The following is a 144,179-nucleotide window of genomic DNA, read 5'->3' on the forward strand; positions in this document are numbered from 1 at the left end:
CGTCGTGTCGTTCCCTTATTTAAGAAAGTCATGAAGCTTGTAAAGCCGCACGTGAAAACAGCCACCCGTAACATCGCTAAAGACGTTGTCACTACGGCGTCGACAGCCTTTATGGATCGTATAAATAGGTTGACGCAAGGCCAGGAGGGCTCTGGTGTCGTACAAATACGTAAAAAACATGTAAAAGAAAATGTGAACGCACTGCCATTGTCTTAATAACTTTTATGAATAAAGTAGCACCACCTAAGAGACGTCGCCGCCAGAAAACAAGAAGTCGTTCACCGAGCGACATCTTCTAGTCAGACGCTATGGCTTTCGTGCATGACGCCTCCGCCGAGTACGCCAAATCAGATTGGACATCTTTTAAATACCGCCTACACAAACAAGCATTGAAAAATCGCTTTATGTAGAGGTGCAGCCAATCGCCGCAATCACTGACAATGCCCCTTTGGAATTCTACATCACGGGCAGCGGTGAATATTATTACGACCTTAATAACACATTGTTACACGTCGTTAGCAGAATCGTTCATCCTGATAACACACCCATACCAGAAGGCTCCCGCGTTGCACTTATTAACTACCCTATAGCGAGTCTTTTTAATCAACTGGATATAACGCTCGGCGACACGTTGATTTCAAGAAGCGACAACCTTTATACGTATAGAGCGTATATAGAGGCCCTAATAAATTATAATTCACAAACTTTAGCGTCCCAATTTACAGCCCGGGTTCTCGACGGGCGTAATGTCGGTTTCAGCAAGAGAGCACAGTATTCCGCACGCTCTAGAAGTGTGGAATTAATGGGCCCCATTTACGCCGATATATTTAATCAACCGAAGTTAATACTGAACGGTTTAGATCTAAAGATAAAATTGACCAGAAACAATTGCCTTATGTCGGCCGAGGCGGCCCATTTTAAAGTCCAAATACAGCACGCTTCCCTGTTTGTCAAAAGAGCACAAGTATCGCCCGCTGTAAGAATCGGTCACAGTCGCGCTCTGTTAACAGCTAACGCAAAGTACTCGATCGACCGGGCGTCGCTTAAAGTGTATAGCGTACCCGCCGGTACTCGCATATCTAACCACGAGAATATTTTTCTCGGAAACCTACCAAAAACAGTAATACTAGCGTTTGTGGATAACGAATCATTTTCCGGGAGTTACCAAAGAAATCCTTTGTGCTTCAACCACTATAATGTGAATTATGCAGCCTTATATTTGGATGGTCAGATACCCGCAAAACCTTTTCAACCTAGCTTCCAAGACGAATCAGCTGTTCGTGAATATATGGCCCTAGTACATATTTCGGGGAACACAAGGCCGACAACGCTTTATCCGTCGATCGGCACGAGTTTTTGAACGGTTACACTTTGTTCGCTTTTGATTTATCGCCGGATCAAGAGCCCGGCGGTCATTTCTCTCTAGTAAAAACTGGCAATCTGCGAGCTGAAATTAGATTTGCCGAACCGATTGCGAACACAATTAATATGATTGTATATTCAGTTCATGAAAATATTATTGAAATAATTAATCGTCGGGAGGTATTATATGATTTTCAATAGACATGAATAATTATGAAATTGCTTGTGTTATTAAAGCGGATATTAACGCCCGGCGCATATTTAAAGGTGTATTTCCGTGCGATTTATTACCGAGGGATAAAATCATCGACAGGCCCGCGGCATACATTGTAAATACGGATAATTCGTATCAGCGGGGGAAGCATTGGATTTTAATTATATTATACACGCATGATGTATCTATTGTTTTTTATAGTTATGGTTTATCACCCGCAAATGAAATATTTCCTGGCGACTTTATGAAGTTTTTATATAAAAATTCTAAGACTATAAGGTATCAAAACAGACAAATACAAGATGCCGTTAGTACGGTCTGCGGCCGTTACTGTATCTATATCTTACAATGTCTCGCTAAAGGAATGTCTTTTGAAAATGTGTTAAAAATGTTCACTAACGATTTTAGAAAAAATGACCGTATTGTGCGTTCATTTGTAACAAAACGCATGAAACGATTATGTATACGATGCTGTAATTACAATCAAACGTGTCTGTCCCTATGGGACTGTTGTAAATAAGGAAAATTAATAAATCTTTTTAAAACTAATTTAATTTGTCATCGTTTGATTTTTAATGCTATTATTAAATTAAATTAATATTAAATCAATATAAATTGAATATCAAGCAATATAAATTGAATATCAAGCAATATAAAAGGGGCGGGGGTATCTGTATAAAAGGGGGCGTGGTACCTGTCACTTTGCAGTTTGATGAAAAATATGCCCCCTTACTACTCTGGACTATTCCTTAGGTGGAGGGGACAGATACTGGGTTTACTGGACTATTCCTCAGTCGGAGGGGCAGATACTGGACTATTCCTCAGGTGGAGGGGGCAGATACTGGACTATTCCTCAGGTGGAGGGGGCAGATACTGGACTATTCCTCAGGTGGAGGGGGCAGATACTGGGTTTACTGGACTATTCCTCAGTCGGAGGGGCAGATACTGGATTATTCCTCAGGTGGAGGGGGCAGATACTGGGATACTGGACTATTCCTCAGGTGGAGGGGGCAGATACTGGGTTTACTGGACTATTCCTCAGTCGGAGGGGCAGATACTGGACTATTCCTCAGGTGGAGGGGGCAGATACTGGGTTTACTGGACTATTCCTCAGTCGGAGGGGCAGATACTGGACTATTCCTCAGGTGGAGGGGGCAGATACTGGGATACTGGACTATTCCTCAGGTGGAGGGGGCAGATACTGGGTTTACTGGACTATTCCTCAGTCGGAGGGGCAGATACTGGGTTTACTGGACTATTCCTCAGGTGGAGGGGCAGATACTGGGTTTACTGGACTATTCCTCAGGTGAAGGGGGCAGATACTGGGATTACTGGACTATTCCTCAGGTGGAGGGGCAGATACTGGGTTTACTGTACTATTCCTCAGTCGGAGGGGCAGATACTGGGGATACTGGACTATTCCTCAGGTGGAGGGGGCAGATACTGGGTTTACTGGAATATTCTTCAGTCGGAGGGGCAGATACTGGGGATACTGGACTATTCCTCAGGTGGAGGGGGCAGATACTGGGTTTACTGGAATATTCTTCAGTCGGAGGGGCAGATACTGGGGATACTGGACTATTCCTCAGTCGGAGGGGCAGATACTGGGGATACTGGACTATTCCTCAGGTGGAGGGGGCAGATACTGGGTTTACTGGACTATTCCTCAGTCGGAGGGGCAGATACTGGGGATACTGGACTATTCCTCAGGTGGAGGGGGCAGATACTGGGTTTACTGGAATATTCTTCAGTCGGAGGGGCAGATACTGGGGATACTGGACTATTCCTCAGTCGGAGGGGCAGATACTGGGGATACTGGACTATTCCTCAGGTGGAGGGGCAGATACTGGGTTTACTGTACTATTCCTCAGTCGGAGGGGCAGATACTGGGGATACTGGACTATTCCTCAGGTGGAGGGGCAGATACTGGGTTTACTGGAATATTCTTCAGTCAGAGGGGCAGATACTGGGGATACTGGACTATTCCTCAGGTGGAGGGGGCAGATACTGGGTTTACTGGACTATTCCTCAGTCGGAGGGGCAGATACTGGGGATACTGGACTATTCCTCAGGTGGAGGGGGCAGATACTGGGTTTACTGGAATATTCTTCAGTCGGAGGGGCAGATACTGGGGATACTGGACTATTCCTCAGTCGGAGGGGCAGATACTGGGGATACTGGACTATTCCTCAGGTGGAGGGGGCAGATACTGGGTTTACTGGACTATTCCTCAGTCGGAGGGGCAGATACTGGGGATACTGGACTATTCCTCAGTCGGAGGGGCAGATACTGGGGATACTGGACTATTCCTCAGGTGGAGGGGGCAGATACTGGGTTTACTGGACTATTCCTCAGTCGGAGGGGCAGATACTGGGGATACTGGACTATTCCTCAGGTGGAGGGGGCAGATACTGGGTTTACTGGAATATTCTTCAGTCAGAGGGGCAGATACTGGGGATACTGGACTATTCCTCAGGTGGAGGGGGCAGATACTGGGTTTACTGGAATATTCTTCAGTCGGAGGGGCAGATACTGAACTTTCTGCACAATAGACTCCGGAGTGTCCCCAACGCCCCTCAGTGGTGGACCTGTTCTGCTAAACATATTGTGGAGCACCTCGCACTCCATATAACACCTACTGTTCACCTACCTGTGTAAAAAAGGCACTCAACCCAGCAGAAGACATTTCTCGTGTAAAATCGGAACCTTGTGCGACCCCTGGAAGAAAAAATGATGGATGACATCACCTTTATCATGTTATATCCCCCCCCCAGGTCATCTCACACCAGGTCTGTATGTGGACAGTACAGGTTCATTCACACATGGCAGATTAGATGCAGCACTGTCTACAACTCTCGGATTTCTCTGGAAGAAGAACTGACTTTCAGTCATACAAATATTCTGCCATAAAAGTGCCATGTGTGAATATTCCCTAATACAGGCCGTAAGTAACGGCAGCGTTAACAATTCAGCAGGATTTACAGTTATTAAAACCTGAGGAGCCGTACAGGATAAGTAATGCAATAGTGAGTGCAGCTCTGGAGTATAATGCAGGATGTAACTCAGAATCAGTACAGGATAAGTAATGTATGTACACAGTGACTGCCCCAGCAGAATAGTGAGTGCAGCTCTGGAGTATAATACAGGATGTAACTCAGGATCAGTACAGGATAAGTAATGTATGTACACAGTGACTGCACCAGCAGAATAGTGAGTGCAGCTCTGGGGTATAATACAGGATGTAACTCAGGATCAGTACAGGATAAGTAATGTATGTACACAGTGACTGCACCAGCAGAATAGTGAGTGCAGCTCTGCAGTATAATACAGGATGTAACTCAGGATCAGTACAGGATAAGTAATGTATGTACACAGTGACTGCACCAGCAGAATAGTGAGTGCAGCTCTGGAGTATAATACAGGATGTAACTCAGGATCAGTACAGGATAAGTAATGTATGTACACAGTGACTGCACCAGCAGAATAGTGAGTGCAGCTCTGGAGTATAATACAGGATGTAACTCAGGATCAGTACAGGATAAGTAATGTATGTACACAGTGACTGCACCAGCAGAATAGTGAGTGCAGCTCTGGAGTATAATACAGGATGTAACTCAGGATCAGTACAGGATAAGTAATGTATGTACACAGTGACTGCACCAGCAGAATAGTGAGTGCAGCTCTGGAGTATAATACAGGATGTAACTCAGGATCAGTACAGGATAAGTAATGTATGTACACAGTGACTGCACCAGCAGAATAGTGAGTGCAGCTCTGGAGTATAACACAGGATGTAACTCAGGATCAGTACAGGATAAGTAATGTAAGTATGTACACAGTGACTCCACCAGCAGCATAGTGAGTGCAGCTCTGGGGTATAATACAGGATGTAACCCAGGATCAGTACAGGATAAGTAATGTATGCACACAGTGACTGCACCAGCAGAATAGTGAGTGCAGCTCTGGAGTATAACACATGATGTAACTCAGGATCAGTACAGGATAAGTAATGTATGTACACAGTGACTGCACCAGCAGAATAGTGAGTGCAGCTCTGGAGTATAATACAGGATGTAACTCAGGATCAGTACAGGATAAGTAATGTATGTACACAGTGACTGCACCAGCAGAATAGTGAGTGCAGCTCTGGAGTATAATACAGGATGTAACTCAGGATCAGTACAGGATAAGTAATGTATGTACACAGTGACTGCACCAGCAGAATAGTGAGTGCAGCTCTGGGGTATAATACAGGATGTAACCCAGGATCAGTACAGGATAAGTAATGTATGCACACAGTGACTGCACCAGCAGAATAGTGAGTGCAGCTCTGGAGTATAACACATGATGTAACTCAGGATCAGTACAGGATAAGTAATGTATGTACACAGTGACTGCACCAGCAGAATAGTGAGTGCTGCTCTGGAGTATAATACAGGATGTAACTCAGGATCAGTACAGGATAAGTAATGTATGTACACAGTGACTGCACCAGCAGAATAGTGAGTACAGCTCTGGAATATAATGCAGGATGTAACTCAGGATCAGTACAGGATAAGTAATGTATGTACACAGTGACTGCACCAGCAGAATAGTGAGTGCAGCTCTGGAGTATAATACAGGATGTAACTCAGGATCAGTACAGGATAAGTAATGTATGTACACAGTGACTGCACCAGCAGAATAGTGAGTGCAGCTCTGGAGTATAATACAGGATGTAACTCAGGATCAGTACAGGATAAGTAATGTATGTACACAGTGACTGCACCAGCAGAATAGTGAGTGCAGCTCTGGAGTATAATACAGGATGTAACTCAGGATCAGTACAGGATAAGTAATGTATGTACACAGTGACTGCACCAGCAGAATAGTGAGTGCAGCTCTGGAATATAATGCAGGATGTAACTCAGGATCAGTACAGGATAAGTAATGTATGTACACAGTGACTGCCCCAGCAGAATAGTGAGTGCAGCTCTGGAGTATAATACAGGATGTAACTCAGGATCAGTACAGGATAAGTAATGTATGTACACAGTGACTGCACCAGCAGAATAGTGAGTGCAGCTCTGGAGTATAATACAGGATGTAACTGAGGATAAGTACAGGAGAAGTAATGTATGTACACAGTGACTGCACCAGCAGAATAGTGAGTGCAGCTCTGGAGTATAATACAGGATGTAACTCAGGATCATTACAGGATAAGTAATGTATGTACACAGTGACTGCACCAGCAGAATAGTGAGTGCAGCTCTGGAGTATAATACAGGATGTAACTCAGGATCAGTTCAGGATAAGTAATGTATGTACACAGTGACTGCACCAGCAGAATAGTGAGTGCAGCTCTGGAGTATAATACAGGATGTAACTCAGGATCAGTACAGGATAAGTAATGTATGTACACAGTGACTGCACCAGCAGAATAGTGAGTGCAGCTCTGGAGTATAATACAGGATGTAACTGAGGATAAGTACAGGAGAAGTAATGTATGTACACTGTGACTCCACCAGCAGAATAGTGAGTGCAGCTCTGGAGTATAATACAGGATGTAACTGAGGATCAGCACAGGATAAGTAATGTATGTACACAGTGACTGCACCAGCAGAATAGTGAGTGTAGCTCTGGAGTATAATGCAGGATGTAACTCAGGATCAGTACAGGATAAGTAATGTATGTACACTGTGACTGCACCAGCAGAATAGTGAGTGCAGCTCTGGAGTATAATACAGGATGTAACTCAGGATCATTACAGGATAAGTAATGTATGTACACAGTGACTGCACCAGCAGAATAGTGAGTGCAGCTCTGGAGTATAATACAGGATGTAACTCAGGATCAGTTCAGGATAAGTAATGTATGTACACAGTGACACGACCAGTAGAATAGTGAGTGCAGCTCTGGAGTATAATGCAGGATGTAACTCAGGATCAGTACAGGATAAGTAATGTATGTACACTGTGACTGCACCAGCAGAATAGTGAGTGCAGCTCTGGAGTATAATACAGGATGTAACTCAGGATCAGTACAGGATAAGTAATGTATGTACACAGTGACTGCCCCAGCAGAATAGTAAGTACAGCTCTGGAGTATAATACAGGATGTAACTCAGGATCAGTACAGGATAAGTAATGTATGTACACAGTGACTGCACCAGCAGAATAGTGAGTGCAGCTCTGGAGTATAATACAGGATGTAACTCAGGATCAGTACAGGATAAGTAATGTATGTACACAGTGACTGCACCAGCAGAATAGTGAGTGCAGCTCTGGGGTATAATACAGGATGTAACCCAGGATCAGTACAGGATAAGTAATGTATGCACACAGTGACTGCACCAGCAGAATAGTGAGTGCAGCTCTGGAGTATAACACATGATGTAACTCAGGATCAGTACAGGATAAGTAATGTATGTACACAGTGACTGCACCAGCAGAATAGTGAGTGCTGCTCTGGAGTATAATACAGGATGTAACTCAGGATCAGTACAGGATAAGTAATGTATGTACACAGTGACTGCACCAGCAGAATAGTGAGTGCAGCTCTGGAATATAATGCAGGATGTAACTCAGGATCAGTACAGGATAAGTAATGTATGTACACAGTGACTGCCCCAGCAGAATAGTGAGTGCAGCTCTGGAGTATAATGCAGGATGTAACTCAGGATCAGTACAGGATAAGTAATGTATGTACACAGTGACTGCACCAGCAGAATAGTGAGTGCAGCTCTGGAGTATAATACAGGATGTAACTGAGGATAAGTACAGGAGAAGTAATGTATGTACACAGTGACTGCACAAGCAGAATAGTGAGTGCAGCTCTGGAGTATAATACAGGATGTAACTCAGGATCATTACAGGATAAGTAATGTATGTACACAGTGACTGCACCAGCAGAATAGTGAGTGCAGCTCTGGAGTATAATACAGGATGTAACTCAGGATCAGTTCAGGATAAGTAATGTATGTACACAGTGACTGCACCAGCAGAATAGTGAGTGCAGCTCTGGAATATAATGCAGGATGTAACTCAGGATCAGTACAGGATAAGTAATGTATGTACACAGTGACTGCCCCAGCAGAATAGTGAGTGCAGCTCTGGAGTATAATGCAGGATGTAACTCAGGATCAGTACAGGATAAGTAATGTATGTACACAGTGACTGCACCAGCAGAATAGTGAGTGCAGCTCTGGAGTATAATACAGGATGTAACTGAGGATAAGTACAGGAGAAGTAATGTATGTACACAGTGACTGCACAAGCAGAATAGTGAGTGCAGCTCTGGAGTATAATACAGGATGTAACTCAGGATCAGTACAGGATAAGTAATGTATGTACACAGTGACTGCACCAGCAGAATAGTGAGTGCAGCTCTGGAGTATAATACAGGATGTAACTGAGGATAAGTACAGGAGAAGTAATGTATGTACACTGTGACTCCACCAGCAGAATAGTGAGTGCAGCTCTGGAGTATAATACAGGATGTAACTGAGGATCAGCACAGGATAAGTAATGTATGTACACAGTGACTGCACCAGCAGAATAGTGAGTGTAGCTCTGGAGTATAATGCAGGATGTAACTCAGGATCAGTACAGGATAAGTAATGTATGTACACTGTGACTGCACCAGCAGAATAGTGAGTGCAGCTCTGGAGTATAATACAGGATGTAACTCAGGATCAGTACAGGATAAGTAATGTATGTACACAGTGACTGCACCAGCAGAATAGTGAGTGCAGCTCTGGAGTATAATACAGGATGTAACTCAGGATCAGTTCAGGATAAGTAATGTATGTACACAGTGACACGACCAGTAGAATAGTGAGTGCAGCTCTGGAGTATAATGCAGGATGTAACTCAGGATCAGTACAGGATAAGTAATGTATGTACACTGTGACTGCACCAGCAGAATAGTGAGTGCAGCTCTGGAGTATAATACAGGATGTAACTCAGGATCAGTACAGGATAAGTAATGTATGTACACAGTGACTGCCCCAGCAGAATAGTAAGTACAGCTCTGGAGTATAATACAGGATGTAACTCAGGATCAGTACAGGATAAGTAATGTATGTACACAGTGACTGCACCAGCAGAATAGTGAGTGCAGCTCTGGAGTATAATACAGGATGTAACTCAGGATCAGTACAGGATAAGTAATGTATGTACACAGTGACTGCACCAGCAGAATAGTGAGTGCAGCTCTGGGGTATAATACAGGATGTAACCCAGGATCAGTACAGGATAAGTAATGTATGCACACAGTGACTGCACCAGCAGAATAGTGAGTGCAGCTCTGGAGTATAACACATGATGTAACTCAGGATCAGTACAGGATAAGTAATGTATGTACACAGTGACTGCACCAGCAGAATAGTGAGTGCTGCTCTGGAGTATAATACAGGATGTAACTCAGGATCAGTACAGGATAAGTAATGTATGTACACAGTGACTGCACCAGCAGAATAGTGAGTGCAGCTCTGGAATATAATGCAGGATGTAACTCAGGATCAGTACAGGATAAGTAATGTATGTACACAGTGACTGCCCCAGCAGAATAGTGAGTGCAGCTCTGGAGTATAATGCAGGATGTAACTCAGGATCAGTACAGGATAAGTAATGTATGTACACAGTGACTGCACCAGCAGAATAGTGAGTGCAGCTCTGGAGTATAATACAGGATGTAACTGAGGATAAGTACAGGAGAAGTAATGTATGTACACAGTGACTGCACAAGCAGAATAGTGAGTGCAGCTCTGGAGTATAATACAGGATGTAACTCAGGATCATTACAGGATAAGTAATGTATGTACACAGTGACTGCACCAGCAGAATAGTGAGTGCAGCTCTGGAGTATAATACAGGATGTAACTCAGGATCAGTTCAGGATAAGTAATGTATGTACACAGTGACTGCACCAGCAGAATAGTGAGTGCAGCTCTGGAGTATAATACAGGATGTAACTCAGGATCAGTACAGGATAAGTAATGTATGTACACAGTGACTGCACCAGCAGAATAGTGAGTGCAGCTCTGGAGTATAATACAGGATGTAACTGAGGATAAGTACAGGAGAAGTAATGTATGTACACTGTGACTCCACCAGCAGAATAGTGAGTGCAGCTCTGGAGTATAATACAGGATGTAACTGAGGATCAGCACAGGATAAGTAATGTATGTACACAGTGACTGCACCAGCAGAATAGTGAGTGCAGCTCTGGAGTATAATGCAGGATGTAACTCAGGATCAGTACAGGATAAGTAATGTATGTACACTGTGACTGCACCAGCAGAATAGTGAGTGCAGCTCTGGAGTATAATACAGGATGTAACTCAGGATCAATACAGGATAAGTAATATATGTACACAGTGACTGCACCAGCAGAATAGTGAGTGCAGCTCTGGAGTATAATACAGGATGTAACTCAGGATCAGTTCAGGATAAGTAATGTATGTACACAGTGACACGACCAGTAGAATAGTGAGTGCAGCTCTGGAGTATAATGCAGGATGTAACTCAGGATCAGTACAGGATAAGTAATGTATGTACACTGTGACTGCACCAGCAGAATAGTGAGTGCAGCTCTGGAGTATAATACAGGATGTAACTCAGGATCAGTACAGGATAAGTAATGTATGTACACAGTGACTGCACCAGCAGAATAGTGAGTACAGCTCTGGAGTATAATACAGGATGTAACTCAGGATCAGTACAGGATAAGTAATGTATGTACACAGTGACTGCACCAGCAGAATAGTGAGTGCAGCTCTGGAGTATAATACAGGATGTAACTGAGGATAAGTACAGGAGAAGTAATGTATGTACACTGTGACTCCACCAGCAGAATAGTGAGTGCAGCTCTGGAGTATAATACAGGATGTAACTGAGGATCAGCACAGGATAAGTAATGTATGTACACAGTGACTGCACCAGCAGAATAGTGAGTGCAGCTCTGGAGTATAATACAGGATGTAACTCAGGATCAGTACAGGATAAATAATGTATGTACACAGTGACTGCACCAGCAGAATAGTGAGTGCAGCTCTGGAGTATAATACAGGATGTAACTCAGGATCAGTACAGGATAAGTAATGTATGTACACAGTGACTGCACCAGCAGAATAGTGAGTGCAGCTCTGGAGTATAATACAGGATGTAACTCAGGATCAGTACAGGATAAGTAATGTATGTACACAGTGACTGCACCAGCAGAATAGTGAGTGCAGCTCTGGAGTATAATACAGGATGTAACTCAGGATCAGTACAGGATAAGTAATGTATGTACACAGTGACTGCACCAGCAGAATAGTGAGTGCAGCTCTGGGGTATCATACAGGATGTAACTCAGGATCAGTACAGGATAAGTAATGTATGTACACAGTGACTGCACCAGCAGAATAGTGAGTGCAGCTCTGGAGTATAATACAGGATGTAACTCAGAATCAGTACAGGATAAGTAATGTATGTACGCAGTGACTGCCCCAGCAGAATAGTGAGTGCAGCTCTGGAGTATAATACAGGATGTAACTCAGGGTCAGTACCGGATAAGTAATGTATGTACACAGTGACTGCACCAGCAGAATAGTGAGTGCAGCTCTGGAGTATAATACAGGGTGTAACTCAGGATCAGTACAGGATAAGTAATGTATGTACACAGTGACTGCACCAGCAGAATAGTGAGTGCAGCTCTGGAGTATAATACAGGATGTAACTCAGGATCAGTTCAGGATAAGTAATGTATGTACACAGTGACACGACCAGTAGAATAGTGAGTGCAGCTCTGGAGTATAATGCAGGATGTAACTCAGGATCAGTACAGGATAAGTAATGTATGTACACTGTGACTGCACCAGCAGAATAGTGAGTGCAGCTCTGGAGTATAATACAGGATGTAACTCAGGATCAGTACAGGATAAGTAATGTATGTACACAGTGACTGCACCAGCAGAATAGTGAGTACAGCTCTGGAGTATAATACAGGATGTAACTCAGGATCAGTACAGGATAAGTAATGTATGTACACAGTGACTGCACCAGCAGAATAGTGAGTGCAGCTCTGGAGTATAATACAGGATGTAACTGAGGATAAGTACAGGAGAAGTAATGTATGTACACTGTGACTCCACCAGCAGAATAGTGAGTGCAGCTCTGGAGTATAATACAGGATGTAACTGAGGATCAGCACAGGATAAGTAATGTATGTACACAGTGACTGCACCAGCAGAATAGTGAGTGCAGCTCTGGAGTATAATACAGGATGTAACTCAGGATCAGTACAGGATAAGTAATGTATGTACACAGTGACTGCACCAGCAGAATAGTGAGTGCAGCTCTGGAGTATAATACAGGATGTAACTCAGGATCAGTACAGGATAAGTAATGTATGTACACAGTGACTGCACCAGCAGAATAGTGAGTGCAGCTCTGGAGTATAATACAGGATGTAACTCAGGATCAGTACAGGATAAGTAATGTATGTACACAGTGACTGCACCAGCAGAATAGTGAGTGCAGCTCTGGGGTATCATACAGGATGTAACTCAGGATCAGTACAGGATAAGTAATGTATGTACACAGTGACTGCACCAGCAGAATAGTGAGTGCAGCTCTGGAGTATAATACAGGATGTAACTCAGGATCAGTACAGGATAAGTAATGTATGTACGCAGTGACTGCCCCAGCAGAATAGTGAGTGCAGCTCTGGAGTATAATACAGGATGTAACTCAGGGTCAGTACCGGATAAGTAATGTATGTACACAGTGACTGCACCAGCAGAATAGTGAGTGCAGCTCTGGAGTATAATACAGGGTGTAACTCAGGATCAGTACAGGATAAGTAATGTATGTACACAGTGACTGCACCAGCAGAATAGTGAGTGCAGCTCTGGAGTATAATGCAGGATGTAACTCAGGATCAGTACAGGATAAGTAATGTATGTACAAAGTGACTGCACCAGCAGAATAGTGAGTGCAGCTCTGGAGTATAATGCAGGATGTAACTCAGGATCAGTACAGGATAAGTAATGTATGTACACAGTGACTCCACCAGCAGAATAGTGAGTGCAGCTCTGGAGTATAATGCAGGATGTAACTCAGGATCAGTACAGGATAAGTAATGTATGTACACTGTGACTCCACCAGCAGAATAGTGAGTGCAGCTCTGGAGTATAATACAGGATGTAACTCAGGATCAGTACAGGATAAGTAATGTATGTACACAGTGACTGCACCAGCAGAATAGTGAGTGCAGCTCTGGAGTATAATACAGGATGTAACTCAGGATCAGTACAGGATAAGTAATGTATGTACACAGTGACTGCACCAGCAGAATAGTGAGTGCAGCTCTGGAGTATAATACAGGATATAACTCAGGATCAGTACAGGATATGTAATGTATGTACACAGTGACTGCACCAGCAGAATAGTGAGTGCAGCTCTGGAGTATAATGCAGGATGTAACTCAGGATCAGTACAGGATATGTAATGTATGTACACAGTGACTGCACCAGCAGAATAGTGAGTGCAGCTCTGGAGTGTAATACAGGATGTAACTCAGGATCAGTACAGGATAAGTAATGTATGTACACAGTGACTGCACCAGCAGAATAGTGAGTGCAGCTCTGGAGTATAATACAGGATGTAACTCAGGATCAGTACAGGATAAGTAATGTATGTACACAGTGACTGCTCCAGCAGAATAGTGAGTGCAGCTCTGGAGTATAATACAGGATGTAACTCAGGATCAGTACAGGATAAGTAATGTATGTACACAGTGACTGCACCAGCAGAATAGTGAGTGCAGCTCTGGAGTATAATACAGGATGTAACTCAGGATCAGTACAGGATAAGTAATGTATGTACACAGTGACTGCACCAGCAGAATAGTAAGTTCAGCTCTGGAGTATAATACAGGATGTAACTCAGGATCAGTACAGGATAAGTAATGTATGTACACAGTGACTGCACCAGCAGAATAGAGAGTACAGCTCTGGAGTATAATACAGGATGTAACTCAGGATCAGTACAGGATAAGTAATGTATGTACACAGTGACTGCACCAGCAGAATAGTGAGTGCAGCTCTGGAGTATAATACAGGATATAACTCGGGATCAGTACAGGATAAGTAATGTATGTACACAGTGACTGCACCAGCAGAATAGTGAGTGCAGCTCTGGAGTATAATACAGGATGTAACTCAGGATCAGTACAGGATAAGTAATGTATGTACACAGTGACTGCACCAGCAGAATAGTGAGTACAGCTCTGGAGTATAATACAGGATGTAACTCAGGATCAGTACAGGATAAGTAATGTATGTACACAGTGACTGCACCAGCAGAATAGTGAGTGCAGCTCTGGAGTGTAATACAGGATGTAACTCAGGATCAGTACAGGATAAGTAATGTATGTACACAGTGACTGCACCAGCAGAATAGTGAGTGCAGCTCTGGAGTATAATACAGGATGTTACTCAGGATCAGTACAGGATAAGTAATGTATGTACACAGTGACTGCACCAGGAGAATAGTGAGTGCAGCTCTGGAGTATAATACAGGATGTAACTCAGGATCAGTACAGGATAAGTAATGTATGTACACAGTGACTGCACCAGCAGAATAGTGAGTGCAGCTCTGGAGTATAATACAGGATGTAACTCAGGATCAGTACAGGATAAGTAATGTATGTACACAGTGACTGCACCAGCAGAATAGTGAGTGCAGCTCTGAAGTATAATACAGGATGTAACTCAGACTCAGTACAGGATAAGTAATGTATGTACACAGTGACTGCACCAGCAGAATAGTGAGTGCAGCTCTGAAGTATAATACAGGATGTAACTCAGACTCAGTACAGGATAAGTAATGTATGTACACAGTGACTGCACCAGCAGAATAGTGAGTGCAGCTCTGGAGTATAATACAGGATGTAACTCAGAATCAGTGCAGGATAAGTAATGTATGTACACAGTGACTGCACCAGCAGAATAGTGAGTGCAGCTCTGGAGTATAATACAGGATGTATCTCAGGATCAGTACAGGATAAGTAATGTATGTACACAGTGACTGCACCAGCAGAATAGTGAGTGCAGCTCTGGAGTATAATACAGGATAAGTAATGTATGTACACAGTGACTGCACCAGCAGAATAGTGAGTGCAGCTCTGGAGTGTAATACAGGATGTAACTCAGGATCAGTACAGGATAAGTAATGTATGTACACAGTGACTGCACCAGCAGAATAGTGAGTGCAGCTCTGGAGTATAATACAGGATGTAACTCAGGATCAGTACAGGATAAGTAATGTATGTACACAGTGACTGCACCAGCAGAATAGAGAGTACAGCTCTGGAGTATAATCCAGGATGTAACTCAGGATCAGTACAGGATAAGTAATGTATGTACATAGTGACTGCACCAGCAGAATAGTGAGTGCAGCTCTGGAGCATAATACAGGATGTAACTCAGGATCAGTACAGGATAAGTAATGTATGTACACAGTGACTGCACCAGCAGAATAGTGAGTGCAGCTCTGGAGTATAATACAGGATAAGTAATGTATGTACACAGTGACTGCACCTGCAGAATAGTGAGTGCAGCTCTGGAGTATAATACAGGATGTAACTCAGGATCGGTACAGGATAAGAAATGTATGTACACAGTGACTGCACCAGCAGAATAGTGAGTGCAGCTCTGGAGTGTAATACAGGATGTAACTCAGGATCGGTACAGGATAAGTAATGTATGTACACAGTGACTGCACCAGCAGAATAGTGAGTGCAGCTCTGGAGTATAATACAGGATGTAACTCAGGATCAGTACAGGATAAGTAATGTATGTACACAGTGACACGACCAGCAAAATAGTGAGTGCAGCTCTGGAGTATAATACAGGATGTAACTCAGGATCAGTACAGGATAAGTAATGTATGTACACAGTGACTGCACCAGCAGAATAGTGAGTGCAGCTCTGGAGTATAACACAGGATGTAACTCAGGATCAGTACAGGATAAGTAATGTATGTACACAGTGACTGCACCAGCAGAATAGAGAGTACAGCTCTGGAGTATAATACAGGATGTAACTCAGGATCAGTACAGGATAAGTAATGTATGTACACAGTGACTGCACCAGCAGAATAGTGAGTGCAGCTCTGGAGTATAATACAGGATAAGTAATGTATGTACACAGTGACTGCACCTGCAGAATAGTGAGTGCAGCTCTGGAGTATAATACAGGATGTAACTCAGGATCGGTACAGGATAAGAAATGTATGTACACAGTGACTGCACCAGCAGAATAGTGAGTGCAGCTCTGGAGTGTAATACAGGATGTAACTCAGGATCGGTACAGGATAAGTAATGTATGTACACAGTGACTGCCCCAGCAGAATAGTGAGTGCAGCTCTGGAGTATAATACAGGATGTAACTCAGGGTCAGTACCGGATAAGTAATGTATGTACACAGTGACTGCACCAGCAGAATAGTGAGTGCAGCTCTGGAGTATAATACAGGGTGTAACTCAGGATCAGTACAGGATAAGTAATGTATGTACACAGTGACTGCACCAGCAGAATAGTGAGTGCAGCTCTGGAGTATAATGCAGGATGTAACTCAGGATCAGTACAGGATAAGTAATGTATGTACACAGTGACTCCACCAGCAGAATAGTGAGTGCAGCTCTGGAGTATAATGCAGGATGTAACTCAGGATCAGTACAGGATAAGTAATGTATGTACACTGTGACTCCACCAGCAGAATAGTGAGTGCAGCTCTGGAGTATAATACAGGATGTAACTCAGGATCAGTACAGGATAAGTAATGTATGTACACAGTGACTGCACCAGCAGAATAGTGAGTGCAGCTCTGGAGTATAATACAGGATGTAACTCAGGATCAGTACAGGATAAGTAATGTATGTATACAGTGACTGCACCAGCAGAATAGTGAGTGCAGCTCTGGAGTATAATACAGGATATAACTCAGGATCAGTACAGGATATGTAATGTATGTACACAGTGACTGCACCAGCAGAATAGTGAGTGCAGCTCTGGAGTATAATGCAGGATGTAACTCAGGATCAGTACAGGATATGTAATGTATGTACACAGTGACTGCACCAGCAGAATAGTGAGTGCAGCTCTGGAGTATAATACAGGATGTAACTCAGGATCAGTACAGGATAAGTAATGTATGTACACAGTGACTGCACCAGCAGAATAGTGAGTGCAGCTCTGGAGTATAATACAGGATGTAACTCAGGATCAGTACAGGATAAGTAATGTATGTACACAGTGACTGCTCCAGCAGAATAGTGAGTGCAGCTCTGGAGTATAATACAGGATGTAACTCAGGATCAGTACAGGATAAGTAATGTATGTACACAGTGACTGCACCAGCAGAATAGTGAGTGCAGCTCTGGAGTATAATACAGGATGTAACTCAGGATCAGTACAGGATAAGTAATGTATGTACACAGTGACTGCACCAGCAGAATAGTGAGTTCAGCTCTGGAGTATAATACAGGATGTAACTCAGGATCAGTACAGGATAAGTAATGTATGTACACAGTGACTGCACCAGCAGAATAGAGAGTACAGCTCTGGAGTATAATACAGGATGTAACTCAGGATCAGTACAGGATAAGTAATGTATGTACACAGTGACTGCACCAGCAGAATAGTGAGTGCAGCTCTGGAGTATAATACAGGATATAACTCGGGATCAGTACAGGATAAGTAATGTATGTACACAGTGACTGCACCAGCAGAATAGTGAGTGCAGCTCTGGAGTATAATACAGGATGTAACTCAGGATCAGTACAGGATAAGTAATGTATGTACACAGTGACTGCACCAGCAGAATAGTGAGTACAGCTCTGGAGTATAATACAGGATGTAACTCAGGATCAGTACAGGATAAGTAATGTATGTACACAGTGACTGCACCAGCAGAATAGTGAGTGCAGCTCTGGAGTGTAATACAGGATGTAACTCAGGATCAGTACAGGATAAGTAATGTATGTACACAGTGACTGCACCAGCAGAATAGTGAGTGCAGCTCTGGAGTATAATACAGGATGTGACTCAGGATCAGTACAGGATAAGTAATGTATGTACACAGTGACTGCACCAGGAGAATAGTGAGTGCAGCTCTGGAGTATAATACAGGATGTAACTCAGGATCAGTACAGGATAAGTAATGTATGTACACAGTGACTGCACCAGCAGAATAGTGAGTGCAGCTCTGGAGTATAATACAGGATGTAACTCAGGATCAGTACAGGATAAGTAATGTATGTACACAGTGACTGCACCAGCAGAATAGTGAGTGCAGCTCTGAAGTATAATACAGGATGTAACTCAGACTCAGTACAGGATAAGTAATGTATGTACACAGTGACTGCACCAGCAGAATAGTGAGTGCAGCTCTGAAGTATAATACAGGATGTAACTCAGACTCAGTACAGGATAAGTAATGTATGTACACAGTGACTGCACCAGCAGAATAGTGAGTGCAGCTCTGGAGTATAATACAGGATGTAACTCAGAATCAGTGCAGGATAAGTAATGTATGTACACAGTGACTGCACCAGCAGAATAGTGAGTGCAGCTCTGGAGTATAATACAGGATGTATCTCAGGATCAGTACAGGATAAGTAATGTATGTACACAGTGACTGCACCAGCAGAATAGTGAGTGCAGCTCTGGAGTATAATACAGGATAAGTAATGTATGTACACAGTGACTGCACCAGCAGAATAGTGAGTGCAGCTCTGGAGTGTAATACAGGATGTAACTCAGGATCAGTACAGGATAAGTAATGTATGTACACAGTGACTGCACCAGCAGAATAGAGAGTACAGCTCTGGAGTATAATCCAGGATGTAACTCAGGATCAGTACAGGATAAGTAATGTATGTACACAGTGACTGCACCAGCAGAATAGAGAGTACAGCTCTGGAGTATAATCCAGGATGTAACTCAGGATCAGTACAGGATAAGTAATGTATGTACATAGTGACTGCACCAGCAGAATAGTGAGTGCAGCTCTGGAGCATAATACAGGATGTAACTCAGGATCAGTACAGGATAAGTAATGTATGTACACAGTGACTGCACCAGCAGAATAGTGAGTGCAGCTCTGGAGTATAATACAGGATAAGTAATGTATGTACACAGTGACTGCACCTGCAGAATAGTGAGTGCAGCTCTGGAGTATAATACAGGATGTAACTCAGGATCGGTACAGGATAAGAAATGTATGTACACAGTGACTGCACCAGCAGAATAGTGAGTGCAGCTCTGGAGTGTAATACAGGATGTAACTCAGGATCAGTACAGGATAAGTAATGTATGTACACAGTGACTGCACCAGCAGAATAGTGAGTGCAGCTCTGGAGTATAATACAGGATGTAACTCAGGATCAGTACAGGATAAGTAATGTATGTACACAGTGACACGACCAGCAAAATAGTGAGTGCAGCTCTGGAGTATAATACAGGATGTAACTCAGGATCAGTACAGGATAAGTAATGTATGTACACAGTGACTGCACCAGCAGAATAGTGAGTGCAGCTCTGGAGTATAACACAGGATGTAACTCAGGATCAGTACAGGATAAGTAATGTATGTACACAGTGACTGCACCAGCAGAATAGAGAGTACAGCTCTGGAGTATAATACAGGATGTAACTCAGGATCAGTACAGGATAAGTAATGTATGTACACAGTGACTGCACCAGCAGAATAGTGAGTGCAGCTCTGGAGTATAATACAGGATGTAACTGAGGATAAGTACAGGAGAAGTAATGTATGTACACTGTGACTCCACCAGCAGAATAGTGAGTGCAGCTCTGGAGTATAATACAGGATGTAACTGAGGATCAGCACAGGATAAGTAATGTATGTACACAGTGACTGCACCAGCAGAATAGTGAGTGCAGCTCTGGAGTATAATACAGGATGTAACTCAGGATCAGTACAGGATAAATAATGTATGTACACAGTGACTGCACCAGCAGAATAGTGAGTGCAGCTCTGGAGTATAATACAGGATGTAACTCAGGATCAGTACAGGATAAGTAATGTATGTACACAGTGACTGCACCAGCAGAATAGTGAGTGCAGCTCTGGAGTATAATACAGGATGTAAGTCAGGATCAGTACAGGATAAGTAATGTATGTACACAGTGACTGCACCAGCAGAATAGTGAGTGCAGCTCTGGAGTATAATACAGGATGTAACTCAGGATCAGTACAGGATAAGTAATGTATGTACACAGTGACTGCACCAGCAGAATAGTGAGTGCAGCTCTGGGGTATCATACAGGATGTAACTCGGGATCAGTACAGGATAAGTAATGTATGTACACAGTGACTGCACCAGCAGAATAGTGAGGGCAGCTCTGGAGTATAATACAGGATGTAACTCAGAATCAGTACAGGATAAGTAATGTATGTACGCAGTGACTGCCCCAGCAGAATAGTGAGTGCAGCTCTGGAGTATAATACAGGATGTAACTCAGGGTCAGTACCGGATAAGTAATGTATGTACACAGTGACTGCACCAGCAGAATAGTGAGTGCAGCTCTGGAGTATAATACAGGGTGTAACTCAGGATCAGTACAGGATAAGTAATGTATGTACACAGTGACTGCACCAGCAGAATAGTGAGTGCAGCTCTGGAGTATAATACAGGATGTAACTCAGGATCAGTTCAGGATAAGTAATGTATGTACACAGTGACACGACCAGTAGAATAGTGAGTGCAGCTCTGGAGTATAATGCAGGATGTAACTCAGGATCAGTACAGGATAAGTAATGTATGTACACTGTGACTGCACCAGCAGAATAGTGAGTGCAGCTCTGGAGTATAATACAGGATGTAACTCAGGATCAGTACAGGATAAGTAATGTATGTACACAGTGACTGCACCAGCAGAATAGTGAGTACAGCTCTGGAGTATAATACAGGATGTAACTCAGGATCAGTACAGGATAAGTAATGTATGTACACAGTGACTGCACCAGCAGAATAGTGAGTGCAGCTCTGGAGTATAATACAGGATGTAACTGAGGATAAGTACAGGAGAAGTAATGTATGTACACTGTGACTCCACCAGCAGAATAGTGAGTGCAGCTCTGGAGTATAATACAGGATGTAACTGAGGATCAGCACAGGATAAGTAATGTATGTACACAGTGACTGCACCAGCAGAATAGTGAGTGCAGCTCTGGAGTATAATACAGGATGTAACTCAGGATCAGTACAGGATAAGTAATGTATGTACACAGTGACTTCACCAGCAGAATAGTGAGTGCAGCTCTGGAGTATAATACAGGATGTAACTCAGGATCAGTACAGGATAAGTAATGTATGTACACAGTGACTGCACCAGCAGAATAGTGAGTGCAGCTCTGGAGTATAATACAGGATGTAACTCAGGATCAGTACAGGATAAGTAATGTATGTACACAGTGACTGCACCAGCAGAATAGTGAGTGCAGCTCTGGAGTATAATACAGGATGTAACTCAGGATCAGTACAGGATAAGTAATGTATGTACACAGTGACTGCACCAGCAGAATAGTGAGTGCAGCTCTGGAGTATAATACAGGATGTAACTCAGGATCAGTACAGGATACGTAATGTATGTACACAGTGACTGCACCAGCAGAATAGTGAGTGCAGCTCTGGGGTATCATACAGGATGTAACTCAGGATCAGTACAGGATAAGTAATGTATGTACACAGTGACTGCACCAGCAGAATAGTGAGTGCAGCTCTGGAGTATAATACAGGATGTAACTCAGGATCAGTACAGGATAAGTAATGTATGTACGCAGTGACTGCCCCAGCAGAATAGTGAGTGCAGCTCTGGAGTATAATACAGGATGTAACTCAGGGTCAGTACCGGATAAGTAATGTATGTACACAGTGACTGCACCAGCAGAATAGTGAGTGCAGCTCTGGAGTATAATACAGGATGTAACTCAGGATCAGTACAGGATAAGTAATGTATGTACACAGTGACTGCACCAGCAGAATAGTGAGTGCAGCTCTGGAGTATAATGCAGGATGTAACTCAGGATCAGTACAGGATAAGTAATGTATGTACACAGTGACTCCACCAGCAGAATAGTGAGTGCAGCTCTGGAGTATAATGCAGGATGTAACTCAGGATCAGTACAGGATAAGTAATGTATGTACACTGTGACTCCACCAGCAGAATAGTGAGTGCAGCTCTGGAGTATAATACAGGATGTAACTCAGGATCAGTACAGGATAAGTAATGTATGTACACAGTGACTGCACCAGCAGAATAGTGAGTGCAGCTCTGGAGTATAATACAGGATTTAACTCAGGATCAGTACAGGATAAGTAATGTATGTACACAGTGACTGCACCAGCAGAATAGTGAGTGCAGCTCTGGAGTATAATACAGGATATAACTCAGGATCAGTACAGGATATGTAATGTATGTACACAGTGACTGCACCAGCAGAATAGTGAGTGCAGCTCTGGAGTATAATGCAGGATGTAACTCAGGATCAGTACAGGATATGTAATGTATGTACACAGTGACTGCACCAGCAGAATAGTGAGTGCAGCTCTGGAGTGTAATACAGGATGTAACTCAGGATCAGTACAGGATAAGTAATGTATGTACACAGTGACTGCACCAGCAGAATAGTGAGTGCAGCTCTGGAGTATAATACAGGATGTAACTCAGGATCAGTACAGGATAAGTAATGTATGTACACAGTGACTGCTCCAGCAGAATAGTGAGTGCAGCTCTGGAGTATAATACAGGATGTAACTCAGGATCAGTACAGGATAAGTAATGTATGTACACAGTGACTGCACCAGCAGAATAGTGAGTGCAGCTCTGGAGTATAATACAGGATGTAACTCAGGATCAGTACAGGATAAGTAATGTATGTACACAGTGACTGCACCAGCAGAATAGTAAGTTCAGCTCTGGAGTATAATACAGGATGTAACTCAGGATCAGTACAGGATAAGTAATGTATGTACACAGTGACTGCACCAGCAGAATAGAGAGTACAGCTCTGGAGTATAATACAGGATGTAACTCAGGATCAGTACAGGATAAGTAATGTATGTACACAGTGACTGCACCAGCAGAATAGTGAGTGCAGCTCTGGAGTATAATACAGGATATAACTCGGGATCAGTACAGGATAAGTAATGTATGTACACAGTGACTGCACCAGCAGAATAGTGAGTGCAGCTCTGGAGTATAATACAGGATGTAACTCAGGATCAGTACAGGATAAGTAATGTATGTACACAGTGACTGCACCAGCAGAATAGTGAGTACAGCTCTGGAGTATAATACAGGATGTAACTCAGGATCAGTACAGGATAAGTAATGTATGTACACAGTGACTGCACCAGCAGAATAGTGAGTGCAGCTCTGGAGTGTAATACAGGATGTAACTCAGGATCAGTACAGGATAAGTAATGTATGTACACAGTGACTGCACCAGCAGAATAGTGAGTGCAGCTCTGGAGTATAATACAGGATGTTACTCAGGATCAGTACAGGATAAGTAATGTATGTACACAGTGACTGCACCAGGAGAATAGTGAGTGCAGCTCTGGAGTATAATACAGGATGTAACTCAGGATCAGTACAGGATAAGTAATGTATGTACACAGTGACTGCACCAGCAGAATAGTGAGTGCAGCTCTGGAGTATAATACAGGATGTAACTCAGGATCAGTACAGGATAAGTAATGTATGTACACAGTGACTGCACCAGCAGAATAGTGAGTGCAGCTCTGAAGTATAATACAGGATGTAACTCAGACTCAGTACAGGATAAGTAATGTATGTACACAGTGACTGCACCAGCAGAATAGTGAGTGCAGCTCTGAAGTATAATACAGGATGTAACTCAGACTCAGTACAGGATAAGTAATGTATGTACACAGTGACTGCACCAGCAGAATAGTGAGTGCAGCTCTGGAGTATAATACAGGATGTAACTCAGAATCAGTGCAGGATAAGTAATGTATGTACACAGTGACTGCACCAGCAGAATAGTGAGTGCAGCTCTGGAGTATAATACAGGATGTATCTCAGAATCAGTACAGGATAAGTAATGTATGTACACAGTGACTGCACCAGCAGAATAGTGAGTGCAGCTCTGGAGTATAATACAGGATAAGTAATGTATGTACACAGTGACTGCACCAGCAGAATAGTGAGTGCAGCTCTGGAGTGTAATACAGGATGTAACTCAGGATCAGTACAGGATAAGTAATGTATGTACACAGTGACTGCACCAGCAGAATAGTGAGTGCAGCTCTGGAGTATAATACAGGATGTAACTCAGGATCAGTACAGGATAAGTAATGTATGTACACAGTGACTGCACCAGCAGAATAGAGAGTACAGCTCTGGAGTATAATCCAGGATGTAACTCAGGATCAGTACAGGATAAGTAATGTATGTACATAGTGACTGCACCAGCAGAATAGTGAGTGCAGCTCTGGAGCATAATACAGGATGTAACTCAGGATCAGTACAGGATAAGTAATGTATGTACACAGTGACTGCACCAGCAGAATAGTGAGTGCAGCTCTGGAGTATAATACAGGATAAGTAATGTATGTACACAGTGACTGCACCTGCAGAATAGTGAGTGCAGCTCTGGAGTATAATACAGGATGTAACTCAGGATCGGTACAGGATAAGAAATGTATGTACACAGTGACTGCACCAGCAGAATAGTGAGTGCAGCTCTGGAGTGTAATACAGGATGTAACTCAGGATCGGTACAGGATAAGTAATGTATGTACACAGTGACTGCACCAGCAGAATAGTGAGTGCAGCTCTGGAGTATAATACAGGATGTAACTCAGGATCAGTACAGGATAAGTAATGTATGTACACAGTGACACGACCAGCAGAATAGTGAGTGCAGCTCTGGAGTATAACACAGGATGTAACTCAGGATCAGTACAGGATAAGTAATGTATGTACACAGTGACTGCACCAGCAGAATAGAGAGTACAGCTCTGGAGTATAATACAGGATGTAACTCAGGATCAGTACAGGATAAGTAATGTATGTACACAGTGACTGCACCAGCAGAATAGTGAGTGCAGCTCTGGAGTATAATACAGGATAAGTAATGTATGTACACAGTGACTGCACCTGCAGAATAGTGAGTGCAGCTCTGGAGTATAATACAGGATGTAACTCAGGATCGGTACAGGATAAGAAATGTATGTACACAGTGACTGCACCAGCAGAATAGTGAGTGCAGCTCTGGAGTGTAATACAGGATGTAACTCAGGATCGGTACAGGATAAGTAATGTATGTACACAGTGACTGCCCCAGCAGAATAGTGAGTGCAGCTCTGGAGTATAATACAGGATGTAACTCAGGGTCAGTACCGGATAAGTAATGTATGTACACAGTGACTGCACCAGCAGAATAGTGAGTGCAGCTCTGGAGTATAATACAGGGTGTAACTCAGGATCAGTACAGGATAAGTAATGTATGTACACAGTGACTGCACCAGCAGAATAGTGAGTGCAGCTCTGGAGTATAATGCAGGATGTAACTCAGGATCAGTACAGGATAAGTAATGTATGTACACAGTGACTCCACCAGCAGAATAGTGAGTGCAGCTCTGGAGTATAATGCAGGATGTAACTCAGGATCAGTACAGGATAAGTAATGTATGTACACTGTGACTCCACCAGCAGAATAGTGAGTGCAGCTCTGGAGTATAATACAGGATGTAACTCAGGATCAGTACAGGATAAGTAATGTATGTACACAGTGACTGCACCAGCAGAATAGTGAGTGCAGCTCTGGAGTATAATACAGGATGTAACTCAGGATCAGTACAGGATAAGTAATGTATGTATACAGTGACTGCACCAGCAGAATAGTGAGTGCAGCTCTGGAGTATAATACAGGATATAACTCAGGATCAGTACAGGATATGTAATGTATGTACACAGTGACTGCACCAGCAGAATAGTGAGTGCAGCTCTGGAGTATAATGCAGGATGTAACTCAGGATCAGTACAGGATATGTAATGTATGTACACAGTGACTGCACCAGCAGAATAGTGAGTGCAGCTCTGGAGTGTAATACAGGATGTAACTCAGGATCAGTACAGGATAAGTAATGTATGTACACAGTGACTGCACCAGCAGAATAGTGAGTGCAGCTCTGGAGTATAATACAGGATGTAACTCAGGATCAGTACAGGATAAGTAATGTATGTACACAGTGACTGCTCCAGCAGAATAGTGAGTGCAGCTCTGGAGTATAATACAGGATGTAACTCAGGATCAGTACAGGATAAGTAATGTATGTACACAGTGACTGCACCAGCAGAATAGTGAGTGCAGCTCTGGAGTATAATACAGGATGTAACTCAGGATCAGTACAGGATAAGTAATGTATGTACACAGTGACTGCACCAGCAGAATAGTGAGTTCAGCTCTGGAGTATAATACAGGATGTAACTCAGGATCAGTACAGGATAAGTAATGTATGTACACAGTGACTGCACCAGCAGAATAGAGAGTACAGCTCTGGAGTATAATACAGGATGTAACTCAGGATCAGTACAGGATAAGTAATGTATGTACACAGTGACTGCACCAGCAGAATAGTGAGTGCAGCTCTGGAGTATAATACAGGATATAACTCGGGATCAGTACAGGATAAGTAATGTATGTACACAGTGACTGCACCAGCAGAATAGTGAGTGCAGCTCTGGAGTATAATACAGGATGTAACTCAGGATCAGTACAGGATAAGTAATGTATGTACACAGTGACTGCACCAGCAGAATAGTGAGTACAGCTCTGGAGTATAATACAGGATGTAACTCAGGATCAGTACAGGATAAGTAATGTATGTACACAGTGACTGCACCAGCAGAATAGTGAGTGCAGCTCTGGAGTGTAATACAGGATGTAACTCAGGATCAGTACAGGATAAGTAATGTATGTACACAGTGACTGCACCAGCAGAATAGTGAGTGCAGCTCTGGAGTATAATACAGGATGTTACTCAGGATCAGTACAGGATAAGTAATGTATGTACACAGTGACTGCACCTGCAGAATAGTGAGTGCAGCTCTGGAGTATAATACAGGATGTAACTCAGGATCGGTACAGGATAAGAAATGTATGTACACAGTGACTGCACCAGCAGAATAGTGAGTGCAGCTCTGGAGTGTAATACAGGATGTAACTCAGGATCGGTACAGGATAAGTAATGTATGTACACAGTGACTGCACCAGCAGAATAGTGAGTGCAGCTCTGGAGTATAATACAGGATGTAACTCAGGATCAGTACAGGATAAGTAATGTATGTACACAGTGACACGACCAGCAAAATAGTGAGTGCAGCTCTGGAGTATAATACAGGATGTAACTCAGGATCAGTACAGGATAAGTAATGTATGTACACAGTGACTGCACCAGCAGAATAGTGAGTGCAGCTCTGGAGTATAACACAGGATGTAACTCAGGATCAGTACAGGATAAGTAATGTATGTACACAGTGACTGCACCAGCAGAATAGAGAGTACAGCTCTGGAGTATAATACAGGATGTAACTCAGGATCAGTACAGGATAAGTAATGTATGTACACAGTGACTGCACCAGCAGAATAGAGAGTACAGCTCTGGAGTATAATACAGGATGTAACTCAGGATCAGTAATGTAATGTTAGTACAATGACTCACCCTCAATTGCCAGTATCTTGGTTTGCATCTCTTTAAAGATGGCCTCCAGCTGTGAGAAATCCCCTATCTCGTGTATGTGATGTTCCTTTGGATTAGAGGGCAGTTCAGTTATATCTCCAGCTTTAAAGTTGTTTCCGACCTGTGTGGAGTAAGTGAAAATTGTGAAGAATACATAGGCTGACATTTAAAGCGAAAGTTTAGAGTAGAGAATAGCCCTGTGGTGGTGTCATAGAGGATTCATGGAGGACAGAGAATAGCCCTGTGGTGGTGTCATAGAGGATTCATGGAGGACAGAGAATAGCCCTGTGGTGGTGTCATAGAGGATTCATGGAGGACAGAGAATAGCCCTGTGGTGGTCTCATTGGGTAATTCATAGAGGACAGAGAATAGCCCTGTGGTGGTGTCATAGAGGATTCATGGAGGACAGAGAATAGCCCTGTGGTGGTCTCATGGGTGATTTATGGAGGACAGAGCATAGCCCTGTGGTGGTGTCATTGGGTAATTCATAGAGGACAGAGGATAGCCCTGTGGTGGTGTCATAGACTCATGGAGGACAGAGCATAGGCCTATGGTGGTGTCATGGGTGATTCATGAGGACAGAGAATAGCCCTGTGGTGGTGTCATAGACTCATGGAGGACAGAGCATAGGCCTATGGTGGTGTCATGGGTGATTCACGGAGGACAGATGATAGCCCTGTGGTGGTGTCATAGATGATTCATGGTGGACAGAGCATAGTTCTGTGGTGGTGTCATGAGTGATTCATGGGGGATAGAGAATAGCCTTGTGATGGTGTCATGAGTGATTCATGGAGGATAGCCTTGTGATGGTGTCATGAGTGATTCATGGAGGATAGCCTTGTGATGGTGTCATGGGTGATTCATGGAGGATAGCCTTGTGATGGTGTCATGGGTGATTCATGGAGGATAGCCTTGTGATGGTGTCATGAGTGATTCATGGAGGATAGCCCTGTGATGGTGTCATGAATGATTTTTGGAGGATGGCCCTGTGGTGGTGTCATGGGTGATTCATGGAAAACAGAGAATAGCTCTGTGGTGGTGTCATAGATTATTCATGGTGGACAGAGCATAGCCCTGTGGTGGTGTCATGGGTGATTCATGGAAAACAGAGAATAGCTCTGTGGTGGTGTCATAGATTATTCATGGTGGACAGAGCATAGCCCTGTGGTGGTGTCATGGGTGATTCATGGAAAACAGAGAATAGCTCTGTGGTGGTGTCATAGATTATTCATGGTGGACAGAGCATAGCCCTGTGGTGGTGTCATGGTTGATTCATGGAGGATAGCCCTGTCACTGTGATGGTGTCATGAGTGATTCATGGAGGATAGCCCTGTGCAGTGGCGTACATAGAGAAGTAAGGGCCCCATAGCAAGGATCAAAGCAGGCCCCCCCACACAGGACAGAAGGGTTTCTGTCTAGACCCCTTTCAATGACCCTTGGGCCATTTTTCTATTGCTTCATTTGCTAAAAGTTATTCCTTTAGAGGGTAAAGTCCTGACCGGGTTTTCACCTCCAGTAGAAGAGGAGATGATCCCAACTAAGACTGGGCCCCCTTTTGCCCTGGGCCCCATAGCAATCGCATGGTCTGCCACTATGGTAGTTACGCCCCTGGGGCCCCTGTGATGGTGTCATGGGTCGCAGTGGCGTAGCTAGAAATGACTGGGCCCCACAGCTAATTTTTGAATGGGGCCCCCCTCCCCCAGTAATTTTTTAGCGACCCCTTCCTTTCATGCCGCCCCCATTCCTGTGGCTAGTTAAGATCGCTCTCTCAGACCAGGCCCGGCAGCTGTTCCATCCGTTTTCTACACTATCTATACTGTCACTGTATATAATTTCATTGTGCAATACTGTTGAGGTGTCCCTCACAAAATCTTGTAGTCCTCCTTCTCCTGGATGGGCCCCTTCTTGGTCAGGGCCCCAAAGCAGCCGCTTCCCCTACTTCCCCTATAGTTACGCCCCTGCATGGGTGATTTATGGAAGACAGAGAACAGCCCTGTGGTGGTGTCATGGGTGATTTGTGGAGGACAGAAAATAGCCCTGTGATGGGTGATTCATAGAGGACAGAGGATAGCCTTGTGATGGTGTCATGGGTGATTCATGGAGGATAGCCCTGTGATGGTGTCATGGGTGATTCATGGAGGATAGCCTTGTGATGGTGTCATGGGTGATTCATGGAGGATAGCCCTGTGATGGTGTCATGGGTGATTCATGGAGAATAGCCCTGTGATGGTGTCATGGGTGATTCATGGAGGATAGCCTTGTGATGGTGTCATGGGTGATTCATGGAGGATAGCCCTGTGATGGTGTCATGGGTGATTCATGGAGAATAGCCCTGTGATGGTGTCATGGGTGATTCATGGAGGATAGCCTTGTGATGGTGTCATGGGTGATTCATGGAGGATAGCCTTGTGATGGTGTCATGGGTGATTCATGGAGGATAGCCCTGTGATGGTGTCATGGGTGATTCATGGAGGATAGCCTTGTGATGGTGTCATGGGTGATTCATGGAGGATAGCCCTGTGATGGTGTCATGGGTGATTCATGGAGGATAGCCTTGTGATAGTGTCATGGGTGATTCGTGGAGGATAGCCCTGTGATGGTGTCATGGGTGATTCATGGAGAATAGCCTTGTGATAGTGTCATGGGTGATTCATGGAGGATAGCCCTGTGATGGTGGATAGCCCTGTGATGGTGCCATGAGTGATTCATGGAGGATAGCCCTGTGATGGTGGATAGCTCTGTGATGGTGCCATGGGTGATTCATGGAGGATAGCCCTGTGATGGTGTCATGGGTGATTCATGGAGGATAGCCTTGTGATGGTGTCATGGGTGATTTGTGGAGGATAGCCCTGTGATGGTGTCATGGGTGATTCATGGAGGATAGCCTTGTGATGGTGTCATGGGTGATTCATGGAGGATAGCCCTGTGATGGTGTCATGGGTGATTCATGGAGGATAGCCTTGTGATGGTGCCATGGGTGATTCATGGAGGATAGCCCTGTGATGGTGTCATGGGTGATTCATGGAGGATAGCCTTGTGATGGTGTCATGGGTGATTCATGGAGGATAGCCCTGTGATGGTGTCATGGGTGATTCATGGAGGATAGCCTTGTGATAGTGTCATGGGTGATTCATGGAGGATAGCCCTGTGATGGTGTCATGGGTGATTCATGGAGAATAGCCTTGTGATAGTGTCATGGGTGATTCATGGAGGATAGCCCTGTGATGGTGGATAGCCCTGTGATGGTGCCATGAGTGATTCATGGAGGATAGCCCTGTGATGGTGGATAGCTCTGTGATGGTGCCATGGGTGATTCATGGAGGATAGCCCTGTGATGGTGTCATGGGTGATTCATGGAGGATAGCCTTGTGATGGTGTCATGGGTGATTTGTGGAGGATAGCCCTGTGATGGTGTCATGGGTGATTCATGGAGGATAGCCTTGTGATGGTGTCATGGGTGATTCATGGAGGATAGCCCTGTGATGGTGTCATTGGTGATTCATGGAGGATAGCCTTGTGATAGTGTCATGGGTGATTCATGGAGGATAGCCCTGTGATGGTGTCATGGGTGATTCATGGAGGATAGCCCTGTGATGGTGTCATGGGTGATTCATGGAGGATAGCCCTGTGATGGTGTCATTGGTGATTCATGGAGGATAGCCTTGTGATAGTGTCATGGGTGATTCATGGAGGATAGCCCTGTGATGGTGGATAGCCCTGTGATGGTGCCATGAGTGATTCATGGAGGATAGCCCTGTGATGGTGGATAGCTCTGTGATGGTGCCATGAGTGATTCATGGAGGATAGCCCTGTGATGGTATCATGGGTGATTCATAGAGTGTAGCGGATTGTGTTTGGCTACTATCCACCGTCCTTAATTTTGGCTGTCCATAACGTTTATTGTTGCAATGTTATGTTTAATTCCCTATGGTTCGTTACTTGTAAGACAGTAATTCAGTAACCTGCTGAGCATTCGTCTGGTTGTGCGGTAGAAACACAATGGCAACAATGTATGTCTCAACTGGACTGTTGATTGGATTACTTCTCAGGCTGAGGGGAGGGGATGTGTGGGCTCCCTTGCATGGGACAGTGGCATAGAAGCAGGGTATGTGGCATTAAACAGTGTCCTGATACTGTGTGTCGTCCAGTGATGGGATATTCGTGGAGGGTTTTATTTGCTACTGATGATATTCTTCCTGTGCTAACTACTTGATACCAAAGTACAAGTAACCCTTGGAATATCGGTGGAGAAAGCTTATGTCGCACTAGCGCTTCGGAGAAGGATGGAGGATAGCCCTGTCGTCGTGTCATAGGTGATTCATGGAAGACAGAGAATAGCCCTGTGGTTGTGTAATGGGTGATTATTAGAGGATGGAGGATAGCCCTGTGGTGGTGTCATAGATCATTAATGGTGGACAGAGCATAGCCCTGTGGTGGTGTCATGGGTGATATAGCCTTGTGATGGTGTCATAGAGGATTCATGGTGGACAGAGCATAGCCCTGTGGTGGTGTCATGGGTGATTTATGGAGGATGGAGGATAGCCCTGTCATTGTGTCATGGGTGAGGAGTTGAGGACAGAGGATAGCTATAGTAATGTCAGACCATAAGCTGATTACCCCAATGACATAACGGGTGACTTTTAGTTTGTCTGCAGCTTCTGTTGTTCCGTTGTTATTATCATTGACGTCTCCATCTGTCAGCAGCAGAAGTACCTTCTTGGCGTGCTGCCGGGCTCCTGCTTCTGGGGTGAAGATCTCGTTTCTGCAGGAAAACATGGGAGGTTAAGGAGTATGCGTCAGCCTAATTCATTCTCATCACATAAAACAGGCTTATCCGGAATCTACACATAAACCTTCAGAAACGACAGGTGTCAAGGAGCTGCCATTGCTTCCTGAAATCCAATGTGTATGGGATGAGATACCGGTGTGTAGCATCTGTCAGTGTGAACATGTGCCATATATGAGTGCATTGTATGTAGTCACATAAGAGCTATGCTATGCCCGTCTCCCTGCACCCCAACACCAATGCTTTATATATTCTCAGGAAGAGTAATGGCAGAGCTGAGGTATAGAGACACTATATATAAGGCCCCATCCCTGACCAGCAGAGGACACACTGACTACTCCACTCATGGTATCATCTTCAGGAATGCTATAATGTCTTGCTGAGCACTTACAGTGTGAATTTGAGGGCTCTGTATAAATATCCAAAACCTCCTATATGCTTCATCTCCTTAATTTTTTCTTCGGCTTTTCCAAGTTGATAATCCGTAAAGTTCAAAACTGTCTTTGGGATTGTTGAAAACATAACAACAGAAAACTGTGAAGAGAAAAGTGATGGTTTATTGTAGAGAAGGAAACAAAGGCAAAAGAACAGACCCCAAAATAGAAGGAGGTGGAACAAAAGAGGCTGGAGAAAGTGGAGATCATGGAACATACTCAGGAAGGGGGGATGTAGGAGATCTGTGGAAAATGGTGGTTGGTTGGTAGGATGCTGAAAAATACACTGGTGTGTGATGGTGGAGGCTGCTGGAGAACGGAGATATTGGTGTGTGATGGTTGAGGCTGCTGGAGAACGGAGATATTGGTGTGTGATGGTGGAGGGTGCTGGAGAATGGAGATATTGGTGTGTGATGGTGGAGGGTTCTGGAGAATGGAGATATTGGTGTGTGATGGTGGAGGGTTCTGGAGAATGGAGATGTTGGTGTGTGATGGTGGAGGGTTCTGGAGAATGGAGATATTGGTGTGTGATGGTGGAGGGTGCTGGAGAGTGGAGATATTGGTGTGTGATGGTGGAGGGTGCTGGAGAATGGAGATATTGGTGTGTGATGGTGGAGGGTGCTGGAGAATGGAGATATTGGTGTGTGATGGTGGAGGGTGCTGGAGAGTGGAGATATTGGTGTGTGATGGTGGAGGGTGCTGGAGAATGGAGATATTGGTGTGTGATGGTGGAGGGTGCTGGAGAATGGAGATATTGGTGTGTGATGGTGGAGGGTGCTGGAGAATGAAGATGTTGGTGTGTGATGGTGGAGGGTTCTGGAGAATGGAGATGTTGGTGTGTGATGGTGGAGGGTGCTGGAGAATGGAGATATTGGTGTGTGATGGTGGAGGCTGCTGGAGAATGAAGATGTTGGTGTGTGATGGTGGAGGGTTCTGGAGAATGGAGATGTTGGTGTGTGATGGTGGAGGGTGCTGGAGAATGGAGATATTGGTGTGTGATGGTGGAGGGTTCTGGAGAATGGAGATATTGGTGTGTGATGGTGGAGGGTGCTGGAGAATGGAGATGTTGGTGTGTGATGGCGGAGGGTGCTGGAGAATGGAGATATTGGTGTGTGATGGCGGAGGGTGCTGGAGAATGGAGATGTTGGTGTGTGATGGTGGAGGCTGCTGGAGAATGAAGATGTTGGTGTGTGATGGTGGAGGGTTCTGGAGAATGGAGATGTTGGTGTGTGATGGTGGAGGGTGCTGGAGAATGGAGATATTGGTGTGTGATGGTGGAGGCTGCTGGAGAATGAAGATGTTGGTGTGTGATGGTGGAGGGTTCTGGAGAATGGAGATGTTGGTGTGTGATGGTGGAGGGTGCTGGAGAATGGAGATATTGGTGTGTGATGGTGGAGGGTTCTGGAGAATGGAGATATTGGTGTGTGATGGTGGAGGGTGCTGGAGAATGGAGATATTGGTGTGTGATGGTGGAGGGTGCTGGAGTATGGAGATATTGGATTGTGATGGTGGAGGGTGCTGGAGAATGGAGATATTGGTGTGTGATGGTGGAGGGTGCTGGAGAATGGAGATATTGGTGTGTGATGGTGGAGGGTGCTGGAGAATGGAGATATTGGTGTGTGATGGTGGAGGGTGCTGGAGAATGGAGATATTGGTGTGTGATGGTGGAGGGTGCTGGAGAATGGAGATATTGGTGTGTGATGGTGGAGGGTGCTGGAGAATGGAGATATTGGATTGTGATGGTGGAGGGTGCTGGAGAATGGAGATATTGGTGTGTGATGGTGGAGGGTGCTGGAGAATGGAGATATTGGTGTGTGATGGTGGAGGGTGCTGGAGAATGGAGATATTGGTGTGTGATGGTGGAGGGTGCTGGAGAATGGAGATATTGGTGTGTGATGGTGGAGGGTGCTGGAGAATGGAGATATTGGTATGTGATGGTGGAGGGTGCTGGAGAATGGAGATATTGGATTGTGATGGTGGAGGGTGCTGGAGAATGGAGATATTGGTATGTGATGGTGGAGGGTGCTGGAGAATGGAGATATTGGTATGTGATGGTGGAGGGTTCTGGAGAATGGAGATATTGGTGTGTGATGGTGGAGGGTGCTGGAGAATGGAGATATTGGTATGTGATGGTGGAGGGTGCTGGAGAATGGAGATATTGGTATGTGATGGTGGAGGGTGCTGGAAAATGGAGATATTGGTATGTGATGGTGGAGGGTGCTGGAGAATGGAAATATTGGTATGTGATGGTGGAGGGTGCTGGAGAATGGAGATATTGGTATGTGATGGTGGAGGGTGCTGGAGAATGGAAATATTGGTATGTGATGGTTGAGGGTGCTGGAGAATGGAGATATTGGTATGTAATGGTAGAGGGTGCTGGAGAATGGAGATATTGGTATGTGATGGTGGAGGGTGCTGGAGAATGGAAATATTGGTATGTGATGGTTGAGGGTGCTGGAGAATGGAGATATTGGTATGTAATGGTAGAGGGTGCTGGAGAATGGAGATATTGGTATGTGATGGTGGAGGGTGCTGGAGAATGGAAATATTGGTATGTGATGGTGGAGGGTGCTGGAGAATGGAAATATTGGTATGTGATGGTTGAGGGTGCTGGAGAATGGAGATATTGGTATGTAATGGTAGAGGGTGCTGGAGAATGGAGATATTGGTATGTGATGGTGGAGGGTGCTGGAGAATGGAAATATTGGTATGTGATGGAGGAGGGTGCTGGAGAATGGAGATATTGGTATGTGATGGTGGAGGGTGCTGGAGAATGGAGATATTGGTGTGTGATGGTGGAGGGTGCTGGAGAATGGAGATATTGGTATGTGATGGTAGAGGGTGCTAGAGAATGGAGATATTGGTATGTGATGGTGGAGTGTACTGGAGAATGGGGATATGTGTGTGATGGTGGTGGGAACTAACAATACTGGTATGTGAGGGTTAGTGGATGATGATGAAAAAGAGCAGAGAATTTTGAAAACTTGAGAGATGTTGGAGGTAAATGGAAGAAAGGGTAGGGAACTGGTGTACAGTTTTTGCTGAAGAGTAGACATGATGGAATATGAAGACGTTCAGGGGCAGTGGAGATCCCGTTCTCATGTATCATGGTCATCAGCCACCTCTCTTACATGTACAGTGCTGCTCTTTAGGTTCTGGATTGTGTTCAGTAGGAACTTCTGAACTTCTCCAAACTCTAGTTCCCCCACACTGTGCGAGTCATCGATTAGGAAACACAGATCCACATCAACATTCTGGCATTCTAGAGAACATCAATGAGACAAGAATGAAGAGTACACAGAGAAAATGAGACACCTCTCCATATAACATTCACCAGAAAGATGGGCTGGAATACTACGGTACTTCATAGGCAGGATGTGGGAAAGGGTGGGTGAGAAGGAGACAGGCAATAGGTAGGGATGGAGGAAGGAGTGGATGAGGAGAAGAAGACAGGCAATAGGTAGGGATGGAGGAAGGAGTGGATGAGGAGAAGAAGACAGGCAGAAGGTAGGGTTGGAGGAAGGAGTGGATGAGGAGAAGAAGACAGGCAGAAGGTAGGGATGGAGGAAGGAGTTGTGAGGAGGAGGAGAAAGTCAGTAGGCAGGGATGGAGGAAGAAGAGGGTGAGGAGGAGGAGACAGGTAGGTCGGTATGGAGGAAGAAGTGGGTGAGGAGGAGGAGCCAGGTAGTAGGTAGGGATGGAGGAAGGAGTGGGTGAGGAAGAGAGACAGGCAGTAGGTAGGGATGGAAGAAGAAGAGGGTGGGAATTGGGAAGGACAGGTGGTAGTTTGGGATTGAAGATGGTCGAGCAGGTAGGGATGAAGGAGGAAGTGAGGGATATAGAGTGGAACAGCCGGTAGGTCGGGATGGAGGACAAAAAAGGCCTGAAAAGCATAGTTGCCAAGAGCCTCAAATTTGCCAGGATTGTCCTAAATGTTGAGAAAATCCTGGCACAAAATGAGAAGGATTTATGCAAATTGTGGACTGGAAGTAGGCTTTTTTAGAAGAATTTGTGGTGTACCTGGGGTGGGACTTAAAGCAGCTCTGTCACCAGGATCACCCCTATTAAACCAGACACACTGGCTGCTAGGGATCATCACACAGATTAAAACTCTACCTTTCTTTTGTCTGTATGATAAACGGCTACAGAAATATCTATGTTTTATTCATATGCAAATTAGCAATTCAAGCACTCAGAGGCGGGGCCGAATAATCTAAGCCCCCCCCCCCTTCCATTGATTGACAGGGCTAGACAGCAGGCTGAGGGAAGAGCTGTGTCCTGGCTTATATATATCTACTGTATATACACTGCTCAAAAAAATAAAGGGAACACTTAAACAACACAATGTAACTCCAAGTCAATCGCACTTCTGTGACATCAAACTGTCCACTTAGGAAGCAACACTGAGTGACAATCAATTTCACATGCTGTTGTGCAAATGGGATAGACAACAGGTGGAAATTATAGGCAATTAGCAAGACCCCCCAATAAAGGAGTGGTTCTGCAGGTGGTGACCACAGAGCACTTCTCAGTTCCTATGCTTCCTGGCTGATGTTTTGGTCACTTTTGAATGCTGGCGGTGCTTTCACTCTAGTGGTAGCATGAGACGGAGTCTACAACCCACACAAGTGGCTCAGGTACTGCAGCTTATCCAGGATGGCACATCAATGCGAGCTGTGGCAAGAAGGTTTGCTGTGTCTGTCAGCGTAGTGTCCAGAGCATGGAGGCACTACCAGGAGACAGGCCAGTACATCAGGAGACGTGGAGGAGGCCGTAGGAGGGAAACAACCCAGCAACAGGACCGCTACCTCTGCCTTTGTGCAAGGAGGAACAGGTGGAGCACTGCCAGAGCCCTGCAAAATGACCTCCAGCAGGCCACAAATGTGCATGTGTCTGCTCAAACGGTCAGAAACAGACTCCATGAGGGTGATATGAGGGCCCGACGTCCACAGGTGGGGGTTGTGCTTACAGCCCAACACCATGCAGGACGTTTGGCATTTGCCAGAGAACACCAAGATTGGCAAATTCGCCACTGGCGCCCTGTGCTCTTCACAGATGAAAGCAGGTTCACACTGAGCACATGTGACAGACGTGACAGAGTCTGGAGACGCCGTGGAGAACGTTCTGCTGCCTGCAACATCCTCCAGCATGACCGGTTTGGCATTGGGTCAGTAATGGTGTGGGGTGGCATTTCTTTGGAGGGCCGCACAGCCCTCCATGTGCTCGCCAGAGGTAGCCTGACTGCCATTAGGTACCGAGATGAGATCCTCAGACCCCTTGTGAGACCATATGCTGGTGCGGTTGGCCCTGGGTTCCTCCTAATGCAAGACAATGCTAGACCTCATGTGGCTGGAGTGTGTCAGCAGTTCCTGCAAGACGAAGGCATTGATGCTATGGACTGGCCCGCCCGTTCCCCAGACCTGAATCCAATTGAGCACATCTGGGACATCATGTCTCGCTCTATCCACCAACGTTGCACCAAAGACCGTCCAGGAGTTGGCAGATGCTTTAGTCCAGGTCTGGGAGGAGATCCCTCAGGAGACCGTCCGCCACCTCATCAGGAGCATGCACAGGCGTTGTAGGGAGGTCATACAGGCACGTGGAGGCCACACACACTACTGAGCCTCATTTTGACTTGTTTTAAGGACATTACATCAAAGTTGGATCAGCCTGTAGTGGGTTTTTCCACTTTAATTTTGAGTGTGACTCCAAATCCAGACCTCCATGGGTTGAAAAATTAGATTTCCATTTTTTTTTTTGTGTGATTTTGTTGTCAGCACATTCAACTATGTAAAGAACAAAGTATTTCAGAAGAATATTTAATTAATTCAGATCTAGGATGTGTTATTTTTGTGTTCCCTTTATTTTTTTGAGCAGTGTATATGCATTATACACACTCTGTACTATAGCTTCACCACACTGAGATCTGCTCAGAAAGCTCATCTACATATCACTGCTTTATTCACAGACACAATATATGATCATACAGACACCTGTAATATGTGATATCTTATAAGTATAGGAAAGACATGCTGAGGGCAGAGCGGTGTCCTAGCATCTCCATATCATATACACTATGTACTATAGCTTCACCACACTGAGATCTGCTCAGAAAGCTCATCTACATATCACTGCTTTATTCACAGACACAATATATGATCATACAGACACCTGTAATATGTGATATCTTATAAGTATAGGAAAGACATGCTGAGGGCAGAGCGGTGTCCTAGCATCTCCATATCATATACACTATGTACTATAGCTTCACCACACTGAGATCTGCTCAGAAAGCTCATCTACATATCACTGCTTTATTCACAGACACAATATATGATCATACAGACACCTGTAATATGCGTTAGCTTATAAGTATAGAAAAACCAAGCATTCTTATGTGGTATAGCTTAGGCTACTTTCACGGATCCGGCACTAATACATTCCTATGGGGAAAAATGCCAGATCCGGCATTCAGGCAAGTCTTCAGTTTTTTTCGCTGGAGATAAAACCGTAGCACGCTATGGTTTTCTCTTTTGCCTGATAAGTCAAAATGACTGAACTGAAGACTTCCTGATGCATCCTGAACGGTTTACTCTCCAATCAGAATGCATGGGGATATGCCTGATCAGTTCTTTTCCGGTATAGACCCCCTGTGACGGAACTCTATGCCGGAAATGAAAAACGCTAGTGTGAAAGTACCCTTAGAGGTTAAAGGGGTTTTCCGGATATCATAAATATAACTTATGTTTTAGACCAATACATCACCAATAATTACCTAATATAATGTAAATGTCACATATTTACCGTTCAGTAGTTATAAAAGTAGTTTTCTTCCTCCGCTACCCACTGTGTTTCCTCATGAATTACCATGGCTTTGACCTGTAGTTCTGAGCCTTTGTGAGGTCGAGCATGCTCAGTGTGTTGCTATCAATTTCTCTAGCAAAATGTCTTGTGAACTAAAGGATGTGTCAGTGTGCCGGGCGAGGGGGCGTGGCCAGACTGTATATCAGGCAGCCAATAAATAAACAGCAACACTCATAGCAGGAAAGCTAGGGATTGTGGGGATTGTAGTTTTGTGAGGGAAGATCAGGCGCCATGATACTCACTCACACAGGAGCTAGACAAATGGATTGCAAGGTTAATTGAAGCTCTGGTTATATGTGTGGGTCTGGGTTCTGGTTGGGTCACAGCTTGCAGCCTTAATGCAGTTTTTCAAAAATTAAGTTACTTTACCGGAATACCCCTTTAAGCTATTGGTTTTGTATGTAGAGTTCCCAGGTTTGAATCTTAGGAGAACTTTATATATATATATATTTTTTCCCTCCCCACGACAGCACCTTAGAGAGATGGCTCCGCCTCCCAGGACAGGAAACCTGCAGCATAAAAAAGGTGGAGCCACTCTCCCACCTCAGTGAGGTTTCCTGTCCTGGAATGGGAGGCCTGCAGTTTGTTTTCCAGGTGCCCATGACTAGGAAGCCCTGGTAGCTACCCGAGGGTCATGGGCAGGATAGAATTATCTGCCGATGGTCCGTTGCCCATAGGCTTGGGCTGGAAGGGCCAGGAGATCGGCGGTAGTCCAGGAGGCCGTTGGTTTCTCCAATGGGGCAGGCGGTTGTGGATCCCTCAGGCGAGTGTGGCCCCACCGGGGAGCAAGCGTGGCCAGCAGGTCTACCATATCGCAGATGCACCAGGACGCCAGCAGGCCGAGTCGCAGAGTGATGACGTCAACAGGATGTCCTTGCGTTCCACTGCCGAGCGCTTCCGGTCAGGTGACCGGAAGTTCATTATTCAGCGCTACTTTTGAATTCCGGTGTTGTTCGGCATCCAGACGTATCTCAGGTACAGAGGTTCTGGGGATTTGGCTGGCGTATCTGTTTGTTCCAGTGGCATCAGGTGCATGGTCGGTCTGCAAAGATGGAGGCAAGCTCTCAGGTGAGAGATATGCTATGGTGGCAAATGATAATTGGTGTTATTTTGAATTGTATGCAGGTGTAACTGCAGCTATGGAGGAAGAAAAGAGGTCTGACAATACGGATATTGAAATTCAGCCATCGGTATTGTGAGATCTAATGGATTGTTCCTTAAAGGGTTAAGGTTGTTTCCTTAGATATGGATATATTTTTTCTCTATAGATGGCGCCTAAGAAAGTGGTGGCCAAGAGGAAAAATCAAGAGTGCGCTATATGTAAATGTCCACTGTCATCTTCATATTCAAAGAGGCTTTGTCAACAATGTATGGAGAAGACGGTGGCAGATGAGACACCAAGTTTCTTGAAAGACTTGAAGTCTCTTATCAGATCAGAAGTAAAAGTCTCCTTAAAAGCCTGTAAGAAACGTAAGAAATCGACAGAGCAGATGGAGTCAAAGATTGACTCATCAGAAGACAGCGAGACTCCTTTTGGAGACGAGGATTCAGATGATTCCTCCTCCTCAGGGGAAGAAAGAGGAGAACATTTTTTGTTCCCGGCGGAGGATACGGAAGATAAGTCGTGGTAGACTCGGTTTTTGGAAGTCTTAGGGAGAAAAAACAAAGAGGTTTCCTATTGCATAAAAGTATTATGGCGGCAATTGAAAAAAGAGTGGAAGAAACCCGATAAGAAGCTGTAACGGATCTCCTGGCACCCTGATTGGGTACCTCCGTCGATGGATGCTCCTAGTGCTTCCCGAGGACTCCAAGCACTCCACTTGACACCGTAAGCACTGCAGACCCCACGAACCGCCGAAGCTTGGTTGAGGTCTCGCCGTCTCCTACCCACCCTGGACCTACGACAAGGCTCCAGGCTCCAGTGGGTGAACCTCTCCTAAATCCAGAGAGCAGGAACAGCTCTTACAAGAGCTAGTAGTTATAGCCAGGGGAGTATAGCAAATCTTCAGCGTATAGCAATCCCCAGTGTCGATCAGTTACCCAAACACCAGCCTCAACATGATGAAGGGTAAAACAGGAACTCTTTATTGAACACACAGCATTGACTTATATACACATGACATACTGAGGACATGACATAGCAGCCAATCCTGTATAGTTTAAACACAAAAACTAACCCTATTCAACAAACACACTGGCATTGTCTGTGACGCAATCAACAATGAACATGCAAACATCTTCACCCCCTCCATAATGAATGAATGGGAAGAGGAGACACATGTGATGGGATTATCTCCTGAGTGTATCATAGGAGTCGGCTGCTATTATAATCAACTATCTTAATCCCATCACTAACACAATCAGTGGGAGTCTCAGTGCAGAGTTAACCCTTTTTGTGTTGCTGAATCCACACCATGCCTTTTTAATGGGCAATAGGAAATATGTGGCATATAAATTACACACATAAATCAGGATTCATAGTTCCTTGTAACCCCAAAAGGTCTGAGGGGGGTCTCCATAGTTCTCGGTCCATAGTCTGTAGGAAGGAGGCTGGCCCTCAGGCTTCTCCAGCAGTCCCAGTGACGATTCAGTCCGTCACAGAAGCCCTTTATATCTAAGACCTTTGAAAGAAAGTATCCATTTGAGGAAGAAATGTCAACCTCTTGGGATAAAGCCCCAAAACTTGATGTCGCGATTTCTAAAATCTCCAAAAAGTCATCATTGCCCTTTGAGGATATGGGGTTCCTAAAAGATCCTTTGGACAAGAGGATTGACTCGTCCCTCAAAAGTACATGGGGTGTTTTCGGCTGCTTCTTTCAGACCTAGCATAGCCGCCACTATAACGGCTAGATCTATGTCAGTCTGGTTGAATAGGATAGAAAGTCAGATTAGGAATAAATGTCCAAGGGAGCAATTGTTGGCCTCTATTCCTACCTTTCAAAAGGCGGTAGATTTAATTTCGGATGCTTCTATGGACGCTGAGCGGCCTCCCTCTCTAATTCTGCATGCCGTGCGCTATGGCTGAAGAATTGGAGGGGTGGAGATATGTCCTCCAAATTGAGATTATGTGGTATTCCCTGTGAAGGTCAGTTTTTGTTTGGGCCAGAATTGGACGCTCTGCTTGAGAAAGCGGCGGATAGGAAAAAAAAGTTCCCACAGAAGTCCTTTGCTCAATTTAAGAGCTATAAGCGGCCCTTTCGGACATCGTCCAGATTTCAGGGGAAAAGACAGGCTAGAGAAAGAACAGGGAACGAGAACCAGGCCTTCCGGGAATAAAGGCTTCTTGTTCGGATCAGCCTCCGCTCGTTCGGATAAGCAATCCAAACAATGACGCCATGTTCCCAGTAAGGGGAAGGTTGAAATTCTTCATACCTGCTTGGGAAAAGATTGCAGGAACATGGCTGGTAGATCTCTTACGAGACGGATTAAGGCTAGAATTCAAAAGCAATTCGCCAGAAAGTTTTATAATTGCAAAATCCTCACAGGCATTGATGGGAGAAATAAACAAGTTGATAAGCAAAAGCGTGCTGGTTCCAGTTCCGGTGCTAGAAAGGTCAAGGGGTTTCTATTCAACACTGTTCCTGGTAAAGAAACCAGATGGTTCATTTCGGGCAATCATAAATTTAAAACATCTGAACAAATTTTTGAAGGTCAGGAAATTCAAAATGGAGACAATCAGATCGGCGATTCATCTTTTGTTTCCGGGCTGTCATATGGCGGTTCTGGATTTGAAGGATGCTTATCACCATATTCCCATCAATCCAGACCATCAAAAATTTCTCAGGATAGCGATAAGGACAGAGCTCCAGATCCTTCACTTTCAGTTTCAAGCATTACCGTTCTGCCTCTCTATGGCACCCTGAATATTTACCAAGGTGGTGGCGGAGATGGCCTCTTTCATTCGAAGGGAGAACATCACGTTCCTACCTTACTTGGACGATTTCCTGGTGATAGCTCAATCACAAGAAGCGTGCATAAGAGGGGTAGCGCAGGTGGTGAGGATTCTGAAAAATCTAGGGTGGATGTTGAACATGCAGAAATCCAGAATGCAGCCGTCTACAAATCAGGTGTTCTTAGGCCTACTTTTGGACTCCGTACGAGAAAGGACCTTTCTCACGGAGGAGAAGATAGTCCATGTTCAGCAGGGGGTGCAGAGAGTCCAAACAGGAGAACCCTTAACCATAAGAAAAGCCATGTCACTACTAGGAGTCCTAACGTCTTGCATTCCGGCAGTACAGTGGGCCCAGTGGCATTCTCGCCAGCTACAAAGAGATATTTTGACCGCAATGAGGCAGAGAGGAACATCCTTGGAGCCAATCTTAACTGTGTCAAGCCAAACCTTGATATCCCTAGATTGGTGGATAGATTTGAGGAATCTAATCCAGGGGGAGCCTTGGTCCTACCCGGACCCAGTTGTAGTGACAACGGATGCCAGTCCCTGGGGTTGGGGGGCTCACGTCAAGGACCAGTTGTTTCAGAGAGAGTGGTCCCAGGGTCAGAGGTTTTTCTCTTCCAACCGAAAAGAGTTACAAACTGTTCTTCTGGCACTAAGGGCGGTTTTGCCGGAAATCCAGAACGAGCATGTTAGGATAATGTCCGACAATCAGACAGTGGTTTCGTACCTGAATCGCCAAGGGGGAACTAGGTCAGAAACATTACTAAGATTGACAGAATGGATATTCAGGGAGATAGAAGGGAAGGTAGTTCATCTTTCTGCTTTCCACATAAGAGGGGTAGAAAATATCCAAGCAGATTTTTTGAGCCGACACAGGTTGTGGCAGGGAGAGTGGACGCTGAATCCGGCTGTTTTTGCGCAGATAGTAGATCTGTGGGGTCGTCCATCTGTAGACATGTTTGCTACAAGGGAGAACAGGAAGGTCAGGAGCTTTTTTTCCCTCAGTCCAAAAGAGTGCCCATCTGGAGTGGATGCCTTTCTCCAGAGGTGGGATTTTCCTCTGGGATATGCATTCCCTCCCCTACAGCTAATACCGTTAGTTCTGAAAAAGATCAGGTACGAAAGGGCAAGAGTAATAATAGCACCTTTTTGGCTGAGAGGGGCTTGGTTTTCGCTACTGAGAGCCATGTCAATCTCGGACCCCTGGATTCTGCCGGAGATTCCAGATCTATTATCACAGGGTCCTGTGTACCATCCAAGAGTGGGGTCTCTACATCTTTCGGCGTGGAATTTTAGAGGTAATTTCTAGCCAGTCAGGGGTTCTCAAAGGAATTAGTCTCTACTCTAATGAAGAGCAGAAAGGAAGTAACTAATGGCATTTATGCTAGAATGTGGCGAAGATTTTTGTCCTTCCTAAGTATGGAGAGAGTTTTGTGGCCCTTGGAATTCTCAGTGTCACACTTGAATTCCTCCAAAAAGGTTTATCCTTGCGGTTGGCAAAAAGCACTCTGAAGGTTCAAGTTTCTGCTCATTCGGTATTAGGTAGGAAAAATGTAGCAATGGATCTGTGGGTAGTGAGATTTTTTAAGGCAGTTGACAGGATGGTACCAGTGAAAGGCCCCAGGTTCCCACCATGGGATCTGAATTTAGTTTTAAATGCCTTAACTAAATATCCCTTCGAGCCTTTAGAGTCCTGTTCTATAAAACAACTTACCCTAAAGCTAGTATTACTGGTAGCCTTGACTCCGGCCAGGAGGATTAGCGAGATCCAGGCTATCTCCATCAACCCCCCTTTCATGTCAATCCGGGAAGACAGAGTAGTGTTAAGACCAGACCCAGGTTTCCTGCCGAAGGTTCCATCTAGAGCAAATAGATCACAAAAGATAGTTCTCCCAGCTTTTTTTTCAGATCCCAAGGAGGATCAAGAAAAAGAATTGCATTCTCTCGATGTCAGAAGGTGTATCATACAGTACCTAGAGGTCACTAAAGTCTGGAGAAAGTCATCAGCCCTGTTTGTTCTTTTTGGTGGGGCTAAGAAGGGTAAAACGGCTTTGAAGGCATCTATTGCTAGATGGATCAGAGAAGTCATCTCTATGGCATATTCTGTGTCCGGAGTTCCTCCACCTATCTCTTTGAGAGCTCATTCCACTAGAGCGGTGTCAACTTCTTGGGCGGAGAGGGCCAGTGTATCTATTGAACAAATTTGTCGGGCTGCTACCTGGTCTTCTCCCTCTACTTTTTATAAGCACAACAGGCTTCAGCTTGATTCCATCTCTGACCTATTATTTGGTACTAATGTTTTTGAAGCTGTTTCCCACCCTTGATTTATCTCTGTAATCTCTCTCTAAGGTGCTGTCGTGGGAGGGGAAAAAATTATGATTACACTTACCGGTAATCAGATTTTCCTGACCCTACGACAGCACCGTTCCTTATTCCCTCCCTATGGTGTTTGTTCTGTGTGTTCACGGGTGTTGCAATAAAAAATACAAAAAAATTATATATATATATATATATATATATATATATATACACACATACACACACACAGTCCTGATCAAAAGTTTAAGACCACTTGATAAATGGCAGACAATCCTATGTATCATGGCTGGATCTTCACAAGGTTCCAAGTAGAGCTTCAACATGCAACAAGAAGAAATGGGAGGGAGACAGAACATTTTTTGAGCATTCAATTTAATGAAAACAATGAATAAACTGAAACAGGCTGTTTTTCAGCTGATTAAAAGTTGAGGACCACACCTCCAAAAAAAAACTAAACCCCCCCAAAACCGAAATCCAACCTCCAAACATGAGCTCAGTAATGAGTAGCTCCGCCGTTATTGTTTCGGCATGCTTGATGCAAGCGTTTCCATGAGGTGATCTGGAACATTTCTCCAAGTGGTGAAGACGGCCACACGAAGGCCATCTACTGTCTGGAACTGTTGTCCATTTTTGTAAACTTCCCTTGCCATCCATCCCCAAAGGTTCTCAATTGGATTTAGATCAGGGGAACACGCAGGTTGGGCCAAAAAAGTAATGTTCTTCTCCTGGAAAAAGTCCCTTGTCCTGCGGGCATTGTGTACTGTAGCGTTGTCCTGTTACCACACAGACGAGGGCCCTCAGCCATGAGGAAGGCTCTCTGCAACATCTGGACATAGCCAGCGGCCATTTGACGCCCCTGCACTTCCTGAAGCTCCATTGTTCCACTGAAGGAAAAAGCCCCCCCAGACCATTATGGCGCCCCCTCCACTGTGGCGCGTAGAAAACATCTCAGGTGGGATCTGCTCGTCATGCCAGTAACGTTGGAAACCATCAGGACCATCAAGGTTACATTGTTTCTCATCAGAGGATAAAACTTTCTTCCACCTTTGAATGTCCCATGTTTGGTGCTCTCTTGCAAAGTCCAAACGAGCAGTTCTGTGGCGTTGAAGGAGACGAGGTCTTTGAAGACGTTTTTTGTTTTTGAAGCCCTTCAGTCTCAGATGCTGTCTGATGGTTATGGGGCTGCAGTCAGCAGCAGTAAGGGCCTTAATTTGGGTCGAAGATCGTCCAGTGTCTTGACGGACAGCTAATTGGATCCTCCGGCTCAGTGCCCGTGAAATTTTTTTGAGTCTTCCACTTGACTTTTTTGTTCCATAACCCTCAGGATCATTTAAGAAATTCCAAATGACTGTCTTACTGCGTCCCACCTCAGCAGCGATGGCGGCTGTGAGAGACCCCGCTTATGCAGTTCAACAACCCGGCCACCTTCAAAAAAGGAGAGTTTTTTTGCCTTTGCCATCACAACGTGTGACTACCTGACAGAAGATGACAATGAATCCACATCTTTGCACAGAATTGGCCTTTTAAAAGGCATGTGGCCCTAAAAACAGCTGAAAAACAGCCTGTTTCAGTTTAATCGTTATTTTCAATTAATTGAATGCTCAAAAAAAGTTTTGTCTCACTCCCATTTCTTCTTGTTGCATGTTGAAGCTCTACTTGGAACCTTGTAAAGATCCAGCCATGATACATAGGATTGTCTGCCATTTATCAAGTGGTCTTAAACTTTTGATCAGGACTGTATATATATATACACAGTACAGACCAAAAGTTTGGACACACCTTCTCATTCAAAGAGTTTTTTTTATTTTCATGACTATGAAGGCATCAAAACTATGAATTAACAGATGTGGAATTATATACATAACAAACAAGTGTGAAACAACTGAAAATATGTCATATTCTAGGTTCTTCAAAGTAGCCACCTTTTGCTTTGATTACTGCTTTGCACACTCTTGGCATTCTCTTGATGAGCTTCAAGAGGTAGTCCCCTGAAATGGTTTTCACTTCACAGGTGTGCCCTGTCAGGTTTAATAAGTGGGATTTCTTGCCTTATAAATGCGGTTGGGACCATCAGTTGCGTTGAGGAGAAGTCAGGTGGATACACAGCTGATAGTCCTACTGAATAGACTGTTAGAATTTGTATTATGGCAAGAAAAAAGCAGCTAAGTAAAGAAAAACGAGTGGCCATCATTACTTTAAGAAATGAAGGTCAGTCAGTCACCCGAAAAATTGGGAAAACTTTGAAAGTAAGGGCTATTTGACCATGAAGGAGAGTGATGGGGTGCTGCGCCAGATGACCTGGCCTCCACAGTCATTGGACCTGAACCCAATCGAGATGGTTTGGGGTGAGCTGGACCGCAGAGTGAAGGCAAAAGGGCCAACAAGTGCTAAGCATCTCTGGGAACTCCTTCAAGACTGTTGGAAGACCATTTCAGGGGACTACCTCTTGAAGCTCATCAAGAGAATGCCAAGAGTGTGCAAAGCAGTAATCAAAGCAAAAGGTGGCTACTTTGAAGAACCTAGAATAGGACATATTTTCAGTTGTTTCACACTTGTTTGTTATGTATATAATTCCACATGTGTTAATTCATAGTTTTGATGCCTTCATAGTCATGAAAATAAAGAAAACTCTTCGAATGAGAAGGTGTGTCCAAACTTTTGGTCTGTACTGTATATGTACAGTATATATAAAAAAAATTAAACTAACATAAAGGGAGTCCCTCTCATGAGGTGGGAGAGTGGCTCCACCTTTTGTATGCTGCAGGTTTCCTGTCCTGGGGGCAGAGCCATCTCTCTAAGGTGCTGTCGTGGGGTCAGGAAAATCCGATTATCGGTAAGTATTAAGGCCGATTAATTGGCCTGCATTTGTGGGAGGGGCGCCCTGCCCTATATCTAGGACGCACCTTTCTCCAGAGGGGACGGACGGCAGCAGTGTTCCTGTTACAGCCGGCGGCGTCAGCATCTCCTAGGCGACAGAGCGTCACTTCTGGTCGGCGCTTCCTCCGGCGTCCTGTTCCTCCTCGTGCGGCTGCCTCAGCGCAGTGTCGGCTCCTTAGTCCGGTCGGTGGGGTCGGTCCCTCTAAGGTATGAGAGGGACATCCCCACACCGGAACGGCAGTCTGGCAGCACGCCCCGCTCCCACGTGACTTGCACGCAGGTAGCAGGAGTCAGCGGGACTCCGTTCGTATATTTGCTGGGGCACCTCGCATTAGGCTCTATCTTTCTGCATTGGGGGAGGCTTGTAAGGGAGTAAGGACGGGGGGAGGGGGGGGAATGTCAATGAGAAGGCTAGTCTTTGAGGGCGGAGTTTCAATCTGCCTGATTAATCACAGCCTAGCTGTTTTTAACTTTTCTGTCAAGATGAATTTTGTATATTCACCATGACTGTTATATGGGGGGCAAAGTCTGGCACGGGCCGCCGTGCTGTCAGTTAGGGGGTTAATGCCATACAGCGTGATGGTGATGAGTTGTTGGGGGTAGTACCCCCAGTAACAAGCGCCCCTAGACGTAGGCCAGCAGGGGCACGCCAGACCTTTCACATTGTGTGGCATTCATTGTTCTGTGTCAGATGGGCAGGTTTCTCACTTGCCTGTCTTCATACACTTGTCGCAATTTGCTTGCTACATAGATAGCTGTGTTTTATCTTTGGCATAGGCCCGTCAGCCGTTCAGCCAACTCCGTGAGAACCCCGGCAATCTGACAATCGTGTCTCGTCACCCAGCTTCAGGCGCAAGCGTTGTTAAAAAAAAATAAAAAAAAATTATTCTGCTTAATTCGTGCGAACAGGTCTATTTCCACGGTTGGTTCCTTGTGTTCTTCTCATGTCAGCATCGTGTCCTGTTTCCGGTAAGGTCCTCCTTTATCTTCCACTGTCACACGTCTCCTCCTTCTCCGTACCTGTCAGGTGGTCACCAGGGTCGGTTCCCTTTGCATGACGGTTTCTGCAGTGGCGGTGGTGGTGTCTAGGCACGGGTGGTAGTCAAATTGTTACTAAACAGTGGTAGTGACGGTCCGTCTTTTTGCTTGTTTTACAGTCACACAGAGCATGTCAGCTAGGGCGCTGCCGGAAGACAAGGTGGTTAGGGTCCGCGCAGCCATTCACAGTTTCGTCACTGGTAGGGTCACCACCAAGGTGGAACTGCAGTCCTTGTTAGGCATCTAAATTTTGCGATGCGCGTCATTCCTCAGGGTAGGTTTTCGTAGCCAGATTGTTACCACTCCCACTGTCATAGCCATCATCCAGCCGTGTCTCAGTTATTCCCCCTGTCATAGCTATCATCCAGCCGTGTCTCAGTTATTCCCACTGTCATAGCTATCATCCAGCCATGTCTCAGTTATTCCCACTGTCATAGCCATCATCCAGCCGTGTCTCAGTTATTCCCACTGTCATAGCTATCATCCAGCCATGTCTCAGTTATTCCCACTGTCATAGCTATCATCCAGCCGTGTCTCAGTTATTCCCCCTGTCATAGCTATCATCCAGCCGTGTCTCAGTTATTCCCCCTGTCATAGCTATCATCCAGCCATGTCTCAGTTATTCCCACTGTCATAGCTATCATCCAGCCATGTCTCAGTTATTCCCACTGTCATAGCTATCATCCAGCCGTGTCTCAGTTATTCCCACTATGTCATAGCTATCATCCAGCCATGTCTCAGTTATTCCCACTGTCATATCTATCATCCAGCCATGTCTCAGTTATTCCCACTGTCATAGCTATCATCCAGCCGTGTCTCAGTTATTCCCACTGTCATAGCTATCATCCAGCCGTGTCTCAGTTATTCCCACTGTCATAGCTATCATCCAGCCATGTCTCAGTTATTCCCCCTGTCATAGCTATCATCCAGCCGTGTCTCAGTTATTCCCACTGTCATAGCTATCATCCAGCCGTGTCTCAGTTATTCCCACTGTCATAGCTATCATCCAGCCATGTCTCAGTTATTCTCACTGTCATAGCTATCATCCAGCCATGTCTCAGTTATTCCCACTGTCATAGCTATCATCCAGCCATGTCTCAGTTATTCCCACTGTCATAGCTATCATCCAGCCGTGTCTCAGTTATTCCCACTGTCATAGCTATCATCCAGCCGTGTCTCAGTTATTCCCACTGTCATAGTTATCATCCAGCCATGTCTCAGTTATTCCCACTGTCATAGCTATCATCCAGACATGTCTCAGTTATTCCCACTGTCATAGCTATCATCCAGCCGTGTCTCAGTTATTCCCACTGTCATAGCTATCATCAGCCATGTCTCAGTTATTCCCACTGTCATAGCTATCATCCAGACATGTCTCAGTTATTCCCACTGTCATAGCTATCATCCAGCCATGTCTCAGTTATTCCCACTGCCATAGCTATCATCCAGCCATGTCTCAGTTATTCCCACTGTCATAGCTATCATCCAGCCATGTCTCAGTTATTCCCACTGTCACAGCTATCATCCAGCCATGTCTCAGTTATTCCCACTGTCATAGCTATCATCCAGCCGTGTCTCAGTTATTCCCACTGTCATAGCTATCATCAGCCATGTCTCAGTTATTCCCCCTGTCATAGCTATCATCCAGCCATGTCTCAGTTATTCCCACTGTCATAGCTATCATCAGCCATGTCTCAGTTATTCCCCCTGTCATAGCTATCCTCCAGCCATGTCTCAGTTATTCCCACTGCCATAGCTATCATCCAGCCATGTCTCAGTTATTCCCACTGTCATAGCTATCATCCAGCCGTGTCTCAGTTATTCTCACTGTCATAGCTATCATCCAGCCGTGTCTCAGTTATTCCCACTGTCATAGCTATCATCCAGCCGTGTCTCAGTTATTCCTACTGTCATAGCTATCATCCAGCCGTGTCTCAGTTATTCCCACTGTCATAGCTATCATCCAGCCGTGTCTCAGTTATTCCCGCTGTCATAGCTATCATCCAGCCGTGTCTCAGTTATTCCCACTGTCATAGCTATCATCCAGCCGTGTCTCAGTTATTCTCACTGTCATAGCTATCATCCAGCCGTGTCTCAGTTATTCCCACTGTCATAGCTATCATCCAGCCGTGTCTCAGTTATTCCCACTGTCATAGCTATCATCCAGCCGTGTCTCAGTTATTCCCACTGTCATAGCTATCATCCAGCCGTGTCTCAGTTATTCCCACTGTCATAGCTATCATCAGCCATGTCTCAGTTATTCCCACTGTCATAGCTATCATCCAGCCGTGTCTCAGTTATTCCCACTGTCATAGCTATCATCCAGCCGTGTCTCAGTTATTCCCACTGTCATAGCTATCATCCAGCCGTGTCTCAGTTATTCCCACTGTCATAGCTATCATCCAGCCATGTCTCAGTTATTCCCACTGTCATAGCTATCATCCAGCCGTGTCTCAGTTATTCCCACTGTCATAGCTATCATCCAGCCGTGTCTCAGTTATTCCCACTGTCATAGCTATCATCCAGCCATGTCTCAGTTATTCCCACTGTCATAGCTATCATCCAGCCATGTCTCAGTTATTCCCACTGTCATAGCTATCATCCAGCCGTGTCTCAGTTATTCCCACTGTCATAGCTATCATCCAGCCGTGTCTCAGTTATTCCCACTGTCATAGCTATCATCCAGCCATGTCTCAGTTATTCCCACTGTCATAGCTATCATCCAGCCGTGTCTCAGTTATTCCCACTGTCATAGCTATCATCCAGCCGTGTATCAGTTATTCCCACTGTCATAGCTATCATCCAGCCGTGTCTCAGTTATTCCCACTGTCATAGCTATCATCCAGCCGTGTCTCAGTTATTCCCACTGTCATAGCTATCATCCAGCCGTGTCTCAGTTATTCCCACTGTCATAGCTATCATCCAGCCGTGTCTCAGTTATTCCCACTGTCATAGCTATCATCCAGCCATGTCTCAGTTATTCCCACTGTCATAGCTATCATCCAGCCGTGTCTCAGTTATTCCCACTATGTCATAGCTATCATCCAGCTGTGTCTCAGTTATTCCCACTGTCATAGCTATCATCCAGCCGTGTCTCAGTTATTCCCACTGTCATAGCTATCATCCAGCCGTGTCTCAGTTATTCCCACTATGTCATAGCTGTCATCCAGCCATGTCTCAGTTATCCCCACTGTCATAGCTATCATCCAGCCGTGTCTCAGTTATTTCCACTGTCATAGCTATCATCCAGCCGTGTCTCAGTTATTCCCACTGTCATAGCTATCATCCAGCCGTGTCTCAGTTATTCCCACTGTCATAGATATCATCCAGCCGTGTCTCAGTTATTCCCACTGTCATAGCTATCATCCAGCCGTGTCTCAGTTATTCCCACTGTCATAGCTATCATCCAGCCGTGTCTCAGTTATTCCCACTGTCATAGCTATCATCCAGCCATGTCTCAGTCATTCTCTGTCAGGATAGTCCAGTGTTCCTGGACAGTCAAGCGGATTTGAGCATGTGGGACCACTTCTTGAGTCATGGGAATGGCGTGTCCATGTTTGTCCCGGCGGTCTCCCACAACTCCCCCGTCATATTCTCCAACAGCGGGGTCAGCACTGGTTTCGCTGCTATTTTTGGCCCCCATTGGCTGAATGGGGCGTGGCCGGAGGAGTTTGGCGAGGCCACGGGAATTTATAGTTAACGGAGGCTAGGGACCTGTATCCCGTGGTGGCAGCAGCGCATGTTTGGGGTAACCATTGGACAGGCCGTACTGTGGTCTAAATGACCAAGACCTCCCAGTCAGGTCCCCCTACCCAGGTCAAATTCTTCCCCCACGTCTCACAAATGGGGTCCGATCCACGTCCTGCAGGGATTGTCAGGGGCACTGGCCGGTCGCGGCACTAACACCCCACTGTTACCCTTCGGGACAGCAGCGTTGTCCACCTCCCAATTCATAGCGCATGCGCGTCTACTGGCGGTCAATCTAGGTTTTGACCCCCTCACGGTGTCAGGGCATTCGTTCAGGATTGGGGCAGCCTCGGCCGCTTCAGGAATCAGGTGCCAGCACACATTATCCGTAAGTCGGGCCGGTGGCGCTCGTCTTGTTACAGCCGTTATGTTCCGAACCCCGTTAGCGAGATTTCTTGTGCCTTTCAGAATTTGGCGTTGTAATACGTCAATGAACACGCTTTGTATTTTCATGCTGGGTTTTAGGCCTCTTTCAGGTGTACTCTCGACGGAAGCGGTTATGGCACAACTCAAGCCGCTAGTTCTGTTGGGGCGTACATTAGGGGGTAGGTTCTTTCACACATAGCCCCGACCACAAGTGTTAAGGCCGATTCATTGGCCTGTATTTGTGGGAGGGGCGCCCTGCCCTATATCTGGCACGCACCTTTCTCCAGGGGACGGACGGCAGCAGTGTTCCCCTCCCAGCCCGCCCTTTTCCTTTCACTCTCCTACAGGGTATGCCCTCTTTCAGGTGTACTCTCGACGGAAGCGGTTATGGCACAACTCAAGCCGCTAGTTCTGTTGGGGCGTACATTAGGGTGTAGGTTCTTTCACACATAGCCCCGACCACAAGTGTAATCATCATTTTCTTCCACATTTATCGCATAAGAAAAGTCTATATCCTTATTATATTGAGAATAACATTTTTTTTTAGAAAGCTGATGAATATTACTGGTTTCTTTATAATCAGATTTTGTGTCTATGAATAAAGCAGTAACAGGTTTCAGGAAAAAATACCCTATTCTCAATATAGTAAGGCCTTATTATTGTATGATTATAAATGATTTATTATAGTATAACCTTTTAATATGGTTTTAAATAAAAAAAATAAAAACTTATCTCTCCTGGGACTGGAATCAGAGATGTCTATATTCAACTTTGGTGCACTAAAATGGGTGTAAAACAGTCATAGTGAGGGCTAGAGGGCTGGAAAAGGGAGCAAAATGGGGGTAAGAGCAGGACAGTTACCCTGCAAACAAATGTGGATAGGACTTAAAATAACATAGAATATACAAAAATTATAATCTTGAACTAGGAGGCGGAGGTCAAAGTGGAGTAGGAGGTTGAGGAGGCGGTGGACGTGTAGGTAGAAGCGGTGGTGGAGGAGGAGGTAGCCTACACTGTTTTTGTTGTTTTTTTATTTTTATAAATTTGGGAAGACCCCAAAACATTGGGAAATAGAAAAGAGAACACAAAGAGAAAGTGTGCTGGAATACTTGTCTATTCTGCACAAGGTACGGACAAGTCCTGTGGGATCCAGGCCTGGTTCATTTTAATGACCGTGAGCTTGTCCACGTTGGCTGTGGACAGGCGGCTGCGCTTGTCTGTGATCCTTCCCCCCCGGCGTGCTGAACACACATTCGGACAATACACTTGGTGCAGGGCCAGCACCTCCAAAACATAACGGGCAAGCTCAGGCCATCAGTGCACACCTGATTTTGTCCCCCACTTGGTTGTGCAGTGAAGGGATGGCTCTCCTGGAAAAGTAGTGGCGGCTGGGCACCACGTGCTGTGGGACAGCCACCGCCATAAGGCCTTCAAAACTCTCCGTCTCCACCAGACGGAATGACAGCAGTTCAAAGGCCAGTAATTTAGAAATGCTGGCATTCAGGGCCAGGGATGGCGGGTGGGTAGGGGGGTACTTCCTCTTCCTCTCCAGCGTTTGGGATATGGAGAGCTGAACGCTTCCGTGGGACATTGTGGAGATGCTTGGTGACCCAGGTGGTGGTGTTGCCTGCAGATCCTCTGCGGGGTGGCAGGTGGCACTGTCACTCCAGAGGTGGATGAAGAGGCCACGACTGCAGCAGAAGAGGAAGCAGGAGGAGTCAGAGACCTTTCTTGGTTTTTGAGGTGTCTTCTCCACTGCAGCTCGTGCTTTGCACTTAGATGCCTGGTCATGCAGGTTGTGCTCAGGTGGAGAACGTTTATGTCTCGCTTCAGGCTCTGATTGCACAGTGTGCAAACCACTTGTGTCTTGTCGTCAGCACATTGTCTGAAGAACTGCCACGCCAGGGAACTCCTTGGAGCTGGCTTTGGTGTGCTCGGTCCCTTGCTGCGGTGGGCAGTAGCAGGCGTACTGTCTAGGGGACGGCCGCTCTGCTTTTGCACCCTGCTCCCTCTTCTGCTGTGCTGGTGGCTCTGTGCGACCACCGCCTCTTCCTCCGAACTACATAGGTCACTCGCATGACTTTGATTCCAAGTGGGGTCGAGGACCTCATTGTCCTCCACATCATCTCCCACCCAGTCTTCACCCCTGCCCTCCTTGCCGGTCTGCACACTGCAGAAAGCCCCAGCAGTTGGCACCTATGTTTCGTCATCATCCGAGACGTGCTGTCATCCCTTGTCCACATCCTGAAACATAAGTGGTTGGCCATCGGTGCACTCAATCTCTTCCACTTCTGGGGCAGGGCTAGGTGGACGGCCCTGGGAAACCCGGCTAACAGAGTCATCAAAAAGCAGAAGAGACTGCTGCATGACTTGGGGCTCAGACTGCTTGGCTGATTTGCAAGGGAGTGAGGTTAAAGACAGATGCCCATGGGCTGCAGGTGCCAACTCTGCGCTTTCAGCAGGGATCCGGGTGGGAGACAATGAAGGACCTGGAGGCACTGTCAGCCACCCAATCTACTACTGCCTTCACTTGTTCTGGCCTCACCATTCGTACACCGGTATTCAAAATAACGCTGAACGTTCTGTCGCCTACGTGCACCTGAGGAAGGGGTTTAATTTGGGTGTGTAGCTGGCACAGATCGACCACGTCCTCTCCCTGCAACAGGAGGTCCACCAGCAGCACCACGACCGGGGCCACGTCCCTTATTCGATGCTCTCCTCATTCCTTGAGGTCACCCACCGAACTAACAGACGGATTAACTATATTACTGTATTTTCCTGCGTATAAGACAACTTTTTAACACCTGAAAATCTTCTCAAAAGTCGGGGGTCGTCTTATACGCCGGTATACGGCGTGCTGAAACTTACTTCCTAGCCGGACTTTAGGGACAGGCGCCCTCTAGCTGAGCCACCGTGCGCTGCATCCCGGCCAGCCGCTCCTGAAGCAGCCCCCTCTCCCTGCTCTAGTGGTTTTCTCATGCCGGCAGTATCACATTGCCTACTACCACTCAGATCGTCTTGAAGACGGAAGGGGGGGGGGGGGGAAAGCTGACCCAGTCATGTGGTGGTGAATACAGTACAGCACCAGTATCTGTACCGGTTCATACAGTACAGCACCAGTATCTGTACACACAGTACAGCACCAGTATCTGTACACACAGTACAGCACCAGTATCTGTACACACGGTACAGCACCAGTATCTGTACACACGGTACAGCACCAGTATCTGTACACACGGTACAGCACCAGTATCTGTACACACAGTACAGCACCAGTATCTGTACACACGGTACAGCACCAGTATCTGTACATACAGCACAGCACCAGTATCTGTACACACAGTACAGCACCAGTATCTGTACACACAGTACAGCACCAGTATCTGTACACACAGTACAGCACCAGTACATACAGTACAGCACCAGTACATACAGTACAGCACCAGTACATACAGTACAGCACCAGTATCTGTACATACAGTACAGCACCAGTATCTGTACACACAGTACAGCACCAGTATCTGTACACACAGTACAGCACCAGTACATACAGTACAGCACCAGTATCTGTACACACAGTACAGCACCAGTATCTGTACATACAGTACAGCACCAGTATCTGTACACACAGTACAGCACCAGTATCTGTACATACAGTACAGCACCAGTATCTGTACATACAGTACAGCACCAGTATCTGTACACACGGTACAGCACCAGTATCTGTACACACGGTACAGCACCAGTATCTGTACACACGGTACAGCACCAGTATCTGTACACACGGTACAGCACCAGTATCTGTACACACGGTACAGCACCAGTATCTGTACACACAGTACAGCACCAGTATCTGTACACACGGTACAGCACCAGTATCTGTACATACGGTACAGCACCAGTATCTGTACACACAGTACAGCACCAGTATCTGTACACACGGTACAGCACCAGTATCTGTACACACAGTACAGCACCAGTATCTGTACACACAGTACAGCACCAGTATCTGTACACACAGTACAGCACCAGTATCTGTACACACAGTACAGCACCAGTATCTGTACACACGGTACAGCACCAGTATCTGTACACACAGTACAGCACCAGTATCTGTACACACGGTACAGCACCAGTATCTGTACACACAGTACAGCACCAGTATCTGTACACACAGTACAGCACCAGTATCTGTACACACAGTACAGCACCAGTATCTGTACACACAGTACAGCACCAGTATCTGTACACACAGTACAGCACCAGTATCTGTACACACAGTACAGCACCAGTATCTGTACACACAGTACAGCACCAGTATCTGTACACACAGTACAGCACCAGTATCTGTACACACAGTACAGCACCAGTATCTGTACACACAGTACAGCACCAGTATCTGTACACACAGTACAGCACCAGTATCTGTACACACAGTACAGCACCAGTATCTGTACACACAGTACAGCACCAGTATCTGTACACACAGTACAGCACCAGTATCTGTACACACAGTACAGCACCAGTATCTGTACACACAGTACAGCACCAGTATCTGTACACACAGTACAGCACAGCACCAGTACATACAGTCAGGGCCGGTGCAAGAATTTTTGTCAACAAAAGCGAATCTACATTTTGGCGCCCCCCCCCCCCCCCCCCTCTCTATCATTTCACATTTCTGCCCCTCATGGTTCATATCCATTTCTTGCCCCCCCCCCCCCCCCCCCCATCATTTCACATTTCTGCCACTCATGATTCATGTCCATTTCCCCCCCCATTTCACATTTCTGCCCCTCATGATTCATGTCCATTGTGGCGAAACCAACCTCGCCACTGGGTTTTGGAGAGGACTGGCTGCTGGCCTCTTGCCCCAGGATTATGGGCCATATACTAACTTTTAAACCCCTGAACCTATTCAAGTGAATTTTGGATAGGTTTGTCCCCAAGTTATACTGTTTAAATTGATGTAAGTTATATGTATGGCCAATGTAAACTCACAAAGTTGTAACAATTTATAATAAGTGTAACTTGTCAGCTTGGGAGGAATATGCTGGGTGTGTTTCTATTGTGCCATTGTCCCATTGTGTGTTTAAATGGTGATGTCTGTCCTATTGTCTGCACATGTGTATTGGTGATTTCTCTTTGTCTTGAGAGATAATTGGATTACGCCTCGGGTGTCTCCAGGGCAGAGAGGAGGAAACCATGATGCATTGTGGGGATGTATTGTCTCTGTGTATCCTACAGTGCTGCATATCTGTCCTATGTCACAGTCTTCATTCTGGTCCCCTAGGGGCGTGTACACCAGATGGGCTTGGTTGTTTTATACCTCCCTGTGGGCGGACCTGTATTTGCAAACAACTGTAATAAAAACCAGGCTGGGTGTGCCAGGACCTCAGACCACTGCTTGACCCTCAACACGGAGCCTTGTCTCGTTATTGGGGGGATTCACTGTATGCTGTTAGAGGACCGATTGCCAGGATTGTATGCTTTTCCTGTTCGTCTGCTAGCAGCTATTCGTGAGGTTCCAGTTTGGAGTGCTACTTTGTATCCAGTTCGGGAGTTGGTGTTCTGCAGTAGCTGTGCCTGTCTCTCAGAAAGGGGCTTATCGCCTAAACGGATTTTAACCCCTTGTCTGCTGAAATGGTCCGTTACATCCATTTCTTGCCCCCCCCATCATTTCACATTTCTGCCCCTCATGATTCATGTCCATTTCTTGCCCCCCCCCCCATCATTTCACATTTCTGCCCCTCATGATTCATGTCCATTTCTTGCCCCCCCCCCATCATTTCACATTTCTGCCCCTCATGATTCATGTCCATTTCTTGCCCCCCCCATCATTTCACATTTCTGCCCCTCATGATTCATGTCCATTTCTTGCCCCCCCCATGTGCCAATATCATAGTGCCATCCTCTCCCCCTGCCCCCTAATGTGCCAGTATCAAGTGCCCCTCTCCTTCCCCCTCCATGTGCCAGTATCATGGTGCCAATAGCCCCCCTCCCCCGTGGCAGTAAAGTAACAGTCCGGTATTTATAAAAAAAAACAAAAAACTTTTTTACTTACCTCCATGTCAGCGATGCGATGCGATGCAGGCCTCTTCTGGCCTCTTTTGCCACCAGCCTCTAGTGTTGAAGATTTGGTGCTCGTGTTCTTATTTAGCCTGTCTTTCAGAAAAGTTTATGATGGGATTCAAACCCATGACCTTTTGTATCAGAGGCAAAGCACTTACCCACACAGCTATGAGAGCTGTATAGCCAGTTACTTAAAAAATAAATAAAAAAATAAGACTTCTACTGTAGATAACTTTGATACCTAGTGTACATACACATGACAGTTGCCCCAACACACCCAGCTCTGCTACATCCATACACAGTGTGCTGGGGCAGCTGTCATGTGTATGTACACTAGGTATCAAAGTTATCTACAGTAGAAGTCTTATATATATATATATATATCTTTTTTTTTTAACTAACTGGCTATACAGCTCTCATAGCTGTGTGGGTAAATGCCTTGCCACTGATGTGAAAGGTCGCGAGTTCGAGGGAGAAACTTTTCTGAAAGACATGCTAAATGAGATTTAAATACACCAGGGTCTCGTAGCTCAGAGAGTGTGTTGCTGCGGCTGCTGCCTCAGCCTGTCAGCTGCGTGCCGCTCACTCTGTGACTGAGACAGTGAGGGCCGGGGGGCGGCCGGGCTGCTCGGCACACAGGCTCAGCGGGGTAAATGTAAGTTAGCAAGTTAATTGTTTGCCGCCCCCCCTTCTCTGCGCCCTCAAGCAGCCGCTTGGGCTGCCTTATGATAGAGCCGGCCCTGTATACAGTACAGTATACAAATGGCTAACAGTCAAGACCCCATCATGGCTCTACCAGCAAGAAGAAAGAAATATGAAGCCAGTTTAAAACTTAAAGTTGTAAACTTTGCCATGGAACATAATAACTGCGCTGCTGCAAGACAATATGGAGTAACAGAACAGATGGTTCGGGACTGGAAAGCAAATGAAAAAGCATTAAAGAGTGTGCCAAGGGGTAAGTGTGCATTAAGAAGAGGCACCGCACATTGGCCAGAACTCGAAAAACATGTAGCAGACATGGTGAATGAGCATCGCCAAAACGGTTATGTAGTGACACGAAATAAAATACGTTTGTTCGCACTTCAGTGGCCAAATCTAACCCAGATCACAGCCACAGATCTAAGGCCACTGTATCCTGGTGCACTAGATTCCTGGAAAGGCAGAATATGGTACTGAGGCAACAGACGAAAAGTGCACAACAATTACCTGCAGATCTTGATGCCAAAGTAAAATAGCGTTGGAGGGGTAGTCTTATACAGCGAGTATAGCCCAAATCCTATATTTTAGCTAGAAAAGTAGGGGGTCGTCTTATACGCCGGAAAATACAGTAATTTCCCTGTCACTTATAAAGTGCACGAGTATCTCACACCAAAAATGGGAATATGTCACCCACCGAACTAAGACGGATTAATTATTATATTTCTTTGCCGGGTGCAAAGCTGGTGTATAGCACTCACTATAGGTCACCAACAGAACAAATAGCCAGATGAGCTTCCTAACACTCTCCCTCGCTTCAGCTGCCTGCCCCTGTACTACTCAGAGCTGATGGGCGGTACTACACGTGATCCAGCTTGTATAGAGGCTGGGTCACATGATGCACCGGCCAATCACAGCCATGCCATTACTAGGCATGGCTGTGATGGCTTCTAAGTGCACACAGCTTAAAAGCTTGTTGATTGGCTGCCCTGCAGCCTTTCAACAAGCTTTATTAAATGCCCGAACACCGAACTCGAACCAGAACTTTTCTGGCAAAGTTCGGGTTCGGGTACCCAAAATCATAAAATTCGGTACGAACCCGAACTTTACAGTTTAGGTTCGCTGAACACTAATTACTGGTGCCTGTATAATCATATATTGTGACTATGAATAAAGCAGTGATATGTAGATGAGCTTTCTGAGCAGATCTCAGTGTGGTGAAGCTATAGTACATAGTGTATATGATATGTAGATGCTAGAACACAGCTCTGCCCTCAGCATGTCTTTCCTATACTTATAAGATATCACATATTACTGGTGTCTGTATAATCATATATTGTGTCTGTGAATAAAGCAGTGATATGTAGATGAGCTTTCTGAGCAGATCTCAATGTGGTGAAGCTATAGTACATAGTGTATATGATATGTAGATGCTAGAACACAGCTCTGCCCTCAGCATGTCTTTCCTATACTTATAAGATAACACATATTACTGGTGTCTGTATAATCATATATTGTGTCTGAATAAAGCAGTGATATGTAGATGAGCTTTCTGAGCAGATCTCAATGTGGTGAAGCTATAGTACATAGTGTATATGATATGGAGATGCTAGGACACAGCTCTGCCCTCAGCATGTCTTTCCTATACGTATAAGATATCACATATTACTGGTGTCTGTATAATCATATATTGTGACTATGAATAAAGCAGTGATATGTAGATGAGCTTTCTGAGCAGATCTCAATGTGGTGAAGCTACAGTACATAGTGTATATGATATGTAGATGCTAGAACACAGCTCTGCCCTCAGCATGTCTTTCCTATACGTATAAGATATCACATATTACTGGTGTCTGTATAATCATATATTGTGTCTGAATAAAGCAGTGATATGTAGATGAGCTTTCTGAGCAGATCTCAGTGTGGTGAAGCTATAGTACATAGTGTATATGATATGTAGATGCTAGGACACAGCTCTGCCCTCAGCATGTCATTCCTATACTTATAAGCTAACCCATATTACTGGTGTCTGTATGATCATATATTGTGTCTGTGAATAAAGCAGTGATATGTAGATGAGCTTTCTGAGCAGACCTCAGTGTGGTGAAGCTATAGTACATAGTGTATATGATATGTAGATGCTAGGACACAGCTCTGCCCTCAGCATGTCTTTCCTATACGTATAAGATAACACATATTACTGGTGTCTGTATAATCATATATTGTGTCTGAATAAAGCAGTGATATGTAGATGAGCTTTCTGAGCCGATCTCAGTGTGGTGAAGCTATAGTACATAGTGTATATGATATGTAGATGCTAGGACACAGCTCTGCCCTCAGCATGTCTTTCCTATACGTATAAGATAACACATATTACTGGTGTCTGTATAATCATATATTGTGTCTGAATAAAGCAGTGATATGTAGATGAGCTTTCTGAGCAGATCTCAGTGTGGTGAAGCTATAGTACATAGTGTATATGATATGTAGATGCTAGGACACAGCTCTGCCCTCAGCATGTCTTTCCTATACGTATAAGATAACAGATATTACCGGTGTCTGTATGATCATATATTGTGTCTGAATAAAGCAGTGATATGTAGATGAGCTTTCTGAGCAGATCTCAGTGGAGATGCTAGGACACCGCTCTGCCCTCTATCCCTGTCAATCAATGGGAGGGGGTGTGTGCAGAGCCCCGCCTCTGAGTGCTTGAATTGCTCATTTGCATATGAATAAAATGTAGATATCTCTGCAGCTGTTTATCATACAGACAAAAGAAAGGTACAGTTTTAATCAGCATGATGAGCCCTAGCAGCCAGTGTGTCTGGTTTAATAGGGTTGATCCTGGTGACAGAGCTGCTTTAAATGCCACACAAGCTAAATATTTTCTTTTGTGTATATAGAGTTGGACCCCATGCACATGTCCGCATATTTGGTCTGCATCTGATCTGCATTTTATGCTACTCTGATACGGACTTAATCATTTCAATGGGACCGCAAAAAATGTGGACTGCACACTGTGTCCATTTGGCCAGCCTGCAAAAAAGATAGAACATGTTCTATATGTGTCTGTTTTGTGGACAAGAATAGGCATTTCTACCATAAGGCGGGATGCGTGGAACAGGAAAATTGCAGACAGCGCACATGGCTGGTATCTATTTTTTGTGGATCCGTGATTTGCACACCAGAAATCACATATGGTCAAGTGGTTTGTATAAGAAGGGTGAGAGTAACACATGATTTTTGCACATACCCAGGTGTGGTGCGTTAACCCCTTGATATCTGAGGCAGTGTTTAAAGGGCTTCTGTCACCCCCCGATGACGTCTTCTCTTTCGGGTTTAGAGGTGACGTCATCGGCGCAGGCGCACTGAGGAAGTGCTGAGGAAGCGAGCGTCCTTCTCTCAGAGCGCCTGTGCCGAATGAAGACACGTAAGGCGCAGGTGCGGGATTTGAATTGCAGACAGGGCCAGCCGGAGGAGGAGAGCGCTCGCTGGCCCTGTCAATCAACAGGAGGAGGGGGCTTTTTTTTGAAAGGCGGATGCGGCGGCTACCAGCAAGTAACCGCCCTACTTGCTGGAAGCAAGGTAATTATCATATTATAAAAGTGCGGTTTTTAAAGAAACTAAGCCACAGAAAAAGGTAAGAGCTCTATATATTGAATAATTGCACTATAAGGATTTTAATTAGCCCAAAAATTAAAAATGACTTTTGGGGGGTGACAGAAGCCCTTTAAGTAGGACATAATGTACCCTAAGGATCCTTTACAAACCTCCTCCAGTCATCACTGGATACCATGGCTGCATATGTGTCTGATACTAGGGCCACTTGTCCCCTTGTTGTACCTACCTTCAAAACCAGGGGTACTCTTACTGGACACAGTGAGACTGGAGTCCACGATGTAGCAGGCCCCATTTGTGTACTGGGTCTCAAAACAGTTGTGAGGAATAGCAGAGCCACATACCTGGAGGCAAACAGATTAAGTACTTAGGGTGATAAATTATATCTCTGGAGACGTTATTAATATGTAGAGTATAGAGCCAAACATGTTAGAATTGTGTCCATGTCCCAATATTTATGGACCTGACTGTACCATCATATGGGTTTAAGTATGTACCGCATGTAAAGCTTCTGTTTTCCACCATTTGTGTGTGTCTCACTGTCTGCTTCTCAGTCACACAGCATATTAAGATAGGGGGCACAACAAGACCAGGCTTACTGCAATGGTGACAAAAAAAAAATGCACTGATCTACTGTATCCCTATAGTCCGTGGAGATGTTTTCCCTCTTCCATGGACAATGCTTCCAGCTGTTTTTTGTTCTTGCACTGCATCTTGATGGGATGTACATCCAGGGTCTGAAAGCTGGGGGTCAATTTATTTTAGATGCTCTTGAGTGGAATTACAGGCAGCAATGTCAACACAAAACAGCAAATCACCACCAACTGACAGCAATATAACCCCTAACCAGAACATCCCCACCGCCTGACAGCCATATAACCCCTAACAGGACATCCCCACCACCTGACAGCAATATAACCCCTAACCAGAACATCCCCACCACCTGACAGCCATATAACCCCTAACAGGACATCCCCACCACCTGAGAGCAATATAACCCCTAACCAGAACATCCCCACCGCCTGACAGCCATATAACCCCTAACAGAACATCCCCACCACCTGAGAGCAATATAACCCCTAACCAGAACATCCCCACCACCTGACAGCCATATAACCCCTAACCAGAACATCCCCACCGCCTGACAGCCACATAACCCCTAACAGGACATCTCCACCAACTGACAGCAATACAACCCCTAACCAGAACATCTCCACCACCTGACAGCCATATAACCCCTAACAGGACATCCCCACCACCTGACAGCCATATAACCCCTAACAGGACATCCCCACCACCTGACAGCAATATAACCCCTAACCAGAACATCTCCACCACCTGACAGCAATATAACCCCTAACCAGAACATCTCCACCACCTGACAGCCATATAACCCCTAACCAGAACATCCCCACCACCTGACAGCCATATAACCCCTAACCAGAACATCCCCACCACCTGACAGCCATATAACCCCTAACCAGAACATCTTCACCACCTGACAGCAATACAACCCCTAACCAGGACATCCCCACCGCCTGACAGCAATATAACCCCTAACCAGAACATCTCCACCACCTGACAGCCATATAACCCCTAACAGGACATCCCCACCACCTGACAGCCATATAACCCCTAACAGGACATCACCACCACCTGACAGCCATATAACCCCTAACCAGAACATCTCCACCACCTGACAGCAATATAACCCCTAACCAGAACATCTTCACCACCTGACAGCAATATAACCCCTAACAGGACATCACCACCACCTGACAGCAATATAACCCCTAACCAGAACATCCCCACCACCTGAGAGCAATATAACCCCTAACAGGACATCCCCACCACCTTGTAGCAATATAACCCCTAACCAGAACATCTCCACCACCTGACAGCAATATAACCCCTAACCAGAACATCTCCACCACCTGACAGCAATATAACCCCTAACAGGACATCCCCACCACCTGACAGCCATATAACCCCTAACAGAACATCCCCACCACCTGACAGCAATATAACCCCTAACAGGACATCACCACCACCTGAGAGCAATATAACCCCTAACAGAACATCCCCACCACCTGACAGCAATATAACCCCTAACAGAACATCCCCACCACCTGACAGCAATATAACCTCTAACCAGAACATCTCCACCACCTGAGAGCAATATAACCCCTAACCAGAACATCTCCACCACCTGACAGCCATATAACCCCTAACCAGAACATCTCCACCACCTGACAGCAATATAACCTCTAACCAGAACATCTCCACCACCTGACAGCAATATAACCCCTAACCAGAACATCCCCACCACCTGAGAGCAATATAACCCCTAACCAGAACATCTCCACCACCTGACAGCAATATAACCCCTAACCAGAACATCCCCACCACCTGACAGCAATATAACCCCTAACCAGAACATCTCCACCACCTGACAGCAATATAACCCCTAACCAGAACATCCCCACCACCTGAGAGCCATATAACCCCTAACCAGAACATCTCCACCACCTGACAGCAATATAACCCCTAACCAGAACATCTCCACCACCTGACAGCAATATAACCCCTAACAGGACATCCCCACCACCTGACAGCCATATAACCCCTAACCAGAACATCCCCACCACCTGACAGCAATATAACCCCTAACCAGAACATCCCCATCACCTGAGAGCAATATAACCCCTAACCAGAACATCTCCACCACCTGACAGCAATATAACCCCTAACCAGAACATCCCCACCACCTGAGAGCAATATAACCCCTAACCAGAACATCTCCACCACCTGACAGCCATATAACCCCTAACCAGAACATCTCCACCACCTGACAGCAATATAACCCCTAACCAGAACATCCCCACCGCCTGACAGCCATATAACCCCTAACAGGACATCACCACCATTTGACAGCAATACAACCCATAACCAGAACATCTCCACCGCCTGACAGCCATATAACCCCTAACAGGACATCACCACCATTTGACAGCAATATAACCCCTAACCAGGACATCACCACCACCTGACAGCCATATAACCCCTAACAGGACATCACCACCACCTGACAGCCATATAACCCCTAACAGGACATCACCACCACCTGACAGCAATATAACCCCTAACCAGGACATCACCACCACCTGACAGCAATATAACCCCTAACCAGGACATCTCCACCACCTGACAGCAATATAACCCCCTAACCAGAACATCTCCACCACCTGACAGCAATACAACCCCTAACCAGGACATCCCCACCGCCTGACAGCCATATAACCCCTAACAGGACATCACCACTACCTGACAGCAATATAACCCCTAACCAGAACATCTCCACCACCTGACAGCAATATAACCCCTAACCAGAACATCCCCACCACCTGACAGCAATATAACCCCTAACCAGAACATCTCCACCACCTTGTAGCAATATAACCTCTAACCAGAACATCCCCACCACCTGACAGCAATATAACCCCTAACCAGAACATCTCCACCACCTTGTAGCAATATAACCTCTAACCAGAACATCTCCACCACCTGACAGCAATATAACCCCTAACCAGAACATCCCCACCGCCTGACAGCCATATAACCCCTAACCAGAACATCCCCACCACCTGACAGCAATATAACCCCTAACCAGAACATCTCCACCACCTGACAGCAATATAACCCCTAACCAGAACATCTCCACCACCTGACAGCAATATAACCCCTAACCAGAACATCCCCACCACCTGAGAGCAATATAACCCCTAACAGGACATCCCCACCACCTGACAGCAATATAACCCCTAACCAGAACATCTCCACCACCTGACAGCAATATAACCCCTAACCAGAACATCCCCACCACCTGAGAGCAATATAACCCCTAACAGGACATCCCCACCACCTGACAGCAATATAACCCCTAACCAGAACATCTCCACCACCTGACAGCAATATAACCCCTAACCAGAACATCCCCACCACCTGACAGCAATATAACCCCTAACCAGAACATCTCCACCACCTGACAGCAATATAACCCCTAACCAGAACATCTCCACCACCTTGTAGCAATGTAACCCCTAACCAGAACATCCCCACCACCTGACAGCCATATAACCCCTAACAGGACATCCCCACCACCTGACAGCAATATAACCCCTAACCAGAACATCTCCACCACCTGACAGCAATATAACCCCTAACCAGAACATCTCCACCACCTGACAGCAATATAACCCCTAACCAGAACATCCCCACCACCTGAGAGCAATATAACCCCTAACAGGACATCCCCACCACCTGACAGCAATATAACCCCTAACCAGAACATCTCCACCACCTGACAGCAATATAACCCCTAACCAGAACATCTCCACCACCTGACAGCAATATAACCCCTAACCAGAACATCTCCACCACCTTGTAGCAATGTAACCCCTAACCAGAACATCCCCACCACCTGACAGCCATATAACCCCTAACAGGACATCCCCACCACCTGACAGCAATATAACCCCTAACCAGAACATCTCCACCACCTGACAGCCATATAACCCCTAACCAGAACATCCCCACCACCTGACAGCCATATAACCCCTAACCAGAACATCCCCACCACCTGAGAGCAATATAACCCCTAACAGAACATCCCCACCACCTGACAGCAATATAACCCCTAACAGAACATCCCCACCACCTGACAGCAATATAACCCCTAACAGAACATCCCCACCACCTGACAGCCATATAACCCCTAACAGGACATCACCACTACCTGACAGAAATATAACCCCTAACCAGAACATCCCCACCGCCTGACAGCCATATAACCCCTAACAGGACATCACCACTACCTGACAGCAATATAACCCCTAACCAGAACATCTCCACCACCTGAGAGCAATATAACCCCTAACCAGAACATCCCCACCACCAGACAGCCATATAACCCCTAACAGGACATCCCCACCACCTGACAGCCATATAACCCCTAACCAGAACATCTCCACCACCTGACAGCAATATAACCCCTAACAGGACATCCCCACCACCTGACAGCAATATAACCCCTAACCAGAACATCCCCACCGCCTGACAGCCATATAACCCCTAACCAGAACATCCCCACCACCTGACAGCCATATAACCCCTAACCAGAACATCCCCACCACCTGACAGCAATATAACCCCTAACCAGAACATCCCCACCACCTGAGAGCAATATAACCCCTAACCAGAACATCCCCACCACCTGAGAGCAATATAACCCCTAACCAGAACATCCCCACCACCTGACAGCCATATAACCCCTAACCAGAACATCTCCACCACCTGACAGCCATATAACCCCTAACAGGACATCACCACCACCTGACAGCCATATAACCCCTAACCAGAACATCTCCACCACCTGAGAGCAATATAACCCCTAACCAGAACATCACCACCACCTGACAGCCATATAACCCCTAACCAGAACATCCCCACCACCTGACAGCCATATAACCCCTAACAGGACATCCCCACCACCTGAGAGCAATATAACCCCTAACCAGAACATCTCCACCACCTGACAGCAATATAACCCCTAACAGGACATCCCCACCACCTGAGAGCAATATAACCCCTAACCAGAACATCTCCACCACCTGACAGCAATATAACCCCTAACCAGAACATCTCCACCACCTGAGAGCAATATAACCCCTAACCAGAACATCCCCACCACCTGACAGCAATATAACCCCTAACAGGACATCCCCACCACCTTGTAGCAATATAACCCCTAACCAGAACATCCCCACCACCTGACAGCAATATAACCCCTAACCAGAACATCTCCACCACCTGACAGCAATATAACCCCTAACCAGAACATCCCCACCACCTGACAGCCATATAACCCCTAACAGGACATCCCCACCACCTTGTAGCAATATAACCCCTAACCAGAACATCCCCACCACCTGACAGCAATATAACCCCTAACCAGAACATCTCCACCACCTGACAGCAATATAACCCCTAACCAGAACATCCCCACCACCTGACAGCAATATAACCCCTAACCAGAACATCTCCACCACCTGAGAGCAATATAACCCCTAACCAGAACATCTCCACCACCTGACAGCCATATAACCCCTAACCAGAACATCTTCACCACCTGACAGCAATACAACCCCTAACCAGGACATCCCCACCGCCTGACAGCCATATAACCCCTAACAGGACATCACCACCACCTGACAGCAATATAACCCCTAACAGAATATCCCCACCACCTGACAGCAATACAACCCCTAACCAGGACATCCCCACCGCCTGACAGCCATATAACCCCTAACAGGACATCACCACTACCTGACAGCAATATAACCCCTAACCAGAACATCTCCACCACCTTGTAGCAATATAACCCCTAACCAGAACATCTCCACCACCTGACAGCAATATAACCCCTAACCAGAACATCCCCACCACCTGACAGCAATATAACCCCTAACAGAACATCCCCACCACCTGACAGCCATATAACCCCTAACCAGAACATCCCCACCACCTGACAGCCATATAACCCCTAACCAGAACATCCCCACCACCTGACAGCAATATAACCCCTAACCAGAACATCTCCACCACCTTGTAGCAATATAACCTCTAACCAGAACATCTCCACCACCTGACAGCAATACAACCCCTAACCAGAACATCTCCACCACCTGACAGCCATATAACCCCTAACAGGACATCCCCACCACCTGACAGCAATATAACCCCTAACCAGAACATCTCCACCACCTGACAGCAATATAACCCCTAACAGAACATCCCCACCACCTGACAGCCATATAACCCCTAACAGGACATCACCACTACCTGACAGAAATATAACCCCTAACCAGAACATCCCCACCGCCTGACAGCCATATAACCCCTAACAGGACATCACCACTACCTGACAGCAATATAACCCCTAACCAGAACATCTCCACCACCTGAGAGCAATATAACCCCTAACCAGAACATCCCCACCACCTGACAGCCATATAACCCCTAACAGGACATCCCCACCACCTGACAGCCATATAACCCCTAACCAGAACATCTCCACCACCTGACAGCAATATAACCCCTAACAGGACATCCCCACCACCTGACAGCAATATAACCCCTAACCAGAACATCCCCACCGCCTGACAGCCATATAACCCCTAACCAGAACATCCCCACCACCTGACAGCCATATAACCCCTAACCAGAACATCCCCACCACCTGACAGCAATATAACCCCTAACCAGAACATCCCCACCACCTGAGAGCAATATAACCCCTAACCAGAACATCCCCACCACCTGAGAGCAATATAACCCCTAACCAGAACATCCCCACCACCTGACAGCCATATAACCCCTAACCAGAACATCTCCACCACCTGACAGCAATATAACCCCTAACAGGACATCACCACCACCTGACAGCCATATAACCCCTAACCAGAACATCTCCACCACCTGAGAGCAATATAACCCCTAACCAGAACATCACCACCACCTGACAGCCATATAACCCCTAACCAGAACATCCCCACCACCTGACAGCCATATAACCCCTAACAGGACATCCCCACCACCTGAGAGCAATATAACCCCTAACCAGAACATCTCCACCACCTGACAGCAATATAACCCCTAACAGGACATCCCCACCACCTGAGAGCAATATAACCCCTAACCAGAACATCTCCACCACCTGACAGCAATATAACCCCTAACAGGACATCCCCACCACCTGAGAGCAATATAACCCCTAACCAGAACATCTCCACCACCTGACAGCCATATAACCCCTAACCAGAACATCCCCACCACCTGACAGCCATATAACCCCTAACAGGACATCCCCACCACCTTGTAGCAATATAACCCCTAACCAGAACATCCCCACCACCTGACAGCAATATAACCCCTAACCAGAACATCTCCACCACCTGACAGCAATATAACCCCTAACCAGAACATCCCCACCACCTGACAGCAATATAACCCCTAACCAGAACATCTCCACCACCTGAGAGCAATATAACCCCTAACCAGAACATCTCCACCACCTGACAGCCATATAACCCCTAACCAGAACATCTTCACCACCTGACAGCAATACAACCCCTAACCAGGACATCCCCACCGCCTGACAGCCATATAACCCCTAACAGGACATCACCACTACCTGACAGCAATATAACCCCTAACAGAATATCCCCACCACCTGACAGCAATACAACCCCTAACCAGGACATCCCCACCGCCTGACAGCCATATAACCCCTAACAGGACATCACCACTACCTGACAGCAATATAACCCCTAACCAGAACATCTCCACCACCTTGTAGCAATATAACCCCTAACCAGAACATCTCCACCACCTGACAGCAATATAACCCCTAACCAGAACATCCCCACCACCTGACAGCAATATAACCCCTAACAGAACATCCCCACCACCTGACAGCCATATAACCCCTAACCAGAACATCCCCACCACCTGACAGCCATATAACCCCTAACCAGAACATCCCCACCACCTGACAGCAATATAACCCCTAACCAGAACATCTCCACCACCTTGTAGCAATATAACCTCTAACCAGAACATCTCCACCACCTGACAGCAATACAACCCCTAACCAGAACATCTCCACCACCTGACAGCCATATAACCCCTAACAGGACATCCCCACCACCTGACAGCAATATAACCCCTAACCAGAACATCTCCACCACCTGACAGCAATATAACCCCTAACCAGAACATCCCCACCACCTGACAGCAATATAACCCCTAACAGAACATCCCCACCACCTGACAGCCATATAACCCCTAACAGGACATCACCACTACCTGACAGAAATATAACCCCTAACCAGAACATCCCCACCGCCTGACAGCCATATAATCCCTAACAGGACATCACCACTACCTGACAGCAATATAACCCCTAACCAGAACATCTCCACCACCTGAGAGCAATATAACCCCTAACCAGAACATCCCCACCACCTGACAGCCATATAACCCCTAACAGGACATCCCCACCACCTGACAGCCATATAACCCCTAACCAGAACATCTCCACCACCTGACAGCAATATAACCCCTAACAGGACATCCCCACCACCTGACAGCAATATAACCCCTAACCAGAACATCCCCACCGCCTGACAGCCATATAACCCCTAACCAGAACATCCCCACCACCTGACAGCCATATAACCCCTAACCAGAACATCCCCACCACCTGACAGCAATATAACCCCTAACCAGAACATCCCCACCACCTGAGAGCAATATAACCCCTAACCAGAACATCCCCACCACCTGAGAGCAATATAACCCCTAACCAGAACATCCCCACCACCTGACAGCCATATAACCCCTAACCAGAACATCTCCACCACCTGACAGCCATATAACCCCTAACAGGACATCACCACCACCTGACAGCCATATAACCCCTAACCAGAACATCTCCACCACCTGAGAGCAATATAACCCCTAACCAGAACATCCCCACCACCTGACAGCCATATAACCCCTAACCAGAACATCCCCACCACCTGACAGCCATATAACCCCTAACAGGACATCCCCACCACCTGAGAGCAATATAACCCCTAACCAGAACATCTCCACCACCTGACAGCAATATAACCCCTAACAGGACATCCCCACCACCTGAGAGCAATATAACCCCTAACCAGAACATCTCCACCACCTGACAGCAATATAACCCCTAACAGGACATCCCCACCACCTGAGAGCAATATAACCCCTAACCAGAACATCCCCACCACCTGACAGCCATATAACCCCTAACCAGAACATCCCCACCACCTGACAGCCATATAACCCCTAACAGGACATCCCCACCACCTTGTAGCAATATAACCCCTAACCAGAACATCCCCACCACCTGACAGCAATATAACCCCTAACCAGAACATCTCCACCACCTGACAGCAATATAACCCCTAACCAGAACATCCCCACCACCTGACAGCAATATAACCCCTAACCAGAACATCTCCACCACCTGAGAGCAATATAACCCCTAACCAGAACATCTCCACCACCTGACAGCCATATAACCCCTAACCAGAACATCTCCACCACCTGACAGCCATATAACCCCTAACAGGACATCCCCACCGCCTGACAGCCATATAACCCCTAACAGGACATCACCACTACCTGACAGCAATATAACCCCTAACAGAACATCCCCACCACCTGACAGCAATACAACCCCTAACCAGGACATCCCCACCGCCTGACAGCCATATAACCCCTAACAGGACATCACCACTACCTGACAGCAATATAACCCCTAACCAGAACATCCCCACCACCTGACAGCAATATAACCCCTAACCAGAACATCTCCACCACCTTGTAGCAATATAACCCCTAACCAGAACATCTCCACCACCTGACAGCAATATAACCCCTAACCAGAACATCCCCACCACCTGACAGCAATATAACCCCTAACAGAACATCCCCACCACCTGACAGCCATATAACCCCTAACCAGAACATCTCCACCACCTGACAGCCATATAACCCCTAACAGGACATCACCACTACCTGACAGAAATATAACCCCTAACAGAACATCACCACCACCTGACAGCCATATAACCCCTAACAGGACATCACCACTACCTGACAGAAATATAACCCCTAACCAGAACATCCCCACCACCTGAGAGCAATATAACCCCTAACAGGACATCCCCACCACCTGAGAGCAATATAACCCCTAACAGAACATCCCCACCACCTGACAGCAATATAACCCCTAACCAGAACATCCCCACCACCTGACAGCAATATAACCCCTAACCAGAACATCCCCACCACCTGAGAGCAATATACCCCCAACCAGAACATCCCCACCACCTGACAGCAATATAACCCCTAACCAGAACATCCCCACCACCTGACAGCAATATAACCCCTCCTAGCCAGAACATCTCCACCACCTGACAGCAATATAACCCCTAACCAGAACATCACCACTACCTGACAGCAATATAACCCCTAACCAGAACATCCCCACCGCCTGACAGCCATATAACCCCTAACCAGAACATCCCCACCACCTGACAGCAATATAACCCCTAACCAGAACATCCCCACCACCTGACAGCAATATAACCCCTAACCAGAACATCTCCACCACCTGACAGCAATATAACCCCTAACCAGAACATCCCCACCACCTGACAGCAATATAACCCCTAACCAGAACATCCCCACCACCTGAGAGCAATATAACCCCTAACCAGAACATCCCCACCACCTGACAGCAATATAACCCCTAACCAGAACATCCCCACCACCTGACAGCAATATAACCCCTAACCAGAACATCCCCACCACCTGACAGCAATATAACCCCTAACCAGAACATCTCCACCACCTGACAGCCATATAACCCCTAACCAGAACATCCCCACCACCTGACAGCCATATAACCCCTAACCAGAACATCCCCACCACCTGACAGCAATATAACCCCTAACCAGAACATCTCCACCACCTGACAGCAACATAACCCCTAACCAGAACATCTCCACCACCTGACAGCAATATAACCCCTAACCAGAACATCCCCACCACCTGACAGCAATATAACCCCTAACCAGAACATCTCCACCACCTGAGAGCAATATAACCCCTAACCAGAACATCTCCACCACCTGACAGCCATATAACCCCTAACCAGAACATCTTCACCACCTGACAGCAATACAACCCCTAACCAGGACATCCCCACCGCCTGACAGCCATATAACCCCTAACAGGACATCACCACTACCTGACAGCAATATAACCCCTAACAGAACATCCCCACCACCTGACAGCAATACAACCCCTAACCAGGACATCCCCACCGCCTGACAGCCATATAACCCCTAACAGGACATCACCACTACCTGACAGCAATATAACCCCTAACCAGAACATCCCCACCACCTGACAGCAATATAACCCCTAACCAGAACATCTCCACCACCTTGTAGCAATATAACCCCTAACCAGAACATCTCCACCACCTGACAGCAATATAACCCCTAACCAGAACATCCCCACCACCTGACAGCAATATAACCCCTAACAGAACATCCCCACCACCTGACAGCCATATAACCCCTAACCAGAACATCCCCACCACCTGACAGCCATATAACCCCTAACAGGACATCACCACTACCTGACAGAAATATAACCCCTAACAGAACATCACCACCACCTGACAGCCATATAACCCCTAACAGGACATCACCACTACCTGACAGAAATATAACCCCTAACCAGAACACCCCACCACCTGAGAGCAATATAACCCCTAACAGGACATCCCCACCACCTGAGAGCAATATAACCCCTAACAGAACATCCCCACCACCTGACAGCAATATAACCCCTAACCAGAACATCCCCACCACCTGACAGCAATATAACCCCTAACCAGAACATCCCCACCACCTGAGAGCAATATAACCCCTAACCAGAACATCCCCACCACCTGACAGCAATATAACCCCTAACCAGAACATCCCCACCACCTGACAGCAATATAACCCCTCCTAGCCAGAACATCTCCACCACCTGACAGCAATATAACCCCTAACCAGAACATCACCACTACCTGACAGCAATATAACCCCTAACCAGAACATCCCCACCGCCTGACAGCCATATAACCCCTAACCAGAACATCCCCACCACCTGACAGCAATATAACCCCTAACCAGAACATCCCCACCACCTGACAGCAATATAACCCCTAACCAGAACATCTCCACCACCTGACAGCAATATAACCCCTAACCAGAACATCCCCACCACCTGACAGCAATATAACCCCTAACCAGAACATCCCCACCACCTGAGAGCAATATAACCCCTAACCAGAACATCCCCACCACCTGACAGCAATATAACCCCTAACCAGAACATCCCCACCACCTGACAGCAATATAACCCCTAACCAGAACATCCCCACCACCTGACAGCAATATAACCCCTAACCAGAACATCTCCACCACCTGACAGCCATATAACCCCTAACCAGAACATCACCACCACCTGACAGCCATATAACCCCTAACCAGAACATCCCCACCACCTGACAGCAATATAACCCCTAACCAGAACATCTCCACCACCTGACAGCAACATAACCCCTAACCAGAACATCTCCACCACCTGACAGCCATATAACCCCTAACAGGACATCACCACTACCTGACAGCAATATAACCCCTAACCAGAACATCCCCACCGCCTGACAGCAATATAACCCCTAACCAGAACATCCCCACCACCTGACAGCCATATAACCCCTAACCAGAACATCCCCACCGCCTGACAGCAATATAACCCCTAACCAGAACATCCCCACCACCTGACAGCAATATAACCCCTAACCAGAACATCCCCACCGCCTGACAGCCATATAACCCCTAACAGGACATCCCCACCACCTGACAGCAATATAACCCCTAACCAGAACATCCCCACCACCTGACAGCAATATAACCCCTAACCAGAACATCTCCACCACCTGACAGCAATATAACCCCTAACCAGAACATCCCCACCACCTGACAGCCATATAACCCCTAACAGGACATCACCACCACCTGACAGCAATATAACCCCTAACAGAACATCCCCACCACCTGACAGCAATATAACCCCTAACCAGAACATCCCCACCACCTGACAGCCATATAACCCCTAACCAGAACATCTCCACCACCTGAGAGCAATATAACCCCTAACCAGAACATCCCCACCACCTGACAGCAATATAACCCCTAACCAGAACATCCCCACCACCTGACAGCCATATAACCCCTAACCAGAACATCTCCACCACCTGAGAGCAATATAACCCCTAACCAGAACATCTCCACCACCTGACAGCAATACAACCCCTAACCAGAACATCCCCACCACCTGACAGCAATATAACCCCTAACCAGAACATCTCCACCACCTGACAGCAATATAACCCCTAACCAGAACATCTCCACCACCTGACAGCAATATAACCCCTAACCAGAACATCCCCACCACCTGAGAGCAATATAACCCCTAACAGGACATCCCCACCACCTGACAGCAATATAACCCCTAACCAGAACATCTCCACCACCTGACAGCCATATAACCCCTAACAGGACATCACCACCACCTGACAGCAATATAACCCCTAACCAGAACATCTCCACCACCTGACAGCAATATAACCCCTAACCAGAACATCCCCACCACCTGACAGCCATATAACCCCTAACCAGAACATCTCCACCACCTGACAGCCATATAACCCCTAACCAGAACATCTCCACCACCTGACAGCAATATAACCCCTAACCAGAACATCTCCACCACCTGAGAGCAATATAACCCCTAACAGGACATCCCCACCACCTGACAGCCATATAACCCCTAACCAGAACATCTCCACCACCTTGTAGCAATGTAGCTCTAAACCAGAATGCACTTATGCTGTAGGTATTGGGGGTCATTTACTAAGACCGGCACCTTCAGTAGTCTGTATGCCAGGTGGAAAAACTACTCCAGCCTGCTTAGAGACATCCTTAAGCATCTTGTGTTCTGAGGCTATACCTCTTATATTGTATGGGCTGAAACATTGCCAGGGAATAAACGGGTTATCACCTTTTACCACATTTGGAGTGCTGCCTATTTTTGGGATATACTACACTTAAGGAAAGGCTGTCCACCTTTCCACAGGATTTGCACCCGAACTTTTTCTTTCACTGTGCTACTGTTACTCTTTGGTATGTATATATATATATATATATTTTAATTTTTTTTTATTTTGTGGCCCTCTTTAATGGTCGCCTCCTGCACTGTACCCTCAGAAGTCGTGAGAGCTTGATGCAGGTCCTAGGACGATATTTTGGCTTTTTAGGGAAGTCTTCAATCACCTTATGTTCTTTGGCACCTTGCACCCTTATGTATATGTAATGTGTGGCCCTCTCTCTAATGTATGAGTCGTGCACTTCAGTCACGTCAGTAGTGGTGTCAGCTTCCAGAAGGTCCTTGGATTATGTTGGGGCTTCCTGCTGATCATGCAGTAATGGCTCTTTATCTTCTGTGTGTCTGAGGAGCAGATCCTGAGATATCAAGAGATGGGATACATAACAACGGGTTCCCATCTTGTAAATCTCAACAACAAAGGAAGAATCAAATGTATTGTCTGTGCATGCCGGAGATGGACCTATACCATCACTACTGGAAAAGTGGTCACACGTACAAGACAACGGTTGGACATAGGATCCACTTCCAGAGTCAGCCCAAGGTGAGAGGTGCTGTCTATATCTACAATATAAAGAGAAAGGGCATCATGAGAGGCTTTCTGGTAGTATAACAACACAACTCTACACCTATATATCCATCACCTGTATAAACCATTATGCACTCATATCTATCACCCATATCCACGATACCCTCATATATCCACTACTATCCATCACCCATATACTCTACTATAGCCTCATATATCCATCACCCATATACTCTACTATAGCCTCATATATCCATCACCCATATACTACTATACCCTCATATATCCATCACCCATATACTACTATACCCTCATATACTCTACTATACCCTCATATATCCATCACTCATATATACTACTATACCCTCATATATCCATCACTCACATATACTACTATACCCTCATATATCCATCACCCATATACACTACTATACCCCCATATATCAATCACCAATATACATTACTATACTTTCATATATCCATCACTCATATACACTACTATATCCTCATATATACATCACTCATATATACTACTATACCCTCATATCCACTACTATCCATCACCCATATACTCTACTACAGCCTCATACATCCATCACTCATATACACTACTATACTTTCATATATCCATCATCTATATACACTGCTATACACTCACATATACATCACCCATATCCATGATACCATCATATTCATCACCCATAAACACTATATACTCACATATCTATTATCTATATAAACTAATATACACTCATATAGATCACCAATATCCACGAAACCATCATATATCCATCACTCATATATACTACTATACCCTCATATATCCACTCATATACACTACTATACCCTCATTATCCACTCATATACACTACTATACCCTCATATCCATCACTCATATATACTACTATACCCTCATATATCTGTCACCCATATACACTACTATACCCTCAAATATCCACTATCTATATACTCTACTATACCCTCATATATCCATCACTCATATACACTACTATACCCTCATATATCCATCACCTATACACTCTACTATACCCTCATATCTACTCATATACTGTACACTACTATACCCTCATATATCCGTCACCCATATACAATACCCTCATATATCCATCACCCATATACACTACTATACCCTCATATATCCACTCATATACACTACTATACACTCATATATCCATCATCTATATACTCTACTATACTCTCATATATCCATTACCCATATACACTACTAAACCCTCATATCCATCACTATACCCTCATATATCCAATCACCCATATCCACTACTATACCCCCATATATCCATCACCCATATACACTACTATACCCTCATATATCCATCACCCATATACACTACTATACCCTCATATATCCATCACCCATATACACTACTATACCCTCATATATCCATCACCCATATACACTACTATACTCTCATATATCCATCACCCATATACACTACTATACCCTCATATATCCATCACCCATATACACTACTATACCCTCATATATCCATCACCCATATACACTACTATACCCTCATATATCCATCACCCATATACACTACTATACCCTCATATATCCATCACCCATATACACTACTATACCCCCATATATCCATCACCCATATACACTACTATACCCTCATATATCCATCACCCATATACACTACTATACCCTCATATATCCATCACCCATATACACTACTATACCCTCATATATCCATCACCCATATACACTACTATACCCTCATATATCCATCACCCATATACACTACTATACCCTCATATACTCTACTATACCCTCATATATCCAATCACCCATATACACTACTATACCCCCATATATCCATCACCCATATCCACTACTATACCCCCATATATCCATCACCCATATACACTACTATACCCTCATATATCCATCACCCATATACACTACTATACCCTCATATATCCACTCATATACACTACTATACACTCATATATCAATCATCTATATACTCTACTATACTCTCATATATCCATCACCCATATACACTACTATACCCCCATATATCCATCACCCATATACACTACTATACCCTCATATATCCAATCACCCATATCCACTACTATACCCCCATATATCCATCACCCATATACACTACTATACCCTCATATATCCATCACCCATATACACTACTATACCCTCATATATCCACTCATATACACTACTATACACTCATATATCAATCATCTATATACTCTACTATACTCTCATATATCCATTACCCATATACACTACTAAACCCTCATATCCATCACTATACCCTCATATATCCAATCACCCATATCCACTACTATACCCCCATATATCCATCACCCATATACACTACTATACCCTCATATATCCATCACCCATATACACTACTATACCCTCATATATCCATCACTCATATACTTTACTATACCCTCATATATCCATCACCCATATACACTACTATACCCTCATATATCCATCACCCATATACACTACTATACCCTCATATATCCATCACCCATATCCACTACTATACCCCCATATATCCATCACCCATATACACTACTATACCCTCATATATCCATCACCCATATACACTACTATACCCTCATATGTCCATCACCCATATCCACTACTATACCCTCATATATCCATCACCCATATACACTACTATACCCTCATATATCCATCACCCATATACACTACTATACCCTCATATATCCATCACCCATATACACTACTATACCCTCATATATCCATCACCCATATACACTACTATACCCTCATATATCCATCACCCATATACACTACTATACCCTCATATATCCATCACCCATATACACTACTATACCCTCATATATCCATCACCCATATCCACTACTATACCCCCATATATCCATCACCCATATACACTACTATACCCTCATATATCCATCACCCATATACACTACTATACCCTCATATATCCATCACCCATATACACTACTATACCCTCATATATCCATCACCCATATCCACTACTACACTGCGTGCAGAATTATTAGGCAAATGAGTATTTTGACCACATCATCCTCTTTATGCATGTTGTCTTACTCCAAGCTGTATAGGCTCGAAAGCCTACTACCAATTAAGCATATTAGGTGATGTGCATCTCTGTAATGAGAAGGGGTGTGGTCTAATGACATCAACACCCTATATTAGGTGTGCATAATTATTAGGCAACTTCCTTTCCTTTGGCAAAATGGGTCAAAAGAAGGACTTGACAGGCTCAGAAAAGTCAAAAATAGTGAGATATCTTGCAGAGGGATGCAGCACTCTTAAAATTGCAAAGCTTCTGAAGCGTGATCATCGAACAATCAAGCGTTTCATTCAAAATAGTCAACAGGGTCGCAAGAAGCGTGTGGAAAAACCAAGGCGCAAAATAACTGCCCATGAACTGAGAAAAGTCAAGCGTGCAGCTGCCAAGATACCACTTGCCACCAGTTTGGCCATATTTCAGAGCTGCAACATCACTGGAGTGCCCAAAAGCACAAGGTGTGCAATACTCAGAGACATGGCCAAGGTAAGAAAGGCTGAAAGACGACCACCACTGAACAAGACACACAAGCTGAAACGTCAAGACTGGGCCAAGAAATATCTCAAGACTGATTTTTCTAAGGTTTTATGGACTGATGAAATGAGAGTGAGTCTTGATGGGCCAGATGGATGGGCCCGTGGCTGGATTGGTAAAGGGCAGAGAGCTCCAGTCCGACTCAGACGCCAGCAAGGTGGAGGTGGAGTACTGGTTTGGGCTGGTATCATCAAGGATGAGCTTGTGGCGCCTTTTCGGGTTGAGGATGGAGTCAAGCTCAACTCCCAGTCCTACTGCCAGTTTCTGGAAGACACCTTCTTCAAGCAGTGGTACAAGAAGAAGTCTGCATCCTTCAAGAAAAACATGATTTTCATGCAGGACAATGCTCCATCACACGCGTCCAAGTACTCCACAGCGTGGCTGGCAAGAAAGGGTATAAAAGAAGAAAATCTAATGACATGGCCTCCTTGTTCACCTGATCTGAACCCCATTGAGAACCTGTGGTCCATCATCAAATGTGAGATTTACAAGGAGGGAAAACAGTACACCTCTCTGAACAGTGTCTGGGAGGCTGTGGTTGCTGCTGCACGCAATAAATAATTGAAATGGGTATATATTTTTTTGTTAAGTTGCCTAATAATTATGCACAGTAATAGTCACCTGCACACACAGATATCCCCCTAAAATAGCTAAAACTAAAAGCAAACTAAAAACTACTTCCAAAAATATTCAGCTTTGATATTAATGAGTTTTTTGGGTTCATTGAGAACATAGTTGTTGTTCAATAATAAAATTAATCCTCAAAAATACAACTTGCCTAATAATTCTGCACTCCCTGTATACCCTCATATATCCATCACCCATATTCACTACTATACCCTCATACAGTCCTGATCAAAAGTTTAAGACCACTTGATAAATGGCAGACAATCCTATGTATCATGGCTGGATCTTCACAAGGTTCCAAGTGGAGCTTCAACATGCAACAAGAAGAAATGGGAGTGAGACAGAACATTTTTTGAGCATTCAATTTAATGAAAACAACGAATAAACTGAAACAGGCTGTTTTTCAGCTGATCAAAAGTTGAGGACCACACCTCCAAAAAAACTAAACCCCCCCCCCCCAAAACAGAAATCCAACCTCCAAACATGAGCTCAGTAATGAGTAGCTCCGCCGTTATTGTTTCGGCATGCTTGATGCAAGCGTTTCCATGAGGTGATCTGGAACATTTCTCCAAGTGGTGAAGACGGCCGCACGAAGGCCATCTACTGTCTGGAACTGTTGTCCATTTTTGTAAACGTCCCTTGCCATCCATTCCCAAAGGTTCTCAATTGGATTTAGATCAGGGGAACACGCAGGATGGGCCAAAAGAGTGATGTCATTCTCCTGGAAGAAGTCCCTTGTCCTGCGGGCATTGTGTACTGTAGCATTGTCCTGTTACCACACAGACGAGGGCCCTCAGTCATGAGGAAGGCTCTCTGCAACATCTGGACATAGCCAGCGGCCGTTTGACGCCCCTGCACTTCCTGAAGCTCCATTGTTCCACTGAAGGAAAAAGCCCCCCAGACCATTATGGCGCCCCCTCCACTGTGGCCCGTAGAAAACATCTCAGGTGGGATCTGCTTGTCAGGCCAGTAACGTTGGAAACCATCAGGACCATCAAGGTTACATTGTTTCTCATCCGAGAATAAAACTTTCCTCCACCTTTGAATGTCCCATGTTTGGTGCTCTCTTGCAAAGTCCAAACGAGCAGTTCTGTGGCGTTGAAGGAGACGAGGTCTTTGAAGACGTTTTTTGTTTTTGAGGCCCTTCAGTCTCAGATGCCGTCTGGTGGTTATGGGGCTGCAGTCAGCACCAGTAAGGGCCTTAATTTGGGTCGAGGATCGTCCAGTGTCTTGACGGACAGCCAATTGGATCCTCCGGTTCAGTGCTGGTGACATTTTTTGGGGTCTTCCACTTGACTTTTTTGTTCCATAACCCTCAGGATCATTTAAGAAATTCCAGATGACTGTCTTCCTGCGTCCCACCTCAGCAGCGATGGCGGCTGTGAGAGACCCTGCTTATGCAGTTCAACAACCCGACCACCTTCGAAAAGGGAGAGTTTTTTTGCCTTTGCCATCACAACGTGCGACTACCTGACAGAAGATGACAATGAATCCACATCTTTGCACCGATTTGGCCTTTTAAAAGGCAGGTGGTCCTAAAATGTGGATCAGCTGAAAAACAGCCTGTTTCAGTTTATTCGTTGTTTTCATTAAATTGAATGCTCAAAAAATGTTCTGTCTCCTCTCATTTCTTCTTGTTGCATGTTGAAGCTCCACTTGGAACCTTGTGAAGATCCAGCCATGATACATAGGATTGTCTGCCATTTATCAAGTGGTCTTAAACTTTTGATCAGGACTGTATATCCATCACCCATATACACTACTATACCCTCATATATCCATCACCCATATACACTACTATACTCTCATATATCCATCACCCATATACACTACTATACCCTCATATATCCATCACCCATATACACTACTATACCCTCATATATCCATCACCCATATACACTACTATACCCTCATATATCCATCACCCATATACACTACTATACCCTCATATATCCATCACCCATATACACTACTATACCCTCATATATCCATCACCCATATACACTACTATACCCTCATATATCCATCACCCATATACACTACTATACCCTCATATATCCATCACCCATATACACTACTATACCCTCATATATCCATCACCCATATACACTACTATACCCTCATATATCCATCACCCATATACACTACTATACCCTCATATATCCATCACCCATATACACTACTATACCCTCATATATCCATCACCCATATACACTACTATACCCTCATATATCCATCACCCATATACACTACTATACCCTCATATATCCATCACCCATATACACTACTCTCATATATGACCACCCATATACACTGCTTTACATTGAAGCACACCCCACTTTTACTGCATGCACACACAAGTACACCTCCGCCGCACATAACCACTTACCTGGCAGTGTGATGTTGACACAGTTATTCCTAATGTCACAGGCACACAGAATGTTGGATCCTGGATCTCCAATAAGCAATCTGGAAAGAGTGGACTTAAGTGAGAATGGAACAAAACTGAGAGAAGGAAACTGCTGCTCTGTGTTAAGCCACAGGTCCGAACTGAGCCCCATTGAGTGCTGGAGGGTTGTTCATCAAGGTCCTCTTCCATGTGTCAGTCCCCAAACACCTTGTGACATGGTGCTATATTAAAAAGGAACTATTGCTTCAAAAAGCTAAAAAAGTGCTGAAAACCCCACAGATCACTGAAACAAAGAGGAAGACTGTGCCAAGCACTTTGTTCTCCTCTCCTCATATGTTGCAGGTTGTGAGATCAGAGAAAGACAAATATAATGCTAAGCAGCGCCTACTTCTCTGAGAAGAGGTGGACAATGTATTCACTGACAGGAGGATGGAGCAGAACAGGCGGACAATGTATCCACTGACAGGAGGATGGAGGAGAACAGGCGGACAATGTATCCACTGACAGGAGGATGGAGGAGAACAGGCGGACAATGTATTCACTGACAGGAGGATGGGGGAGAACAGGCGGACAATGTATTCACTGACAGGAGGATGGGGGAGAACAGGCGGACAATGTATTCACTGACAGGAGGATGGGGGAGAACAGGCGGACAATGTATCCACTGACAGGAGGATAGAGGAGAACAGGCAGACAATGTATCCACTGACAGGAGGATAGAGGAGAACAGGCGGACAATGTATCCACTGACAGGGGGATGGAGGAGAACAGGCGGACAATGTATCCACTGACAGGAGGATGGAGGAGAACAGGCGGACAATGTATCCACTGACAGGAGGATGGGGGAGAACAGGCAGACAATGTATTCACTGACAGGAGGATGGAGGAGAACAGGCAGACAATGTATCCACTGACAGGAGGATGGAGGAGAACAGGCGGACAATGTATCCACTGACAGGAGGATGGAGGAGAACAGGCGGACAATGTATTCACTGACAGGAGGATGGAGGAGAACAGGCGGACAATGTATTCACTGACAGGAGGATGGGGGAGAACAGGCGGACAATGTATCCACTGACAGGAGGATAGAGGAGAACAGGCAGACAATGTATCCACTGACAGGAGGATAGAGGAGAACAGGCGGACAATGTATCCACTGACAGGGGGATGGAGGAGAACAGGCGGACAATGTATCCACTGACAGGAGGATAGAGGAGAACAGGCAGACAATGTATCCACTGACAGGAGGATAGAGGAGAACAGGCGGACAATGTATCCACTGACAGGGGGATGGGGGAGAACAGGCAGACAATGTATTCACTGACAGGGGGATGGGGGAGAACAGGCGGACAATGTATTCACTGACAGGGGGATGGGGGAGAACAGGCAGACAATGCATTCACTGACAGGGGGATGGGGGAGAACAGGCGGACAATGTATTCACTGACAGGGGGATGGGGGAGAACAGGCGGACAATGTATTCACTGACAGGGGGATGGGGGAGAACAGGCGGACAATGTATCCACTGACAGGGGGATGGAGGAGAACAGGCAGACAATGTATCCACTGACAGGGGGATGGGGGAGAACAGGCAGACAATGTATCCACTGACAGGAGGATGGAGGAGAACAGGCAGACAATGTATCCACTGACAGGAGGATAGAGGAGAACAGGCGGACAATGTATCCACTGACAGGAGGATAGAGGAGAACAGGCGGACAATGCATTCACTGACAGGAGGATAGAGGAGAACAGGCAGACAATGTATTCACTGACAGGAGGATGGAGGAGAACAGGCGGACAATGTATTCACTGACAGGAGGATAGAGGAGAACAGGCAGACAATGTATCCACTGACAGGGGGATGGAGGAGAACAGGCGGACAATGTATTCACTGACAGGAGGATGGGGGAGAACAGGCGGACAATGTATCCACTGACAGGGGGATGGGGGAGAACAGGCAGACAATGTATTCACTGACAGGAGGATGGAGGGGAACAGGCGGACAATGTATCCACTGACAGGGGGATGGGGGAGAACAGGCAGACACTGTATTCACTGACAGGAGGATGGAGGAGAACAGGCAGACAATGTATCCACTGACAGGAGGATAGAGGAGAACAGGCAGACAATGTATCCACTGACAGGAGGATGGAGGAGAACAGGCGGACAATGTATTCACTGACAGGAGGATGGAGGAGAACAGGCGGACAATGTATTCACTGACAGGGGGATGGAGGAGAACAGGCGGACAATGTATCCACTGACAGGGGGATGGAGGAGAACAGGCAGACAATGTATCCACTGACAGGAGGATAGAGGAGAACAGGCGGACAATGTATCCACTGACAGGAGGATGGAGGAGAACAGGCGGACAATGTATCCACTGACAGGGGGATGGAGGAGAACAGGCGGACAATGTATTCACTGACAGGAGGATGGAGGAGAACAGGCGGACAATGTATCCACTGACAGGGGGATGGGGGAGAACAGGCAGACAATGTATTCACTGACAGGAGGATGGAGGGGAACAGGCAGACAATGTATCCACTGACAGGAGGATGGAGGAGAACAGGCGGACAATGTATCCACTGACAGGAGGATGGAGGAGAACAGGCGGACAATGTATTCACTGACAGGAGGATGGAGGAGAACAGGTGGACAATGTATTCACTGACAGGAGGATGGAGGGAAACAGGCGGACAATGTATCCACTGACAGGGGGATAAAGGAGAACAGGCGGACAATGTATTCACTGACAGGAGGATGGAGGAGAACAGGCGGACAATGTATTCACTGACAGGAGGATGGGGGAGAACAGGCGGACAATGTATCCACTGACAGGAGGATGGAGGAGAACAGGCGGACAATGTATTCACTGACAGGAGGATGGAGGAGAACAGGTGGACAATGTATTCACTGACAGGAGGATGGAGGGAAACAGGCGGACAATGTATCCACTGACAGGGGGATGGAGGAGAACAGGCGGACAATGTATTCACTGACAGGAGGATGGAGGAGAACAGGCGGACAATGTATTCACTGACAGGAGGATGGGGGAGAACAGGCGGACAATGTATCCACTGACAGGGGGATGGGGGAGAACAGGCAGACAATGTATTCACTGACAGGAGGATGGAGGGGAACAGGCAGACAATGTATCCACTGAAAGGAGGATGGAGGAGAACAGGCGGACAATGTATTCACTGACTTGAGTGTCACTGCACACAGGTCACATTCGTCTGAGGCCTCTTTCACACGGGCGAGTTTTCCGCACGGGTGCAATGCGTGAAGTGAACGCATTGCACCCGCACTGAATCCGGACCCATTCATTTATATGGGGCTGTGCACATGAGCGGTGATTTTCACACATCACTTGTGCGTTGCGTGAAAATCGCAGAATGCTCTATATTGTGCGTTTTTCACGCAACGCAGGCCCCATAGAAGTGAATGGGGCTGCGTAAAAAACGCAAGCATCCGCAAGCAAGTGCGGATGTGGTGAGATTTTCACGCATGGTTGCTAGGAGATAATCATGGTGATGGATCATGTGGAGGACACCTGACCATATAGGGAGGGTGTACAGGGACTGGGGGTCCCCCTTCCCCCGATTCCCTATCCTTGTTCTAGGGCCCCATTTGATTTTGGCCAGGATTTGGTGCTTTGGGGGTTAATGATGTCATCCTGCAGTGCAGGAAGGGGCGTGCGGCATGGTGCCCCTTTATAAGGCCCTGTGTCTCCTCCTTCTTCCTCTTTGGCAGAAGCGCTGGTGTCCCTCCCTCCCTCCCTTATAGGTTATTTTTGAGGTTTTTTTTTGGTTATGGAGGTTTTTTGTGAATTCTGGGCTGATGGCTCGTGTTTCATTGTGGCATCCTACTAAGTCACAGCTGGCGGCAGGTAAAGAGGAATAGGGTACTGAGCAGGTGAACTGGCGTAATCTGCCCGCTGGGAGTCCAGCGGCCGGCGGATCGCACGGGCTCAGTTATGTGTTATGCCGTTAAAAGAATTAGCTGTGGCCGACTACCACCCAACAAAATCGTTAAATAAAGGTTATAAACTTGACTTGGTTGTCAGTGTCATTTGTGGCGGGTTGACATGGCGGGGCCAGGGTGTAGATGGTTCCCCTTCCCCTTCTCCTTTCCCGAGAGTGACTACCAACAGTCTGAGGAGCGCAGTGACGTCAACAAAGGTCCTTTTTCTCCAGGTTATCAAAGAAGACAGAAGAGAAGCCGGGCTGCGTGAACAAGTGGATGAGGGGAGTTAAAAAATTTTGTTTTGTTTTTTAACCCCTCCATCCCTATTGTACTTTGCATTCTGTATTAAGAATGCTATTATTTTCCCTTATAACCATGTTATAAGGGAAACCATGTTATAAGGGAAAATAATAAAATCTACACAACACTTAACCCAAACCCGAACTTCTGTGAAGAAGTCTGGGTTCGGGTTTGGGTACCAAACATGCCAATTTTTCTCACGCGCGTGCAAAACGGATTAAAACGCTTTGCACTCGTGGGGATAAAAAAAACAAAGAAAAAACACACATTTTCCAGCAACGCACCAGCATCTTTTCCCGCACGTCACCCGCAACGCCCGTGTGAAAGAGGCCAAAGGCTTGTCTTCTGTAAAAGTATTACCGGATTTTTAACCCTATAAGATGCAGTCGTCCCCCCCCCAAAAGTGGGGGGGAAATAGCAGTGCGTCTTATGGGGCGAATGCTGCGGCCGTCGGGTGTATCGGCTGAGAGGGAGGAGGGGACGTGGGCCGGCATCTGGTTCGGTGCAGTCACTGTATTCTACTACACCGGGCCCCGCTCACTGTAGTATATTCATATCTAACTTCTGGGTATTGTTAAACTATTCAAATCATCTGAAATCCAGCGTTGTACTACTTACTACTAACTTCATCGCAGTCAGGAGGCCGGGCGGGCGCTCGCAGCGTAGCTCACTACATTATGCACCTGCGCCACCTGCTTCATTCATAAAGTGGGCAGAGCAGGCGCGTGCCGTAGTGAGCTACGCTGCGAGCGCCCGCCCGGCCTCCTGCCTGCGATGAAGTTAGTAGTAAGTAGTACAACGCTGGATTTCAGATGATTTGAATAGTTTAACAATACCCAGAAGTTAGATATGAATATACTACAGTGAGCGGGGCCCGGTGTAGTAGAATACAGTGACTGCACCGGGCCCCGCTGCCATTACAGAACCAGATGCCGGTCCCCATTCACTACACAGGGACACTGTTATGGGGGATCTGTGGATCACATTAGATAAGATGCTATATATGTGCCACCCACAGATGCCCCCATAACAGTGCCACACAGATGCCCCCATAACAGTGCCACCCAAAGATGCCCCCATAACAGTGCCACCCACAGATGCCCCAATAACAGTGCCACCCACAGATGCCCCCGTAACAGTGCCACCCACAGATGCCCCCACAATGATCCCCCATAACAGTGCCACCCACAGATGCCCCCAAAACAGTGCCACCCACAGATGCCCCCGTAACAGTGCCACCCACAGATGCCCCCAAAACAGTGCCACCCACAGATGCCCCCAAAACAGTGCCACCCACAGATGCCCCCACAATGATCCCCCATAACAGTGCCACCCACAGATGCCCCCAAAACAGTGCCACCCACAGATGCCCCCAAAACAGTGCCACCCACAGATGCCCCCAAAACAGTGCCACCCACAGATGCCCCCAAAACAGTGCCACCCACAGATGCCCCCACAATGATCCCCCAAAACAGTGCCACCCACAGATGCCCCCAAAACAGTGCCACCCACAGATGCCCCCAAAACAGTGCCACCCACAGATGCCCCCAAAACAGTGCCACCCACAGATGCCCCCACAATGATCCCCCAAAACAGTGCCACCCACAATGATCCCCAAAAACAGTGCCACCCACAGATGCCCCCAAAACAGTGCCACCCACAGATGCCCCCAAAACAGTGCCACCCACAGATGCCCCCAAAACAGTGCCACCGACAGATGCCCCCACAATGATCCCCCAAAACAGTGCCACCCACAGTGATCCCCCAAAACAGTGCCACCCACAGATGCCCCCAAAACAGTGCCACCCACAGATGCCCCCAAAACAGTGCCACCCACAGATGCCCCCAAAACAGTGCCACCCACAGATGCCCCCAAAACAGTGCCACCCACAATGATCCCCCAAAACAGTGCCACCCACAGATGCCCCCAAAACAGTGCCACCCACAGATGCCCCCAAAACAGTGCCACCCACAGATGCCCCCAAAACAGTGCCACCCACAGATGCCCCCAAAACAGTGCCACCCACAGATGCCCCCAAAACAGTGCCACCCACAGATGCCCCCAAAACAGTGCCACCCACAATGATCCCCCAAAACAGTGCCACCCACAGATGCCCCCAAAACAGTGCCACCCACAGATGCCCCCAAAACAGTGCCACCCACAGATGCCCCCAAAACAGTGCCACCGACAGATGCCCCCACAATGATCCCCCAAAACAGTGCCACCCACAGTGATCCCCCAAAACAGTGCCACCCACAGATGCCCCCAAAACAGTGCCACCCACAGATGCCCCCAAAACAGTGCCACCCACAGATGCCCCCAAAACAGTGCCACCCATAGATGCCCCCAAAACAGTGCCACCCACAGATGCCCCCAAAACAGTGCCACCCACAGATGCCCCCAAAACAGTGCCACCCACAGATGCCCCCAAAACAGTGCCACCCACAGATGCCCCCAAAACAATGCCACCCACAGATGCCCCCAAAACAGTGCCACCCACAGATGCCCCCAAAACAGTGCCACCCACAGATGCCCCCAAAACAGTGCCACCCACAGATGCCCCCAAAACAGTGCCACCCACAGATGCCCCCATAACAGTGCCACCCACAGATGCCCCCATAACAGTGCCACCCACAGATGCCCCCATAACAGTGCCACCCACAGATGCCCCCATAACAGTGCCACCCACAGATGCCCCCATAACAGTGCCACCCACAGATGCCCCCAAAACAGTGCCACCCACAGATGCCCCCAAAACAGTGCCACCCACAAACAGTGCCACCCACAGATGCCCCCAAAACAGTGCCACCCACAGATGCCCCCATAACAGTGCCATCCACAGATGCCCCCATAACAGTGCCATCCACAGATGCCCCCATAACAGTGCCACCCACAGATGCCCCCATAACAGTGCCACCCACAGATGCCCCCATAACAGTGCCATCCACAGATGCCCCCATAACAGCTCCTTCCTTTGTGTAAGCTATGGCATACGCTAAGGTAAACTCACTCTAGTAGCAGATAATAATGGAGTAACCACCCAACAGGCAGAGATAGAAGACGCAGTGAAGATGAGAACTAGACTGCACTGTGACTGAAACGGGGAAAGTTGGTCCCTTCAGAAAAGTGATTTTGTGGTGGATTTTTAACTCTTTTTCGCTTCCTACATTTGAGGATATTCTGTCCTAATGTGAATAAGACCAAAAAGTCTGCATTTTGGAGACGTCCCTGACTGTGTACTGCATGAAGTCGGTTTGATCCAGATAGTTAATGAAGCACCAACGAGGAGGAGATGGAGAAGTGAGCATGTGCAGAAGCACCGCAGTCAACTGGCCGGGGCGCGGTGTGAGCGATGAGATACTGATATAATGGACTAAAGTATAGTACTAGGGTATATTTGGAGAATTGCAGTCCGTAGCCTCATGGGTATGAGATGGCGCACTTATTGTGACACGATTTACCTCAAGGGTATCCTATGGGGAGAAGACATTGAAGTCGCTCGATGGGGCTTTGCATCTTATTGGACCATTCCCTCCAGTTTTGGATGCTCGGTTAGGCGTTGGCCATGGTTAGCCATGTTACAGATTTATTAACTACAAAGTTTTTAAAAGCCGCAGAATTTGGCTCAAATTACAGCAATGCAGATTTAAAAAATCCCCTCTAATAAACCTTGTGAAGGGTTAATAAGCAGGAGTGTTTTTCACGCAGCTACGTAATGGAACAGTGTGTGGCACCAGACTGGCCAGAGACCCTACGGGGGAATTTCCTGGTGGGCCGGAGTCCTCTTTACATGATGAGCGCTCAGCAGTAATGAATGCTGTGAGAACAGTGTGTGGCACCAGACTGGCCAGAGACCCTACGGGGGAATTTCCTGGTGGGCCGGAGTCCTCTTTACATGATGAGCGCTCAGCAGTAATGAATGCTGTGAGAACAGTGTGTGTCACCAGACTGGCCAGAGACCCTACAGGGGAATTTCCTGGTGGGCCGGAGTCCTCTTTACATGATGAGCGCTCAGCAGTAATGAATGCTGTGAGAACAGTGTGTGGCACCAGACTGGCCAGAGACCCTACGGGGGAATTTCCTGGTGGGCCGGAGTCCTCTTTACACGATGAGCGCTCAGCAGTAATGAATGCTGTGAGAACAGTGTGTGGCACCAGACTGGCCAGAGACCCTACTGGGGAATTTCCTGGTGGGCCGGAGTCCTCTTTACATGATGAGCGCTCAGCAGTAATGAATGCTGTGAGAACAGTGTGTTGCACCAGACTGGCCAGAGACCCTACGGGGGAATTTCCTGGTGGGCCGGAGTCCTCTTTACATGATGAGCGCTCAGCAGTAATGAATGCTGTGAGAACAGTGTGTGGCACCAGACTGGCCAGAGACCCTACGGGGGAATTTCCTGGTGGGCCGGAGTCCTCTTTACATGATGAGCGCTCAGCAGTAATGAATGCTGTGAGAACAGTGTGTGGCACCAGACTGGCCAGAGACCCTACGGGGGAATTTCCTGGTGGGCCGGAGTCCTCTTTACATGATGAGCGCTCAGCAGTAATGAATGCTGTGAGAACAGTGTGTGGCACCAGACTGGCCAGAGACCCTACGGGGGAATTTCCTGGTGGGCCGGAGTCCTCTTTACATGATGAGCGCTCAGCAGTAATGAATGCTGTGAGAACAGTGTGTGGCACCAGACTGGCCAGAGACCCTACAGGGGAATTTCCTGGTGGGCCGGAGTCCTCTTTACATGATGAGCGCTCAGCAGTAATGAATGCTGTGAGAACAGTGTGTGGCACCAGACTGGCCAGAGACCCTACGGGGGAATTTCCTGGTGGGCCGGAGTCCTCTTTACATGATGAGCGCTCAGCAGTAATGAATGCTGTGAGAACAGTGTGTGGCACCAGACTGGCCAGAGACCCTATGGGGGAATTTCCTGGTGGGCCGGAGTCCTCTTTACACGATGAGCGCTCAGCAGTAATGAATGCTGTGAGAACAGTGTGTGGCACCAGACTGGCCAGAGACCCTACAGGGGAATTTCCTGGTGGGCCGGAGTCCTCTTTACACGATGAGCGCTCAGCAGTAATGAATGCTGTGAGAACAGTGTGTGGCACCAGACTGGCCAGAGACCCTACGGGGGAATTTCCTGGTGGGCCGGAGTCCTCTTTACACGATGAGCGCTCAGCAGTAATGAATGCTGTGAGAACAGTGTGTGGCACCAGACTGGCCAGAGACCCTACTGGGGAATTTCCTGGTGGGCCGGAGTCCTCTTTACATGATGAGCGCTCAGCAGTAATGAATGCTGTGAGAACAGTGTGTGGCACCAGACTGGCCAGAGACCCTACGGGGGGAATTTCCTGGTGGGCCGGAGTCCTCTTTACATGATGAGCGCTCAGCAGTAATGAATGCTGTGAGAACAGTGTGTGGCACCAGACTGGCCAGAGACCCTACGGGGGAATTTCCTGGTGGGCCGGAGTCCTCTTTACATGATGAGCGCTCAGCAGTAATGAATGCTGTGAGAACAGTGTGTGGCACCAGACTGGCCAGAGACCCTACGGGGAATTTCCTGGTGGGCCGGAGGCCTCTTTACATGATGAGCGCTCAGCAGTAATGAATGCTGTGAGAACAGTGTGTGGCACCAGACTGGCCAGAGACCCTACGGGGGAATTTCCTGGTGGGCCGGAGTCCTCTTTACATGATGAGCGCTCAGCAGTAATGAATGCTGTGAGAACAGTGTGTGGCACCAGACTGGCCAGAGACCCTACGGGGGAATTTCCTGGTGGGCCGGAGTCCTCTTTACATGATGAGCGCTCAGCAGTAATGAATGCTGTGAGAACAGTGTGTGGCACCAGACTGGCCAGAGACCCTACGGGGGAATTTCCTGGTGGGCCGGAGTCCTCTTTACATGATGAGCGCTCAGCAGTAATGAATGCTGTGAGAACAGTGTGTGGCACCAGACTGGCCAGAGACCCTACGGGGGAATTTCCTGGTGGGCCGGAGTCCTCTTTACATGATGAGCGCTCAGCAGTAATGAATGCTGTGAGAACAGTGTGTGGCACCAGACTGGCCAGAGACCCTACTGGGGAATTTCCTGGTGGGCCGGAGTCCTCTTTACATGATGAGCGCTCAGCAGTAATGAATGCTGTGAGAACAGTGTGTGGCACCAGACTGGCCAGAGACCCTATGGGGGAATTTCCTGGTGGGCCGGAGTCCTCTTTACATGATGAGCGCTCAGCAGTAATGAATGCTGTGAGAACAGTGTGTGGCACCAGACTGGCCAGAGACCCTACGGGGGAATTTCCTGGCGGGCCGGAGTCCTCTTTACATGATGAGCGCTCAGCAGTAATGAATGCTGTGAGAACAGTGTGTGGCACCAGACTGGCCAGAGACCCTACGGGGGAATTTCCTGGTGGGCCGGAGTCCTCTTTACACGATGAGCGCTCAGCAGTAATGAATGCTGTGAGAACAGTGTGTGGCACCAGACTGGCCAGAGACCCTACAGGGGAATTTCCTGGTGGGCCGGAGTCCTCTTTACATGATGAGCGCTCAGCAGTAATGAATGCTGTGAGAACAGTGTGTGGCACCAGACTGGCCAGAGACCCTACGGGGGAATTTCCTGGTGGGCCGGAGTCCTCTTTACATGATGAGCGCTCAGCAGTAATGAATGCTGTGAGAACAGTGTGTGGCACCAGACTGGCCAGAGACCCTACGGGGGAATTTCCTGGTGGGCCGGAGTCCTCTTTACATGATGAGCGCTCAGCAGTAATGAATGCTGTGAGAACAGTGTGTGGCACCAGACTGGCCAGAGACCCTACAGGGGAATTTCCTGGTGGGCCGGAGTCCTCTTTACATGATGAGCGCTCAGCAGTAATAAATGCTGTGAGAACAGTGTGTGGCACCAGACTGGCCAGAGACCCTACGGGGGAATTTCCTGGTGGGCCGGAGTCCTCTTTACATGATGAGCGCTCAGCAGTAATGAATGCTGTGAGAACAGTGTGTGGCACCAGACTGGCCAGAGACCCTACGGGGGAATTTCCTGGTGGGCCGGAGTCCTCTTTACATGATGAGCGCTCAGCAGTAATGAATGCTGTGAGAACAGTGTGTGGCACCAGACTGGCCAGAGACCCTACGGGGGAATTTCCTGGTGGGCCGGAGTCCTCTTTACATGATGAGCGCTCAGCAGTAATGAATGCTGTGAGAACAGTGTGTGGCACCAGACTGGCCAGAGACCCTACAGGGGAATTTCCTGGTGGGCCGGAGTCCTCTTTACATGATGAGCGCTCAGCAGTAATAAATGCTGTGAGAACAGTGTGTGGCACCAGACTGGCCAGAGACCCTACGGGGGAATTTCCTGGTGGGCCGGAGTCCTCTTTACATGATGAGCGCTCAGCAGTAATGAATGCTGTGAGAACAGTGTGTGGCACCAGACTGGCCAGAGACCCTACAGGGGAATTTCCTGGTGGGCCGGAGTCCTCTTTACACGATGAGTGCTCAGCAGTAATGAATGCTGTGAGAACAGTGTGTGGCACCAGACTGGCCAGAGACCCTATGGGGGAATTTCCTGGTGGGCCGGAGTCCTCTTTACATGATTAGCGCTCAGCAGTAATGAATGCTGTGAGAACAGTGTGTGGCACCAGACTGGCCAGAGACCCTACAGGGGAATTTCCTGGTGGGCCGGAGTCCTCTTTACATGATGAGCGCTCAGCAGTAATGAATGCTGTGAGAACAGTGTGTGGCACCAGACTGGCCAGAGACCCTACGGGGGAATTTCCTGGTGGGCCGGAGTCCTCTTTACATGATGAGCGCTCAGCAGTAATGAATGCTGTGAGAACAGTGTGTGGCACCAGACTGGCCAGAGACCCTACGGGGAATTTCCTGGTGGGCCGGAGTCCTCTTTACATGATGAGCGCTCAGCAGTAATGAATGCTGTGAGAACAGTGTGTGGCACCAGACTGGCCAGAGACCCTACAGGGGAATTTCCTGGTGGGCCGGAGTCCTCTTTACATGATGAGCGCTCAGCAGTAATGAATGCCGTGAGAACAGTGTGTGGCACCAGACTGGCCAGAGACCCTACGGGGGAATTTCCTGGTGGGCCGGAGTCCTCTTTACACGATGAGCGCTCAGCAGTAATGAATGCTGTGAGAACAGTGTGTGGCACCAGACTGGCCAGAGACCCTACGGGGGAATTTCCTGGTGGGCCGGAGTCCTCTTTACATGATGAGCGCTCAGCAGTAATGAATGCTGTGAGAACAGTGTGTGGCACCAGACTGGCCAGAGACCCTACAGGGGAATTTCCTGGTGGGCCGGAGTCCTCTTTACATGATGAGCGCTCAGCAGTAATGAATGCTGTGAGAACAGTGTGTGGCACCAGACTGGCCAGAGACCCTACGGGGGAATTTCCTGGTGGGCCGGAGTCCTCTTTACATGATGAGCGCTCAGTAGTAATGAATGCCGTAAGAACAGTGTGTGGCACCAGACTGGCCAGAGACCCTACGGGGGAATTTCCTGGTGGGCCGGAGTCCTCTTTACATGATGAGCGCTCAGCAGTAATGAATGCTGTGAGAACAGTGTGTGGCACCAGACTGGCCAGAGACCCTACGGGGGAATTTCCTGGTGGGCCGGAGTCCTCTTTACATGATTAGCGCTCAGCAGTAATGAATGCTGTGAGAACAGTGTGTGGCACCAGACTGGCCAGAGACCCTACGGGGGAATTTCCTGGTGGGCCGGAGTCCTCTTTACATGATGAGCGCTCAGCAGTAATGAATGCTGTGAGAACAGTGTGTGGCACCAGACTGGCCAGAGACCCTACAGGGGAATTTCCTGGTGGGCCGGAGTCCTCTTTACACGATGAGCGCTCAGCAGTAATGAATGCTGTGAGAACAGTGTGTGGCACCAGACTGGCCAGAGACCCTACAGGGGAATTTCCTGGTGGGCCGGAGTCCTCTTTACACGATGAGCGCTCAGCAGTAATGAATGCTGTGAGAACAGTGTGTGGCACCAGACTGGCCAGAGACCCTACGGGGGAATTTCCTGGTGGGCCGGAGTCCTCTTTACATGATGAGCGCTCAGCAGTAATGAATGCTGTGAGAACAGTGTGTGGCACCAGACTGGCCAGAGACCCTACAGGGGAATTTCCTGGTGGGCCGGAGTCCTCTTTACATGATGAGCGCTCAGCAGTAATGAATGCTGTGAGAACAGTGTGTGGCACCAGACTGGCCAGAGACCCTACGGGGGAATTTCCTGGTGGGCCGGAGTCCTCTTTACATGATGAGCGCTCAGCAGTAATGAATGCTGTGAGAACAGTGTGTGGCACCAGACTGGCCAGAGACCCTATGGGGGAATTTCCTGGTGGGCCGGAGTCCTCTTTACATGATGAGCGCTCAGCAGTAATGAATGCTGTGAGAACAGTGTGTGGCACCAGACTGGCCAGAGACCCTACGGGGGAATTTCCTGGTGGGCCGGAGTCCTCTTTACATGATGAGCGCTCAGCAGTAATGAATGCTGTGAGAACAGTGTGTGGCACCAGACTGGCCAGAGACCCTACGGGGGAATTTCCTGGTGGGCCGGAGTCCTCTTTACACGATGAGCGCTCAGCAGTAATGAATGCTGTGAGAACAGTGTGTGGCACCAGACTGGCCAGAGACCCTACGGGGGAATTTCCTGGTGGGCCGGAGTCCTCTTTACATGATGAGCGCTCAGCAGTAATGAATGCTGTGAGAACAGTGTGTGGCACCAGACTGGCCAGAGACCCTACAGGGGAATTTCCTGGTGGGCCGGAGTCCTCTTTACATGATGAGCGCTCAGCAGTAATGAATGCTGTGAGAACAGTGTGTGGCACCAGACTGGCCAGAGACCCTACGGGGGAATTTCCTGGTGGGCCGGAGTCCTCTTTACACGATGAGCGCTCAGCAGTAATGAATGCTGTGAGAACAGTGTGTGGCACCAGACTGGCCAGAGACCCTACAGGGGAATTTCCTGGTGGGCCGGAGTCCTCTTTACATGATGAGCGCTCAGCAGTAATGAATGCTGTGAGAACAGTGTGTGGCACCAGACTGGCCAGAGACCCTACTGGGGAATTTCCTGGTGGGCCGGAGTCCTCTTTACATGATGAGCGCTCAGCAGTAATGAATGCTGTGAGAACAGTGTGTGGCACCAGACTGGCCAGAGACCCTATGGGGGAATTTCCTGGTGGGCCGGAGTCCTCTTTACATGATGAGCGCTCAGCAGTAATGAATGCTGTGAGAACAGTGTGTGGCACCAGACTGGCCAGAGACCCTACGGGGGAATTTCCTGGTGGGCCGGAGTCCTCTTTACATGATGAGCGCTCAGCAGTAATGAATGCTGTGAGAACAGTGTGTGGCACCAGACTGGCCAGAGACCCTACAGGGGAATTTCCTGGTGGGCCGGAGTCCTCTTTACATGATGAGCGCTCAGCAGTAATGAATGCTGTGAGAACAGTGTGTGGCACCAGACTGGCCAGAGACCCTACGGGGGAATTTCCTGGTGGGCCGGAGTCCTCTTTACATGATGAGCGCTCAGCAGTAATGAATGCTGTGAGAACAGTGTGTGGCACCAGACTGGCCAGAGACCCTACGGGGGAATTTCCTGGTGGGCCGGAGTCCTCTTTACACGATGAGCGCTCAGCAGTAATGAATGCTGTGAGAACAGTGTGTGGCACCAGACTGGCCAGAGACCCTACGGGGGAATTTCCTGGTGGGCCGGAGTCCTCTTTACATGATGAGCGCTCAGCAGTAATGAATGCTGTGAGAACAGTGTGTGGCACCAGACTGGCCAGAGACCCTACAGGGGAATTTCCTGGTGGGCCGGAGTCCTCTTTACATGATGAGCGCTCAGCAGTAATGAATGCTGTGAGAACAGTGTGTGGCACCAGACTGGCCAGAGACCCTACGGGGGAATTTCCTGGTGGGCCGGAGTCCTCTTTACATGATGAGCGCTCAGCAGTAATGAATGCTGTGAGAACAGTGTGTGGCACCAGACTGGCCAGAGACCCTACGGGGGAATTTCCTGGTGGGCCGGAGTCCTCTTTACATGATGAGCGCTCAGCAGTAATGAATGCTGTGAGAACAGTGTGTGGCACCAGACTGGCCAGAGACCCTACGGGGGAATTTCCTGGTGGGCCGGAGTCCTCTTTACATGATGAGCGCTCAGCAGTAATGAATGCTGTGAGAACAGTGTGTGGCACCAGACTGGCCAGAGACCCTACGGGGGAATTTCCTGGTGGGCCGGAGTCCTTTTTACATGATGAGCGCTCAGCAGTAATGAATGCTGTGAGAACAGTGTGTGGCACCAGACTGGCCAGAGACCCTACGGGGGAATTTCCTGGTGGGCCGGAGTCCTCTTTACATGATGAGCGCTCAGCAGTAATGAATGCTGTAAGAACAGTGTGTGGCACCAGACTGGCCAGAGACCCTACGGGGGAATTTCCTGGTGGGCCGGAGTCCTCTTTACATGATGAGTGCTCAGCAGTAATGAATGCTGTGAGAACAGTGTGTGGCACCAGACTGGCCAGAGACCCTACAGGGGAATTTCCTGGTGGGCCGGAGTCCTCTTTACATGATGAGCGCTCAGCAGTAATGAATGCTGTGAGAACAGTGTGTGGCACCAGACTGGCCAGAGACCCTACGGGGGAATTTCCTGGTGGGCCGGAGTCCTCTTTACATGATGAGCGCTCAGCAGTAATGAATGCTGTGAGAACAGTGTGTGGCACCAGACTGGCCAGAGACCCTACGGGGGAATTTCCGGGTGGGCCGGAGTCCTCTTTACATGATGAGCGCTCAGCAGTAATGAATGCTGTGAGAACAGTGTGTGGCACCAGACTGGCCAGAGACCCTACAGGGGAATTTCCTGGTGGGCCGGAGTCCTCTTTACATGATGAGCGCTCAGCAGTAATGAATGCTGTGAGAACAGTGTGTGGCACCAGACTGGCCAGAGACCCTACGGGGGAATTTCCTGGTGGGCCGGAGTCCTCTTTACATGATGAGCGCTCAGCAGTAATAAATGCTGTGAGAACAGTGTGTGGCACCAGACTGGCCAGAGACCCTACGGGGGAATTTCCTGGTGGGCCGGAGTCCTCTTTACATGATGAGCGCTCAGCAGTAATGAATGCTGTGAGAACAGTGTGTGGCACCAGACTGGCCAGAGACCCTACGGGGGAATTTCCTGGTGGGCCGGAGTCCTCTTTACATGATGAGCGCTCAGCAGTAATGAATGCTGTGAGAACAGTGTGTGGCACCAGACTGGCCAGAGACCCTACAGGGGAATTTCCTGGTGGGTCGGAGTCCTCTTTACATGATGAGCGCTCAGCAGTAATGAATGCTGTGAGAACAGTGTGTGGCACCAGACTGGCCAGAGACCCTACGGGGGAATTTCCTGGTGGGCCGGAGTCCTCTTTACATGATGAGCGCTCAGCAGTAATGAATGCTGTGAGAACAGTGTGTGGCACCAGACTGGCCAGAGACCCTACGGGGGAATTTCCTGGTGGGCCGGAGTCCTCTTTACATGATGAGCGCTCAGCAGTAATGAATGCTGTGAGAACAGTGTGTGGCACCAGACTGGCCAGAGACCCTACGGGGGAATTTCCTGGTGGGCCGGAGTCCTCTTTACATGATGAGTGCTCAGCAGTAATGAATGCTGTGAGAACAGTGTGTGGCACCAGACTGGCCAGAGACCCTACGGGGGAATTTCCTGGTGGGCCGGAGTCCTCTTTACACGATGAGCGCTCAGCAGTAATGAATGCTGTGAGAACAGTGTGTGGCACCAGACTGGCCAGAGACCCTACAGGGGAATTTCCTGGTGGGCCGGAGTCCTCTTTACATGATGAGCGCTCAGCAGTAATGAATGCTGTGAGAACAGTGTGTGTCACCAGACTGGCCAGAGACCCTACAGGGGAATTTCCTGGTGGGCCGGAGTCCTCTTTACATGATGAGCGCTCAGCAGTAATGAATGCTGTGAGAACAGTGTGTGGCACCAGACTGGCCAGAGACCCTACGGGGGAATTTCCTGGTGGGCCGGAGTCCTCTTTACATGATGAGCGCTCAGCAGTAATGAATGCTGTGAGAACAGTGTGTGGCACCAGACTGGCCAGAGACCCTACAGGGGAATTTCCTGGTGGGCCGGAGTCCTCTTTACATGATGAGCGCTCAGCAGTAATGAATGCTGTGAGAACAGTGTGTGGCACCAGACTGGCCAGAGACCCTACAGGGGAATTTCCTGGTGGGCCGGAGTCCTCTTTACATGATGAGCGCTCAGCAGTAATGAATGCTGTGAGAACAGTGTGTGGCACCAGACTGGCCAGAGACCCTACGGGGGAATTTCCTGGTGGGCAGGAGTCCTCTTTACATGATGAGCGCTCAGCAGTAATAAATGCTGTGAGAACAGTGTGTGGCACCAGACTGGCCAGAGACCCTACGGGGGAATTTCCTGGTGGGCCGGAGTCCTCTTTACATGATGAGCGCTCAGCAGTAATGAATGCTGTGAGAACAGTGTGTGGCACCAGACTGGCCAGAGACCCTACAGGGGAATTTCCTGGTGGGCCGGAGTCCTCTTTACATGATGAGCGCTCAGCAGTAATGAATGCTGTGAGAACAGTGTGTGGCACCAGACTGGCCAGAGACCCTACGGGGGAATTTCCTGGTGGGCCGGAGTCCTCTTTACATGATGAGCGCTCAGCAGTAATGAATGCTGTGAGAACAGTGTGTGGCACCAGACTGGCCAGAGACCCTACGGGGGAATTTCCTGGTGGGCCGGAGTCCTCTTTACATGATGAGCGCTCAGCAGTAATGAATGCTGTGAGAACAGTGTGTGGCACCAGACTGGCCAGAGACCCTACGGGGGAATTTCCTGGTGGGCCGGAGTCCTCTTTACATGATGAGCGCTCAGCAGTAATGAATGCTGTGAGAACAGTGTGTGGCACCAGACTGGCCAGAGACCCTACAGGGGAATTTCCTGGTGGGTCGGAGTCCTCTTTACATGATGAGCGCTCAGCAGTAATGAATGCTGTGAGAACAGTGTGTGGCACCAGACTGGCCAGAGACCCTACGGGGGAATTTCCTGGTGGGCCGGAGTCCTCTTTACATGATGAGCGCTCAGCAGTAATGAATGCTGTGAGAACAGTGTGTGGCACCAGACTGGCCAGAGACCCTACGGGGGAATTTCCTGGTGGGCCGGAGTCCTCTTTACATGATGAGCGCTCAGCAGTAATGAATGCTGTGAGAACAGTGTGTGGCACCAGACTGGCCAGAGACCCTACGGGGGAATTTCCTGGTGGGCCGGAGTCCTCTTTACACGATGAGCGCTCAGCAGTAATGAATGCTGTGAGAACAGTGTGTGGCACCAGACTGGCCAGAGACCCTACTGGGGAATTTCCTGGTGGGCCGGAGTCCTCTTTACATGATGAGCGCTCAGCAGTAATGAATGCTGTGAGAACAGTGTGTGGCACCAGACTGGCCAGAGACCCTACGGGGGAATTTCCTGGTGGGCCGGAGTCCTCTTTACACGATGAGCGCTCAGCAGTAATGAATGCTGTGAGAACAGTGTGTGGCACCAGACTGGCCAGAGACCCTACGGGGGAATTTCCTGGTGGGCCGGAGTCCTCTTTACATGATGAGCGCTCAGCAGTAATGAATGCTGTGAGAACAGTGTGTGGCACCAGACTGGCCAGAGACCCTACGGGGGAATTTCCTGGTGGGCCGGAGTCCTCTTTACATGATGAGCGCTCAGCAGTAATGAATGCTGTGAGAATCAGGTGCTCATGTACCAGGCCAGCGACCCACATGTCCCCTGAATTCATCTGCTGTGGCCACAACTCACCTCTTAAACTCCCGGCTCCAGACAACTGGAGGACAGAAAATGGCAGCTGTTGATGGCCACCACAGATGGACAACCTCTGGGGCAGTATATTGTGCTGCTCTGTGGTAAATAATTCTAATGGGATGGCATTTTGCCCTATGATATTGCTGCCTTCTGTATAGTTGGGCCCCCATAACACAGGGCCACTTTTTTTTTTTTTTCCAAGGCCATTTTAAATTCCCAGTCCGACCCTGGCTCCAGCAGGATCTCCATACATTCACACTTCTGCATGAATACTAAGGGGTTGCTGCTTTGGGCACTCTTCTATCTGAGGAGTCATCCTTCCCACATAGGAAATCTACCAAGAGCAATGGTGCTCCGAGTGTACATGTACAATATGTCACCACCCTACAAGTGACAGAGAATGCAATGTGCAAGAGTCCTCACCTCTGTCCACTGGTGGAATTAAACTGCACCACTTTGTACCCAAAGAGACTGCTGACCTCTGATGAGAACCGTCTATATTCCGAGACCTCCACATTGAAAGTGAAAGAGATGTTCGCTTCTGGAAAAAGAGATCAATGTGACGGTGAAGCTCCTGATACCACCATAAGGAAGATGAAAGGGCAGGAACGTACCTTCAAGAAGAGACAATAGCAAGAGTAGCCACCAGCAGGCCATGAGTCCTCACCGGGCCAGAGAGACAGCACAAATGCAATGTAGTCCTGCGAGAGGAACAGACCAAATCATGGGAAACCAGCTTTGTGTTAATAGACCAAGATGGGAGGAGAAATGAAGTCACCTTGTGGTTTTGAGGGGGCTGGTAAAGGAAGGAAGCTTCTGAGGGTGAGATACAACATGCAATTTCTTCACAGACATCTCCCTGCTACCTGTGTGCCATAACTGATGGGCAAGAAACAAGTATGGCTGCTGATCATCAGTGAAGCAGGAATGTCTGCCCCCCTGAACCCAGTGATGATCCCCTGCAATTACTACTTCTGCTACGTAATTAGTATCTGAACCATCTACACTACAGTAATAGAGGGTTATAGAGGCAGCCAGATGAGCAGTGAGCCCCAACTGTGCGCCAAATCATCAACCATCAAGACTCATGTTTAATCTGTAGTGATGGCAGCTTCAGCTCCAAACCTAGTGACCTCACCTCCCACCAAGTATATCATCTCATCTGAACTCCTCTGACAGGCAGAGAAGCCAGGGAGGTGACACTAAACTATGGGGTCCACCAACATCCAACCCAGGCCACCACAAGCTTTCATGGTGGCCCAGGCCCAACACACTGAACCTGCTGTACTGATTATGTCCCTTAACAACTGAACTTGCCTAACTGTGGAGCCAAGCTCCTGCTTTACACATCATAACATGCATTGCATCCTGTAGTGAACGTCAGAGCTGCACTCTTATCCTGAACTGATCCTGAGTTACATCCTGTGTTATACTGCAGAGCTGCACTCACTATTCTGCTGGTGCAGTCACTGTGTACATACATTACTTATCCTGTACTGATCCTGAGTTACATCCTGTATTATACTGCAGAGCTGCACTCACTATTCTGCTGGTGCAGTCACTGTGTACATACATTACTTATCCTGTACTGATCCTGAGTTACATCCTGTATTATACTGCAGAGCTGCACTCACTATTCTGCTGGTGCAGTCACTGTGTACATACATTACTTATCCTGTACTGATCCTGAGTTACATCCTGTATTATACTGCAGAGCTGCACTCACTATTCTGCTGGTGCAGTCACTGTGTACATACATTACTTATCCTGTACTGATCCTGAGTTACATCCTGTATTATACTCCAGAGCTGCACTCACTATTCTGCTGGTGCAGTCACTGTGTACATACATTACTTATCCTGTACTGATCCTGAGTTACATCCTGTATTATACTGCAGAGCTGCACTCACTATTCTGCTGGTGCAGTCACTGTGTACATACATTACTTATCCTGTACTGATCCTGAGTTACATCCTGTATTATACTCCAGAGCTGCACTCACTATTCTGCTGGTGCTGTCACTGTGTACACACATTACTTATCCTGTACTGATCCTGAGTTACATCCTGTATTATACTCCAGAGCTGCACTCACTATTCTGCTGGTGCAGTCACTGTGTACATACATTACTTATCCTGTACTGATCCTGAGTTACATCCTGTATTATACTCCAGAGCTGCACTCACTATTCTGCTGGTGCAGTCACTGTGTACACACATTACTTATCCTGTACTGATCCTGAGTAACATCCTGTATTATACTCCAGAGCTGCACTCACTATTCTGCAGGTGCAGTCACTGTGTACATACATTACTTATCCTGTACTAATCCTGAGTTACATCCTGTATTATACTCCAGAGCTGCACTCACTATTCTGCTGGTGCAGTCACTGTGTACATACATTACTTATCCTGTACTGATCCTGAGTTACATCCTGTATCATACTCCAGAGCTGCACTCACTATTCTGCTGGTGCAGTCACTGTGTACATACATTACTTATCCTGTACTGATCCTGAGTTACACCCTGTATTATACTCCAGAGCTGCACTCACTATTCTGCTGGTGCAGTCACTGTGTACATACATTACTTATCCTGTACTGATCCTGAGTTACATCCTGTATTATACTCCAGAGCTGCACTCACTATTCTGCTGGTGCAGTCACTGTGTACATACATTACTTATCCTGTACTGATCCTGAGTTACATCCTGTATTATACTCCAGAGCTGCACTCACTATTCTGCTGGTGCAGTCACTGTGTACATACATTACTTATCCTGTACTGATCCTGAGTTACATCCTGTACTGATCCAGAGCTGAACTCACTATTCTGCTGGTGCAGTCACTTTGTACATACATTACTTATCCTGTACTGATCCTGAGTTACATCCTGTATTATACTCCAGAGCTGCACTCACTATTCTGCTGGTGCAGTCACTGTGTACATACATTACTTATCTCGTACTGATCCTGAGTTACATCCTGTATTATACTCCAGAGCTGCACTCACTATTCTGCTGGTGCAGTTACTGTGTACATACATTGCTTATCCTGTAATGATCCTGAGTTACATCCTGTATTATACTCCAGAGCTGCACTCACTATTCTGCTGGTGCAGTCACTGTGTACATACATTACTTATCCTGTACTGATCCTGAGTTACATCCTGTATTATACTCCAGAGCTGCACTCACTATTCTGCTGGTGCAGTCACTGTGTACATACATTACTTATCCTGAACTGATCCTGAGTTACATCCTGTATTATACTCCAGAGCTGCACTCACTATGCTGCTGGTGCAGTCAATGTGTACATACATTACTTATCCTGTACTGATCCTGAGTTACATCCTGTATTATACTCCAGAGCTGCACTCACTATTCTGCTGGTGCAGTCACTGTGTACATACATTACTTATCCTGAGTTACATCCTGAGTTACATCCTGTACTGATCCAGAGCTGCACTCACTATTCTGCCGGTGCAGTCACTGTGTATATACATTACTTATCCTGTACTGATCCTGAGTTACATCCTGCATTATACTCCAGAGCTGCACTCACTATTCTGCTGGTGCAGTCACTGTGTACATACATTACTTATCCTGTACTGATCCTGAGTTACATCCTGTACTGATCCAGAGCTGAACTCACTATTCTGCTGGTGCAGTACTTTGTACATACATTACTTATACTGTACTGATCCTGAGTTACATCCTGTATTATACTCCAGAGCTGCACTCACTATTCTGCTGGTGCAGTCACTGTGTACATACATTACTTATCTCGTACTGATCCTGAGTTACATCCTGTATTATACTCCAGAGCTGCACTCACTATTCTGCTGGTGCAGTCACTGTGTACATACATTGCTTATCCTGTACTGATCCTGAGTTACATCCTGTATTATACTCCAGAGCTGCACTCACTATTCTGCTGGTGCAGTCACTGTGTACATACATTACTTATCCTGTACTGATCCTGAGTTACATCCTGTATTATACTCCAGAGCTGCACTCACTATTCTGCTGGTGCAGTCACTGTGTACATACATTACTTATCCTGAACTGATCCTGAGTTACATCCTGTATTATACTCCAGAGCTGCACTCACTATGCTGCTGGTGCAGTCACTGTGTACATACATTACTTATCCTGAACTGATCCTGAGTTACATCATGTGTTATACTCCAGAGCTGCACTCACTATTCTGCTGGTGCAGTCACTGTGTACATACATTACTTATCCTGTACTGATCCTGAGTTACATCCTGTATTATACTCCAGAGCTGCACTCACTATTCTGCTGGTGCAGTCACTGTGTACATACATTGCTTATCCTGTACTGATCCTGAGTTACATCCTGTATTATACTCCAGAGCTGCACTCACTATTCTGCTGGTGCAGTCACTGTGTACATACATTACTTATCCTGTACTGATCCTGAGTTACATCCTGTATTATACTCCAGAGCTGCACTCACTATTCTGCTGGTGCTGTCACTGTGTACACACATTACTTATCCTGTACTGATCCTGAGTAACATCCTGTATTATACTCCAGAGCTGCACTCACTATTCTGCAGGTGCAGTCACTGTGTACATACATTACTTATCCTGTACTGATCCTGAGTTACATCCTGTATTATACTCCAGAGCTGCACTCACTATTCTGCTGGTGCAGTCACTGTGTACATACATTACTTATCCTGTACTGATCCTGAGTTACATCCTGTATCATACTCCAGAGCTGCACTCACTATTCTGCTGGTGCAGTCACTGTGTACATACATTACTTATCCTGAACTGATCCTGAGTTACATCATGTATTATACTCCAGAGCTGCACTCACTATTCTGCTGGTGCAGTCACTGTGTACATACTTACATTACTTATCCTGAACTGATCCTGAGTTACATCATGTGTTATACTGCAGAGCTGCACTCACTATTCTGCTGGTGCAGTCACTGTGTATATACATTACTTATCCTGAACTGATCCTGAGTTACATCATGTGTTATACTCCAGAGCTGCACTCACTATTCTGCTGGTGCAGTCACTGTGTACATACATTACTTATCCTGTACTGATCCTGAGTTACATCCTGTATTATACTCCAGAGCTGCACTCACTATTCTGCTGGTGCAGTCACTGTGTACATACATTACTTATCCTGTACTGATCCTGAGTTACATCCTGTATTATACTCCAGAGCTGCACTCAGTATTCTGCTGGTGCAGTCACTGTGTACACACATTACTTATCCTGTACTGATCCTGAGTAACATCCTGTATTATACTCCAGAGCTGCACTCACTATTCTGCAGGTGCAGTCACTGTGTACATACATTACTTATCCTGTACTGATCCTGAGTTACATCCTGTATTATACTCCAGAGCTGCACTCACTATTCTGCTGGTGCAGTCACTGTGTACATACATTACTTATCCTGTACTGATCCTGAGTTACATCCTGTATTATACTCCAGAGCTGCACTCACTATTCTGCTGGTGCAGTCACTGTGTACATACATTACTTATCCTGTACTGATCCTGAGTTACATCCTGTATTATACTCCAGAGCTGCACTCACTATTCTGCTGGTGCAGTCACTGTGTACATACATTACTTATCCTGTACTGATCCTGAGTTACATCCTGTACTGATCCAGAGCTGAACTCACTATTCTGCTGGTGCAGTCACTTTGTACATACATTACTTATCCTGTACTGATCCTGAGTTACATCCTGTATTATACTCCAGAGCTGCACTCACTATTCTGCTGGTGCAGTCACTGTGTACATACATTACTTATCCTGTACTGATCCTGAGTTACATCCTGTATTATACTCCAGAGCTGCACTCACTATTCTGCTGGTGCAGTCACTGTGTACATACATTGCTTATCCTGTACTGATCCTGAGTTACATCCTGTATTATACTCCAGAGCTGCACTCACTATTCTGCTGGTGCAGTCACTGTGTACATACATTACTTATCCTGTACTGATCCTGAGTTACATCCTGTATTATACTCCAGAGCTGCACTCAGTATTCTGCTGGTGCTGTCACTGTGTACACACATTACTTATCCTGTACTGATCCTGAGTAACATCCTGTATTATACTCCAGAGCTGCACTCACTATTCTGCTGGTGCAGTCACTGTGTACATACATTACTTATCCTGTACTGATCCTGAGTTACATCCTGTATTATACTCCAGAGCTGCACTCACTATTCTGCTGGTGCAGTCACTGTGTACATACATTACTTATCCTGTACTGATCCTGAGTTACATCCTGTATTATACTCCAGAGCTGCACTCACTATTCTGCTGGTGCAGTCACTGTGTACATACATTACTTATCCTGTACTGATCCTGAGTTACATCCTGTATTATACTCCAGAGCTGCACTCACTATTCTGCTGGTGCAGTCACTGTGTATATACATTACTTATCCTGTACTGATCCTGAGTTACATCCTGCATTATACTCCAGAGCTGCACTCACTATTCTGCTGGTGCAGTCACTGTGTACATACATTACTTATCCTGTACTGATCCTGAGTTACATCCTGTACTGATCCAGAGCTGAACTCACTATTCTGCTGGTGCAGTCACTTTGTACATACATTACTTATCCTGTACTGATCCTGAGTTACATCCTGTATTATACTCCAGAGCTGCACTCACTATTCTGCTGGTGCAGTCACTGTGTACATACATTACTTATCCTGTACTGATCCTGAGTTACATCCTGTATTATACTACAGAGCTGCACTCACTATTCTGCTGGTGCAGTCACTGTGTACATACATTACTTATCCTGTACTGATCCTGAGTTACATCCTGTATTATACTCCAGAGCTGCACTCACTATTCTGCTGGTGCAGTCACTGTGTACATACATTACTTATCCTGTACTGATCCTGAGTTACATCCTGTACTGATCCAGAGCTGAACTCACTATTCTGCTGGTGCAGTCACTTTGTACATACATTACTTATCCTGTACTGATCCTGAGTTACATCCTGTATTATACTCCAGAGCTGCACTCACTATTCTGCTGGTGCAGTCACTATGTACATACATTACTTATCCTGTACTGATCCTGAGTTACATCCTGTATTATACTCCAGAGCTGCACTCACTATTCTGCTGGTGCAGTCACTGTGTACATACATTACTTATCTCGTACTGATCCTGAGTTACATCCTGTATTATACTTGTGACGAAACCAACCTCGCCACTGGGTTTTGGAGGGGCCTGGCTGCTAGCCTCTTGCCCCAGGATTATGGGCCCTCTCATCAGCCAGGCCTCATTTGTTTACAAAGGACTTGGACTTACTTGAACTCTCACCCCCACGAATTAGACCAGGGGTCAAGTTAGTCCATTACGTTTGGTAATGGTATTTTGTGGATTGCGTCTCAGACAATGTTCATTGTGTTAGTTATTTGCGTCTCAGACAATGTTCATTGTGTTAGTTAATTGCGTCTCAGACAAATGCTCATTGTATTTTGTTTATTGCGTTACAGATAGAGGGCAGGGGATTTTGTGTACAATTGCTGGGAAGGTTGAATACTGTAGGTACATGTGATTGGCTGTTTTTACAAAACCCTGTGGGTGGTAACATTGTTGGGAGATGTGTATAAAATGCTTGTGTGTTAAAATAAAGGGAGTTCCTGTTTTATACCTTCATGAAGTCTTGGCTCATGTTTGGGGGATGGAATAACTACACTCTTGGGGATTGCTATATCACAATACTCCCCTGAGTATAAGCTCTTGTAAGAGCTTGCTCCTGGTTCCTGTCCCTGGATTTAGGAGAGGTTCACCCACTGGAAGCTGAAGCCCAGTCTTGGGTCCAGCGTGGGTGGAGGACGGTGAGACCCCAACCAAGCTGCGGCGGTTCGTAGGGTCTGCAGTGCTGACAGTGTCGAGTGGAGTGCTTGGAGTCCTCTGGAAGCACAAGGAGCATCTATCGACGGAGGTACCCGGTCGGGGTGCTAGGCGTTCCGTTACATTGGTGGCAGCAGTGGGATGGCATCCTAGTGTGAGGAGAAGCAGCTCGGAGACACCGTTCGTGGAGTATATTGAGGGCAACGCTAGTATCCATACAGCGCCCCTGGATACAGCAATATGGATGCCGTTGGTTCCTGCACAGCATTCCATGAGGAAGATCACCCGGATTACAGGGATGCCGAGCGGAAAGGCGTATGGCACCAGGCCCTGGAGGACGTGCAGCGTCGGAGGGGTGAGAGTCTTCCCAGTGAGGAGCAGAGATTGCGAATGCGATTGGCGCTGCGACTACCTCTACTGGGAGAGCAACCATTGACGGAGTGGGTGTCAGAGCTTGAGACACTGGTATGGCAGGAAACCTGGCTGGATGACGCTTACCAAGCACTATGGTGGGATACAGTACGACAGTCTCCATGGATGGAGGAGTACGCCAAGCCCGAAGGTGAGGAATATAATTGCCCTGGGTTATTGTGGGAGTTTTTTGAAGACATTGACTTTGGGAGCACAGAAGAATCTAGATTTTGGGACATTACTGACTACAGGTGGGACTTGCACAATTGGCCTACAACTAGTGGGGTGAGGGCAGATCTGACCTTTCTGGTCCAAAGGGAGTGGGAGCTGGAGCAGGATTATCAACAGTTGTTTTGCTCCATTCACGCCCAGCGCAAGATACAAGACAGTTGGATACCAGGCCCAGACCTGCAGCCCTACCCCTGGCAAGTCACAGCTGAGGTATCCCCTACTTCCTCACCAACTGTGGAGGTAGGGGACTTCATAGACTGGTACTGGGAGGAACCCCAGTCGGCAGGTGGAGATGGGACCGTAGTCACTCCACCGTCCCAACAGGGTGGCTGGGCAGGCGGCCCAGATCCCCAACTGCCACTGGGAGTACAGGGGGAGGAGATGGTCGGTCCCTTATCTCTGCAACAACCAGAATCGCTGGTAGTGGAGACAGCTGGTCTCTCTCCCCAGCGGCAGATGGGGTATCCAGAGGAGGGGGTAAGTGATAGCCCCCCTCCACAGCTCTCTCCTCGACCAATACTGAGGGTAGTGGGTAAGGCTTTAAACCCCACTGACCCCTCTCCAGCAGAAGAGCTGGCATCAGAGCAGAGCGCCGCTGGCCTCTGCCCTAACCATTCAGTTACTACCCAGCAGGAGTTGGCACCATGCACCCCAGCTGAAGCACTGGCATCAGGGAAGAGCGCCGCTGGCCTCTGCCCTCCCCTATCCTCTTCTCCAGAGCCGGACTTCCCACAGGCTACCCCAGCGGAAGAGCTGGCATCTGGGCAGAGCGCAGTCGGCCTCTGCCCACCAAGTACCTACAGCTCCAAGGTAGAGAACCACAAGGAAGCAAGGAGTCGCAGATGCCCACTCAACAGCTGGGGACATACAGAACAGATCCAGGCCCCAAAATTCAACAGATCCAGTGTTGGGTTGTGGGTGGACTGCCAGACTAACTCAGGTACTGACCGTGAGGTCAGGTATCTGGTTAGTCTTCCCTGGGAGGGGGAGATGTGTGAAGAAAACAACCTCGCCACTGGGTTTTGGAGGGGGCTGCGTGCCCGCCTCTTGCCCCAGGATTATGGGCCATCTCATCAGCCAGGCCTCATTTGTTCACAAAGGACTTGGACTAACTTAAACTCTCACCCCCACGAATTAGACCAGGGGTCAAGTTAGTCCATTATGTTTGGTAATGGTATTTTGTGGATTGCGTCTCAGACAATGTTCATTGTGTTAGTTAATTGCGTCTCAGACAATGTTCATTGTGTTAGTTAATTGCGTCTCAGACAATGCGTGTGTTAGTTAATTGCGTCTCAGACAAATGCTCATTGTATTTTGTTTATTGCGTTACAGATAGAGGGCAGGGGATTTTGTGTACAATTGCTGGGAAGGTTGAATACTGTAGGTACATGTGATTGGCTGTTTTTACAAAACCCTGTGGGTGGTAACATTGTTGGGAGATGTGTATAAAATGCTTGTGTGTTAAAATAAAGGGAGTTCCTGTTTTATACCTTCATGAAGTCTTGGCTCATGTTTGGGGGATGGAATAACTACACTCTTGGGGATTGCTATATCACAATACTCCCCTGAGTATAAGCTCTTGTAAGAGCTTGCTCCTGGTTCCTGTCCCTGGATTTAGGAGAGGTTCACCCACTGGAAGCTGAAGCCCAGTCTTGGGTCCAGCGTGGGTGGAGGACGGTGAGACCCCAACCAAGCTGCGGCGGTTCGTGGGGTCTGCAGTGCTGACGGTGTCGAGTGGAGTGCTTGGAGTCCTCTGGAAGCACAAGGAGCATCTATCGACGGAGGTACCCGGTCGGGGTGCTAGGCGTTCCGTTACAATACTCCGGAGCTGCACTCACTATTCTGCTGGTGCAGTCACTGTGTGCATACATTACTTATCCTGTACTGATCCAGAGTTACATCCTGTATTATACTCCAGAGCTGCACTCACTATTCTGCTGGTGCAGTCACTGTGTACATACATTACTTATCCTGTACTGATCCTGAGTTACATCCTGTATTATACTCCAGAGCTGCACTCACTATTCTGCTGGTGCAGTCACTGTGTACATACATTACTTCTCCTGTACTTATCCTCAGTTACATCCTGTATTATACTCCAGAGCTGCACTCACTATTCTGCTGGTGCAGTCACTGTGTACATACATTACTTCTCCTGTACTTATCCTCAGTTACATCCTGTATTATACTCCAGAGCTGCACTCACTATTCTGCTGGTGCAGTCACTGGACACATACATTACTTCTCCTGTACTTATCCTCAGTTACATCCTGTATTATACTCCAGAGCTGCACTCACTATTCTGCTGGTGCAGTCACTGTGCACATACATTACTTATCCTGTACTGATCCTGAGTTACATCCTGTATTATACTCCAGAGCTGCACTCACTATTCTGCTGGTGCAGTCACTGTGTACATACATTACTTATCCTGTACTGATCTTGAGTTACATCCTGTATTATACTTCAGAGCTGCACTCACTATTCTGCTGGTGCAGTCACTGTGTACATACATTACTTATCCTGTACTGATCCTGAGTTACATCCAGTATTATACTCCAGAGCTGCACTCACTATTCTGCTGGTGCAGTCACTGTGTACATACATTACTTATCCTGTACTGATCCTGAGTTACATCCTGTATTATACTCCAGAGCTGCACTCACTATTCTGCTGGTGCAGTCACTGTGTACATACATTACTTATCCTGTACTGATCCGGAGTTACATCCTGTATTATACTCCAGAGCTGCACTCACTATTCTGCTGGTGCAGTCACTGTGTACATACATTACTTATCCTGTACTGATCCTGAGTTACATCCTGTATTACACTCCAGAGCTGCACTCACTATTCTGCTGGTGCAGTCACTGTGTACATACATTACTTATCCTGTACTGATCCTGAGTTACATCCTGCATTATACTCCAGAGCTGCACTCACTATTCTGCTGGTGCAGTCACTGTGTACATACATTACTTATCCTGTACTGATCCTGAGTTACATCCTGCATTATACTCCAGAGCTGCACTCACTATTCTGCTGGTGCAGTCACTGTGTGCATACATTACTTATCCTGTACTGATCCTGAGTTACATCCTGTATTATACTCCAGAGCTGCACTCACTATTCTGCTGGTGCAGTCACTGTGTACATACATTACTTATCCTGTACTGATCCTGAGTTACATCCTGTATTATACTCCAGAGCTGTACTCACTATTCTGCTGGTGCAGTCACTGTGTACATACATTACTTATCCTGTACTGATCCTGAGTTACATCCTGTATTATACTCCAGAGCTGCACTCACTATTCTGCTGGTGCAGTCACTGTGTACATACATTACTTATCCTGTACTGATCCTGAGTAACATCCTGTATTATACTCCAGAGCTGCACTCACTATTCTGCTGGTGCAGTCACTGTGTACATACATTACTTATCCTGTACTGATCCTGAGTTACATCCTGCATTATACTCCAGAGCTGCACTCACTATTCTGCTGGTGCAGTCACTGTGTACATACATTACTTATCCTGTACTGATCCTGAGTTACATCCTGCATTATACTCCAGAGCTGCACTCACTATTCTGCTGGTGCAGTCACTGTGTACATACATTACTTATCCTGTACTGATCCTGAGTTACATCCTGTATTATACCCCAGAGCTGTACTCACTATTCTGCTGGTGCAGTCACTGTGTACATACATTACTTATCCTGTACTGATCCTGAGTTACATCCTGTATTATACTCCAGAGCTGCACTCACTATTCTGCTGGTGCAGTCACTGTGTACATACATTACTTATCCTGTACTAATCCTGAGTTACATCCTGTATTATACTCCAGAGCTGCACTCACTATTCTGCTGGTGCAGTCACTGTGTACATACATTACTTATCCTGTACTGATCCTGAGTTACATCCTGTATTATACTCCAGAGCTGCACTCACTATTCTGCTGGTGCAGTCACTGTGTACATACATTACTTATCCTGTACTGATCCTGAGTAACATCCTGTATTATACTCCAGAGCTGCACTCACTATTCTGCTGGTGCAGTCACTGTGTACATACATTACTTATCCTGTACTGATCCTGAGTTACATCCTGCATTATACTCCAGAGCTGCACTCACTATTCTGCTGGTGCAGTCACTGTGTACATACATTACTTATCCTGTACTGATCCTGAGTTACATCCTGTATTATACTCCAGAGCTGCACTCACTATTCTGCTGGTGCAGTCACTGTGTACATACATTACTTATCCTGTACTGATCCTGAGTTACATCCTGTATTATACCCCAGAGCTGTACTCACTATTCTGCTGGTGCAGTCACTGTGTACATACATTACTTATCCTGTACTGATCCTGAGTTACATCCTGTATTATACTCCAGAGCTGCACTCACTATTCTGCTGGTGCAGTCACTGTGTACATACATTACTTATCCTGTACTAATCCTGAGTTACATCCTGTATTATACTCCAGAGCTGCACTCACTATTCTGCTGGTGCAGTCACTGTGTACATACATTACTTATCCTGTACTGATCCTGAGTTACATCCTGTATTATACTCCAGAGCTGCACTCACTATTCTGCTGGTGCAGTCACTGTGTACATACATTACTCATCCTGTACTGATCCTGAGTTTTACATCAAGACACGGAGGCTTCGTATTGCTTACTCCTTCTTTACTTCCACCAATAGCAGCAAAGGAGAAATTAACATAAACAAAACAACAATGGACCCTCCCCTAACAGATCCTATAATAAGCAGTGTCCTCTTCATATCTTCCTCTTTCTTTGCTGCTCCACCAAAGCTAAGTTATCTGTATTTTATGAAGTGTTTTTGCATGTAATCATGCCTGTATTTCATTACCCTGTGTTATTAGGGCTTATCTATTATACATAGTTTCTGCCCTTTGACAGGTTTTGTTTTTTATTTCCCCTCATATGTGACTAGTTGCTTTCTTACCAACTGTTTTTCCCCTGCGCCTATTGCGTTTTTCATCAGGGGGTATCCCCCCCCTTTTTTCCCCATCCCATCCTTGTTTCAACCACCACGTTGTTATTTAATTTTGTCGCTCCGCTTCTCTTGGGGTGCGCTCTGCACCTCCCCTCTTTTCCCCTACCTTCATTCTCTGCTCCGATTCCACCCCGCTGGTTCCCGGCGGTCTTGGTGTCGGCGGCAGCTTCCGCTTTGTTTCCCGCGGCCCCGAGATCTCGCGAGATCTCGGCGGCCATTTTGGGGAGCTCCCGCCCGTCCTCTCGCGGGATTTCGGAGCTCTCTGCCGTACACATCTCTCTGCCGTGCACATCTGCCGCTGGCTCTGGATCGGCTCCTGCTCTGCGGCGCTTGGGGTGACTAACCCCTCTTTAGGTATCTACCTCCTCAGTCATAGTTACCCCTCATATATAAGGCATCCCCTATTAGGTTTTCTGCCACTTAAATAGTTATTTAAAATTCCTAAATATGTCTTCTGACCGCTCTCCCTCTGGGCCTAGTCCCCCTCCAACCACTGGGGACCCCAGCTCACCAAATATGAGTGCACAGGCCCTGGAGCTTCAACGCTCAGTGTCTAGTGCTATCATTGAGGCAATGGGATCCATGTCCTCAATGATTTCCCAAACCATCTCCCAGGCCTTGTCTGCCCATGCCCCTGGTCCCTCGACTCAGTTGCCTGCACTCACTAGCCCGCAGCCTACCATTGAACCTCCTGCCCAGGAGAACTTGATTGGTGTGATCCAAGCCACCCATGATAGCGCGCTTAGATCGCGCAAAAGAGCCTTACCGCGCCAGGCAGAAAGGGCGCGAACGTGGAAATGTGCTAGAGCACAAACTAATGATATTGATTCGGATAATGAATCCGACATGGAGGCTTATGCGGAGGCAAGTGACCACTCTGATGGGGAGATGGAGATGGAACCTGAATTTCCAGGCACCTCAGGCCCTAGGCCTTCCACATCTGGGTCCATGGGCGCATCCGCCGCTACCCCTAACACGGCTTCTACCCTGGTGGATCTTTCTGGCAACCCACTATTTGACCCCGATGCCCTCCACCACCCTAGGTCGGCGGAGTGGATGCCGGTAGCTCATGTGAGCGACTACCTGGAGCATTGGGTGCGTCGTCCTCTCAGCAAAGAGGTGCGCAGCAAGCTCCGTGCAGAATGCCCTAGACCATTGATCCCCAACAAGGTCTGTGAGACGCCATCTGTGGATCAAAAGATGACGCAGTTTTTGGCAAAAACCGGCTGGAATCCCCGTAAAGGGCTGGATTCCGCTATAAAGAGTTGTCAGGACAAGCTCCTCGACATTTTTGGCCCCTCGCCAAAATCTTTGAAATGGCCGAATCGGCCAGAGTGGACGGCCCTCCGATTGATCCGGAGGAGCTTACTGGCTGGATACAAAGAGCCATTTGCATTGCGGGCAGCACCAATTCCTCCCTGTCCATTGAAAGGCGTAAAGCCATTCTTTTTAAGATTGACCCAAAATTGGCCAACCTGGCACTCACTGAGACAGGGAAGGATGCCCAGGGTCAGCTGTTCGGGGATTCCTTCATTAAGGACCTCAGCAGGTACGTTGGAGCATTTACCGCATTGGACAAGGCCCAGTCCTCCATGAAAAGGGTGTTTCAGGGACGGGTCTCCACTAGGGCCGGCAGTAGTAGGGGCCGTCTGTCCGGCCGCTCCAGTTATCAAGCCCGCAGCTCGGGCAGAGGCTCCTTCAACCAGAGGCCTCCTTTCCAGGACCAAAGGAATCCTCCCTCGTTCTTCCCGGCCAGAGGCGGCCAATGGCGTTCCAGGTCGGTTAGAGGAAATCCGAACTACAGAAAATCTTTCGGTAAGTCTTTCCCCAGTGGGGACTTCTTTCACTCCTTGTGTAGGGGGCAGACTCCGTCTATGTTCCCACGTTTGGTCCAGCATCACATCAGATCCATGGGTGCTGAACACTGTGCAGGGGTTCCACATAGAACTTACGAGTTCGCCAGATCTCGTCCCTTCTCCCCCTCCCCTGGCACTACCGGACAGGGAGCTAGTGGACGTAGAACTTTTTTCCCTCTTGCACAAGGATGCAATAGAAAGGGCCCCTCCTACCCAAAGGGGCGTTCTCAGCCACATTTTTCTAGTTCAGAAAAAAGGGGGACAATTTCGTCCGGTCATAAATCTTCGGGCACTGAACTCTGTGGTGCGCTACCGCCACTTCAAGATGGAGGGGATTCACCTCCTTCGGGACTTGCTGATTCCGGGGGACTGGATGGTGAAGCTGGACCTCAAGGATGCCTATCTGACGGTCCCGATTGCCTCCTCCTCCAGGGATCTTCTGCGCTTCCTGTGGAAGGGCGAAGTGTGGCGCTTCACTTGCCTACCGTTCGGTCTTTCCTCAGCGCCTTGGTGCTTCACCAAGTTACTGCGCCCAGTCATGGCCTGGCTTCGGAGCCGTGGGGTTCGTCTTGTCATATACCTGGACGACATCCTCATTATGCACCAATGTCAGTCGTCTCTGCTGCAACATCTCCAGTGGACCTCGGATCTTCTGACGGGTCTGGGTTTTCTACTCAATCTCGAGAAATCCTGCCTCACACCGACTCGACGTATGGAGTTTCTGGGCTTCACGGTGGACTCTGTCGCAGAATCTCTCAGCCTCCCTGCAGAGAAATTGAGGACGATACGCAAGGAGTTGAGACATGCTCTCTCAACTCCCTCTATATCCCTACGCCACCTGGCTCGCATCATTGGGTTACTTGCCTCCTCTATCCAGGCAGTCTTTCCCGCTCCGCTCCATTATCGGGCTTTACAGCGCCTGAAGATCGCCCACCTCCGTGCCGGGGCCTCGTTTGCAGACACTGTGATTCTGGATCGAGAAGCTCAGGAGGAACTTCGTTGGTGGTTGAGCAATTTGGAAGCCTGGAACGGCAGAGCAATCTTCGGATTCCAACCGGAATTCACGGTAGAGTCGGACGCGAGTCTCCAAGGATGGGGTGCCCACTGCGAGGGTATCTCCACTGGGGGTCGATGGTCGGAGTCAGAGACCCATCTGCACATCAACGCTCTGGAACTTCTAGCGGGTTCGTTTGCCATCAGGAGTTTCACCAAGGGCATAGCTCATGCATGCATCCGTCTACGCATGGACAATGTGTCGGCGGTCCGATACGTCAATCACCTAGGCGGCACTCAATCGGCCACCTTAGCCCGACTGGCGAAGGAGTTCTGGTCCTACTGTCTGTCCAGGGACATCATGATTCAGGCGGAGTACCTGCCGGGTCTTCACAACTACAAAGCGGATCGGAGTTCCCGATGCTTCACGGACGGCAGCGACTGGAGGCTGAATCCGGAAATGTTCTCCACAATCTCGGACATCTGGGGTCCTTGCTCCATAGACCTTTTTGCTTCCCGGCTCAATACTCACCTGTCCAGGTTCTTCAGCTGGCGGCCGGACCCGGAGGCAGAAGCGGTGGATGCGTTTCTACAGGACTGGTCCTCAGGCCTACATTACGCGTTTCCACCGTTTGCCATGATTCCGAGGATGTTGCTACAGACTCGGCGCCAGATGGCGGAACTGGTGGTGGTGATCCCCTTCTGGGGATCTCAAGCCTGGTACCCGATCCTCCTAGAACTCCTAGTCGATGTACCTCTCCTACTCCCGACGCGGACGGATCTCCTCCAGGACCCTCTGGGTGCCCCACATCCCCTGCTGGTCGAAGGCTCCCTTCAACTTCTAGCGTGCCGAATCTCAGGACTCCAGGAGAGGTCGAGGGAATTTCAGAGGCAACTAGACGCCTCCTGGACAACGCTTGGGCTCCCGGCACCCGAAAATCTTACCGGGCAGCTTGGGGATCTTGGGTTAGCTGGTGCATGGAACGGGACCTGGATCCCGTTTCGGCATCTGTAACCCATTTGTTGCAATTCCTGACTTCTCTCTTTGAGGCAGGGAAAGCTTATCGGACCATCAATTTGTTCCGTTCTGCGATTTCCTCGACTCATCAGGGATTTGATGGCGTTCCTGCTGGTCAACACCCTTTAGTGTCTCGACTTTTACGTGGCTCACGCTTGTCTCGGCCTCCTCGGCCACGTTTCACCACTACGTGGGATGTTTCCCTGGTCCTTTCTTTCCTCTCTTCCTGGCCCGACAACGCGGCTCTTTCCCTCCGTCAACTGTCAGCCAAGTTGCTGACCCTTTTTTGCCTGATTTCCTGTAAGAGGATTTCTGATGTCAGGGCTCTGGATCACGATGCCAGATCCTTTACTCCCGAGGGTGTTACTTTTAACATCACGCGGCGCACCAAGACCAATATTCGGTCTGTGTCCTATCCCAGTTTTCCGTCTTCCCCGGCACTCTGTCCTGTAGCTTGTCTACGGGAATATGAGTTGCGCACTCGTGCTCACCGGTCTGCGGACGCTCCGCAGCTTTTCCTCTCTATTCGCCATCCCTTTGGTCCGGTTACCAGTCCCACTTTGGCGCGTTGGATGAAGTAGGTCATGTCCCTTTCTGGGATTGATACGACGATCTTTACCGCTCACTCGGCCAGGGGCGCGGCTGCTACTGCCCTGGCGGTCTCGGGGGCTCGTTTGGAGGACATTCTGCGTCTGGCTGACTGGTCTAGGGCCACGACGTTCACAGAGTTTTATTTCCGTCCTCCCCCTCATGTGTTTTCATCTATTATTGAGCAGCTTTGAACTTGCAATACGAAGCCTCCGTGTCTTGATGTAAAACTTAATGATTTTCCTATTTCATGACGTAAAGTCATAGTTTTATTAAAGACACGGAGGCGAGTATTGCCCACCCTAGGTTTCTCCTGCCCACCCTATTATTATTACTGTTATGGTATTATTATTGACTATTACGCTGTATCTGTTGTTATTTATGATATTTTACCGTTGAGGTTTGTTATGGTTCTATTTCAGCGACCTTTTTAATGTACGACCGTTATAGGGTCGAGATTGCACATTTGTACCCATGTGTTTACACTGGCTATATTATTTATTCTGTTTCAGGTTGAAAACTCCTTGGCAGATGGAATTCCAAGTTGTTCCAGGTTTCCTGAGATGTTAGCCATGTTGGCTTGAGTTCTTCAGTTGGAGGGACAAGAATGGTCGGTGTCGGAACCAGTTCCAGTTCGGTTCGTTTTCAGTTATGGTTGGACGGTTGGTGTCGTGGATTCAAAGAAAGAGGAAGATATAAAGAGGACACTGCTTATTATAGGATCTGTTAGGGGAGGGTCCATTGTTGTTTTGTTTATGTTAATTTCTCCTTTGCTGCTATTGGTGGAAGTAAAGAAGGAGTAAGCAATACTCGCCTCCGTGTCTTTAATAAAACTATGACTTTACGTCATGAAATAGGAAAATCATTAAGTTTTACAGCCAGACATGGAGGCTTCGTATTGCTTTCTCCTTCTTTACTTTCCACCAATAGCAGCAAAGAAGAAATTTACATAATGATAAACAGGCCCCTCCCCTGACAGATCCTATAATAAGCAGTGTCCTCTTCGGTATCTTCCTCTTTCTTTGCTGCTCCACCAAGCTAAGTAACAACTACACATTATTATTTGCTTGTGTTGCATGTTTGCTGTGGTTCAGCAATTTATCTGAGTTTCTGTTCTATCAATACTACTGCTTTGCTTAGTAGGTTTGTTTTATTGGATTACCCCATATATATTGTTGATCTCATTGTATTCGGGCGCTCATTGCGCCTGCCGGTTTGGGGGTTCCCCCCCCTCCTTGCGTTTGCCCCTACTGGTATTTGCCCAGTCATATTTTGTGGCGACGTCTCATGCGCCCGTTTTCTCCCACTTCCCCCTCTTCCCCTGTGTTACCTGCGGCCTGCTCCTATCCCTATAGCGTTGCTACGCTCCTCACTTTTCTCCATTGCTCTCCGGTGAACATACGATTCCGGCGCAGGCTCCGCTTGTCTTCCCGCGGGTCGTGAGATCTCGGCGGCCATTTTAGGATCTCCCGCGCGTCTTCTCACGGGATTTCGGCGGCTTCTGGATTCTCTACCGGACGTGCTAGGCTCCTGCTCTGCGGCTACTGGGGTGATTAACCCCTCGTTCGGTTAGTTGGGGGGGGGGGATTATTCACTGCACCGATTAGTTACTTGGCCCTTAGGTTAGGTTACCTTATTACTTCTGCTCAAAACTTGATACCCACATTTACTATGTCATCCGATCGTTCCCCCTCTGGGCCTAGCCTCCCCTCTGCCACTGGGGAGCCCAGAATGACGGATATGACTACACAGGCCCTGGATTTACAGCACTCAATCTCCAGCGCCATAATAGAAGCCATGGGATCCATGTCTTCCATGATTTCCCAAACCATCTCCCAGGCCTTGTCTGCCCATGCCCCTGGCCCTTCTGATCAGCTGCCTGCGATTCCTATTCCGCTGCCTGCCATTTGTGAACCTCCTTCCAACCAGGAGAATCAGATTGGTGTGATGCAAGCCACCCATGATAGCGTGCATAGATCGTGCAAAAGAGCCTTACCGCGCCAGGTAGAAAGGGCGCGCACGTGGAAATGTGCTAGAGCACAAACCAGTGATGTTGATTCAGATTTGGATTCTGATACGGAGGCTAATGCGGAGGCGAGCTGCCATTCTGAGGAGGAGATGGAATCTGATATTCCAGGCACTGCTGGCCCTAGGCCTTCCACCTCTGGGTCCATGGGTCCGGCTTCCACCGCCCCTAACGCGGCATCTGCCCTTGTGGATCCCTCTGGCACCCCTTTGTTCGACCCTGATGCCCTCCACCACCCTAGGTCGGCAGAGTGGCTGCCAGTGGCTCATGTGAGCGATTATCTGGAGCATTGGGTGCGCCGTCCTCTGAGCAAAGAGGCACGCAGCAAGCTCAGATCTGAGTGCCCCAGACCGTTGATTCCCAACAAGGTCTGCGAAACGCCGGCGGTTGACCCCAAGATGACCCAGTTCTTGGCAAAGACCGGCTGGAACCCCCGTAAAGGGTTAGATTCGGCACTAAGGAGCTGCCAGGACAAGCTCCTAGACATATTTGGCCCCCTTCCCAAAATTTTTGAGATGGCCGAATCGGCCAGAATTGACGGCTCTCCGATAGATCCGGAGGAGCTTACTGGCTAGATACAGAGAGCCATTTGTATTGCGGGCAGTACTAATTCATCCCTGGCCATTGAACGGCGTAAAGCCATACTGTTCAAGATAGACCCGAAATTGGCCAACCTGGCACTTACTGAGGCAGGGAAGGATGCACAGGGTCTACTTTTTGGGGACTCCTTTATCAAGGACCTCAGCAGATATATGGGAGCATTTACTGCCCTGGACAAGGCCCAGTCCTCTATGCGTAGAGTGTTCCAGGGACGGGTCTCCACTAGGGCCGGCAGTAGTAGGGGCCGCCTGTCCGGCCGTTCCAACTTCCAGGCCCGCAGCACGGGCAGAGGCTCCTTCACACAGAGACCACCCATCCAGGACCAGAGGAATCCTCCTCCATTCTTCCCGGCCAGAGGCGGCCAATGGCGTTCGAGGTCCGTTAGAGGGAATCCGAATTTCCGAAAATCTTTCGGTAAGTCTTTCCCCAGTGGGGACTTCTTTGGTGCCTTGTGTCGGGGGCAGACTCAGTCTTTGTTCCCACGTTTGGTCCAGCATTACATCAGACCCGTGGGTGCTGACCACTGTGCAGGGGTTCCACATAGAACTCACGGAATCGCCAAGTCTCATCCCTTCACCCCCACCTCTTCCTCGGGCGCTCCTAGACAGGGAGCTCGTGGATTTAGAACTGTATTCCCTTTTTCAAAAAAGGGCGATAGAAAGGGCCCCTCCTACTCCGGAGGGTGTACTCAGCAACATTTTTCTGGTACAGAAAAAGGGTGGGCAAATGCGTCCGGTGATAAATCTCCGTGCCCTGAACGCTGTGGTGTGCTATCGCCACTTCAAGATGGAGGGAATTCACCTCCTTCGGGACTTGCTGATTCCGGGGGACTGGATGGTGAAGCTGGACCTCAAAGATGCCTATCTGACGGTCCCAATTGCCTCTTCGTCCAGGGACCTCCTGCGCTTCCTGTGGAGGGGCGAAGTGTGGCGCTTCACTTGCCTTCCGTTCGGCATTTCTTCGGCGCCATGGTGCTTTACCAAGCTTCTGCGCCCGGTCATGGCCTGGCTGCGGAGTCGGGGTGTACGTCTAGTCATCTATCTAGACGACATCCTCATTATGCATCAATGTCAGTCGACGCTGCTACAACAGCTTCAGTGGACCTCGAACCTCCTTACGGCTCTTGGCTATCTGCTGAACCCCGAGAAGTCCTGCCTCACGCCGTCTTGACGGATGGAGTTCCTGGGCTTCACGGTGGACTCTGTCGCGGAATCTCTCAGTCTTCCATCAGAGAAGTTGCGGACGATCCACAAGGAATTGAGACATGCCCTCTCAGCTACCTCCCTATCCCTACGCCACCTGGCTCGCATCATTGGCCTGCTGGCCTCCTCTATCCAGGCGGTGTTCCCCGCTCCTCTCCATTATCAGGCCCTACAGCGCCTGAAGATTGCCCACCTTCGTGCCGGGGCCTCGTTCGCGGTGGTTCTGGATCAAGAAGCTCGGGAGGAACTTCGTTGGTGGATATGCAACTTGGAAGCCTGGAACGGCAGAGCAATCTTCGGATTTCAACCAGAATTCACGGTGGAGTCGGACGCGAGTCTCCAAGGCTGGGGTGCCCACTGCGAGGGTATTTCCACAGGGGGTCGATGGTCGGAGGCCGAGACCCAACTTCACATCAACGCTCTGGAACTCCTGGCGGGCTCGTTTGCCATCCGGAGTTTTACCAATGGCATCGCACACGCATGCATCCGATTACGCATGGACAATGTGTCGGCGGTCCGCTATGTCAATCACCTGGGCGGCACCCAATCGGCTACGTTGGCCCGACTGGCGAAAGAGTTCTGGTCCTACTGTCTTTCCAGGGACATCATGATACAAGCAGAGTACCTTCCGGGTCTACACAACTACCGAGCGGATTGGAGTTCCAGATGCTTCACGGACGGCAGCGACTGGAGGCTCGCACCGGAGATGTTCTCCACGATCTCGGACACCTGGGGTCCTTACGCCATAGACCTCTTTGCGTCATGGCTCAATACTCACCTGCCCAGGTTCTTCAGCTGGCGCCCGGATCCGGAGGCGGTGGACGCGCTTCTCCAGGACTGGTCGTCAGCTCTATATTATGCGTTTCCACCTTTTGCCATGATCCCGAGGATGTTGCTACAGACTCGTCGTCAGGATGCGGAATTGGTGGTGGTGATCCCCTTCTGGGGGACTCAAGCCTGGTACCCGATCCTCCTGGAACTCCTGGTGGATGTATCTCTCCTCCTTCCGGATCGGACGGATCTCCTCCAGGACCCTCTGGGTGCTCCACATCCCCTGCTGGTCGACGGATCCCTTCAACTTCTGGCGTGCCGAATCTCAGGACTCCCAGAGAGGTCGAGGGAATTTCGGAGGCAACTAGACGCCTCCTGGACAACGCTTGGGCTCCCGACACCAGAAAGTCTTACCGGGCAGCTTGGGGATCTTGGGTTAGCTGGTGCGTGGAACGGGACCTGGATCCCATTTCGGCGCCTGTGACCCATTCATTACAATTCCTTACGTCTCTTTTTGAAGCAGGAAAAGCTTATCGGACCATTCATTTGTTCCGTTCAGCGATTTCTTCTACTCATCAGGGTTTTGATGGTGTTCCGGCGGGTCAACACCCTTCGGTGTCACGCCTACTACGTGGCTCACGCTTGGCTCGGCCTCCTCGGGCACGCTTCACCACTACATGGGACGTTTCCCTGGTCCTTTCTTTCCTCTCTGCGTGGCCTGAAAACGCGGCTCTTTCCCTCCGTCAGCTGTCAGCCAAGTTGCTGACCCTCTTTTGCCTCATTTCCTGTAAGAGGGTTTCCAATGTCAGGGCTCTGGATCATGATGCGAGGTCCTTTACTCCCGAGGGCGTCACATTTAACATTACGCGACGCACCAAGACCAATATACGGTCTGTGTCTTATCCCTGTTTCCCGTCTTCTCCGGCGCTCTGTCCTGTAGCTTGCTTGCAGGAATATGAGTTGCGCACTCGGACTCACCGCTCTGCGGACATCCCACAACTGTTCCTCTCTATTCGCCATCCTTTTGGCCCGGTGTCTAGTCTCACTTTGGCGCGTTGGATGAAGTGGGTCATGTCCCTTTCGGGGATTGATACGGCGGTCTTTACCGCTCATTCGGCCAGGGGCGCGGCTGCCACTGCCCTGGCTGTTTCGGGGGCTCGTTTGGAGGACATTTTGCGTTTGGCTGACTGGTCTAGGGCCACGATGTTTAGAGAATTTTATTTTCGCCCGTCCCCTCATGTGTTTTCATCTATTATTGATCAGCTTTGAACTTGCAATATGATCCTCCGTGTCTTGCTGTAAAATTATTACTGAATATTTATGGTTCTGTTTATCAGCGACCTTATGGTGTACGACCATTTCCAGGGTCGATCTTGTTCAGTTTCTGCCTGATTCTTACACTGGCTATAGTATTTGCTCTGTTTCAGGTTGAAGTTTCCACGGCGTATGGAATTCTACGTTGTTCCAGGTTTCCTGAAGTGTTAGCCAAGTTGGCTTGAATTCTACAGTTTGATGGACCAGAATGGTTGTCGTTTCCTGCTATTGGTGGAAAGTAAAGAAGGAGATAGCAATACTCGCCTCAGTGTCTTTAATAAAACTATGACTTTACGTCATGGAATAGGAAAATCATTTAGTTACATCCTGTATTATACTCCAGAGCTGCACTCACTATTCTGCTGGTGCAGTCACTGTGTACGGAGCACAGTGCGCACAGAGAAGTGTACGGAGCACAGTGCGCACAGAAAAGTGTACGGAGCACAGTGCGCACAGAAAAGTGTACGGAGCACAGTGCGCACAGAAAAGTGTACGGAGCACAGTGCGCACAGAAAAGTGTACGGAGCACAGTGCGCACAGAAAAGTGTACGGAGCACAGTGCGCACAGAAAAGTGTACGGAGCACAGTGCGCACAGAAAAGTGTACGGAGCACAGTGCGCACAGAAAAGTGTACGGAGCACAGTGCGCACAGAAAAGTGTACGGAGCACAGTGCGCACAGAAAAGTGTACGGAGCACAGTGCGCACAGAAAAGTGTACGGAGCACAGTGCGCACAGAAAAGTGTACGGAGCACAGTGCGCACAGAAAAGTGTACGGAGCACAGTGCGCACAGAAAAGTGTACGGAGCACAGTGCGCACAGAAAAGTGTACGGAGCACAGTGCGCACAGAAAAGTGTACGGAGCACAGTGCGCACAGAAAAGTGTACGGAGCACAGTGCGCACAGAAAAGAAGTGTACGGAGCACAGTGCGCACAGAGAAGAAGTGTACGGAGCACAGTGCGCACAGAGAAGAAGTGTACGGAGCACAGTGCGCACAGAGAAGAAGTGTACGGAGCACAGAGAAGAAGTGTACGGAGCACAGTGCGCACAGAGAAGAAGTGTACGGAGCACAGTGCGCACAGAGAAGAAGTGTACGGAGCACAGTGCGCACAGAGAAGAAGTGTACGGAGCACAGTGCGCACAGAGAAGAAGTGTACGGAGCACAGTGCGCACAGAGAAGAAGTGTACGGAGCACAGTGCGCACAGAGAAGAAGTGTACGGAGCACAGTGCGCACAGAGAAGAAGTGTACGGAGCACAGTGCGCACAGAGAAGAAGTGTACGGAGCACAGTGCGCACAGAGAAGAAGTGTACGGAGCACAGTGCGCACAGAGAAGAAGTGTACGGAGCACAGTGCGCACAGAGAAGAAGTGTACGGAGCACAGTGCGCACAGAGAAGAAGTGTACGGAGCACAGTGCGCACAGAGAAGAAGTGTACGGAGCACAGTGCGCACAGAGAAGAAGTGTACGGAGCACAGTGTGCACAGAGAAGAAGTGTACGGAGCACAGTGTGCACAGAGAAGAAGTGTACGGAGCACAGTGCGCACAGAGAAGAAGTGTACGGAGCACAGTGTGCACAGAGAAGAAGTGTACGGAGCACAGTGTGCACAGAGAAGAAGTGTACGGAGCACAGTGTGCACAGAGAAGAAGTGTACGGAGCACAGTGTGCACAGAGAAGAAGTGTACGGAGCACAGTGTGCACAGAGAAGAAGTGTACGGAGCACAGTGTGCACAGAGAAGTGTACGGAGCACAGTGTGCACAGAGAAGAAGTGTACGGAGCACAGTGTGCACAGAGAAGTGTACGGAGCACAGTGTGCACAGAGAAGAAGTGTACGGAGCACAGTGTGCACAGAAAAGTGTACGGAGCACAGTGTGCACAGAAAAGTGTACGGAGCACAGTGTGCACAGAGAAGAAGTGTACGGAGCACAGTGTGCACAGAGAAGAAGTGTACGGAGCACAGTGTGCACAGAGAAGTGTACGGAGCACAGTGTGCACAGAGAAGAAGTGTACGGAGCACAGTGTGCACAGAGAAGAAGTGTACGGAGCACAGTGTGCACAGAGAAGTGTACGGAGCACAGTGTGCACAGAGAAGAAGTGTACGGAGCACAGTGTGCACAGAGAATAAGTGTACGGAGCACAGTGTGCACAGAGAAGAAGTGTACGGAGCACAGTGTGCACAGAGAAGAAGTGTACGGAGCACAGTGTGCACAGAGAAGAAGTGTACGGAGCACAGTGTGCACAGAAAAGTGTACGGAGCACAGTGTGCACAGAGAAGAAGTGTACGGAGCACAGTGTGCACAGAGAAGAAGTGTACGGAGCACAGTGTGCACAGAGAAGAAGTGTACGGAGCACAGTGTGCACAGAAAAGTGTACGGAGCACAGTGTGCACAGAGAAGAAGTGTACGGAGCACAGTGTGCACAGAGAAGAAGTGTACGGAGCACAGTGTGCACAGAGAAGTGTACGGAGCACAGTGCGCACAGAGAAGAAGTGTACGGAGCACAGTGTGCACAGAGAAGAAGTGTACGGAGCACAGTGTGCACAGAGAAGAAGTGTACGGAGCACAGTGTGCACAGAAAAGTGTACGGAGCACAGTGTGCACAGAAAAGTGTACGGAGCACAGTGTGCACAGAGAAGAAGTGTACGGAGCACAGTGTGCACAGAGAAGAAGTGTACGGAGCACAGTGCGCACAGAGAAGAAGTGTACGGAGCACAGAGAAGAAGTGTACGGAGCACAGTGTGCACAGAGAAGAAGTGTACGGAGCACAGTGTGCACAGAGAAGAAGTGTACGGAGCACAGTGTGCACAGAGAAGAAGTGTACGGAGCACAGTGTGCACAGAGAAGAAGTGTACGGAGCACAGTGTGCACAGAGAAGAAGTGTACGGAGCACAGTGTGCACAGAGAAGAAGTGTACGGAGCACAGTGTGCACAGAGAAGAAGTGTACGGAGCACAGTGTGCACAGAAAAGTGTACGGAGCACAGTGTGCACAGAGAAGAAGTGTACGGAGCACAGTGTGCACAGAGAAGAAGTGTACGGAGCACAGTGTGCACAGAGAAGAAGTGTACGGAGCACAGTGTGCACAGAGAAGAAGTGTACGGAGCACAGTGTGCACAGAAAAGTGTACGGAGCACAGTGTGCACAGAAAAGTGTACGGAGCACAGTGTGCACAGAGAAGAAGTGTACGGAGCACAGTGTGCACAGAAAAGTGTACGGAGCACAGTGTGCACAGAGAAGAAGTGTACGGAGCACAGTGTGCACAGAGAAGAAGTGTACGGAGCACAGTGTGCACAGAGAAGAAGTGTACGGAGCACAGTGTGCATGGGGTTAGGAAGTGGGACTTACTGCAGCTCCTGCTGGATCAGGGTTACCGCCTTTATGTGGAGAACTACTACACAGGTCTTCCACGGCGCTGTAGCTTGTGTCACAGGACACCAAAATCAGAGACTTCTCCCTAGGTCTCTGCTAGGGCAACAACTCAGAAAGGGTGACAGCAGGGATCTCCTACATGAGAACATGCTGGGGGTTAAGGACAGGAGAGACGTCCTTGTACTGACCACCACTCACAGGAAGACCAGCTCTTCTGCCCCTATACGAGGTTCCACTAACCCCCGGCCAGACTGCAACACCAAGGGAGGGGTTGATCTAGGGCAGTGATGGCGAACCTTTTAAAGACCGAGTGCCCAAATCGCAACCCAAAACCCACTTACTTATCACAAAGTGCCAATAGCAATTTAACCTTAATGTTGAGGTTTTATTTTAGAATAACTCATACATTCACATCTTTTGCTTTAAAAGAAAAATACAATAACAGACCTTTCAATGATACAAACAACTTTTCATTGAAAAGTAAAAAGGTAAAAGATTGCAATTAATGTGATTTTTGCTGTTGTATGCATGCTGACAATTTGTCAAATCTTGGCTCATACTTTGTAAGTTTGAGAGCAACACATGCAGCACTGAGGTCGTCTGTTAGTCTGTTTCTGATGTCAGATTTGATATAATTCAAAGCTGAAAAAAGCTGCTCACAAGCATAAGATGATCCAAACAAAGTAAGTAAAGCAATCGCAAGTGCTTTCATAGACGTAAAGTTATTTGGCAGGGAATTCCACACTTTAAGGATCTCATTTTCAGAACTAACTGTGCTGTCCTTTGTCATCCCTTCCATCTTCTCAAGTGTTCCCCGCGGGTCAGAGAATTTATTTTTCCAGATAGAGCTTTCTTGAAATTCCAATAGCTCCATTTCTAGACTTCCTAAATCTAACCAGTCTAAGCAGGAAAGATCAAGTTCTTCAAATTTGGCTTTATCTGGAGAAGTGAGAAAACACAGGGTTGTCTCCAATTTACGGAATTGTAAAAATCTTTTACTAAAATTCACCATCGCAGCTGCTAGGATGCTAGAAAATTCCTTGTAGATTTCCTGGTGGCTGGTAGGATTGTCTGCAAATGCTGTAGCATTTTCTAAATGCTTTTTTAGATTTGGAAAATATTTTAGCTGCCCACTTTCAAGGTCTCTTTCAAAAACCTGTAGTTTTCTCTCAAATGTTTTGATATCGCAAAACCTCCTTTCTGCTGTTTTCCCTCCACCTTGCAGTTGTTTGTTCAGTACATTGAAGTGCAGTGTAAAATCAGTAAAACACATGAGGTTGGTAAGCCAGGCCATATCAGTGAGCTGTGGAGATTCCTGCTCTTTTTCATCCATGAAGAGCCTAATTTCATCCAAACAGGCTACAAATCTCCCAGGACTCGTCCTCTGCTCAGCCACCGTACATTATTGTACATAAGTAAACAATTATACTGGGCCTGAACCTCCTCAAGAAGTGCTTGAAACTGTCGAGAATTCAGAGCGCGAGCCATGATGTAATTCACCATTTTTGTGACATCTTGGAGGACATCGTCAAGTTTTTTGCTGCTTTCCCCGGCACAAAGAGCTTCTTGGTGTATAATACAATGGAACTGAATGACTTCATGTTTCGTTTCTTTAACAAAGAACTGTATGAAACCAGATGTTGCCCCCACCATAGAAGGCGCCCCATCACTAGTAATTGAAACCACTTTTTCTGGTCTTATGTCTTGTGACAAAAAAACCTCCATCACAGCATTGTAGATATCTATCCCTTGTGTTCTTTTAGGCAAAGACACTAGTTTCACCAGCTCTTCTCTCATGATGTCACCAGCAGCATAGCCTTGCATGATTATTTCTATCTGTGCTTTCGTCCAAGCACATGGAGTAGCAGGCTGCCTTTTGTAAGTCAGTGGTGAGCTGCTGACTAACATCGCTGGCCATGCGCTGGACTCGGTCTTTAACAGCATTTCTGCTAAGTGGCATCTCAGAGATGCGCTGAATAATCTTATCCTTGTTTGGGAAATCATGGAAAAGGGAATTACTCCCAGACAGCATGGCCATTTTTATCATATCCCCATCAGAGAGGGGCTTACCATGTTTTGCTAGGCATAGTGAAATTTGAAAACTGGCATTTGTCAGAGGATTTGTTTTAGAAAGGTAGTTGGAAAAACTACGGTACTGGGAATGATAGCTTCTTAATTTCCCTTCAAGAAACTCTTTTCTTTCAGTTTCACCAAGTACGGCAACACTTTTGTGGTTGGTGTCCAAATGCCGTCTGACACTTGATGTGCGACACACAACAGTTTCATTACACAGAATGCATAACGCTTTCCCATTGCGTTCAATCACTCCAAATGACTCTGTCCAGGCCTCTTGGAATGATCTTCCACTATCTGTTTTTGCTTTTTTTGCTGCACTCATTTTTGGGTGTTCAAGACTTGGAGTCTACAAATACACAACATTAAAAAGAAAAATGAAGCACCCAATAAAATCTATCCCTATACCAAAAATAGCTAATACTATTAGTTAACACTAAAGAAATGGATATTAATTTAAATCAACAATCTACGGCAGTGATTCTTAGCTGGGGTTCCATTTCAATTAGCTGACCACAGCACAAGAGGGCAATGGAAATGGATCCTGCTAAAAAAAAAAAAATATTGTGTGCATCAGTTATGCATGTTTAGTTCTATCTCAGATATGTTTTTCAGGTGGAAAAAAAAATCCTGCATGCAGGACAAGGCTACCTTCACATCTGCATTAGTGCATTAGCAGATGTCTGGTAGTATGTTCCAGCAGGCAAGTGGAAGATCATCCAGACAAAAAATGTCAGCATTCTGCTGTTTTTGTCCATCCTTCAGGGGTCAACCAGATGTACTGTATTTTTCGCCGCATAAGACACATTTTTTTCCACCAAAAGTGGGAGGAAAATGCTCCAGTGTCTTATGGGGCGAATACTAATGAGCGCTTCCATTATGGCAGTGGCATCCAGAGCAGGAGAGGTGTTATTTCTTATTTTATATGCTCTGTGTTTTGGGGCTGATGAGAGGCATGGGGGATGACCTGAGACGCATGGGGACTGATGAGACACATGGGGGCTGATGAGAGGCAATTCTTAACTGAGGTCTGATTGGGGCACATTCACATTTGGGTCTGAGCTAAGTCTGATTGAGGTTCTTATTAAAATTGGAGGTTTGATTGGAGGTCTGATCTGAGGTCTAATGAAAAATATTTTTTTCTTATTGTCCTCCTTTAAAACCTAGGTGCGTCTTATGGGCTGGTGCCTCTTATAGGGCAAAACATATTGTAAATGCAATGTCATCTGTACCCCATTATACTTCAACGGGGCTGGAAGATATTGCATTTTCATCCGGCTGCGCTGAATCAAGTTCATCCTGGCAGGCTGTTCTCAGAGGGAACAGCCTGCCAGAATGCAAAGCGCATGTGTGTAAGTAGCCTAAGGCTACATGCACATGACTGGGAAAAAAATGTCCATTAAAAACGGACACATTGTCAGTTTTTGATGGCCATTTTGCATCAGTGTGTGCATCCATTTTCTGGCCATGTGTACATTTTTAATGTCCATTTTGCATCAGTTTTTCATGTCCGTTAAAAACGGACGTGAAAAACTGATGAATTTGATTGGCAGTCATTTCTAGACCCACCCTTCTGAGAACACCCACAGGATGGTAGGCCCCCATCTAAAATAATGTCCCCAATAGTGTAGGATTTTTTTTTTTTTGCTGCCCCCAGCGTTAATAACGCTCCCATGTAGGCCCCCTGGTAAAATAATGTCCTCCATAGGGTAGGATTTATTTTTATTTTTTACTGCCCCGAGCTTTAATAATGCCCCCTATTTTGTCCCCAGTTAAAATAATGTCTCCCACAGTGTAAATATATATTTTTAATAATGCCCCCATGTAGGACCCCAGCTTTAATAATGGCCCCCATAGTGTAGGAATTTTTTTTACTGTCCCCAGCTTTAATAATGTCCCCCATAGTGTGTGTGTGTGTGTGTGTGTGTGTGTTTTTTTTTTTTAGCACCCTCAGCTTTAATAATGCCCCCAATGTAGGTCCCATCTTAAAGAGGACCTTTCACCTATTCTTACCCTATGAACTAAGTATACAGCCATGTGGAGCGGCGCCCGGGGATCTCACTGCACTTACTATTATCCCCGGGCGCCGCTCCGTTCTCCTGCTATGCCCTCCGGTATCTCCGTTCCCTAAGTTATAGTAGGCGGAGATACCAGTCCCTAAGTTATGGTAGGCGGAGTCTGCCCTAGCGCTGGCCAATCGCAGCGCAGAGCTCACAGCCTGTGAGGTTATTTTCTCCCAGGCTGTGAGCTCTGCAATGCGATTGGCCAGCGCTAGGGCAGACTCCGCCTACCATAACTTAGGGAACGGAGATACCGGAGGGCATAGCAGGAGAACGGAGCGGCGCCCGGGGATAATAGTAAGTGCAGTGAGATCCCCGGGCGCCGCTCCACATGTCTGTATACTTAGTTCATAGGGTAATAATCGGTGAAAGGTCCTCTTTAAACAATGGCCCCCCGTAGGGTATGAATATTTTTTTTTAATGCCCCATCTTAATTTCCTCCATGCTTTAAACAATGCCCCCATAATGGTCCACCGTTGTTTCTGTTTTCTTGATTTTACACGGAAAAAAAAAAACACACTCCACTTGCTCGCTCTGCAGCAGTCTCTTCTATCTTCACTGAACAGGACCTGCGATGTGCGTGATGACGTCACCACACACATCGCAGGTAATTCGGCAGGTCGTGCTCAATGAAGAGAGAAGAGACTGCCGCACCACGAGCGGATGAGGTGAGTTTTTTTTTTTTTTTGCTGCGGGTCACCATGGGGGCATTGTTTAAACCATGGGGACACTTTTAAACCCCTAATAAAAGTGTACTCGTCAATTGGCTGTCTTATTGATTTCAGTGGGGTCCGCATGGCTGTGGAAACGGACAAAAATAAGACATGTCCTATTTTTGGACAGATGCTATTCACTGGCTGTTAAAAGAACGGCCATGTGAATAGCCCCATAGACTTTCATTGGTGCTAAAAATGGCTGTGTGACGGACGTTACTTAGACGGCAGTCGTCACACGGCCATTATTCACTGTCGTGTGCATGAGGCCTAAAGGATCACACAGAAATGGATCAAATAAATGCTAAATGTGCAACTGATGCACAGGATTTTTTTTTTTACAGGATTCTTTTTTTTTTTTTTTCTTTATTCAGAATGGAAAAATAATGGTAACTTGAACACTTCCCAACTTAGGCTACTTTCCCACTAGCGGCAGCCTTCTCCGGCAGGCTTTTCCGGATCCGTAACTACCATGTGCACTGCCGGAAGTTCACCTGGCCCTGTTCGCTATAATTGGGGACCGGCAGAGATCCTTTTTTTTCATTCAAATAACGTGAGCGGACCAGATATCCCGGACTGGCATTGATTGTGTACAGGGGAACTAATGTCCCACAATCATAAGATCTTATGATGTTGTGTGCTCCCCTGCACATGATCAATACCAGTCCGGGACATATGGCCCACTCAGGCTAGTTTCACACTAGCGACAGGATGGATCCCTGTTGGATCCGTCCTGCCGCTAGTTCATGTGTGGCCCCGGACTGCTGCTCATCCCCATTGACTATAATGGGGGCGGCGTTCCAGCGGCAGCACTCGGTGAGAGGCTGCCGTACTAAATGTCGGACATGTCGTAGTTTTAGTCCAAGGGCCTCTCACCGAGCGCTGCTGCTGGAAATCCGCCCCCATTATAGTCAATGGGGATGAGCAGCAGTTCGGGGCCACACGTGAACTAGCGGCAGGACGGATCCAACAGGCTGTCGGATCCGTCCTGACGCTAGCGTGAAACAAGCCTTAGACTGGTCGTGTGCATGGGCCCTTAGAGAGGAGGACCCCTCTACCACCTCCCATACACTGGGCTGGAGTCTGGAGGTGTATGAGTGGGGAACAGGGGTGCTCCCTGAGTCCCCTCAGTCAGTGTGAAGTTTTACATTAAAAAATAATTATACCAGGCCAGATGTGATTCTCTCACTGCTTGTTCAGCTCGTGGGTCCAGGCTGTACAACTGACAGAGCAAGATGATGTTGTACTGACACAGCTGAGGAAGAAGCATAGCGCTGATTGGCAGAAGCCCGCCAACCAGCGTTATGTTTCTACCTGAAACCCACAAGCAGTCACTGACGGAATGCTGAAGGGTAGTGAGCTGCCCTGCAATGTTCCGTTCGGTCCTCTGGCTCTGCCTCCGCCCCTCCCATATCACATGTTGCGCCCTCTCTGCTTCCTGATTGCAGGAGGCGCGCAGTGATGTGAGTCCCTCCCCTCTGTGTTCGGCTCAGCGCTGATGCCAGTCCCTCCCCTCTGTGTTCGGCTCAGCGCTGATGCCAGTCCCTCCCCTCTGTGTTCGGCTCAGCGCTGATGCCAGTCCCTCCCCTCTGTGTTCGGCTCAGCGCTGATGCCAGTCCCTCCCCTCTGTGTTCGGCTCAGCGCTGATGCCAGTCCCCCGCTCTGTGTTCGGCGCACATCGATGTAAGTCAGCTGGAGTCCGGACCGCGATCCTCCTCTTTACATATGGGCTAGGGCGCGCGTGCCGACAGAGAAGGCTCTGCGTGCCCTCTCTGGCACGCGTGCCATAGGTTCGCCATCACGGATCTAGAGGGTGTAATGGAACGCTCTCTCTCTGGGGGTCGCAATCACAGAATTCTCCTCTGACAACGGGGTTCAGGTCCAAAAGGTGCTTTATTTCAGCACCATCACACACAAACAGAAAATAACCACCTGCCCGTCTGGGCTTTACCTAATACACGTGTTGTCTCTACCTCACCTATAGAGCGCCGTTCACACATGGGATTAGATCTGGCTTCCTCAGCCATATACGGTCCAGCATCCTCCAGGCTGTGACCCATCCAGCACCCTTGAGGGGAGATGGTCCAGAAGTCCTCCCGACTCCAACCGTGCGACCCTCCTTCTGTAGGCGTCGCTGGGCCCCCCAAACTTCAGGCTTTACAAAACCTCATGGCCCCTCAGCCTCCTGTCTGAGACCACACAGAGCCTCTCAGGTTTCCTCAGCCTTTCTTCCCCCAAGTCATACACAGAGGGTTGTTTTATCCCACCATGATTACAGCAGCAGGCCTCACCTGCGATCACCTCCGGCAAAAGACAATACATGTAGTGGAAGGACGTGGACTGGCAGATCCCACTACCAAACCTACTCACCAGTCCACATGAAATCCAGCCCAGAACAACATCTAGACAAAATGTTCTCAGCAAACTACGCTTTGCTGAAACCACTGCAGCTTTCTGGATTTCAGTTCTCTCACCCAGCTGAGGTATCTGGGTGCGGTATACACACCTCCCAGCACTTATACTGTCTCACCACAAGGGGTAGAGTCTACAAAATGGTGTTTACTGCTGAGCACTGTGGAATATCCAGACACCAGGGCACGTTAATAATCAGACATTTCACAGAGGAACCGAATGGGGGGCCCTGAAATTGCATATTTGCAGAAATATTTACATTTTCTTTTTCCATCATCCACTACATGTTAATGTTTTCTGGGGAAAAAAAAATAGTGGGGTCCAAGTGCTTACTACACCCCTTGTAAAATTCCTTTGGACTGTAGTTTCCAAAATGGGGTCACTTTTTGGAGGTTTCTACTATAGGGGTACCTCAGGGTCTCTTCAAATGCCATGTGACTCCCGAAAACAATTCCGCCTAAATCTGGGCTCCAAAATCCATATGGCACTCCTTCCCTTCTGAGCCTAGCCGGCTGTTTATAAGCATATATGGGGCGTTGCCATATTCAAGAGCAAATGGGTAAAAAGTTGTGGAGTGAGTCTTCTCCTGTTACCCTTTATGAAAATTACAATTTGGTCCTTGTAAAAAATTTGATTTTTCATATTAAGTATTTCTAAATTCTATGAAATACCTGTAGGGTCAAAGTTTTCGTCCACCATGAGCACTACCAGATTACTTAATAGGGTCTGACCGAAGGTTAAGTCAGCAGAAGCAGAAACATTAATGCGGTAATGTCTGATAAAGGTATTTATACTTGACCAGGTGGCCGCTTTACAAATTTTGTCTAAGGAGACACCCCCTTTTTCTGCCCACGAAGAAGCCATAGCTCTTGTAGAGTGGGCTCTTATATTTGTAGGGCTGTTTAGACCTGACATTTGATAGCAACAGGCAATGGTAGATTTAATCCATCGTCCAATGGAGGCTTTGGATGCCTTTTTTCCCTTATTTGGACCTGCGTATTGAACAAGAAGATTGTCATCCTTCCTAAATTCCTTTGTTGCTGCTAGATACTGTATGATAGTATCCCGAACATCCAGGAGCTGGAACTAATCGTGTGATGGACCTGATAAATCCCTGGGAAAAGATGGAAGGACAATTTCCTGATCTCTGTGAAAGTCCGATACGACCTTCGGCAAGAAACCAGGATCCAAACGTAATACTATTCTATCTGGAAAGATAGTGAGGTATGGTTCACGGCTGGATAGTGCCTGGATCTCGCCCAACCGTCTAGCCGAAGTTATGGCTACTAGGAAGGCTGCTTTTAATGACAGGTGTTTAAGTGAAATATCCTGAATAGGAAAAAATTTAGATTTTGTAAGTCCTTTCAGGAACAAGTTCAAGTCCCATTGAGGAGTCCTAGGGGTTAAGGCGGCTCTTATAAACCTCCTTATCCACTTATGGCTGGCCAGGTCTGTATCATAGCATGCCCCCAAGGCTGAGACCTGCACTTTAGGTGTACTTGATCTCAGGCCCAAATCCAATCCCCTTTGAAGAAAATCAAGTATTTTCTCAATGCTTGGGGCAGAATCTACAGGAGGGTTCTGGCCTAGCCAGCTACAATACTTCTTCCAGATTTTAAGATATATCGCAGAGTTGACTTTTTTCCTGCTGGATTTGAGGGTATTTATAACCTTTTCAGACAGCCCTCTGCTCTTTAGGACCTCGCGCTCAGGATCCAGGCTGATAATTTGAACAGTCCTGGATTCTGATGAAAGATTGGACCCTGAGAAAGGATGTTCCCCTGTGTGGGAATTTTCCAGAGCTAGTTCCCTTAGTACTGGGAACCAATTTCTTTTTGTCCAGTATGGAACCACTAGGATTACTGTTACTGGGTCCGATCTTATTTTTTGCAGTACTCTGGGTATTAGCGCCCAAGGGGGAAAGGCATAGGCTAGATCCCAATTCCACCTGATTGAGAATGCATCCACTGCCCAAGGGTTCTCCCTGGGGTTTAGGGAGCAGAAAGGATGAACTTTTGCGTTTTTGCTTGACGCAAACAGGTCTATCTGGGGGGCCCCCATCTCCTGGTGATCTGATGGAATACCTCTGAGTTTAGGGCCCATTCTCCTGGATCTATGGTCTTCCTGCTGAGGAAGTCCGCCTGTATATTTTCTGTACCTTTTGTATGGATAGCTGTGATGGATGGAACATTTATTTCTGCCCAGAATATTTTTTCCGCCAGACCTTTTAAACTTGGGGATCTTGTGCCCCCCCTGATGTTTTAAATATGCGACTGCTGTTACATTGTCTGAAAGAATTGTATTTTTATGTTGTCCGACCAAAGTGCCCTGGTAGATTAGTGAGCCTACCTTTGCTCCCCATCCTGTGCCACTTGCATCTGTATATATTTGTATTTCTGGATTTTTTATCCAGGGTACACCTCTTAGCAAGTTTTTGTTTTCCATCCACCAGTTCAAATCTGATCTTACGCGGTTGGGGATGGAGATTCTTTTTCTAGAGAGGACTGCCTCTTGTCCCAATTCTTCAGGATCAAAGACTAGGCTACCCTGGTATGAGCTTGGGACCAGGATACTGCCGTTATTCAGGAGGTCATTATTCCCAAGAGGCGTTGGAACTTTTTTGTTTTGTCTATAAAGGATTTTATTTTCTTCTGAGGGAGGGATGATGTTATCTGGGAAACTGAATCCAGGATCACTCCCAAAAATGTCATTCTGGTGGATGGAACTGTGCACGATTTCTTTAGGTTTATTATCCAGCCTAGGTCTGAGAACCTGCGTATTAGGTCGTTGGTAAGGCTGGTTGTCTCCAGTTCAGAGGACCCCAGAACTAGGAAATAGTCTAGGTACGGAAATACTTATATTCCTTCTGCTCTGAGGGGGGATATCATTTCCACTACGAGCTTCGTGAATACCCTTGGAGCAGAGGAAATTCCAAAGGGTAACGCGGTGAACTGGAAGTGCTTTACTTCTCCCGAGTTGTCTACCAGGGCAAATCTGAGATGTTTTGTTTATGGGGACGTGATAGTAAGCATTCTTTAAAAGGGAGTCTGTCACCACTATATGACCATATACAGCACTTACCTGGCGCTGTAGCACACCTATACAGGATTCTAATGGTACCTTTGTTATTTTCTTTAGACATCCAGAAGCAGGAAAAACGACGTTTATTTCATATGCAAATGAGCACTCGCAAGTGCCCAGGGCGGTGTTCCGTGTGTAGGTGCCCAGGCTGCTCTGCCTTTTTAATCGTTACTCCTCCCCCAGCCTCTTCCTTTGCCCACCCTCCTATTACCTTGCATCATCCCTAGGTCCAGCCGAGATCACGTGCCTGCGCACTGCTTCGCCGGGGCATGCACACTGCAATGCCCATTTTGGGAACAGCAT

At 47.3% G+C, this 144,179-nt stretch overlaps 1 protein-coding gene across 1 annotated transcript; it reads right to left on the reverse strand.

Annotated features, from left to right (window-relative positions):
- Positions 1 to 4,147: 4,147 nt before the first annotated feature.
- Positions 4,148 to 107,009, reverse strand: LOC120982964 (integrin alpha-L-like). The gene is made up of 10 exons (XM_040413063.1): positions 106,854 to 107,009; positions 106,663 to 106,780; positions 87,129 to 87,208; positions 80,439 to 80,503; positions 65,283 to 65,397; positions 36,693 to 36,823; positions 33,519 to 33,661; positions 32,959 to 33,103; positions 28,324 to 28,462; positions 4,148 to 4,294 (listed from the first exon to the last, which is right to left on the reverse strand). The coding sequence occupies exons 1-10, from the start codon at positions 106,894 to 106,896 to the stop codon at positions 4,212 to 4,214; spliced, it is 1,062 nt and encodes a 353-aa protein (XP_040268997.1). The 5' UTR covers positions 106,897 to 107,009; the 3' UTR covers positions 4,148 to 4,211.
- Positions 107,010 to 144,179: the final 37,170 nt, after the last annotated feature.

The sequence above is a fragment of the Bufo bufo genome (genome assembly GCF_905171765.1).
Source record: "Bufo bufo chromosome 7 unlocalized genomic scaffold, aBufBuf1.1 SUPER_7_unloc_1, whole genome shotgun sequence".
Taxonomy (NCBI): domain Eukaryota; kingdom Metazoa; phylum Chordata; class Amphibia; order Anura; family Bufonidae; genus Bufo; species Bufo bufo.

Coding starts and splice junctions, on each gene's coding strand:
- LOC120982964 (XM_040413063.1), bottom strand. CDS start 106,896: ATGGCCTGCTGGTGGCTACTCTTGCTATTGTCTCTTCTTGAAG. Junction 65,398..80,438: donor CTATGTCCAACCGTTGTCTT/GTACGTGTGACC, acceptor GTTTGCCTCCAG/GTATGTGGCTCTGCTATTCC. Junction 33,662..36,692: donor TAAAGAGCAGCACTGTACAT/GTAAGAGAGGTG, acceptor TTCTCTTCACAG/TTTTCTGTTGTTATGTTTTC.